This window comes from Rhinopithecus roxellana, chromosome 7 (genome assembly GCF_007565055.1).
Source record: "Rhinopithecus roxellana isolate Shanxi Qingling chromosome 7, ASM756505v1, whole genome shotgun sequence".
NCBI classification, from domain to species: Eukaryota; Metazoa; Chordata; class Mammalia; order Primates; family Cercopithecidae; genus Rhinopithecus; species Rhinopithecus roxellana.
The window spans coordinates 80,729,284-80,858,534 of record NC_044555.1 but is presented as its reverse complement, the minus strand read 5'-3'; the positions used below and the strand labels follow the sequence as shown (position 1 = coordinate 80,858,534).

At 42.1% G+C, this 129,251-nt stretch overlaps 4 protein-coding genes and 2 long non-coding RNA genes across 9 annotated transcripts in view; 4 read left to right on the top strand and 2 right to left on the bottom strand.

Moving 5' to 3' along the window:
* Positions 1-13,506: 13,506 nt before the first annotated feature.
* Positions 13,507-38,050, top strand: TLR7 (toll like receptor 7). 2 transcript variants are annotated; one of them, XM_010383282.2, is made up of 3 exons: positions 13,507-13,635; positions 13,993-14,093; positions 33,184-38,050. In XM_010383282.2, exons 2-3 carry the CDS (start codon positions 14,091-14,093, stop codon positions 36,328-36,330), a joined length of 3,150 nt encoding a protein of 1,049 aa, XP_010381584.1. In that variant the 5' UTR covers positions 13,507-13,635; positions 13,993-14,090; the 3' UTR covers positions 36,331-38,050. The 2 variants fall into 2 exon arrangements, with proteins under 2 accessions (XP_010381584.1, XP_030789385.1); XM_030933525.1 differs by lacking the exons at positions 13,507-13,635; positions 13,993-14,093 and adding an exon at positions 27,912-27,946 and having other exon boundaries at positions 33,184-36,667.
* Positions 38,051-50,253: 12,203 nt separating this feature from the next.
* LOC104678072 lies at positions 50,254-55,730 on the bottom strand. Its single transcript, XR_750129.2, has 3 exons — positions 55,610-55,730; positions 53,554-53,615; positions 50,254-51,421 (listed from the first exon to the last, which is right to left on the bottom strand). It is a non-coding gene; the product is annotated as an uncharacterized LOC104678072 (long non-coding RNA).
* Positions 53,950-71,300, top strand: TLR8 (toll like receptor 8). Of its 3 annotated transcripts, XM_030934338.1 has the most exons (3): positions 53,950-54,075; positions 67,186-67,362; positions 69,328-71,300. In XM_030934338.1, exons 1-3 carry the CDS (start codon positions 54,073-54,075, stop codon positions 70,306-70,308), a joined length of 1,161 nt encoding a protein of 386 aa, XP_030790198.1. In that variant the 5' UTR covers positions 53,950-54,072; the 3' UTR covers positions 70,309-71,300. The 3 variants fall into 3 exon arrangements, with proteins under 3 accessions (XP_030790198.1, XP_010381583.1, XP_030790197.1); XM_010383281.2 differs by having other exon boundaries at positions 67,186-71,300; XM_030934337.1 differs by lacking the exon at positions 53,950-54,075 and adding an exon at positions 54,380-54,434 and having other exon boundaries at positions 67,186-71,300.
* A 21,221-nt stretch (positions 71,301-92,521) lies between these two features.
* Positions 92,522-114,885, top strand: LOC115898715. Its single transcript, XR_004058405.1, has 3 exons — positions 92,522-92,618; positions 107,197-107,246; positions 114,575-114,885. It is a non-coding gene; the product is annotated as an uncharacterized LOC115898715 (long non-coding RNA).
* A 184-nt stretch (positions 114,886-115,069) lies between these two features.
* On the top strand, positions 115,070-117,251 carry TMSB4X (thymosin beta 4 X-linked). The gene is made up of 3 exons (XM_030934449.1): positions 115,070-115,185; positions 116,268-116,383; positions 116,799-117,251. Exons 2-3 carry the CDS (start codon positions 116,284-116,286, stop codon positions 116,831-116,833), a joined length of 135 nt encoding a protein of 44 aa, XP_030790309.1. The 5' UTR covers positions 115,070-115,185; positions 116,268-116,283; the 3' UTR covers positions 116,834-117,251.
* Positions 117,252-117,860: 609 nt separating this feature from the next.
* The window catches only part of FAM9C (family with sequence similarity 9 member C), a 39,633-nt gene continuing 28,242 nt past the window's right edge, over positions 117,861-129,251 (bottom strand). The window contains exon 7 of the mRNA XM_030934448.1: positions 117,861-118,068. The gene's annotated coding sequence lies outside the window, so the exon portion shown is untranslated. The remainder of the gene's footprint in view (positions 118,069-129,251) is intronic.

Sequence of the window (129,251 nt, the reverse complement as noted above, 5' to 3'; positions counted from 1 at the left end):
ATAAAAAACAATTTTTTAGTAGAAGCATGTCCCGATTTGCTAAATTTGGCAACCCTACACTAAACCTTACCTACCCACCAAGGGCTGTTCCCACTCCTCCTCATTTCCACCTAAAACGAAAGAAGAAATACAACGAGACCTAGAAAACAAAGTATGAGGTGCTCCAGCCAGTGAGAGGCCAATTCTCACAAGATAAAGAGAAGAACTGTATCCTCTCCATCCAGTGATCCCTCTTGAGCTAACTTACAGATGGGGGACTAGACCAATAATGTAGGATCTTCTGCGTCATCACTCAGACTGGGGTAGTTCACTGGAGCCACAGCTAACTCTTCAGAAGAAGGTCTTTCGGAGGCCCAAGGGTATTTATTGCACTAGTGCTTGCCATACCAAAGATCAGAAACAACCCAAATGTCCGTTAGAGAAATGGTTAAGTAAATTGTGAAACATCCAGAAAATGGGATGTTTTCCAGCTATGAGGAAAAAAAAATGCAGCTGCTCCTGAGATAAAGGTACAGAAGGAACTGCAAATGAGAAAAAAAAAAAAAAAAAGGAGAGAGGAAGAGAGTATATGCTAACAAAGTACGACAAAGGCAGGGCCAGAAGAATATGTTTTTACTTGCTAGTATGCCTAAAGAAACTCTGGAAAGATAAGCAAGGAACCAATAAGAATGGTTTCTTGTGGGGATGAGTGTGGGATTGGGTGGATGGTCTATAAGAAGAGCAGAAAAGTTTTTACTCTGTATCTGTCTATGTATTTATGTATGTATGTATATGCATGGATGTATGTATAGACACATTTATCTGTACAGAAAAGAGTTAACATGGTGGCCGGGTGCCATGGCTCATGCCTGTAATCCCAGCACTTTGAGAGGCCCAGGCGGGTGGATCTCCTGAGGTCAGGAGTTCGAGACCAGCCTGGACAACATTGTGAAACCCTGTCTCTACTAAAAATACAAAAAATTAGCCAGGCGTGGTGGTGGACACCTGTAATCCCAGCTACTCGGGAGGCTGAGGCAGGAGAATCGCTTAAACCCCGGAAGCAGAGGTTACAATGAGCCAAGATCATGCCATTGCACTCCAGCCTGGGCAACAAGAGCAAAACTCGATCTCAAAAACAAAAAACCAACAAACATGGCAGGCCTGAGACTGCTCTCCTTAGAAAGCCCTGCTTGTAAGGTTGGCCCTTGGCTCATGTCTGGGAACTTGGATTTCAGGGTGGTTCCCACCATTCCCAGAACTGAGAAGAGTGGCTCACTGCTCTTATACCATTTGTACAAACAATATGGTTTTTGCTGCACACCTGCTTTCCTATTGGGAGGCTGGAATTTTGGTACGTGCTGGGCAGAGTGTGCCTACATGACCAGCCCCCAGTAAACACCCTGGGCACTGAATCTCTAACGAGCCTCCCTAGTTGAGAGCAGTTGGCATGTGTTTTCTCAATTTGTTGCGGAAGGAATCAAGTACATCCGTGTGACTAAAGTGGGAGAGGATGCTTGGAAGGTTGGGCCTGGTTTCTTCTGGGCATCGCCTCATGCACCATTGTCCTTTGCTGCTTTTGGTTTGTGTCTTTTCACTGCAATAAATCATAGCTGTGACCATACACTATTGAGTCCTGAGACTCCTAGTGCATCACCAAGCCCGGGGCGGGAGAGTCTCGGGGACCTCCGACACACTACACAGTCCCTTTCTCTCTCTCCTCTCTCTCTCTCTCCCTCCTGCACACACTCCATCTCTGTATAAGAATTCTGTACCACACAAATATGTATTAAAATGAAATAAAAAATAAAAAAGGCCTTTGCCTTATATTTGCCTAACCAAAAGCTCCATTTAATCTGCTTTTCTTTCCTTCCTTCTTTTCTTCTTTCTTTTCTCCTGTCCTTCATTCTTTCCTTTCCTTCCTTCCTGCCTGCCTTCTCTCCCTCCCCCCCAACTGTCTTTCTTTCCTTCTCTTTCTTTCCTTCGCTCTCTCCCTTTCTTCCTTGTTTTCTCTGTCTCTATTTTTCCATTTACTGCATAGAAGTTCTTACCATATGACCACGTATTTTCCAGCAAAATTGAAGAAAAAGTTAAAAAAGCTATTGTCTTATATTTGCCAACTAAAAGCCCCATTCGAAATGTCTCGAGGGGAGAGAAAAGAAAAGCAAAAGAAACAAAGAATACAGCAAACGTCACTGCCTCATTCTCTTTTGAGGAGACAGAAAATTCTCATAGCTCTTAAACAACAGTGTCAGGTTTGGTGTGTTTTTCTGTTGTTCAGCTTTAACACAGTAGTGTTTCAAAATCTTAAGGCTTTGTCCTAGAAGAAAATGTTCCTGTTTGAACATATAAAACAATCCAGCATATAACTAGAAATACAGGTCTGCCAATCATGGTAACACTTTTGTGACATAACTTAAAGTTCTCTTTGGCGGTGATATACATTTTTAAAAAGTTATTATATATACAAAGATTGTAGAGAAATTACAGTGACACAGCCAAACTCGCTATGTAAACACTGAGTAGTTCTTGAATCAGAAAGAAAATAAAGCTGTAAAAGATATTTTGGAGACAAATTGAAAAATTGTGAATACAGAACTATATGAGATATTACAAATTATTAGTTTTTTAATTCTACTTTAAGTTCTGGGGTACATGTGCAGAATGTGCAGGTTTGTTACATAGGTATACGTGTGCCATGCTGATTTACTGTACCCGTCAACCCGAAATCTAGATTTTAAGCTCCACATGAATTAGGTATTTGTCCTGATGCTCTCCCTCCCCTTGCCTCCACCTCCTGATAGGCCCCAGTGTGTGTTTTTCCCCTCCCTGTGTCCATGTGTTCCGATTGTTAAACTCCCACTTATGAGTGAGAACATGCAGTGTTTGGTTTTCTGTTCCTGTGTTAGTTTGCTGAGAATGATGGTTTCCAGCTTAATCTATGTCCCTGCAAAGGATATGAACTCATTCTTTTTTATGGCTGCATAGTATTCCATGGTGTATGTGTGCCGCGTTTTCTTTATCCAGTCTATTATTGATGGGCATTTGGGTTGGTTCCAAGTCTTTGCTATTGTGACTAGTGCTGCAATAAACATACGTGTGCATGTGTCTCTATAGTAGAATGATTTATAATCCTTTGGGTATATGTCCAGTAATGGGATTGCTGGATCAAATGGTATTTCGGTTCTAGGTCCTTGAGGAATTGCCACGCTGTCTTCCTCAATGGTTGAACTAATTTACACGTCCACCAATAGTGTAAAAGCTTTCCTATTTCTCCACATCCTTTCCAGCATCTGTTGTTTCCTGACTTTTTAATGTTTGCCATTCTAAATGGCGTGAAATGGTATCTCATTGTGGTTTTAATTTGCATTTCTCTAACGACCAGTGATGATGAGCTTTTTTTCATATATTTCTTGGTTGCATAAATGTCTTCTTTTGAGAAGTGCCTGTTCATATCTTTCACTCACTTTTTGATGGGGTTGTTAGTTTTTTTCTTGTAAATTTGTTTAAGTTCCTTGTAGATTCTGGATATTAGACCTTTGTCAGATGGATAGATTGCAAGAATTTTCTCCTATTCTATAGGTTTCCTGTTCACTCTGATGATAGTTTCTTTGTTGTGCAGGAGCTCTTTAGTTTAATTAGATCCCATTTGTCAATTTTGGCCTTTGTTGCCATTGCTTTGGTGTTTTAGTCATGAAGTCTTTGCCCACGCCTGTGTCCGGAATGGTATCGTTTAAGTTTTCTTCTAGGGTTTTTATGGTTTTAGGTTTTATATTTAATCCATCTTCAGTTAATTTTTGTATAAGGTGTAAGGAAGGGGTCCAGTTTCAGTTTTCTGCATATGGCTAGCCAGTTTTCCCAGCACCATTTATTAAATAAGGAATCCTTTCCCCATTGCTTGTTTTTGTCAGGTTTGTTAAAGATCAGATGGTTGTAGATGTGTGGTGTTATTTCTGAGGCCTCTGTTCTGTTCCATTGGTCTATATCTGTTTTGGTACCAGTATCATGCTGTTTTGGTTACTGCAGCCTTGTAGTATTGTTTGAAGTCAGCTAGTGTGGTGCCTCCAGCTTTGTTCTTTTTGTTTAGGATTAACTTGGCTATACGGGCTCATTCTTGGTTCCATATGAAATTTAAAGTAGTTTTTACTAATTCTGAGAAGAAAGTTAATGGTAGCTTGATGGGGATAGCGCTGAATCTATAAATTGCTTTTGACAGTGTGGCCATTTTCATGACATTGATTCTTCCTATCCATGAGCATGGAATGTTTTTCCATTTGTTTGTGTCCTCTCTCATTTCCTTGAGCAGTGGTTTGTAGTTCTCCTTGAAGAGGTCCTTCACATCCCTTGTAAGTTGGATTCCTAGGTATTTTATTCTCTTTGAAGCAATTGTGAATGGGAGTTCACTCATGATTTGGCTCTCTGCTTGTCTATTATTGGTGTATAGGAATGCTTGTGATTTTTGCACATTGATTTTGTATCCTGAGACTTTGCTGAAGTTGCTTATCAGCTTAAGGAGTTTTTGGGTTGAGATGATGGGGTTTTCTAAATATACAGTCATGTCATCTGCAAACAATTTGATTTTCTTTCTTCCTATTTGAATACACTCTATTTCTTTCTCTTCCTGATTGCCCTGGCCAGAACTTCCAATACTATGTTGAATAGGAGTGGTGAGAGAGGGCATCCTTGTCTTGTTCCGGTTTTCAAAGGGAATGCTTCCAGCTTTTGCCCATTCAGTATGATATCGGCTATGGGTTTGTCATAAATAGCTCTTATTATTTTGAGATATGTTCCATCATAACCTAGTTTATTGAGAGTTTTTAGCATGAAGGGATGTTGAATTTTATTGAAGGCCTTTTCTGCATGTATTGAGATAATCATGTGGTTTTTGTCATTGGTTTTGTTTATGTGATGAATTACGTTTATTGATTTGCATTTGTTGAACCAGCCTTGCAGCCCAAGGATGAAGCTGACTTGATTGTGGTGGATAAGCTTTTTGATGTGCTGCTGGATTCAGTTTGCCAGTATTTTATTGAGGATTTTTGTATCGATGTTCATCGGGGATATTGGCCTGAAATTTTCTTTTTTTGTTGTGTCTCTGCCAGGTTTTGGTATCAGGATGATAGTGGCCTCATAAAATGGGTTAGGGAGGAGTCCCTCTTTTTCTCTTGTTTGGAATAGTTTCAGAAGGAATGGTACCAGCTCCTCTTTATGCCTGTGGTAGAATTCGGCTGCGAATCCATCTGGTCCTGTGCTTTTCTTGGTTAGTAGGCTATTAATTACTGCCTCAATTTCAGAACTTGTTATTCGTCTATTCAAGGATTCAACTTCTTCCTGGTTTGTCTTGGGAGAGTTTGTCTGTCCATGCATTTTTCCATTTCTTCTAGATTTTCCAGTTTATTTCTGTAGAGGTGTTGATTGTAGTCTCTGATGGTAGTTTGTATTTCTGAGGGATCAGTGGTGATATCCCTTTTATCATTTTTTATTGTGTCTATTAGATTCTTCTCTCTTTCTTCTTTAGTAGTCTAACTAGTGGCCTATTTTATTAATCTTTTCAAAAATCCAGCTCCTGGATTTACTGATTTTTTTTTTTTTTTTTTTTTTTTGAGACGGAGTCTCGCTCTATTGCCCAGGCTGGAGTGCAGTGGCCGGATCTCAGCTCACTGCAAGCTCCGCCTCCTGGGTTTATGCCATTCTCCTGCCTCAGCCTCCCGAGTAGCTGGGACTACAGGCACCAGCCACCTCGCCCGGCTAGCTTTTTGTATTTTTTAGTAGAGACGGGGTTTCACCGTGTTAGCCAGGATGGTCTCGAACTCCTGACCTCGTGATCCGCCCGTCTCGGCCTCCCAAAGTGCTGGGATTACAGGCTTGAGCCACCACGCCCGGCGGATTTACTGATTTTTTGAAGGGGTTTTTGTGTCTTTATCTCCTTCAGTTCTGCTCTGATCTTATTTCTTGTCTTCTGCTAGCTTTTGAATTTGTTTGCTCTTGCTTCTCTAGTTCTTTTAACTGTGATGTTAGGGTGTCGATATCAGATCTTTATAGCTTTCTGATATGGGAATTTAGTGCTATAAATTTCCCTCTTAATACTGCTTTAGCTGTGTCCCAGGGATTCTGGTACATTGTATCTTTGTTCTCCTTGCTTTCAAAGAACTTATTTATTTCTGCCTTAATTTCTTTATTTACCCAGTAGTCATTCAGGAGCAGGTTGTTCAGTTTCCATGTAGTTGTGTGGTGTTTAGTGAGTTCCTTAATCCTGAGTTCTAATTTGATTGCACTGTGGTCTGAGAGACTGTTTGTTATGATTTTCATTCTTTTGCATTTGCTGAGGAGTGTTTTACGTCCAATTATGTGGTCAATTTTAGAATAACTGTGATGTGTTCCTGAGAAGAATGCATATTCTGTTGATTTGGGGTGGAGAGTTCTGTAGAGGTCTATTAGGTTCGCTTGGTCCAGAGCTGAATTCAAGTCCTGAATATCCTTGTTAATTTTCTGTCTCGTTGATCTGTCTAATATTGACAGTGGGACGTTAAAGTCTCTCACTGTTACTGTGTGGGGAGTCTAAGTCTCTTTGTAGGTCTCTAAGAACTTATTTTATGAATATGTGTGCTCCTGTATTGGGTGCATATATGTTTAGGACAGTTCGCTCTTCTTGTTGTATTGATCCCTTTACCATTATGTAATGCCCTTCTTTGTCTTTTTTGATCTTTGTCAGTTTAAAGTCTGTTTTATCAGAGGCTAGGGTTGCAACCCCCTTTTTTTTCTTTCCATTTACTTGGTAAATATTCCTCCATCCCTTTCTTTTGAGTCTATGTTTGCTTTTGCACTTGAGATGGGTCTCCTGAATACAGCAGACTGATGGGTCTTGACTCTATTCAATTTGCCTGTCCATGTCTTTTAATTGGGGCATTTAGTCCATTTACATTTAAGGTTAATATTATGTGTGAATCTGATCCTGTCATCATGATGCTAGCTAGTTATTTTGCACATTAGTTGATTCAGTTTCTTCATAGTGTCATTGGTCTTCATATTTTGGTGTGTTTTGCAGTGGCTGGTACTGGTTTTTCCTTATCATATTTAGTGCTTCCTTCAGGAGCTCTTGTAAGGCAGGTCTGGTGGTGACAAAACACCTCAGCATTTGCTTTTCTGGAAAGGATTTTATTTCTCTTTTGCTTATGAAGCTTAGTTTGGCTGGATATGAAATTCTGGGTTGGAAATTCTTTTCTTTATGAATATTGAATATTGGCCCCCACTCTCTTCTGGCTTGTAGGGTTTCTGCAGAGAGACCCACTGTTAGTCTGATGGGCTTCCCTTTGTAGGTAACCTGACCTTTCTCTCTGGCTGCCCTTAACATTTTTTCTTTCTTTTCAACCTTGGAGAATATGAAGATCATGTGTCTTGGGGTTGCTCTTCTTGAGGAGTATCTTAGTGATGTTCTCTGTTTTTCCTTAATTTGAAAGTTGGCCTGTCTTGCTAGGTTGGGGAATGTCTGCTGGATAATATCCTGAAGAGTGTTTTCCAGCTTGTTTCCATTATCCCTGTCACTTTCAGCTACACCAATCAATCGTAGATTTGGTCTTTTCACATAGTCCCATATTTCTTGGAGGCTTTGATCCTTCCTTTTCATCCTTTTTTCTACAATCTTGTCTCCATGCCTTGTATTTGTAAGTTGATCTTAAATCTCTGATATCCTTTCTTCTTCTTGATTGATTTAGCTATTGATACTTGCGTATGCTTCACGACATTCTCGTGCTGTGTTTTTCAGCTCCATCAGGTCATTTATGTTCCTCTCTAAACTGGTTATTCTAGTCAGCAGTTCCTGTAACATTTTATCAAGTTTCTTAGCTTTCTTTCATTGGGTTAGAACATGCTCCTTTAGCTCAGAGGAGTTTGTTATCACCCACCTTTTGAAACCTACTTCTGTCAATTTGTCAAACTCATTCTCCATTCAGTTTTGTGTCCTTGCTGGAGAGGAGTTGTGATCATTTGGAGGAGAAAAAGCATTCTGGTTTTTGGAATTTCAGCATTTTTGCACTTGTTTTTTCTCATCTTCGTGGATTTATCTACCTTTGATTTTTGTGACTGATGACTTTTGGATGGGGTTTTTGTGTGGGGGTCCTTTATGTTGATGTTGATGTTATTGCTTTCTGTTAGTTTTTCTTCTAATAGGTCCCTCTTCTGCAGGTCTGCTGCAGTTTGCTGGAGGTCTACTTCAGACCCTGTTTGCCTGGGTATCACCAGCGGAGGCTGCAGAACAGCAAAGATTGCTGCCTGCTCCTTCCTCTGGAAGCTTTGTCCCAGAGGGGCACCGGCCTGATGCCAACTGGAGCTCTCCTGTATGAGGTGTCTGTTGACCTCTGTTGGGAGGTCTCTCTCAATCAGGGGGCACGGGAGTCAGGGACCCACTTGAGGAGGCAGTCTGTCCCTTAGCAGAGCTCAAGTGCTGTGCTGGGGGAGAATCCTCCACGTCAGGATCAGCTGCTCTTTTCAGAGCCAGCAGGCAGGAAAGTTTAAGTCTGCTGAAGCTGCACCCACAGCTGCCTCTTCCCCCAGGTGCCCTGTCCCAGGGAGATGGGAATTTTATCTGTAAGCCCCTGACTGGGGCTGCTGCCTTTCTTTCAGAGATGTCCTGCCCAGTGAGGAGGAATCTAGAGAAGCAGTCTGACCATAGTCGCTTTGCTGTACTGTGGTGAATTCTGCCCAGTCTGAACCTCCCGTCCTCCTTAGCACTGTCAGGGGAAAACCGCCTACCAAAGCCTCAGTAATGGCAGATGCCCCTCCCCCAACCAAGCTCGATTGTCCCAGGTTCACTTCAGAGTGCTGTGTGGGCAGTGAGAATTTCAAGCCAGTGGCTCTTTGCCTGCTGGGCTCTGTAGGAGTGGGACCCACTGAGCCAAACCGCTTGGCTCCCTGGCTTCAGCCTCCTCCAGGGGAGTGAAAGGTTCTGTCTTGCTGGGGTTCCAGGTGCCACTCGAGTACAAAAAGTAACTCCTGCAGCTAGCTCGGTGTCTGCCCAAACAGCCACCCAGTTTTGTGCTTGAAACCCAGGGCCCTGGTGGTGTAGGCACATGAGGGAATCTCCTGATCTGCGATTGCAAAAACCATGGGGAAAACGTAGTAGCCAGGCTGGGTTGCACAGTCCCTCATGGCTTCCCTTGGCTGGGGGAGGGAGGTCCCTTGGCTCCTTGTACTTTCTGGGTGAGGTGATGCCCCACCTTGCTTCTGCTCACCCTCCATGGGCTGCATCCACTGCCTAACCAGTCCCAATGAGATGAACTTGGTACCTCAGTTGGAAATGCAGAAATCACCTGCCTTCTCCTTTGGTCTCGCTGGGAACTGGAGACCGGAGCTGTTCCTACTCAGCCACCTTGCCAGATTGGCCAATATTACAAATTATTAATCCTCTTAGGTGTCATCTTTATCTCAGGAGATACAGGCTTAAGTGTTTCGGGTTAAAATGTCATGTTGTCTGCAACATTTTAATGATTAAGGAAATAAATACATTATATACGCATACAAAAAAGTAAAACCAGTATGGCTCACTATCAACAATTGTTGAATTCAGGCAGCTATATAGGCTGCATTGTGCAATTCTTTCAACTTTTTGATATATCTGAAATTTTTTTAAGCAAAAAAGTTGGGAAGAAAAAAGATTTTCTTTTAAAAACTAGTATATTAATATAAATGAATTCAAGTAGAATGATATAATATCAGTTATTAGAAAACCAATTACCACTCAGCTATTGAATCCACCATACTGAGTTAAGAAGAACTTGGTATCTTTTGAATAAGAAAACATAGGCTTTATTGATGCTTGACTACTAGACAAGTTGCACTTGATTAAACTCCTAGTAAATTCAACCAGCTAGTGACTATAATTAGATGACTGGTCGCTTCAATTAATCTGCCTAATGATCTACCTCTGAAAATTGGCCTAATTAATTGAATTGTTCTTATTTTCATGATCACTTTCATTTTCATCATCATAAAGAGTGATCTCTTAAGTACCTAGAATGGATGCTAGGACAACATATTCTTAACTCAAGGAGTCTGTGATATCATTGGGGGAACTAGGAGATATGAACAAAACATAAATAATCAGGCCGGGTGTGGTGGGGCTTGTGTCTGTAATCCCAGCACTTTGGGAGGCCTAGGTGGGTGGATAACCTGGGGTCAGGAGTTCGAGAACAGCCTAGCCAACATGGTGAAACCCCGTCTCTACTAAAAATACAAAACTCAGCTAAGTGTGGTGGTGTGCACCTATAGTCCCAGTTACTCAGGAGGCTGAGGCATGAGAATTGCTTGAACCCGGGAGGTGGAGATTGCAGTGAGCTGAGATTATACCACTACACTCCAGCCTGGGGACAGAGCAAGACTCTGTCCCCAAACAAACAAACAACCATAAATAACCATGCAAGAAAGCAAACTATATATGCTAAATTCATAATATCATAATCTCTTGGGATCTTACCATATAAAACCTGGATGTGTCTTTATTGATCATACAGCCTCATCCCTCACTTTAAAGATAAATGGTTTATTTTTATGTAGTCAAATTTTCAACGTTTTCTTTAAGACTCTGGGATTGTTGCTGTTGGTTCCTTGCTTGTTTGCTGTTATCGTCATACTTAGCACTACTTTTCTACTTCAAGATTAGAGAAAATATTGACCTATAGTTTCTTTCAATACTTTTAAGTTCAATGTCTTACATTTAAATTTTTGAACTACACGAAATTTATTTTGATACAAGAAATGAGGTTTGGCCAGGCGTGGTGGCTCATGCCTGTAATCCCAGCACTTTGGGAGGCTGAGATGGGTGGATCACGAGGTCAGGAGTTCAAAACCAGCCTGGCCAATGTAGTGAAATCCCGTCTCTACTGAAAACACAAAAAAATTAGCTGGGCTTGGTGGCAGGTGCCTGTAATCCCAGCTACTCAGGAGGCTGAGGCAAGAGAATCGCTTAAACCTGGCAGGCGGAGGTTGCATTGAGCAGAGATTGCGCCACTGCACTCCAGCCTGGGTGACAGAGCAAGACTGCGTCTCAATAAATAAATAAATAAATAGACAAATGAGGTTGGACAATAGCTTTATTTTTTTAAAACTCCAAGCCAGCTGCCCAATAATCCATTTTGCCATTGATGTGACTTTATAAACACCCATATGTGCTTTTACTTATTTCTGCTCTCTTCTCTGTTTCATTGATGCACTGGTACTATGCCATTGGAGGCAATACAGCATTATAACGCATTTACAGATATGGAAGAGAAATCCTCCCCTTTTATTTTCATTCAGAAATTATCTGGCTATTCTCACATGTGGTCTTACCCCAGTCAGACCCAACACCTCACTTTTTTTTTTTTTTGAGACAGAGTCTCGCTTTGCCGCCCAGGCTGGAGTGCAGTGGCCAGATCTCAGCTCACTGCAAGCTCCGCCTCCCGGGTTTACGCCATTCTCCTGCCTCAGCCTCCCGAGTAGCTGGGACTACAGGCGCCACCACCTCGCCCGGCTAGTTTTTTGTATTTTTAGTAGAGACGGGGTTTCACCGTGTTAGCCAGGATGGTCTCGATCTCCTGACCTCGTGATCCACCCATCTCGGCCTCCCAAAGTGCTGGGATTACAGGCTTGAGCCACCGCGCCCGGCCTAACACCTCACTTTTATAACAAATATTTGGTAATGCGCCCTTTGTTATATGAAAGGAGATATTTGTGGATAATGTAACCCCAATCTTTGTGATAAACAAAAAGACCCAGCTGATTTCCAAAATGCACCCCAGTTTAGAATCAGTCTGGCAAGTATCGCATGAAATCCTATTGGTATTTGATTGGGATCACACATCATTTGCAAATCAATTTAAGCAACATTTCTATTTTTACAATGTTGTGGCCTCTGGCCCCAATAACAATTATTTCTCTTCATTTATTTATGTCTTTGTGTCTGGGCAGGGTCCTGCCAGGAAACAGACGGCGTGTTAAAGTGAGAAATTGATGAGTTCAGCAAAGTGACTATTTATATATTTGGACAGGATTTAAGGAAGTAAGAAAGGATGATGCAGCACTTCAGAGGGGAGTCTTTCCGACCTCAAGCTGAAGGAGAAGGAACAATTACTGGAATTCAGGGAGGAGAGCATCACCGAACAAGAGCTTCATTAGAGGATTGCGGCCAACACAGGGCCAGGCGGAGGGAGCCAGAGGGAGGCAGGCTCTGCTCTCCCTCCTCCTGCCCTTCAGTTTCCAACCACCGCCTCCCATTGGCCAAACCCAACCAGAAGTCAGTGAGCAAGGGGCTACTGATGAAGCACATATAGCTCAGCCTCCAGGGACACAGAACAGGATAAAAGGCTGGGACAGTGGGTCTGGTGGGGCAAAGAGAAAGCTTGCACCTGCCAGGTGAAGCATTATAGTCCCCATCCTCCCCCCACCACCTTAGTTCTTGTGCATTTCCCATCAGTTTTCTTCCAAAGCATTTCAGATTTCACTGATTTGAATGGAATCTCTTCTTCTATTACCAATTTGGATCAGTAATTATTTACGTATGAGAAAACTATCGATTTTTACATATCATTTGCATAGCAGAGTGGTTTAATAAGGAGACATTTGGTTTTTAATGCCTGTGTGGGTATAACTTGCTGTGTGACTTGAGGCAAATCCAATATTTCTTCTGTTATAAATTCCAGTATTTGTGAAAAATGGGTAATAAGATCTCTATTTTATATAGTTTTAGTATTTAATGAGATAATACATATAAACTCATTAAAACAGTGTCTGGCTCATAACAAACCCTCAATAAATGTCATTTATTACTGTATCTGCTTTTTGAGCTGCTCTATCACACCATTGACTTTTCAGCCCAGTATATGTTAACCCTGATCATTATCCGCAGATGTCCCCATGCCACACTCTACATCATCCAAATTCTCTCCATGTGGACTAAGTAGATTAAAGAACTTTAAACATAACTACCATATTTTGGCTCTACCTACAAAATGTCCAATAATCAGTTAAGAAGGGAACAATTCTCTTGGGGCCCACACTGTGAGAAGCGAATGCAGCTGAACTTTTTTAAAGGAAAGTAAATGAACCAACTGGTAGCTTTGCCAGTGCTTAAAAACCAGCATCCTCTCCAGCTGCGTCTAAGACAGAATAAGGTAAATTTAGATATGTCTGCAATATATCTATAGAACAGTGGTTCTCAATCTGAGGTGTTTTTGCCCCTTAGGGGATAATTTGCAATGTCTAGAGACATCTGTGATTCTTACAACTGGAAGGGGGCAGTGCTATTGGCATCTAGTGGGTATAGAGCAAGGATGCTACCAAACATCCTACGGTGCAACAGAGAATTATCTGGTCAAAAATGTAAATAGTGCTAAGGGCGAGAAACCCTGCTATAAAAACGAAAGAAGTTTGGTCTATAGGGTTGTTTGGATTTAGACAAGACATTGCCCCAGTAGTGGTGGTAGAAATAAGAGGAACCCAGTGCTTTTGCAAAGCCCATATCTGGGGTGGCTTAAATAATCTCTCCTCCCCCCGCCCCCCGACCTGATCTTTGTAGTTGGAAACTCCAGGGCTGGCTGCCTGGAGTCTTTGTGACTCTACACTTCCTGCCACCCATCATTTCATCTCAGAAGACTCGAGATATAGGATCACTCCATACCATCAAGAAAGGTATTTTAAACATTGGAACACACATAGATAATTTAAGTAGGTAGATGTATGTGCTGTTATAAGGAAGTGGGGAGGAGAGGAGAGGGAACTGAAATCATATGCACAAAATTTTTTTTTAGAATATAAATAAAAAATGTGGTAGTCTAAAATGTCAATTCTTCAAAGATAAAGTTAGACTTTCAGTAACGTTAGAAATGGTTTTCTGGAATATGTCTCCAGTCTACCTAACTTTCAGGAAGTAAATACTGTAAATAGATGTTTCAAGTGCATTTTAAAGCAATGATCCCAGCATGTCTTTAAGCTACAGTATTTTGCTGTCTTTGAGATGTAAAGCTTGATATCTTCTCTTTCTCTTAGTTGATGCTATTGGGTCCATTTCAAGCTGATCTTGGCACCTCTCATGCTCTGCTCTCTTTGACCAGACCTCTACATTCCATTTTGGAAGAAGACTAAAAATGGTAAGAACAGCTCAGAGAACCTTAAAAAGTGTTATCTGTAATCTTTGTGGAAACAACTGAAACCAGCTGGCAAGAGCAATGTTGAAGAATCTGTACTTAGGTTATTTGCTGGGGGAAAGTGCTTCCTGATATTTCATAATTGGCATTAATGAAGGGGGCATTTCACAATTTCAGATTAATCAACACTTGCTCTGTCCAACTTCCTACAAGAATTAAATATGTGCTGTGGGGAGGAGCAGCAGATGTTTGAATTGGGGGCATGGCTTCTATGGATCTCATTTCTTCAGCTTACATTTTTGGCTTTAAAGCCATAACAAATCACTGAATTACTGAAGTTACTTTGTGCTTTTTCCAGCATATGGTGTTGTCTGAATGACTGTGTGGATGAAAGTGTGTAGGCAGGCTCATAGCAATAAAATACGGGAAATCCCCGAGCTTGAGTGCTGTCAAAGAAAACTAAATTTGGACAGTAGATAAAGATACTATCAGGACTATTGCAATCGGCGGAAAGAGACCTCAGTATAGAAAGGGGCTCAATTCTGAATACAGCCAAAGACCAGTAAAGATTTCTGGCCAAGGAGTAGAGTGGGGGTCAGTGGATGGAAAATTACTAAGAGGAAACATCAAGGGTAAAAGGGATTCTGGCTAAACCGACCTGACAGGATTCTTGCTGAAGACAGGCCAGGGTGATCAGACCTCACCTGGGGATGGTGGGGGATGAGGAATTTGATCAGATATTGAGGGTGATCACATACCAAGAGGAGTGGATTATCAATAAAATGACTTAGCAGGATTTCTGCTTAAACTGGGCAATGCAAAGATGGACATGAAGCCCAAAGGCTGAAGCTTAGGGGTGTAGTGGAGCCTGATTAAGTTGAATTAAGGAGAGTCTGTCAGCGCTGGCTCTTCCAGTCACTAGTTGAGGGGTCTTGTGCCTGTCATCAAAGTCCTCTGAAACTCAGTTTCTCTGACTACAAAATAGGCATTAGAATCCCTCCCCAGTTGCCTTCCAGGCCCACTGTGAGGCTCAAATAATAGACTATTTTTCAAGTCATTTGCAAGTGGTATGATGCAAGTGTGAGTTATTAGGTATGCCAAAACTCGGAAAAAGACGTCAATGGCCTTTTTCTGAAATTATTTTGTCACTTAAATCAGACACATTGTAGATCTGAATGTTGGCTCGTAGGCTCATTTTGTGTCAAAGTTCTAATGAAGCATTAACCATGGGGCTACTGTTACAAAGGAAACAACTGCTTATGGTTTCATTTCCTAGAAACCCAGATATCTATTTTAATGCAAACCTGTGCCCACATCTGTCTTTGCCCCTTGAGGGGTGGCATAATGGGAATGATAGTAATACAGAGAGCCCACATTTCTTGATCACTCAAGTATCATGCTGAGGGCTAGATACACATGATTCTATTTTGGCCTCAAAGTAGCCCGATGAGGTAGAAATAAAGAAACTGGGGCTTTGAGAGGTTAAGGAGCTTGGGTGGCTCTGAAAGCTGTGCTGAAGACTCTTCTGTTCTTCCTAGACAAAGCCCAGCACACACACAATAAAGGTGAGGTTGGATATGATGGCTTCCTACTCAAGTGCAAAGAGGAAATAGTATATCTCTTCTAAGAAAAGACATGAAAATAATTTTCAATATAAGAAATTCAAAAGGCAAAAAAGCACAGGAAAAATATTCAACTGTATTGAGTCATATGTCAGATCCTTTGATCTAGAGGTTACACTTTTAGGAACTCTTCTTAAAGAAGTGACCATGAGACTGGATAAAGAAAATGTGGTACACATACACCATGGAATACTATGCAGCCATAAAAAGGAATGAGATCCTGTCCTTTGCAGGGACATTGATGAAGCTGGAAACCATTATCCTCAGCAAACTAACACAGAAACAGAAAACCAAACATTGCATATTCTCACTTGTAAGTGGGAGCTGAACAATGAGAACACATGGACACAGGGAGGGGAGTAACACTCACTGAGGCCTGTCGAGGGAGGGTGGGGCAGGAGAGAGCATTAGGGAAAAAAGCTAATGCATGCTGGGCTTAATACCTAGGTGATGGGTTGATCTGTGCAGCAAACCTCCATGGCACATGTTTACCTATGTAACAAACCAGCACATCCTGCACATGTACCCCAGAACTTAAAAACAAAAACAATAAAATAATTAAAAAAAAAAAAAAAAGAAGTGATCATGTACATGGAAAACTATTTACCAAGATAGTCTGTGCAACCAGGCAAAAAAAAAATCTCATGTCCCGTGTTGGGAAGGGGTGAATTAATTGTAGTATACTCATTAAACGGAATATTATGTAATCATCAAATCATGTTTTTTAAAATAATACTGAATGACCTAAGAAAGCACTCATGGTATAATGTTAAATGAAAAAAGCAAGCTACAAACTGATAAGTGCCATGTATTCCTGATGTTTTTACTTACCTGCTAGACAAATACTAGATGCTTACTAAATGTTGGATAATCTGTGATGATGGTTTACATAAACACATGTGTTGCATATTCTAATTTCACTCAACATCCCTACTTTATAACCATTTTACAGTTAGCAAATCAGAGGTTCATGACATCAAGTGATTTATGAAAGTCAGAGAGCTCTTACATGACAGAACAAGGATTTAAAACCAAATTTTTGTATTGACAAAGCCTTGGATATTACTACAATGTTTCTCACCATATGAAATAGATGCAGGTATGGGAAATTACTATTAGAAGGGAACATCTCCCAAAATGTCAATAGTAGTTCAGCAAATTTAAAAGTAAAAACATTATTCTGCTCTTAACCTATAGGAAATTTCTTTATGGCTAAAAAAACAGATATTAAGTAATCCATTTATTAAATTAATACAATCTGATTATTTAAAAATTTGGAGTGCTGTACTAAAATTAAAAATCATAATTACAGATTAACCAGCCAGTACCTCTGCACTCCAAGAATAAATGATGTATATCCCCGAAACTCACCAAAGTTTAGGGCTGGGGTTGGCAAACTATGGCCCATGGGCTATATCCCACTTGCTGTACAGCTCATGAGCTAAGATTGTTTTGTTTTTTAAATTGTTTTTTTTTTTTTTTTGAATTTTTATTTTTTATTTTTTTTGGTCTGTAGCTTTTATCCCTGGGCGCTCAATACAGATGCAGTTGCAGAAGTACACACAGAACCAAGTAACTAAAATTCCAATTTTGTTGCCAGAAGGCCTAAAAAGGGACTCCAGAGAACTAGAAAATCCTGGGAGCTCATGGAGAGGGAGGAGTTCAGGAGAGTGGCCCACACAGTTGACATGGGTCTGAAGAAATACACACAGGAGATGCTAGGGGTGGAGCAAGAGAGACTGAGACCTAGACCAGCCATGGTGTGGCACATACCTGATCATGTAAAAAACACTGCCAAGGCTTTTGTTTCTTTGAGTTCTTAAAAAATTAATTAATAGATTATTTTTAGAGCAGTTTTAGGTTTTTGGAAAATTGCGTAGATGGTATCAAGTTCCTATATGCTCCTGCACCCCCCACTCCCCTTATTATTACCATCTTGCATTGGTGTGGTACATTTGTTGTAATTGATGAGCCAATATTGTTACGTTATTATTCATGAAAGTCCATTGTTAAGTCCAGAGTTCACATTAGGGTTCACTCTTGGGTACATCCTATGGGTTTTGACAAATGTGTAATGACGTGCATCCACCATAGGGTACCATACAGAATACTTTTCACTGCCCTAAAAATATCCTGTGCTGAGCTCGTGTGGTGGTGTCTGCCTGTGGTCCCAGCAATTCTAGAGGCTGCAATGGGAGGTCTCTTGAGTCCCATAGTTCAAAGCTGCAGTGAGCTATGATCATGCTTCAGCTTGGGTGGCAGAATAAGACCCCGCCTTAAAAAAATAAAAACTAAAAAATTATCTCTCCTGTACCTATTCATCCCTCCCTCTACTCATGTCCAACAATCCCATCCCAGGTGAACCTCTGACAAACACTCATCTTTTTACTGTCTCCATAGATTTGCATTTTCCAGAATGTCATATCGTTGAAATCATACAGTATGCAGCCTTTTCAGATTGACTTCTTTCTTTATCAATATGCATTTAAGGTTCCTCTATGTCTTTTTCTGTGGCTGGCTAGCTTTTTCTTTTTTTTTTTTTTTTTTTATTATACTTTAAGTTCTAGGGTACATGTGCATAACGTGCAGGTTTGTTACATATGTATACTTATTTTTTAAAAGACTGAAAAATATCAAAGCAAAATTACTATTTTGTGACATGTAAAAGTTATATTCAATTCAAGTTTCAGTGTTTACAAATAGCTTTATTGTTTGAATATTTGTTTACGTATTGTTGATAAGTGCTTTTGCACTACGATGGCAAACTATTCAAGGAGTTGAGTAGTGTGACAGAGACCCCGATGGCCTGCAAGGCGTAAACCATTTGCTAACTGGCCCTTTACAGAAAAAGTATGTCAGTCTGTGGCTTACAGAAAACAAGAGGATAAGGTATAAGGGGAAATAAGTTGGAGGGTCCTATGGTCTTTGGTGACTGTTGTGATGCATAATAGCTGTTGGGTTCCTAATTTACGTAAGACAACTTTATATCCTTTTATTCTTTTAGTTTGAAAACTAAGTCTGTTGGGCTAAAATGATAGGAAGCAAATGATAATTCTCTCCTTTTTTTAAAAAAAGCAAGTGGTTTACATCTTTGTACTTAAACGTTTTGGTGACATAATGAAACTGATATTCATGGCATTTGTACTTTACAGAGATTAAACTAAAATTAAAAATATTTCAAAATTCACAAATAGGGGATATTTGTTAATAAATCTATTTGGGAAATTCCTAGCAGAGGCTCTGTCTATAAAATGAACAGCGTTTCAGCAACTTCTCTTATTCACAGTGCTTGGTTATTCTCTAGGGAGACATACACAACACATCTCTAGTTACCAAACAGTTCAGTGTGATATAAACATGGCAAAAAGTCAATGAATTTGAGGGCAAGGGTTTCCAGCAATCGTCCCCCACTGCTTACTTCTTCCATGCCCTTTCTCAGTTTTCTTCAGCCAGGCAGCCATCCCCTCTGGTTTCTCCCAGACCCCCGCTGCAGGCTCCCAGCCATCACAGAAAGCCCCTTACACATTTTGGCTCAAGCAACTCTTTCTCTTAGAAATGCAGATCCCAACATTTCCTTTTAAACTCAGGCAACTTGGCTTTTTCCTGCCCTGTGATCTTGAAAGTTGCTTGGAGGAACAGCTGAGTGTATGGGGCTGTGGTCCTCTCAGGGCTGGCATATTGTAGCCTAGGGGGTGCCCAGGGGCCTTTCTGACTGGTTGGTTAGTTGGGTAAAAGAGTGGAGTCAGGAGAGCAGCAAATCCTTCTTAACTCACTATAAAAATGCAAGTGTTCCCCAGGCCTCAAATAGTCTCATCTGAAGATAAATTTCCTTTTGCCAAGAATTCTGCTGAAAATAATCCATCGTAGCCAGATAACAGCTATGCAAAGAATATATAATAGACTGGCAGGGGCATGTATGCCAATTCAATACAGAAAGGTGAGGGTTTCTTTTGCTGGGGTGTGGTGGGCGGGGGAATTCCTTATTGCAATCATACTCTACTTCTCCATCCAGAAAACTCTCCAACCCTCTTGGGGGACTCTCCATTTTCTACTCCCCCTTATGTACCTACCTAGACCATCTGCTCCCATAAGTCCTGCCTGACTCCTGATCCAGTTACCTATCACTGCATAAGAGATCACCTCAAAATGCAATGGTTTCAAACAACAACAATCATATACTGCTTTCTGTCACGGGTCCAGGAGTTGACTGGACTCACTAGGCAGCTCTCCCACAGGGTCTCTCTTGAGGTGGCAGTCAGGTGGTGACTGCGACTGGAGTTACCTGAAGACTCACTCTCCAGATCTGATGCCTGGGCTGGGAGACGCAACAGCTAGGTGCTGGAGCAGCTGCAGCTCCTCAGGTGTCTCTGTCTCCATGCGGTCTCCCTGATATGGTGGTTGTTGTATAGCCAGGCGTTTTACAAGGGTGATGACTCAGGACTCCAAAGCAAGTGGGGGAGAGAAAGGGAGAGAGGGAGAAACAGAGAGAGAGAGAGAGAGAGAGAGAGAGAGAGAGAGAGAGAGAGAGAGAGAGAGAGAGTGAGTGTGCCAGTACGCGCAAGGTGAAATCTGTATTGCCTGTGAACTACCCACCATATCTTTGGTCCTCTTGACAGGAAACCTCCTAGAAATGTTTGCTGTCTCTAATCCCTCTCTTTACATTCTTCCAAGAACTTTGAAGTCATATTTTATTTAGCTAGTGTTCAAAACATATCTAGTGTTCGGCCAGTTCCTACCCCCTCCAGCACTGCCACCTGGGACTTCTGCTTGAATGACTGTAATAGCCTCTCCACTAGTCTCCCTGCTTTCACCCTTGCCTCTCACTGTCTATTCTCAACACAGCAGCCAGCAGCATCCTTCTCAAATGTAAGTCAGACCAACTGACTGTCAGCTCAAAAATTTGCAATGCATCTGCATTCCACCCAGAGCAGAGACCACCATCCATGGAAAGGTAGAGAAAGCCCAACATGCTTGGGGACATTCCCTCTCCGACTTCATCTCCTGTTGTTCTCCTACTCCCCCAGCTTCAGCAATATTGGCCTCGTTGCCATTTCTGTGAATATTCCAGCATGTTTTCACCTTGGGGCCTTTGCTCTAGGCTAATTTATCTGTCTGGAATGCATTTCCCCTGGATGTCTATATGGATGACTTTCTCCTTTCCTTGAGGTCTTTGTTTAGATATCAACTTCTTAATGATGCCTATCCAAGCTGCCCTATTTATCATCACATTCCTACTCCACTTTCCTGATCCTTTTCACTCTGCCCTGTTTTCTTTTCCAGTAACACTTATCACTTGACATGCAATATCACTTCTGACAGTTGTATATTGTTGTGCTTATTATTTAGAGAACATAAGCTACAGATGAGCGGAAATCTTTTCTATTTTGTCCGCTGATGTCCCAAACACCTAGAAGAGTACCTGGCATGTTGCAGACATCAATAAGTACTTGTTGAATTTTTCCTTTTTCACAATTTCCTTCTACATTGTTATGATGAGATTTTATTTCCTCTGTAATTTGATTTTAAAAGTTTTAATAAAAAAATATATTCTTTATGTTAAAAAGTCAAAGAATAGAGAAGGGTATAATATAAAAATAGAAGTCCCTGTGTCCCCAGGGAAGGTCACTTCATACCGCTGCCCAGAAGAAATTGCTGTTAAAGGTTTCTTGTGTATTCTTTCCTACTTTTCTCTGCAAATACAAATATATGCATATATATTTATAATAAAGGCATTATATGCTATATGTTATTTCAATGCTGCTTTTAAAATCCCCTTTATTTTTTGTAACTTAATAGTAGATCATGCATAACTTTTTATGTCAATACCCACAGCTCTTCCACATTCTTTTTAAGGGACATTTGATATTTTACTATTGGTAACTTCCCTTTTTTTTTTTTTTTTTTTTTGTATTTTTTAGTAGAGACGGGGTTTCACCGTGTTAGTCAGGATGGTCTCGATCTCCTGACCTCGTGATCCGCCCGTCTTGGCCTCCCAAAGTGCTGGGATTACAGGCTTGAGCCACCGCACCTGGCCAACTTCCCATTTTTAACCATTCTCTCAAATCAATGGATTGTCATGTAATTCTTCCCATTCTTACTATTTCAGAGAGCTGAATCAAACTAATACAATAGTTTTATCTGAAGACATATAAGGCCAGGCATAGTGGCTCTTGCCTGTAATCCCAGCACTTTGGGAGGCCGAGGTAAGCAGACCACCTGAAGTCAGGAGTTCGAGACCAGCCTGGCCAACATGGTGAAACCCTGTCTGTGCTAAAAATACAAAAATTAGCTGGGAGTGGTGGCAGGTGTCTGTAATCCCAGATATTCAGAAGGCTGAGGCAGGAGAATCACTTGAACCGGGTAGGCAGAGATTGCAGTGATCCAAGATCCAGCCAGTGTACTCCAGTCTGGGCAACAGAGTGAGACTCTGTCCAAAATAAATAAATAAATAAATAAATAAATAAATAAATAAATAAATAAATAAGACATATAATACTTACTTCAAAGAAAAACAAAACATGTACTAGTTGTTTTTTTCCTCCCTCTGTGGAATTCTTAGAAGCTTTATGGTGGTTTGAAGCTTTGCATGGACCATTTTGAAACAGTAGCAGCCTGAGGTTCCAGGGGGTTATGAAGACTCCCAGCTGAGGACAGACCCTGGCAAATAAGTTTCAGGGGGCTCTACACCAACCATTAGAGTCATAGAATAAGCACAATAGAAAAGGACCATTAAGGTCAGTTAGCTAAACTCCAGTGTTTGTAGATGAGAAAGTCAAGGTTCAGGATAATTCAGTTGGTAGCCCTGTAGCAGACAGAGAGACTGAAAACAAATCTGACTTTCAGTTCATATGGTGCTAACCCCGAAAATAAATAAACACGAGGAGAAATCAGACTAATCCCAGTCTTCTAACTTGTCGCAAGACACAAACCGCTTACCTTCACTTCCTCATTTTTGCCATCTAATAGTTCCCAGTTATATACATGTCCTTCTCACTCCTCTGATTGCAACCAGACATCTCTTGCAAGTTTACAAAGTTTTGAAGATAAAAATGCTATTTGGAAAGCGTGAAGTTAAAAACAGCTTGGTAAATTTTTTTTTCCTGTTAATAATCAGATCTCTACAACTGTAAACATTATGGTAGGAATCTAATACAGATCTAAAATCAGTAAAATTCAATCTTGAATATGGTCTTCAGTCTTGCCATCAAAATAATGCATCCAGGTGGATAGGTTTTGCCACCTTGAAGAGTTGTTTATTCAAACTTTTGTTTGAAGAGTGGGAAAGCAGTGTTACCTTTAGGCCTGATTTAGCCCTTGCCCCACAATACATTGTTTTTTCTCACCATAGATTTCCCTGACAGCAGAGAGAGAGTTCTGTGCTCAAGAGATACACACAACTTCTGATGATAGAGCAGCAGATGTATTTGGTTCCTAATTGAGCAGCAATGGTGTTTGACTCATCATGATTTCCCTACTTTATCTAGCACAGTACCTTGCACAGAGTAGATTCTCAATAATGTTTGTTGAATGACTGTGTGAGCATATAATTCATTATGGAGGTAAAGCTCAATGTGCCTTTAAATTTCTAAATTCACAGACTGCCCTAACGTAACATTGCTGGATGATATGGTTTGGCTGTGTCCCCACCCAAATCTCACCTTGAATTGTAGCTCCCATAATCCCCACATGTCATGGGAGGGACCTGGTGGGAGGTAATTGAATCATGGGGGCAGGTTTTTCCCATGCTGTTCTCATGATAGTGGATAAGTCTCATGAGATCTGATGGTTTAATAAAGGGCAGTTTCCCTGCCCATGCTCTCTTGCCTGACGCCATGTAAGACGTACCTTTGCTCCTCCTTTACCTTCCACCATGATTGTGAGGCCTCCTCAGTCATGTGGAACTGTGAGTCCATTAAATCTATTTTTCTTTATAAATTACCCAAACTCGGATATGCCTTTATTAGTAGCATGAGAACAGACTAATACAATGGACATTGGATGCAATTCATTAAGAAAAATCTTAAAAATATCTTTCTTTTTTCTCCCTCAAGTTGGTCCCACTCAAAACACAAATACGCCTTTTTTTTGGGGGGGGGGGGACAGAGTCTTGCTCTGTCACCCAGGCTGGAGTGCAGTGGTGTGATCTCAGCTCACTGCAACCTCTGCCTCCCGAGTTCAAGCAATTCTCCTGCGTCAGCCTCCTGGGTAGCTGGGATTACAGGTGCACACCACCACACCCAGCTAATTTTGTATTTTTAGTAGAAATGGGGTTTCACAATGTTGGCCATGCTGGTCTCAAACTCCTGACCTCAGGTGATCCTCCTGCCTTGGCCTCCCAAAGTGCTGGGATTTCACATGTGAGCCAGTGTGCCCAGCCACCATTTTTTAATACTTGCAAATTTTTCTTATAAAAACAAACCAATTTCTCTATCTCCCAAAACCTCTAAGTGGCACAAAATAGAAGCATTAGAGTACCAAGAATCCTTGAACTGAAAAGGAAATTAATCAAAATGCAGACACACATTATACCAAGTGCATTTGCTGTAACTGTGTGAGGCAACTTGAATAGAATTGGTCAACAATGAGTCTGAATCTTGGTTTGAAATTGCCTGTCTGATCTCTGCTTCCACATCAATAAAATGAGAATATTTGTATGGCCTTTCAACTTCAGTATGAGGGATCAATGATGTAATATAAACAAGTCTGCCTTAGAACCTGGCATACCATAAGTAATAAAAGGCAGCCATTATTAAAAAAAAAAACCATAAATCATGGTCTGATAGCTGTTCAATATAAATTCTATATTTTCCATTTTAACTAAAGAGATGATATATTGAGAAAATAGAAACACCTGTGTGTATAAAATCACCCATTCCCATTTTTACAATAATTAGTTTGCTAATTGAGCATCCAAATTTACCCAGTGTATTTGCATGTGTAATTAGCTATGATTCATTACCAAAGCCAGGCCTATATCATGGTACACTATGCTGTTTTACAAATCAAATTACAAAAGATGTATGTCTTTAGGCAATCATTACAAAGAAAAAAAAACCCCGAAGCAAAACAAAATAAGATAGATTACTTGTATCAGATGGAAAAACAGACTTGGCTTGTTGCTGAACCCTTAAATCTCAAAATAACGATAGTTGAAGCTAAGGTTCCAGCTTAAGTCTGAAGCAGGTCCTTTCCAATGGCTTGAAAGGAGAAATTTCTACACTGAAGGAAATTTCCATTGGAATAAAGGAATATTTCACACTTTTAAGTCATCTTCTCTAGATGATCTTTTAGGTATACTTTCTCTTTAAATAACAAATCTAGAAACGCTTTGTTCATTTGTTTAGAATTAACTCCATTCACGAGTTTAACACAGCCTAAGGGTTGGTCTAGACCAGAGGTTTGCCAACTATGACCTGTGGGCTAAATCTGTGCCATCACCTGTTTTTTTTTCAACCTGTGAGCTAAGAATGGGTTTTACTACTCTAATAAATAGTGAGTTCATTTTTTTCCCTCACCTGCTTGATCAGAGCCCAACTTTCCCATTGCAGTTAATCTTCCTTCTGGCATGGATCTTGGAATGCACACTTGCTGGTATCTCCGAGTTCCAGGCTTCCCGTGCAGCCGGTGTGGAGAGCCAAGATATGTTTTGTTTGGCATAAAGCATTCCAAGGGTCAAGGGGCTTGGGCTCAACTATTGAGCATAGGACAAGGGCAGCCCCATCCTGACTGTGTCTCTTCCCACAAGAGACAAATGAGCTCTGTGCTTTCGCTGGGGTTTCAGGTTCAAAGGGACAGAGCGTCTGAGAAAAAGGATTATGAAAGAGTCCATCTGCAGCTCCACTTTCCGTGCCCTTCCAATGATACCACCCTCGTTTCTTCTGTGGGATGCTCCCCACTTCAATCCTTCCTTCAGAGGCCCCAAACCCTCCTGGTCTCTCCTTGTCACCTAGTGAAAATCTGATCTTCAGGGAAAAAGCCTTACTATTTATACTAGTATAATGTGAGTCTTCTATGGGATTTTAAGAAAGTTCAAAGCCTTGGTTTACTCAGCAAATATTTAGCTTGCACTCACTATGTGGCGAGCATCCTAATGATGGAGTACATGTAAAGACAAACAAGGCTTCTGGACCTCAAAGTGTTCTCCATCTATAGGGACAATGACTGAGTTGACATCTCGAGAAGTAGAATAGCAGAGTGGCTAAGAGTGCCACCTCTGTCTCAATCACCTAGGTCTCACCTCAGCATTCATTTCACTTACCTCATTGTAAATGAGCATATCTCTTAGAATTTGGATAAGCATTAAATAATATAGACTTGGAATGAATTTGCTTAGAATTAATTCCATGCACAAGTTTATCACAGCCTAAGGTTTGGTCTAGACCAGAGGTCTGCCAAGTATGACCCATGGGCTAAATCTGTCCCACTACCTGTTGTTGTTGTTGTTGTTGTTGTTTAATGACCTGTGAGCTAAGAACAGGTTTTACTATTCTAAGTAGTTACATTCTAAATGGTTATTTAAGTACCTCCATAATATCCTCAATTTTGCTAAAATATTTACCATCTGGCCCTTTACAGAGTAAGTTTGCTGACTTATTGGTCTGGACCAATGCTATCTAATAAAACTTCCTGCAATGATGAAAATGTTCTCTATCTGTACCCTTGAATACAGCAGCCACTAGCCTAATGTGGCTTTTTGAGCCCTTGAAATATAGTTAGTGTGACTAAGAGATTGAATTTTAATTAATTTAAATTTAAGGATCCACATGTGACTATGACATTAGAGCAGTTCTAGACAGTCTGAAGTCTAAAGACTCTATGCTTTGTCAGTGCTCCCCTCTCTCAATTGAATCAACTACCCTGAGGCTGCATGAGTCAAGGGGAAGGCCACACTCTTCAATCAGATTTTTTGCCCTGGACTGGCTTTCACTGTCTACTAGAAAATGCTTAATAGGAAGTGCTTAGAAAATGCCCATGGGCACACACTTAATTCATCTAAGTTGCTACTTTGTCTGTATCCATTAAATCTGCTTTATTTTGGGGTAAACTACAGTAGAAGTTGGCTTTTTCCACCTTGCAAGGCCTTAAAATTCAGGATATCTTACTCAACTTAAAGTGTAGAGTTGCAGCCAGGGCAAAACTGTATTTCCTTCTAGCCGTGCTTGCGGACTGGCTAACTTCAGTCCTATTTCATTTCTTTTGTAAGACTGCTAAAAACAGTAAGAAGCCACCAACACACATCATCATTACGAATATTGCCAAATCATTTCCCCTAAGAGTAAAGTCACAGTTGGCATGTGTTCTGCCCTCCAAGATAGCACAGGTGACAGTTTTATCAGATATCTTGTGATGGCATAACATGGGCCACCCACCTTTGCAGCCTCTGATATCTGAGTCTTGCCAATAGCCTGATGACATCCGTATCCCATATTTTAGGTTCACTCATGGAGAGTAACTTATTTCCAAATTCTACACTGGTTAAAATTAGGTTTGCATTTGTGCAATAGAAAATCCAATTGACATTGGCTTAGCATAACAATATTTTTATTTCTCATAAACTCTTGGCAGTCAGCAGTTCCAAGCCATTATTTCTGCTCTGCTCTCTGAGGTCATATAAGGAAGGATCTGGATGCTCTGGGTCATCTACCTGGTTGCTGTACCATCCCTAGCTCATTTTTCTCATGTGCATTGCCCAGGATGGCTGGCTACAACATCCATATTACAAGAAGCCAGGTCGAAGTAGACAGGAGAAAGGGGAACAGCCCCACCATTTAAGGACATGTCCCAGAAACTGTACATCTCACTTCCACCCAAATTTAATTGGGTGTCACTTAGTCATATAGCCACACTTAGCTGCAAGTGTGTCTGGGAGATATAATTATTTTTCAGAGTGATATATGCCCAACTACAAATGGAGGTTCTGTCATTATGAGATGAGAGAAAGGCAGAAAACATGTTGGGATATGTGTAGTAAACTTTGGACTCTATGGAGAGAAAAAAGAACTGAGAGTATCAAAATTCAGGATCAAAATCAAAATTAAGGACCAAAAAATATCAATAACTATCAGCTGGAATAAGAACAACATACAGTTCAGCTACACATATACAAGTGGTAGCATCTTGTCTGGAAGGAACTAATGGTCTTTCTACATTGTATTTTAGACGTGTATTTTTTTTTCTCCCTTCCACAGGATTTTGAGCTCCTTAAGGGCAGAGACTTTGCATCTCCTGTTCCTAGTAGGTATCCAATACGTATCTGTCAAATGAAAGAATGAATATGAGTCAGTAGAATTCTAACATGTATTATAAACTTTTTTTCACAAGATAGTTGGAACAATTACTAGCTAAGGAATTGTTGGGGCATTGTCTGGTCCAGATCCACTGGCTGGGTCCTTAGTGTGTCCCGTATTGTTGTTTCTGTGTCCATCATTCTTTTGCAGGGAATCTTCTACTGGGCACAGAACCTGCCTCAGAGGGGCATATGGGTGATGAACTACCGAGAGAGGACTAGAACCCAGTTCTTCCAACCCTCCATCCAGAGTGCTTTTCACAACCTCACATGTAATAAGTGCAGTAGGGGTGAGAGGAAGGAGTGATTACTTCTGTCTGGTTTGATCCCAGAAGGTTTTTTGAAGAAAGTGTTTTTGAATGAGACATTATAAAAACAGAGCTTCTTAAACCTTTTCCCCCAAGGAATCCCTGAGCAGATAGAAGAGACAGAAATCTGACCTGTGCTTGGTCTGGGGGTATAGACTGAAGGAACCTACTCCAAGGAGAATTTTTTTTCATTTTTCTTTACTTCACGATTCATTTATGCAGGCATTCATTCTTTCATTCGTGTATCTAACAAACATAACGAGGTCCTAATTAAGTGCCAGGCATTGTTTTACATGAGACCACAAAAGGCTCTACCCTCTTGCAGCTTACATTCTTGTACAGAATATACATCATACGAATAAGCAACATAAATCATCAAGATAATTTCTGACTGTGGTAAGGGCTATGACCGAAATCAAACAGGGTAGTCAATTACAGAGTGCATATACCTCTCTGTGCCTCAGTTGACTCATCTGTAAAATGGAGATAATAATAGAGGTCTAGGCTAGGTGCGGTGGCTCATGCCTGTAATCCCAGCACTTTGGGAGGCCGAGGTGGGTGGTTCACTTGAGGTCAGGTGTTCCAGACCAGCCTAACCAACATGGTGAAACCCCGTCTATACTAAAAATACAAAAATTAGCCAGGCGTGGTGGCACGTACCTGCAATCCCAGCTACTTGGGAGGCTGAGACAGGAGAATCACTTGAACCCGGGAGGTGGAGGTTGCAATGAACCATGATCATGCCATTGCACTCCAGCCTGGGCAATAAGAGTGAAACTCAGTCTCTAATAATAATAATAATAATAGTCCATAATTCCAAAACTCTAAACCAAAAGCTTTGTCCTAACTCAGTTGGTTGCAAACATAATATGATCTGAATGCATTTGAGGGTAGATCTTGACCTGAACTGAATTTTTTCTTTATTCTTTTTAATAAAGAATAAATAACTGAGTTTTTTAAAAAAATAATTCCACTTAGAGTGGACAATCTTATGTGTCACTACGGAAATTTTGTGTGTTTCATTATGGAATGCTGCCCCAGGACTCAATAGGTATTACATAATCTAGGGTACATGTAGCATATTACCTTCTAAAATTTGAAAAATTCTGAATTCCAAAACACATGTAGCACCAAAGTTTTTGGATAAGGGATTGAAGACATGTGGTATCCATTACTGTGAGGATTAAATGAATTAATATATGGAAAACACTCAAAATGATGCCTGGCATAATGGTAAGTGCTACCTAAGTTAACTACTATTACTATTATTATCACTATTCTTACATGGGAAGATATTTAGATAAGTTGGTCAGGGAAAGTCTCTCTGAGGATGTTTCACTTGAATAGGCAACTAAGGGGTGGTAATGACCGGGCTGTGGGAAAAGGAGGAGAAAGATGATTTCAGGAAGAGGAAACAGCAAGTGCCAAGACTGTGGTGGTTACAAGGCTGGCTTGAATGCAGAACAGAAAACAGACCAGATGGCTGATATGTGGTAAAGGAGGGGAAGGATGACTCAAGGTCAGAGAGGTAGGCTGAAGTCAGAACACCCTTGATATAAGCAGTGGTAAAGACTTTGGATTTCATTTAAAGTGTAATAGGAAGACATTGTAGTTGATCTGATTCAGGTTTATAAAGAACGCTCTGATGCTGTTTGATGAATGAATTGTAGAGGAGAAGGGGGAGCAGGGAGAACAATTTGGAGTCTAGTACAGTGGTCCAGATGAGACCTAATGACTAACTGGAGTTGGGAGGTGGTAATAGTCAAAGAGAAAAGTGGACAGGTGTGAGAAAAAGGTTTAGAAATAAGTGGTGGGGGGGGGGAGGTTTTCTGATTAATTTGCATTCTAATTTATAATATGTCAGTGTGTAGAGACTAAAAATTTCACAGTCATTATTTCAGGTGTGTTAAGGCCAGTGGTGTGCTGGACCCTACTTGAAATTGGCCATGGAGGGAATATTTACCACTATAGAAATTGACAAATGCTACAAATCAAGACAACAAATCAGGGAAAGCTGATTGTTAAACATTTATCATCACACCACTGGTGAAGGTGACTTTATTTTTCTACAACTAAACTTCCTTCATTTTACAGCCTCCATTTTCTCTGATCACGAAAACACTTAAACTAGGCACATCCTGGGAAATGCGGTATGAGGACTGTTGTCTCAATCGCTTCATGTTTTCAACTCAACTCAGAGATCCTCCCACTTCTTCCCAGGGTCTCATTTAGGTACATGAGAATGGGATGGGAAGAGGGACCTGGTTCATGATTGTCACTTATCCATGTTGGCCCCCTCTGAAGTACAACTCCCCTCTCTGCTTTACAGTATCACTCTGGGCAGCATTACCAATTGCCTCCTAATAGTGGGATCTATGAACCCATTATGTCTTTGGACAAAAGCATAGCAGGGGTTGGGTCCAGGGCCTGGGATCCTATAACCATATAAATATTATTATCAGGGACTATAAAATGCTATTATGAGGGACCATAGCCATCCCCCTATCTTGACTCAACTCCTCCTCCCTGAGTAGTGAACATTTTTCCTAAATCTCTGAGAAAGACTGGTGCTCTAGAAAGATGTACCATATTTATTTAAGGGCTTCCTGTACCCACTGGCATATTGCCATATATTCTGAGGTATCTGAGTGCTCCTTTTGAGAAACATAGCCTTAAAGGATAATTAGAATTCTGGTGGGTGAAAATGGTAGGGAAGAGGACTTCAAACAGAGGGACTTGCAAGTCAGGGAACTTGGGAGTATCGACTAGTGAGGCTAGTAGAGGAGTTCAATCAGGTAAGCCAGACAAGTAGACAGGGGACAAATTATGGAAGACTTTGGATGCCATGATAAAAAGCTTCAGCTCATACAGTAAAAAATAAAATACAATAAGAAGTTTGGGTGCAGTGGCTCATGACTGTAATTTCAGCACTTTGGGAGGCTGAGGTGGGAGGATCGCTTGAGCCTGGGAAACAATTTCAAGGAGTTCAGAGCAAGAAACTGATTGATTAAGGTTTGGGAAGCTTGATAGATAGGGTGGACTGGGAAAGTGAGAGAGGAGGCTTTGGAGTAGACCAAGGGTAGAGGGATCTCAGTTGATATTATGTCAGCTAAAACTACAAAGCGAGGAGGATGTTAAGAACAATGAAGGAGGTCAACTGGACTCTCAATGGTTTTAATGATGGGGAGGAAAAGATAGGGTGGTGAGAAGAAGAGACAATTTTGTACGTCTAACTCCAACAAACTTTAGACACGAAAAAGCCCTTCTGAGCCATCTTGCATTGGAGGAAAAAAAATTGCTTATTTACCTCCAATTAGAGGAATTAAGGGAAGTAGGCTTTTTTTTGTTTTTCTTTTGAGACAGGGTCTCGCTCTGTCACCCTGGCTGGGGTACAGTGGTGTGATCATGGCTCACTGCAACCTCAAACTCTTGGGCTTAAGGGGTCCTCCCAACTCAGCCTCCCGAGTAGCTGAACTACAGGTGTGTGCCACCATGCCCAGCTAATTTTTTTTTTTTTTTTTTTTCTGTAGAGAGAGGGTCTCACGCTTTGTTGCCCAGGCTAGTCTTGAACTCTGGCTTCAAGCGATCCACCTGCCTTGTCCTCCCAAAGCGTTGGTATTAGAGGCATGAGCCACCACATCTGGTGGAAGTAGGCATTTGGTTTCTTAGATATCAACATGATTGGTTGATTCATTCACTTGGGAAGATAAAAGCATTAACTGAGCTAGATCCCTATGGTAGAGACACAGGCTGGACCACTCCATGTGTAAGTACTAAACTAAAACCAGTGTTCTGGAGTAGATGTTGCTAGAAATCCTGAAACTTGAGAGCAAGTCCACGATTAAAGTATTCTGTAAGGCAGAGTCAGTTGAAGGTAATAAGGTGATTATTCAAGTTCTTCTGCACTTCCCATATTCCCTTTTAGGGCCTTTCTCCCTAGGGTCCCAGTGTCTGTCATGCTAAACCTGGATGCACAAGAATCACCTTTATGGGTAGGTTCCCATATGTCGCAGTTTGCCTGACAGACTTGGTTTATGCCTATAGTCTTGGTATAATTATTAACAGCCCCACTTCACTCTTGTAAGTATACTAATGGATCAATTATATGGTTCCTCTGATTATGCATCACCCAGTCAGTGCCCTGACTCTATTACTGTCTCCTCTCCAAATTTATGTAATGTAGACTCAATGTGTAGGGAAAATGCTCATCCTAAAATCCCCTTGGAGGGGATAATTTGCAAGATTATTTCTGAAAACAATCCAAGATGAGAGCCAGATTGTAGAATGTCAGTGCCAGAATGGCAGGAATCTATGTTTTATAATCAAATGCCACTTACTAGCTGGGTAACCTTGGGCCAATCAGTTCATATTGCTGAGCGATGTCTTCATTTGTAAAATGGGAATCTTAGAATATTCTGAGACTCAAATATTTTGAAAGACTCAAGTAATGTGTACCCGGGCAGGTTTAGCGGGTCAACATAAATTGCACTGAAGTCTTCATGTGTTATTTTTCCTGGGGGTATCCATATTCTAACATTTCTTCACCCTCCAAATTTCCGACTTTGGCAGTGAATTGATGGCTCTGTCATTTTAGTGTTCCATGTAACAACGAATAGAAAAATGCTGCTTCTACCATCTTGAAAGCTCTTTTGCTAAAAAGCTAAGATGCTAAAAGCTAAATATGTAACTAAATAATTGCAAATCTCAGTAACTGAAAAATACAGTCATGGGGTTGGGGCTGCTGTTTAGACAGTTGAAAACAAGGCCTGAATTATTTGTTCTTAAAATGTTGCAAAAGAGAGGCAGCAAATGGGAAATTTTAATTCTGATTCTTGGTATGTTTTAGAGCAATGATTTGTTCTTTCTTATACTTTCAGATGTTTCCAGTGTGGACACTGAAGAGACAAATTCTTATCCTTTTTAACATAATCCTAATTTCCAAACTCCTTGGGGCTAGATGGTTTCCTAAAACTCTGCCCTGTGATGTCACTCTGGATGTTCCAAAGAACCATGTGATCGTGGACTGCACAGACAAGCATTTAACAGAAATTCCTGGAGGTATTCCCACCAACACTACGAACCTCACCCTCACCATTAACCACATACCAGACATCTCCCCAGCGTCCTTTCACAGACTGGACCATCTGGTAGAGATCGATTTCAGATGCAACTGTGTACCTATTCGATTGGGGTCAAAAAGCAACATGTGCCCCAGGAGGCTGCAGATTAAACCCAGAAGCTTTAGTGGACTCACTTATTTAAAATCCCTTTACCTGGATGGAAACCAGCTTCTAGAGATACCGCAGGGCCTTCCACCCAGCTTACAGCTTCTCAGCCTTGAGGCCAACAACATCTTTTCCATCAGAAAAGAGAATCTAACAGAACTGGCCAACATAGAAATACTCTACCTGGGCCAAAACTGTTATTATCGAAATCCTTGTTATGTTTCATATTCAATAGAAAAAGATGCCTTCCTAAACTTGACAAAGTTAAAAGTGCTCTCCCTGAAAGATAACAATGTCACAACTGTCCCTACTGTTTTGCCATCTACTTTAACAGAACTATATCTCTACAACAACATGATTGCAGAAATCCAAGAAGATGATTTTAATAACCTCAACCAATTACAAATTCTTGACCTAAGTGGAAATTGCCCTCGTTGTTATAATGCCCCATTTCCTTGTACGCCATGTAAAAATAATTCTCCCCTACAGATCCCTGTAAATGCTTTTGATGCACTGACAGAATTAAAAGTTTTACGTCTACACAGTAACTCTCTTCAGCATGTGCCCCCAAGATGGTTTAAGAACATCAACAATCTCCAGGAACTAGATCTGTCCCAAAACTTCTTGGCCAAAGAAATTGGGGATGCCAAATTTCTGCATTTTCTCCCCAACCTCATCCAACTGGATCTGTCTTTCAATTTTGAACTTCAGGTCTATCGTGCATCTATGAATCTATCACAAGCATTTTCTTCACTGAAAAGCCTGAAAATTCTGCGGATCAGAGGGTATGTCTTCAAAGAACTGAAAAGCTTTAACCTCTCTCCATTACATAATCTTCAAAATCTTGAAGTTCTTGATCTTGGTACTAACTTTATAAAAATTGCTAACCTCAGCATGTTTAAACAATTTAAAAGATTGAAAGTCATAGATCTTTCCGTGAATAAAATATCACCTTCAGGAGATTCAAGTGAAGTTGGCTTCTGCTCAAATGCCAGAACTTCTGTAGAAAGTTATGAACCCCAGGTCCTGGAACAATTATATTATTTCAGATACGATAAGTATGCAAGGAGTTGCAGGTTCAAAAACAAAGAGGCTTCTTTCATGTCTGTTAATGAAAGCTGCTACAAGTATGGGCAGACCTTGGATCTAAGTAAAAATAGTATATTTTTTATCAAGTCCTCTGATTTTCAGCATCTTTCTTTCCTCAAATGCCTGAATTTGTCAGGAAATCTCATTAGCCAAACTCTTAATGGCAGTGAATTCCAACCTTTAGCAGAGCTGAGATATTTGGACTTCTCCAACAACCGGCTTGATTTACTCCATTCAACAGCATTTGAAGAGCTTCGCAAATTGGAAGTTCTAGATATAAGCAGTAATAGCCATTATTTTCAATCAGAAGGAATTACTCATATGCTAAACTTTACCAAGAACCTAAAGGTTCTGCAGAAACTGATGATGAACGACAATGACATCTCTTCCTCCACCAGCAGGACCATGGAGAGTGAGTCTCTTAGAACTCTGGAATTCAGAGGAAATCACTTAGATGTTTTATGGAGAGATGGTGATAACAGATACTTACAATTATTCAAGAATCTGCTAAAATTAGAGGAATTAGACATCTCTAAAAATTCCCTAAGTTTCTTGCCTTCTGGAGTTTTTGATGGTATGCCTCCAAATCTAAAGAATCTCTCTTTGGCCAAAAATGGGCTCAAATCTTTCATTTGGGAAAAACTCCGTTGTCTAAAGAACCTGGAAACTTTGGACCTCAGCCACAACCAACTGACGACTGTCCCTGAGAGATTATCCAACTGTTCCAGAAGCCTCAAGAATCTGATTCTTAAGAATAATCAAATCAGGAGTCTGACGAAGTATTTTCTACAAGATGCCTTCCAGTTGCGATATCTGGATCTCAGCTCAAATAAAATCCAGATGATCCAAAAGACCAGCTTCCCAGAAAATGTCCTCAACAATCTGAAGATGTTGCTTTTGCATCATAATCGGTTTCTGTGCACCTGTGATGCTGTGTGGTTTGTCTGGTGGGTTAACCATACGGAGGTGACTATTCCTTACCTGGCCACAGACGTGACTTGTGTGGGGCCAGGAGCACACAAAGGCCAGAGTGTGGTCTCCCTGGATCTGTATACCTGTGAGTTAGATCTGACTAACCTGATTCTGTTCTCACTTTCCATATCTGTATCTCTCTTTCTCATGGTGATGATGACAGCAAGTCACCTCTATTTCTGGGATGTGTGGTATATTTACCATTTCTGTAAGGCCAAGATAAAGGGGTATCAGCGTCTAATATCACCAGACTGTTGCTATGATGCTTTTATTGTGTATGACACTAAAGACCCAGCTGTGACAGAGTGGGTTTTGGCTGAGCTGGTGGCCAAACTGGAAGACCCAAGAGAGAAACATTTTAATTTATGTCTTGAGGAAAGGGACTGGTTACCAGGGCAGCCAGTTCTGGAAAACCTTTCCCAGAGCATACAGCTTAGCAAAAAGACAGTGTTTGTGATGACAGACAAGTATGCAAAGACCGAAAATTTTAAGATAGCATTTTACTTGTCTCATCAGAGGCTCATGGATGAAAAAGTTGATGTGATTATCTTGATATTTCTTGAGAAGCCCTTTCAGAAGTCCAAGTTCCTCCAGCTCCGGAAAAGGCTCTGTGGGAGTTCTGTCCTTGAGTGGCCAACAAACCCACAGGCTCACCCATACTTCTGGCAGTGTCTAAAGAACGCCCTGGCCACGGACAATCACGTGGCCTATAGTCAGGTGTTCAAGGAAACGGTCTAGCCCTTCTTTGCAAAACACGACTGCCTAGCTTACCAAGGAGATGCCTGGTGGTTTAAATTGTTTTCATGTATGTCACACCAAAAGCGTGTTTTGAAATGCTTCAAGAAATGAGATTGCCCATATTTCAGGGGAGTCACCAACGTCTGTCACAGGAGTTGGAAAGATGGAATTTATATAATGCATCGAGTCTTCTTTCCTATCTCTCTGTGTCTCTATTTGCACTTGAGTCTCTCCCCTCAGCTCTTGTATAAAATACTGTTGGGAAAGGAGTGCCAAGTAAAAAACACGGGGCTCTGATTCTCCTGTAATTGTGATGATTAAATATACACACAATCATGACATTGAGAAGAACTGCATTTCTACCCTTAAAAAGTACTGGTATATACAGAAATAGGGTTAAAAAAAAGCTCAAGCTCTGTCTATATGAGACCAAAATGTACTAGAGTTAGTTTAGTGAAATAAAAACCCAGTCAACTGGCCGAGCACGGTGGCTCATGCTTGTAATCCCCGCACTTTGGGAGGCCGAGGCGGGTGGATCACGGGATCAGGAGTTCAAGACCAGTCTGGCCAACACGGTGAAACCCTGTCTCTACTAAAAATACAAAAATTAGCTGGGCATGGTGGCAGGTGCCTATAATCCCAGCTACTTGGGAGGCTGAGGCAGGAGAATTGCTTGAACCTGAGAGGCAGAGGTGGCAGTGAGCCGAGATTGTGCCACTGCACTCCAGCCTGGGCGACAGAGCTAGACTCTGTCTCAAAAAACAAACAAACAAACAAAACCCAGTCAGCTTCTTAACCAATTGCTTCTGTGTCATCCAGGGCCCCGTTCTGTGCAGATCGAGTATGGGCACCACACAGGTGGTTGCTGCTTCAGTGCTTCCTGCTCTTTTCCCTTGGGCCTGCTCCTGGCTTCCATAGGGAAACAGTGAGAAAGAAAGACACATCCTTACCATAAATGGATATGGTCCACCTACAAATGGAAAAATATTTAAATGATCTGCCTTTATACAAAGTGATATTCTCTACTTTTGATAATTTACCTGCTTAAATGTTTTTATCTGCACTGCAAAGTACTGTATCCAAAGTAAAATTTCCTCATCCAATATCTTTCAAACTGTTTTGTTAACTAATGCCATATATTTGTAAATACCTGCACACTTGATACAGCAATGTTAGATGGTTTTGACGGTAAGCCCTAAAGGAGGACTCCGAGAGTGTGTATTTATCTATACTTTTATCAGAGATGACAATTATTTGAATGCCAATTATATGGATTCCTTTCATTTTTTGCTGGGGGATGGGAGAAGAAACCAAAGTTTATAGACCTTCACATTGAGAAAGCTTCAGTTTTGAACTTCAACTATCAGATTCAAAAACAACAGAAAACAACAGAAAGAACCAAGACATTCTTAAGATGCATGTACTTTCAACTGGGTATAAATTCATGAGTTTAAAGATTGAAACCTGACCAATTTGCTTTATTTCATGGAAGAAGTGATCTATAATGGTGTTTGTGCCATTTGGAAAACAGCGTGCATGTGTTCAAGCCTTTGATTGAAGACATATTTTCCTCATATGTGGCAGTGCCAAAGGCTTTACTTTACCTGTGAGTACACACTATATGAATTATTTCCAAAGGACATTTAATCAGTAAGGGTCACAAATTCCCAAATTAATCTCTGGAATAAATAGAGAGGTAATTGAGTTGCTGGAGTCAACTGTTTCACAACTTCTGTAAGCTTCATTGTGTTTCATACTTTCTGTTCTTCTTCCATGAGAACAAGGATAATGGCATTAAAAAATCAGCTTTTGGCCATTATAAATTGTCTTCTATCAAAACACATAAATACATAAAATCACTTGAAGACAACTTAAACACCTTCTGAAATGGATCAAGAGGAAGGGAAAATGAAAATAATGCAACTCAGAAACCACAGAGTATTTTGACATGAGGTTAAGCACAGTGGTTTGTTATAGGAAAATAACAGCACACTAACAGATGGTTTTTATCGGAATTCTTTGGTAATCTTGACATGTCATACTTTTAACTTTCTGGGGGCCCTCAGTGCAGTTTTGTAGGACTGGAGCTGTTCATAGACGGTCCCCACAAAGCTCTGAATGTGGGGCTTCCCTGCTGACTGGCCTCTGGTTGGCTCCACCCCAGAAGGGACTCCCAGATTTTCCATGAATTCTGCTTCCACCATCAAGTGTTGGTTCAAGCCCCTTTCAACCTTGACTTGGCCAGGGAGTGTCCTTTCTCTTCAGATAGATACTACACCTTAGCAAGACTTGGTATTTTTAGAATCCAAGCCAAGAGAGGCACTTGGCAGGGCAAATGTTATGGATGAGAAAAAGGCAAAACATGTGTCTGCAGTTTGTAGAGGAGAGAGAGGATGAGTCTGATTGTAGCCCCGACCCTGAGTCAGGATCTCTCGGCCCCATTTGCAGGTCTACTTCCAGCTCCATCTGTCTGGACACTCTTTTAGGTCCAGATCATCTCTTACATGTGACCAAGGAATATAGAGTATGCAAGGGGATGTAGTGACCTGAGAGTGTGGGTAACTTGTGCCCATCTCCAAGGAAGCTGTGATGGGGATAGCAAGGACACACACTCTTCTTATTTATAATGCCTTTCCCCCTCCCATAAGATATGCTTTTTATTTACTTCCTGCTTCTCATCCTAACTTGGGTGAACAAGAGGACCAGGTTGTACATCCTGCTAGTTATTTATGGCCCAATTTTAACATGGGGGTGGAGTTGAGGTTGGAATTGTTCCTCCGCCTCTGCTGCACATGCTCAGTAAGCAGGAACACTATTCATGGGAAAGGCTTAGTCACAGATAGTGGGAGCACATCCCTCCTCGGAGCTTCGGGTCGCTGTGCTCTAGAAGCAGTTAGTTATAGCACACGCTGCTCCTGGCATCTACTGGAAGGTGAAGCCCTTGACCCTAAGAAACACTGGGAATGATTTGTACCCTCCAAAGTCCAATAGCTATGTGGGAGGGAAACGATCAAAGAACATGATTGAGGGGACTCAAACAGAGATGTGCTTCAGACAACACCAAGACAAAAATTAATCCATTTCACCAAGTTAACAATATACTGAAGGCGAACAAGAGACCAACCCACCTGCCAACCAACACTATGAAGAAGGAGGGTTAAAAAGAAAATAAGTCCCAGACTCATAAGATGGTGTGGAAAGGGTCCTGATGACATAGGGGCCACCCATGCCAGTGAGAATGAAATCACAATAGGGCAGTTTCACACTGTTTCAGGGTTTTTTTTTCTTCTTCTTTCCCTCCTTTCTTCTTTTGCCTCCCCCTCCCTCTCAGTTTCCTTTTTGGCTCTAGACACCCACGGCAAGTGTCAAGCTATGTACAAGAATGAAAAGAAGACAGCCGTTGTTGCAGGTGGATGCTTCTGTTTGGAAGGTGTGGTTTTGTGTGCACTTTTGGTTGGAAACCTATGTCTCTCTCACACACATGTCCCCCACCTGCTTCAGTGAGCATGATCTTCTAAAATTGGCTCCGTGGAATCTTCCCTAGGTGACACTGGCTGGACTCTCTGTCACATTCAAATTCACTCTTTCTACTTATCTCAACTTTCAAGCACTAATTCAGACTTTAAGATTCCCCTAATCTCAGGTTGTAATTCATTTCTAACATGTTTGTCAAGACATCAGTGGTTGCATGTCTTCATATGTTCATCACTGCCCCCTCTTGGGAATTTATATTAATTAAACGTTTTGGAAAAGCTCAGACTTAAAATGACTGAGAAGGTTCTCGTTACAGTGTCTCACACTGAACACTCACTAAAAATAGTCTGGTAAAATCCAGAAGGAAATGGGAAGTCCTGGGGGCCTCATGACAGTTTTCAGACATCCCTAGAGCAAAGATGAACCAGACAGCGGCTCCCACAGACAGAAAATGGCTCTCAATATTCTTCTGGCCAGTGGCAACTACTGAGGCTAAGACTAGACAGAGACGGCTAACTAGGAAGCCATATTACTCTTGTATGACACATGGCTGCTTTACTTCTCACTGGCCAAGTCAACACCGTGAGGCATAGATTCCAGGGGATTTCATAACAGGGAATTGCATGAGTTGACTTGAGCAAAAGAAGTTTGCAGTAACATCTCCATGAACCCATATCTGAGGCCCATTGTCCAGGTGGACCACACTGCTGAGAAGATTGCTTGGGCTGTTTTGGGAGCCAGAACTAGGTTGTTGTCCTGCTATCACCCCGGGATGGTGGTAACATCCCTGCACCAGGTCCAGATGGAGGCCCACCAAACAGAACTTAGTAACAGGTGACATGCATTAAATAAAACAGTTTATAACTCCCATCTCTCTTCTGGGCCTACATTTCTCATGATTGATTTCTTTGCCTTTGGATTGAGGCATCGTAACTAAAATTCCCAGTTAATATACAACCTTTCAAGGGTTGTTTTAACACATTATTCCTGCCCTTTAACACATCACTCCTGTCCATTAACACATCGTGATGGATTAATCTGTGAGATGATCAACTCTCCAGAACAGGCCACCGAAGAAAACAGAACACAGGAAGCATGTTCTGAATGGAGAAGATGCATTTTAAAGTAATCCCAACTTTGGCTCCTACTCATGAGGGCAGGCCCACAAAGGGAATGACAGGCAAGGAGGGAGTGAGGAGGATCTTTGGAAGAAGGGCTCAAGATGAAGTCACTGGTATCCCGACAATGTCATTGAGTAAGGGGTGGAAGGGAAGGAGGAACGGAGGTCATTCCTATTAAGCAGAAAATGCAAATTAAATGCTTCATTTATTCCCTTGAATGTTCACATCACCTCTCTGAGGCTAGTATTAGCAGCTCCGTCTTAAAGATGATGGGTTAACTCAGAGATAAAGGTAAGATCAGAGAGGTAAAGTCAACTGCTCAATCTCTGGGACCCAGAAGTCTGCATCCCTGGAATACTTTTGAAGCAGTTTGGGAAGCACCACATCTTCCTTTGGGACACCAGGGACTGTTATTACAGGGATCACTTTAGCAAGGAAAGCCCAGACCCCCCAGCTGTGCTCAATTTCCCTCCTTTTGTGTATAAACTTTGGTGCTCTCAGCCTACTTCCCGGGAGTGGAGCTGCACTTAAACTCAAATTGCTTCCCACTGGGCACTGTTTTTGGACAGATGTAATTTATATAGGACTGGCAGTTCTGTTTAGGGCCCAAAGGTGAAGACAATTTGAACAAGAACACTAGGGCAGAATTAGATAGATGGGGGCAGGTAGTTAAAGGAATTGAAGTCCTGTAAATCCTGATAGAGTTGCTGATTACATTTGTGGGTAAAAGGATGTCTTTACCGTAATTTCTGTAACATCTTACAGATAGACGCTGTGGTTTTATTTATATGGTGCCAAGCGCCACCTAGTGGGGTAGGAAATCCCTCCTGGATGCTGATACTCTGCTTCTGAGACCCTTACATGGGCTTCCAAAGGGGGATGTAGGAAGAAAATGTAAGAACAGATATAGTCATGTTTTTAAAAGTATGTCTGTGGCTATTTTTATCATATATCCAGTGTATTAATATAGAAATATGTAGGACTGTGTGTTAAATGTTTACTGATGGGAAGGCAGTTTGAAAATAAGTTGAAGGCCAAAAATAAAAAATAAAAATAAAAATGAAAAATAAGTTGAAGGCCACAGACTAGTGAATATTTGTTTCTATCATTTATTTCCATTGCTTTTGCTTTAAGTCTCAGAATGGGGCCAGTCATGAATTTCCTTTTGCCCGTGCACATGTAGATGTATAGCCTTGAGTTAACTGGGTGACCGATCCTCTTTTTGCTACATTTCCATTTTTTATAGACTGTGGCCCCCATTTTAAAACTGTATTTGAGTATCAGTATCTTTCTTGCACATTCTAGCTGAACATTCTCTCTCTCTCATATTTCCAAGCAATCCAAACGCTAACCATTCCCTTCTGTCACCACCCCCCACCCTATAAATGGCATTTTGAAGCCTGCAGTAACTTGATAGTTTGAGGGTTTAGGTCGTTTTCATCCTACTTGCCTACTTGACTGTCAGTTCATGAAGACAGTTGCTGAACGGGCATGATGGTTGGGTGTTTCATGCCCATTAATTAAGTCAAAGATGATGGAGTGCTTACTTGCTAAGATATATATACACGTACATACCTACCTATATATTCTGTATACACACATATATAGCTGTCCATATATATATGCAAGCATGTATATATTTGTGTGTATTAGAATTACTGATAATTAGAATTACTGAATTACTGATGGCCATGTTTTGCATAGATTAATTGTAAACCTAAGTAAGATAAACCATAGAAAGTACTCAGCACAGGGTCTGACATCTATCAAACACTCCATAAATAATAACTTTTTAAATTCTTTTTATTACTTTTTAAATTATTTTTAATTTTCATTTTTTAAATTCTTTTTATTACTTTGGATATCTAATCAATTATATAATCTCTCTCTCTTTTTTTTTTTTTTTTTTTGAGTGCAATGGCACAATCTCAGCTCACTGCAACCTCCACCTCCGAGTCCAAGAGATTCTCCTGCCTCAGCCTCCCCAGTAGCTGGGACTACAGGCATGCACCACCACACCTGGCTAATTTTTGTATTTTTAGTAGTGACGGGGTTTTGCCACGTTGGCCAGGCTGTTCTCGAACTCCCGACCTCAGGTGATCCGCCTGCCTCAGCCTCCCAAAGTGCTGGGATTACAGGCATGAGCCACCACACCTGGCTAATCAATTACATAATCTCAAGAGGCTAATACAGTGAAAATCTTTAACATTTTTCTTTTAGTATACAGTATCTGTGAAATTTGTTGCTACTTATCACTTACCCTGTTCATAAAGTTTATGTTCAACATTTAATGTACTACATTCATACATTATTTAACAATTTTTTAATTTAAAGGGTGACACTCAAGTTATTGCTCTTCCATTTGTTACATAGTCTCAATCAAAACTCCTGTTTTCTCTAGATTTAAATTCATCAAAGTTTCCAGAAATGTCCCAGATTCCCAGAGGTCATCTCTGTAGGCTTTTTTAAATACAGGTTTTCATTTTCCATAATCTTCTCTCTACCATAAGAACACTGACCACTTCCTGCTTGTAGCTTACCCGAGGAAAGTCCCTTTTAGTTGATCCAAGTTCCCAGATTTCCCCAATTCTGCTTTTTCCTGTGATCCCACAAGAAGCTCCAAAAGTATGAAGTAGCGCCAAATGTTAACTTACATAAAACCCTGCGAATGTACTTGGAAGCATCAGCATTGAGTTCTTCCTCTTCCTACCCACCCCCTACTCCTGATTGCCCCCGACTCTGGGTATAACTGGTGTTCTCCATGGTCACATGTGAGTTTAAATTCTTCCAGATGTTTTCATAAAACTTCATTTTAAAAGCCATGTTGAAGGAGACCATGGCAGAGTGTGTACACAAAGGTATGAAGTGGTTTCTTCTGAGAATGGGCCCGGCAGGGCTTACCTGCCTATAAGCGGCACTGGTCTCCAAAGTTGTGCCAAGTCTAGCCTTTGTGAAATTCACCTGGGAATTTAGAATTCCACTTGGAATGCTTGATACTTGGGTGTTTCACGCCTGTTAGTTAAGTCAAAGACATTGGGGTGCTTACTTGCTGAGATATATATACGCACGTACACATCCACATATATATTCTGTATACCCACATATATACCTGTCCATATATGTTTGTGTGTATATGCATACATATACATGCAAGCGTGTATATATTTGTGTGTGTGTTAGAATTACTGATAAGCTCATAGCCATGTTTTGTATAGATTAGTTATAAACCTAAGTGTTCAGAATTGTTGAGGCTTGAGGTAGCTAGTTACTCACACCCTCTCCAGCTGAGCAATTCACACTGCAGACAGTGCAGCTGAGAGTGAGCAGGTGCATGAATTCCATAGGCCGTAGCTTGGACTTGCAGTCTTGCAACTCTCCAGTGCCTCCACTCAATCACAGGTAGCAAAGGAGAAATGCAAGCCATCAATCCAGAACAAAGGATTCCTGTCACAGAGAGCTCACCTTAGGGCAGCAGAAACAAAGAGAGGGTGCACTCCGCCTATAGGCAGGCTGTCCTGAGAGAACAAGAGCCAGGAGACTTGAGGCAGCAGCAGCAGGGACAGTTTCCCCACTGTCACCAATCCCACAAGTCACTCTGTCTCTCGTGAGAAGCATAGCAAGGAGTAAAGGGGAAGAGAGACAAGTCCCCACCCTTCCGTATTTCAGGGGTTGATTTTGAAATGTAGGGAGAAGAGAAAAGTTCCTCTAAAGTACCATCCTGAAGCAACAATAAATGAACAAATTCTCAACCAGGTTGTCTACACTGAGATGCCAAGTCTGCAAAACATGGTGCCGTGCTTGGACTCATAACATGAAAAAGACTCTTTCCTGCAGAACAGAGACCAAAGCTTACAGGTTTCCCCTCATTATGAATCTACTGTACAGAAGATAGACAAAGTCCCTACCTTCATGGGGCTAAAGATAAAATTTCCAAGACTTGGCCGGGTGCGGTGGCTCACGCCTGTAATCCCAGCACTTTGGGAGGCTGAGGCAAGTGGATCACCTAAGGTCAGGAGTTCAAGACCAGCCTGGCCAACACGGTGAAACCCCCCAAAATACAAAACATTAGCCAGACATGGTGGCTCATGCCTGTAGTCCCAGCTACTCGGGAGGCTGAGGCACGAGAATCACTTGAACCCGGGAGATGGAGGTTGCAGTGAGTGGAGATTGTGCCACTGCCCTCCAGCCTGGGCAACAGAGTAAGACTTCATCTCAAAAAAACAAACAAAAAAAATTTCCAAGACTCATTATTATTGATTGGGTTCTACAATTTCCCCTAGGCATTTCTGAAATAGTATAGAATATAGCTATGAAATTTGTATTCTGCATCACATAGATGTAATATTCAGAAACTGTTGATTGCATCCATCCATCCATCCATCCATCCATCTATCCATTCATTCAGTCAGTCAATAAATATTTATGGTGTGCCCCCCATGGGCCTGGCATGATGCTTAGGGTGAGAAGACACTGGTGAACCAAAATAGATAGTCCCTGTTCTCCTGGAGCTTATTCAGAAATCCATTAATCAGATTATTGCGCTGAAGGAGATTCAAGTGTGATGAAGGAAAGGAAGAGGTTTCTATAAGAGTGTATAATTCTCATGTGATGACTTGGAAAAGGGAGCGAAACCAAGGAGCAGGAGGGGCAGGCTGCCCTGAGGAAGGTCACCCAAGGTGAGATGTGAAAAATGAGTTAATTGAACCAGGCAACACTGAAAGATGACCATATTTGGGGGCGGGAGACAAAGAGTGTGCCTTAGTCATATGGCATTTGGGAGCCTTCGAATCACCAAGTGGATAGAGATGCTGAGTCAGTAGGTGTCCATAGTCTACGGAGCTCAAATAATAGAGCTGAGCTGGAAAGATGCAGTTGAACGCTCTTGTGGCAATGGGACTAATGGACACCTTGGGCAGGGTCTTGCTACTCAAACCATGGTCCCTGGACCAGCAACATGGGCATCCCCTGGGAGTTCGTTAGACATGCAGACTCTCAGGCTCCACCTCAGACCTGCTAAATCAGGCACACAGGCAGAAGATGACCCTGTCCCATCAATGACAAGGTTTACAACCACAGAGATTTTCAGGGTGAGGATAACACCACGATATCCCAGCAGCGAGTATATATTTATTCTGAGACTGTCTCAGTGATTTATTTATTTATTTATTTTTTGAAGACAGTGTCTCACTCTGTTGCCTAGGTTGGACTGCAGTTGTGAGGTCTTGGCTCACTGCAGCCTTTGCCTCCTGAGGACAAGCAATCCTCCATCTCAGCCTCTTGAGTAGCTGGAACTACAGGCGTGTGCCCCTACACTTGGCTAGATTTTTTACTTTTTTTGTAGAGACAAGGTCCAGGCTGGCCTCAAACTCCTGGGCTCAAGCAATCCTTTTTCACCTTGGCTTCCCAAAGTGCTAGGATTACAGGTGTGAGCCTCTACACCTGACCAGTCGTAGTCATTTAGGTATCAACTCCTCCACCTGTTACAGTGGCCCTTAAATTTGCCTGCACCTTCCAATTACCTGGGCGGCTTTAAAAAAAAAGACTATGTCTGGGTTCTACCATAAAGACTGTGATTTAATTGGTTTGGGCTACAGACTGAGTTTTGGGATTCTAAAGCTGGAGGGCGATTCCAACATACAGGCAAAGTTAAGAACCATTGCTTCAGAATCATTGCTTGATTGCAACAGATTCTCAAGCATTAGCAGGCATCAAAATCACCTGAGGGGCTTGTTAAACCAGATTGCTGGGCCCTACTTCTGAGCTTCTGATTCAGTAGGTGTGGAGCTGGAACCAGAGATTTTGCATCTCTTACAAGCTGGGCCCAAGTGATGCTGGTCTTGCTCTACTAAGCGGTTGTCAAACTTGACTGACTAATAGAGTCACATATGGGTGCCTGGGCCTTATGCTAGAGCCCCTGGATTAACAGATCTGAAGGCAAAGTCCTGACATCTATGTATTAAATAAAAACCCACCCAGATGATCCTGATGTAGATGACCTAAAGATGAACTTTTGCAAAACCCTGCTCTAGACACAATTTATATTTATAACCTCAAGCACTGAGATGACACTGAGAATGCCATCTCTTGTCTTTTCCTTCATTCCCATTCAAGCTGATCCTGAACTCTGTACTCATTGCCTCAGGAGGACATGTGCAGGGGAAGCAAGCTAGTTGGCTTTTGTCTTCTACAGGAAGGGCCTAAAGGCCTTAGGGGATCACAGAAGAGCCGGTGGAACAAAGCGACTCTAGGGCATCAAGCAGGTGTCCAGGAAGGGAAGGAACAGGGCTGCTTCTCTGCCCCTTCCGGAGAAAGACGTGCAAAGGGAAGGGGAGGAAGGTAATATTAATAGATCAGGGGAGGTCTGTCAGACCTGAGAAAAGTGGGACCCTGCCAACTCTATGTCAGAAATGATCAATCTTCCACAGAGTTGGGATGAAGGAGTTGAATTAAAAAAATCAATTGTGTACTCCACTTCCACACACCCCACTCTGATTTGTCACTACCTCAGACTCAAAAACTGTACCCAATACTGGGAGTCAAGGACTCCTGTGAAAGGAAAATATCTTGGGCCCCCAGCATCACTAAGCTAAAAAGTCAAGCTGGAAACTGCTCAGGGCAAACCTACCTCTCATTCTATTCAAAGTCATCCCTCTGCTCACTGAGATAGATGCATATTCTGATTGCCTCCTTTGGAAAGGCTAATCAGAAACTCAAAGAATGCAACCGTTTGTTTTTCACCTACCTGTGACCTGGAAGCCCCCTCCCTGCTTCGAGTTGTCCCCCCTCTTTCTGGAAGAACCAATGTACTTCTTACATATATTGACTGATGTCTCATGTCTCCCAAAAATGTGTAAAACCACGCTGTGCCCCAATCACCCTGGGCACAAGTCGTCAGGACTTCTTGAGCTGTGTCACAAGCACGCATCCTTAACTTTGTCAAACTAAACTTTCTAAGTTAACTGAGACCTGTCTCAAATTTTCGGGGTTCACACTCCCCACTCCTCCGAGGGTCTGAGTTGATCTTCTGGAGAGTCAGGTAGGATGAAAGCTCAGAGACAGACACAGAATGGAGTCATAAAAAACAAACATCTCTGCACATTTCAGTTGGTGGACTAAGTCACAGCAGATACATCAGACATATGTTTAACTATTTGAACGTTTTTCACCTGGGTATACTTCTTGCATAATTGTATTTGTTTTGTTTTCAAAATTTAACTCAGTAAGTAGATTTAGAAGATACATTGGGAATTCTGAGCTCGATTTTATATGATTCATCAATTATAAAATTGATCCCTCCCTAGCATAGAACATAGTTAAAATCCTCTGTCTGTTCCAAAATGGGATGAGCAAAAGATCGTTTCATGGTGTTTCCTTTTCTTACATCTTAAGCACTTTGGTGCCTATAGGGCAAACTATGCATCAAAGTCGTTTTTATTTAGAAACTTGGATTTCCTTAACTGAAGATGCTCAAGAGCCTGCCGGGTGCCGTGGCACACGCCAGTAATCCCAGCACTTTGAGGGGCCGAGGCGGGCGGATCACGAGGTCAGGAGATCCAGAGCACGGTGAAACCCATCTCCACTAAAAATACAAAAAAAAAAAAAAAGAAAAGAAAATTAGCCGGCCACGGTGGCAGGCGCCTGTAGTCCCAGCTACTCAGGAGGCTGGGGCAGGAGAATGGCGTAAACCCGGGAGGCGGAGCTTGCGGTGAGCCCAGATTGCGCCACTGCACTCTCTGTCTCAAAAACAAACAAACAACAACAATAAAAAACCTGAAGCAAACCTTTTAGACGTGCACATTTCATAAACTTAATCCCAGCACTTTGGGAGGCTGAGGCAGGAGAATCGCTTGAGCCCAGGAGTTTGAGATCAGCCTGGGCAACATAGCAAGACCCCGTCTCTACAAAAAATAAAACTTAGCTGGGCATGGTGGTGTGTGCCAGTAGTCTCAGCTATTTGGGAAGCTGAGGCAGGAAGGTCACTTGAGCTGAGAAGTTTGAGGCTGCAGTGAGCCGTGATGGCACCACTGCACTCCAGCCCAGGTGAAAGAGCGACACCCTGTTTAAAATATAAAATAAAATGACAAAATAAAATAAAATAATAAAATTTTATACTGTACGTTGCCACACAAAAATTATTACCTACCTGTCTGATCAGGAAGTCCGAGATATTGGGTGGTGGGCGCCATCTGGTGGCAGCATGGTTATTAACATCTTGGTCATTGGCTGGATCTTCAAGTCATTGCTGACTGGTGAAGCCGTTTCTGAAGTCCCTGAAAAAAAGGTGCAGGTGCAGAAAGGAAGAAACGAAAATGCCTTTCTCGAATGCTAAAAGCACTGATTCTGGAGATAGGAAGACTTGCAAAAGAGAACTAGAAAAAAAGAGGAAATAAAACATATTGGGGGGGAAGGGCAGAGGGGTCCTGAGACTGTGAGGAATCAAATGACGATCCTGTGGAGAAGTAGCCTATATAACAGGAATGGCCCTTCTCAAATCTTCTCCATGCCAAGCCTTGGGCCTCAAATCTATCAGGTTGTTCTTGTGCTTTTCAAACAGCCCTCATATATTTAAATCAAGTGTCCCCAAAACCTTCCCACATATTTTCGGCATTTGGTACTGATCCCTCTACCAGATGCCCTGTCCCCAGCAGACAGCCTTGCCTCCTATATCTGTCCACCAATGGATGCGTCCTCAAATTCTGTCCTCTCTACATCAAACATGTTTTATGTCACCGACCTCATCATCATCTCACAAAACCCAGATTCTTTCCTCACAGAGCCTATCTGCTTTCGTTCTCATTCCAAGGAGAGGTGACCCTTCCCTTCCTAAATTGCAAGCCCACCCACTACTGTCCCTGGTTCATTCACTTTCCCTACTTGGGAAAGTGGCTCCATGAGGTTGACTCTGTCCGTTGCACACGTGACCACTCTTCTCCATCCTGCTGACTTTTCCTCCTCACCTGAACACACTCCTTTTAAAATTATCTTCCCTCCAAAGATGTTTGTTGCAGCAATGTTTGTTATTTCAAAACATTAGGACAAGCACAAATGCCAATCAATAGGGGATTCGTTAAGTAAAATGCTACATGCATAACCATCTATGGAGCATAGCCATTTTTAAAAAAAGAACAAGACAGATCTGCATATCCAAACCAGAATGCTAGCTGGAAAAAAAAGATGCAGAATAGCACGTATCGTGTGAACTAAGTTTTCAAAAAGAATTCTGTATTCCATTATATGTCAGTATACACATAGGACAAATTTTGAAGAACATATACCAAACCATTAATAATGGTTAACTCTGAGGAGTGGAATTTGGAGAGCATTCATCTGATGTGTTCTACGTTCCTTTATTTGGATGTTTAGGACCATGTAATAACATTATAATCAGAAAAAATTTATATACAAAAGAAACTTCCCTTAATTCTATCCATATCATCCTCTGTGTTTCCCTTTAATTTTCCCAACATCCATCCATCCATCCATCCCCATCCATTTTCACCAACATCCGTGTATGAGACCAGGCTGGATGGATAGAACAGCCCTTGGGCTCAAAAGGTGTACAGCCTGGTGGGGAATGTAACACGGAGCCACCAAAATGTCATCCAGCAGAGGAAGTGGCAAGTACGGCAGAGCTTTCGGTTCAGATCCAAGCTATGCTGCTGAATTTGGGTAAATGACTGAGCCTTTACGAGCCTGTTTCCTCCTCTGAAAATGGGGATTATAGTAACAAGCAGAGAGAATGGGAGTGGTGGGTGGGTTGAGCCTTAAGTAAGTGCTGGTGCAGAGAACTCCATCCCATCTGGGCCACACACCATCAGGAGGCACATGGGGACCTGGGGACAAAGAAGACAAGCAGCCCATATCTGCCAGCAGGACCTGGCAAAGTGGGCGTGACACCAACAAGTTGCATCCCAGAGGTGCCCACAAAGCACTCAGGATTTGCAAAGCTAAGGTCAAGTGGAGGCAGGAGCAGAGAGTTTCAGGAAGCACCTGTGGCCTATCTCCCCTGTGTCTTCCCTGGCCAGGGAATGGCAGCCGCTTAAAGGGGCCAAGGGAAGCCACAGTGTGACTCCCAAACGCTGACGCACAGTAGCTGTCCTCTCAGGAGCTCTGTACCCCCATTTAAAACCAGGATCACATGAGATTTATGTAAAGGTAGCCTCTTGTGCATTTCTTCATCCAAATCGTTGACTTAAAAGTTTCTTCCACATAAGTCCTTTCACTTTAGCTTTTTATATATTTAGCATCGATTTCACAACAAACAACTGATTCCAGGCACTTGGTGTTTTCCCAGACCTTGAGCTTTTTCCAGGGTTGCACGTTATTTCCGTATGTGGTACTTCGAAGCGGCCCCAGTGTGGGAAAGCCATTTGCCACCTTATGAATTGTCTGGTCATCACTGACTTGAGAGGAAAGGGCTGTGTCCAGGGCTGGGGAAGGCCCCAAGAGTGGTTCTTCAGGCCTGCTGTTGCCAACAGTCCAGGAATGTGTGAAGTCTGTAACAACAAAGGTAGTAATAATAATTCTAGCTCTACTAGTTGAACACTCACTTTGTGCCAGCTACTTTTCTAAGAGTTCCACAATATGAGCAATTTAATCCTCAAAGCCAGCATCTGAAAAAGATACTAGTATTCTTATCCCAATTTGACAGACGAGAAAACTAAGGCTCAGAGAGGCTTGTCTGCTGGTGATTTGTGTGTCTGGGAAGTGCACGTTGTCTGGCAGGCTTGCCTGGCAGAAGCGGTTCATGACAGGTCTTCTCCATTTTGGAATCAAGATCTGTGTCAGCATGGATGGCAAGGGGAAGAGCAAGGGAAGACTGGTCTAGGAGATGCCCAGGAGCTTTGAGCCTCACAGTGTAAGGTGGGGACAGCAGACCTGGCCACCGAGGACCAGTTTCTAGGCTTGGGCAGAAGCCAATCATCTGGCTACTTTACAAGCAGATGGAACTTCTGCTTCTCAGTAACCTTCCTGCCCTGGTGTCAATTCCATTTTCATTTTCATCTTTTAAGGTACTGGTTGTGTGGAGAAAACTGAAGGCTTATTTAGTATAAGTAAGTTACTCATTTTTATGAGTTTGCTTGACATAGATACTAGACTGTATGTGTGTATATATACATATAAACATGCATATGTACATAAAAATATGTCATATATACATTATATATACATATATATATACATGCTTTATAAGGTCAATTGACTGGTCTACAATTGGCTGACACTTGGTGGCCTAGAAGCCAGGGTATGTGAGTCTCCCTTTTCTAGAAAGCTGACAAACTCTCCAGTTCCGAGGATCCTTGCTCAGTCAACCGCTGGAAGTCATTTTTCATTCTTTTTTTTTTGAGACAAAGTCTCATTCTGTCACCCAGGCTAGAGTGCAGTGGCACTATCATGGCTCACTGCAATCTCTGCCTCCCGGGCTCAAGCGATCCTCCCACTTCAGCCACCTGAGTAACTGGGACTACAGGTGCACATCACCATGCTTGGCTAATTTTTGTATTTTTTTAGAGACAAGGTTTTGCCATGTTGCCCAGGTTGGTCTCAAACCCCTGAGCACAAGTCATCCTCCTGCCTCGGCCTCTACAAAGTGCTGGAATTACAGGCGTGAGCCACCGCACTCGGTCCCTTCTTTCTTACTTTCTTTACTTTATTTCCGAGCAAATGTTTGGAGGGAAACCAAAAGACTGGGATGCGGCCAGCCGAGGTCTTTGGGTTCACAATCACAAACGTTTTTGGTTTGCCCATGAAGGCCCAGGCTGCACACTCTGATGTCATAGGAATCACTTCTCAAACCGTGCACCAGGTCTTGAATTCCCTTAGGATGTGATCTTTGGAGGTTCATCTAGGCATACCCACCCAAGCCATTCTTTGACTGCTGACAGGCCTTCCTTCATAACAAGGTGTTCCACAGTCCATTTATATATGGATGTCATCTCTGCCCCCTCTGCTGCCAATTTGGTTTTCTCCCACTCCTGGGGTGTAAGGCAAGATGAAACATATCACATCCCATTCTAAACTTTATTCTTGTGGCCAGGGGTCAGCAAAGTTTTTCAGTAAAGGGCCATATCACAAATATCTTAGGCTTTACAGGCCAAGAAGCAAATTTGGAATATTATGTAGGTACTTACAGAGTAAAATAAAAATTTCCACAATTATTTAATTGATGAAACTCAAAATGTAATAATAATAATCAAAGGCAGTTTTTCTGTAGCATAGGTTTAATAACGAGAAGAATGGAATCATTTTTGGAGGTGATAACATTCTGCTTAGTTGGAATTTAAAGTTAGTGTTCTTTATCATCAAATCCATTGCCAATGTTCATCTAAAAATATTTTCACTTCTGGGCCGGATTTGGTTCAAAGGCTGCAGTTTGCTGACCTCTGCTCTAGGTTAAACTTTTTGAGGCCCTTGTTCTGCGAGCATAAAATTGAATCCATTTATCAGACTAAATCGGGAAGATTAAATTTTCCAGCCTCATGAATGCTCAGCCATTGACTCACTCGTTCATACAATGAACACTCATTGAGCTTATACTATACGCCAGGTGCTGGGGGAGGCACAGGGCACCCAGGAGAAAATGCTCGCTTTGCGGCCACAGCCTGGTGGGAGGGAGACCCACACCTACTGGTGCTATCTCAGAAACATGTGGAACAAAGATGAAGCAATGCTCACGTTATTCGCCTACATCTGTGAATTATACAAGGAAGATGAGCTTGAGAAATCCTAAGTTCAGTACAAATTTATGGTAACTTTTTTAAAAAAAGAGTACACTGAAGTTTTCTTAGTGAGTGGAATAATGTTCCCTTTTTCTCCCCTGTACACACAAATACACAAAAACTAAAAAAATACACCGTATGTGTCTGATTTGGGTTGTAGTTACATCATTTTATAAACGACTTTTTCCTGCAACTTCAGTTTCAGAGTTTTAAAGCACAGTCAATTAATGATTTGGCAACAGCTAAGCAATCACAAGTTCCCTTCTTTTCGTGTAAGCTTCTGTAAAACACATGCGCTAGGTTCTGCTGATGGTAAATAGACCCATATCAGGAAGTTAGCCATTTTCTCTTCTCGGCCACCTCCTGCATAGAGGGTACCATCCTGCACTGCTGCAAGTTACGGAATGAAAAATTAGAACAACAGAAACATGGTAAGCCACTTCTATTTCTTTAGCAAAGCTTTCCAACAGAACATGGGATTTCTGACCCAGAAATATTGGCGGCAAATAGTGTGAGCCAAGAAAGTAATAAATGGGCAAATAAGGATAAAAATTAAAGATCAAAACAACTGTAAATGCAGGTAAAGCGGCTTTTGCTGTGATCTTTAATTTGTGCATATGTTAGTATAAAGGAATTAGAGAGTAAATTTTGAAAATCAAATGCAGTGATGATCTTATTAATTTGAACAGGAAAATAAGAAAATTCCAAGTTAGAAATTGAACTGGAAATATTACTTACTGGCCCTACCAGAGACAATATCCTCTTCCAGAACAACAGGTTGGAGGAGAAGGTGAGGGAAATATTTTTCCTTTGCTATTTCTGTAGAAAAGGACAAACTCTTTTCCTTCACATACATAGGTCAGTTGTTAAAGCCTAGTGAAGCCTGAGCTTAACCTACTGTTGAAGGCTTACAATTCAACATTAATTGCTACTTTTCTTGGTCAGAGTTTTAAAGAATTAGGTTGGTGCAAAAAACCATGATTACTTTTGCACCAACTTAATAACATGCTACAATTTCTGTAGTTATTATTTTACACTGTCTAGACATAGCAGGTGGTCCGTTTTTGTTATTGTCAAGAACTGTCAGACTAAAAACAAACTTTACACTTGTTTTTAAATGATATGTTTGCTAGAAAATACAATGAGGTTTAAGAGCAATTGAAAAGTCTGATTCAAGAGAGTCTCATCCAAAATTACCATATATTTTCCCCCAAAGTCCTTGGAGTTAATTTTGACAATTTAATGTACACTTAAGTCTTTTGACGTTAATGTTTTGTTTTGTTTTGTTTTGTTTTGAGATGGAGTCTCGCTCTGTCACCCAGACTGGAGTGCAGTGGCATGATCTTGGCTCACTGCAACCTCCGCCTCCCAGGTTCAGGTGATTCTCATGCCTCAGTCTCCCAAGTAGCTGGGATTACAGGTGCGTGTCACCAAGTCCAGCTAATTTTTGTATTTTTAGTAGAGACCGGGTTTCGCCATGTTGGCCAGGATAGTCTCGAACTCCTGACCTCAGGTGATCCACCTGCCTCAGCCTCCCAAAGTGCTGGGATTACAGGCATGAGCCACCATGCCCAGCCTGAAGTTAATTTTTATATCCACCTAATGTTCATTATGGATCTTGAAGGTAAATTAATTCTGCACTAAAATTTTATGGTGCTTTACAAAATGACTGTAGGTGGCCCATATGCAATTGGGTCAACTGGGCCAATGACACATATGGGATTGCAGTTGAAATTATCCAATTTCTACTTGATATTTGTAAGCTACTGTGATAGCCAGTATAATTGTATTATAAGAAAGTGGTAAATAGTCAGGGCCCGTGGCTCACGCCTATAATCCCAGCACTTTGGGAGGCCGAGGTGGGCGGATCACTTGAGGTCAGTAGGTAGAGACCAACCCGGTCAATATGGCAAAACCTTGTCTCTACTAAAAATACAAAAATTAACCAGGTGTGGTGGTGCGCACCTGTAGTCTCAGGGACTCAGGAGGCTGAGGCAGGAGAATTGCTTGAACCCAGGAGGTGGAGGTTGCAGTGAGCAAAGATTGTGCCACTGCACTCCAGCCTGGGCAACAAAGTGAGACTCTGTTTCAAAACAACAACAACAACAACAAACCCCCCCCCCCAAAAAAAAAAAAAACAAAAACAAAAACCTGGTAAATAGAGTAATAATAAAATCAAATTAAACTTGCAAAAATGGGCTCTTTGCTCCCACTGGTGGCCAATGGAGGTCAAGGACCTGGCTGACCTCCTGCCTAAAGGCAGAGGTTGTTAGCCTTGGCAATGGACTCAAATCAGAGGGGGAGCTTTCAAAACTCCTGCTGCCCAGACTGAACCCCAGATCAATGAAACCAAAATCTCTGGATATGGGGCTTGGCATTTGTAGCTTTTAGAATTCCTAAGTATCTCTACTGTGCAGCCAAAGTTAAGAATCAGTGCCTTAGAGCATCAACAGTTGTTTGGTCTTTTTGTTAAAAACACAGTCCCTTTTTTTAGGTGCCTAGAAATGCTCCAGGAAAAGCTGAAATGTATTTACTAGCCACCTTGGTTTGATTTTAGAAAGCAAAATAGAAGTTCTAAGTAGGCTTTCTCTGAGAAGCTGAGACTTTAGATAAGGGTGAAGGCAGTTGATGGAGTTCATTCTCCTCTTTCAGTCACTGCTTCTCATCTTTTCATTGTAATAACCTAAGAACCTCAGAGTTTATGAAAGAGAGAGCAGTCTTATGGAAGACCCCAGACTTACAGAATATTAGGGTGTGTTTCACAGGGAAGGATGTCATTTCCCAAGGTTAGTCTTTGAAACTAACCGTGGACATTGTTGAACATTAATGTTGGACATCATTTGTAAGTGCATCTTAGTGTCACCTCCAGGATCCATTGAGGGGAACGTCATTCCAATGGAACATCTCTGAGTTCAACTGGGTTATTAAATGGAGTTGAGGGATTTGTTATTTTTAAATTAGTAGCCCCAATTTATGACTATTCAAGACCATAGGACAAGCCTGTCCAACCCTCGGCCCACAGGCTGCATATGGCCGAGGACAGCTTTGAATGCAGCCCAAGACAAATTCATAAACTTTCTTAAAATATTATGCGATTGTTTTTTAGCCCATCAGCTATTGTTAGTGTTAGTGTGTTTGATGTGTGGCCCAAGACAATTCTTCTCCTTCCAGTGTGGCCCAGAGAAGCCGAAAGATTGGACACCCCAGCTATAAGACACAGTAATTTAAATGCATAACCTGTGGTTCTGGATTGGCATTAGCAGATACAGGCTGTGTTGATTTTGCAGACAGTTACAAAGAGCTGCTAGTTGGCGTGTATGTCTAAAATCAGTAGATTTCCTGTGGTTCTAAGGGATGACAGAGAATCTGGAAGTTCTCTGTGGTAGCCTGCTCAGTGCAGAAAGGGAACGTGGAAAATCTGCCACTAGCATTTGAGTCTTGGAGGTTCCACATAGGGCTGTCAGGTCTCTGCTGATCACTGAAACCAGATCATGGCCAACTAGCCCTTTGGCTTCAGCCCTCCTAATTCATTAACTACTCAGGTAAATCTAGGGTCACTGTCAACCCTACTACCTACCATCTGAGTGACCTTGAAGACATTCATCTCTCTGAGCCTCAGGTCCCATGTCTGTAAAGCAGGGGCCTCATGGACTTCATTTATTTACTTATTTTTTTTTTTTTTTTTTGAGGATTAAACAGATGTTCCCTACACTATTTCTCAGCATCCAATAACACGATTTTTCATATTTTTGTGTATGTTAAGTCAGGACCCATCTCTTTAATGATAAGTGTACTTAATGTGGTCATGTTTTCTTTTGTCTTCCAAAGCTGTTAGTGAATCCATTGAATTTGGCATGGGTAAAATAAAGTATCTATTATTAATTGTAAATTTCATCTAAAGTGACAAATCCTACCTGCATAACCATTTCTTAATTTCCTTTCATCATGTATCAGTGGTCAACATTGTTAACTGCAAATGAATCAGAATCCATTAAAAATTAGAACTATTTCCAATCTGGCAAAAATTCAACTCTGGTTGAATCCAAACATTGTGCTGAAGCAGCTAAGTAATTCAGTTGAGGAGATTAATTACATGTTATAATCAATAGGTTCTCTTGACACTTCAGTGTTAGGGAACATCAGCAGGACCCATCCCAGGAGACCTTGAAGGAAGCCTTTGAAAGGGAAAATGTGTTTGGTGGCCATCAGCATCCAATTTCAGAAGAAAGATTTGGGTGAGGACTGAGAGAGTTGTTGTTGTTGTGCTGTCTGTTTCCTTCAGAATCTGCAGAAGAAAATTGGCAGGTCATGTACTGTGGACCTAACCAAAGAACAGATGATGTATGGAAAACAGAAAAACTGTTGTGAAATTGCTCCCTCAGTAGCAACAGCTGTATTTGGCAGGGAGAGAAGAAGTTGGGCAGACTTTTTTTTCTTTTTTTCTTTTTCATGATTCATATGTTTTCTTTTTTTTTTTTTTTTTTGAGATGGAGTCTTGCTCTGCCGCCCAGGCTGGAGTGCAGTGGCCGGATCTCAGCTCACTGCAAGCTCCGCCTCCCGGGTTCACGCCATTCTCCTGTCTCAGCCTCCCGAGTAGCTGGGACTACAGGCGCCCGCCTCGTCGCCCGGCTAGTTTTTTGTATTTTTTAGTAGAGACGGGGTTTCACCGTATTAGCCAGGATGGTCTCGATCTCCTGACCTCGTGATCCGCCCGTCTCGGCCTCCCAAAGTGCTGGGATTACAGGCTTGAGCCACCGCGCCCGGCCGATTCATATGTTTTCTTTAAAGAAGTGGGTTTTGCTTTTCTCTGGGTGCTCCAAGACAACCCCAGTGAAAGATCTGGACCACAAAGACCCAGTCATCCTCATCATCAGGGTGTTCATTGCAGCAAGCTCAAGGGCATGTCAGGCAAAGGGCTTTTTTCTGGCAGCATGAACTTGTCTCAGCAGAGGGTTTCACAGAACAACTGTCATTTACCTGTTCTCTGCTCTTACTTGATTCGTTTCCCAGGACTGCTGAAACAAAGTACCACAAACTTGGTGGATCAAAACAGCAGAAATATATTCTCTCACAGTTCTGGAAACCACAAGTCAGAAACCAATATGTTGTTGGCAGAGTTGGTTCCTTCTTAAGGGGTTAGAGGGAAAATCTGTTTCATGCCCCTCTCCCAACTTCTGGTGGTAGCCAGCAACTCTTGATGTTCTCTGGCTTGCTGCTGCATCTCTCTAGCCTTCACCTCTCTCCTCATGTGGGTGGCCTTCTTTCCCGTGTGTCTATTTCCAAATTCCCCTTTTCTTATAAAGAGACCAGTTACTGGATCAGGGCCCACCTTAATTCAGTAGGATTCCATTTTAACTTGATGACATCGGCAAAATTCAAATAAGGTTGTATTCACAGGTACCAGGGGTTAGAACTTCAAATTATCTATTAGAGGCACAATTCAACCTAAACACTCCCCTTTTTTGATTCTCTATTCTGCCACTTCTGCTCAATCCAGGTTCTTCACTTTATCAGCTCCCAATCTAATACTTATTTTATTTCTAGTAAGCACCTCTTCCTTATCTTCACTGGTCCCTGGGGCCTGGCCTGAGCCCCATTATACCATCAGCTGTTGACATCAAGGGTGGACTTCTCTTTCAGCACAGAAGGCACAGGGCTGTAGGCTTCAGCCTTCTCTGCTTTTCTCTGCCCCATCTACTGTTCATCCACCTGCTTTCCATTTTCCTAAACTTTGCAGACAATTCTTGTCAACTGTTGTCTCCTCCTACACTTTCTTCGGTCTTATAGGATTCTATTCTTTTACTATTGCTTTAATGGGAGCACCCAACTGTTAGGTTCAACCAACAGAAGTTAGTTGTGCTCTCTCGCTCTTTCTTTCTTTCTCTCTCTCTCTTTCTCTCTATTTGCATAGTGGTATTTTTTTTTCCTCTATTTTATTTGCAGAATTGCCATTTCTCTAAGTTATTGTAGAGTTGCTGTTTCTCTATTTTATTTGCATATTTTTCTTCTACCAAGCTGGATTGTTTCTATTGATTGGTTCTGCTGTAATGAGGGTGACTTCTCCTTAGTACCTTTCTCACTTCATCTGGGACCAGATGTCCTTTGATATCCTTTTGGAGCCACAACTTTTGGTAGTCACAGGCATGGGTGTGGCTGAAAGGAAGAACTTGGCTCAGAAGGTGCAGCTCTTGCTGGGCCTTTGGTCTCTGCTCTGTCTTCTGAGATCAGTGGTTGCTGGGACCTGGGGATCCCCCATGCCAGGTATGGTTACACAGCACTCCTATGGACTTGAGCAGAGCACCCTGTAAAGTGAGCATTAGTATTCCATTCAAACTCTGTGCAGTCCCGCACGGAATATAGAAGGTGGAGCAATGAAGGTCTCCCCAACTTCTCTGCAAGCAACCTGTTCACCATTTCTTGCCCTTCCCATTTATGCACTTTTCAAAATCAGATTATTTGGAATTTGTCAACTCATGTTTCTTACTTTAGTACTTTTTTGGGAGGGCAGCATTAGAAACTTCAAGCTCTTAACTAAAAAATGTCTTTTGGAATGTTCTGGCCATTTCCATGGCCCATAATTTGCTTTTAAGCTGCTTTAGACTCTCCCAGAGGCTATTTTCATCCAGAAAGAACAGAGCAGAGCTCAAAAGACTCCAGTTTTTGGTCTCTAGCAGCCTCTAGAGGATTTTCCCCTCAATTGCTCTCTGCCTTGTAAGAAATAGAGTTGGATTTGAACCAGGATGTTGAGGCCTTACCTCCAGGCTAGTGAGGCCATACAAGATGGATCCTGCCCTCTGGACCCGCCCAAGTGTCCACCTAAACATGAGTTACCTAACAACAATGTTTTGTTTAGCACGTAAAGGGAATGGTCTGGAATCTGGCCTTGCCCTGACGTATTCTCCTTGGACCTTTTTAAAAAAATAATTTGTGTTAATCTGTAGTTAAAAATTGTAACAAGGACCTGACAAACACTACCTCAGCCAGATGATCAAGGTACACATAAACACTGAAAGTCATGTTGATAGCATGCACCCTTCATATGATATGGCTAGAATGGCCCTGCACTTCTGTGATCTTCCTCCCCTAGACCCATCGGCTCGGTCTAATCATGACAAAAGCATCAGATAAGTCCCCGTTGAAGGACATTCTATGTAACCATTTCCCTTCCCAGTTATATTTTTCTCCACAGTACTTTCCACCGTCTAACATTCTATCTTTCAAAATGGGCAAGTATTTTAATCTGGTTTGTTCATTGTTTTATCTGCAACTCAAATACAGTTCTTGAAATAAAATACCTGCCTAACAAATATTTAATGAATGAATGAATATAGAACTGCCTTATCCATTTAATTGCCACATGGTATTCCATTGTGTGAACATAACATCATTTATTTATTTACCCAGTAGAGTACCCTACTACTCATAGGCATTTAGATTATTTCCGGTCTTTTGCTATTGCTAACAGCCCTTGCAGTGAACATCCTTGTATATAAACATTTGCATATATGAGGGTGTGTCTTTAGGATCTACTTTTAGAATTGAAATTGCTGACTCCAAGTATGTTTCCAATTGTGATAGATATTACACATTACCCTACATCTTAGAGGTGGTGTTAATTTAGACTCCTACCAGCGAAATTTAAGAGTATTTGTTTCCCCACATCCTCAACTGCATAATAGAATAAGTGAAAAATGGTATGACGGTGTAATTTTTGAGGGAGGTTGAGTATCTTTTCCTATGCTTTAAGAGCAATTTGTTTCCCTTTTATGTGAACTGTTAATATATTTTTTCAATTTTTCTATTGGGTTATTTGTCTTTTCATTAATGCATATACCTATTACATATTTATACCAAGTATGTATTAAATACTAATGCATTGATGAAACAGAGCAGAAAGCCTAGAAATAGATCCAAATAGCAGAAGAGTTAGTATGTGATACAGGAAGCTTATCAAATCAGTGAGCAAAAGATCATCCAATTAATAACATTAGGGTAAATGGGTCTCCATTTAGAAAAAAATAATGTGGGTCTACACCTCACATTTTCTACCTAAACAATTCCGGTGGGATAAGAAAATGAAATCATAAAAAATTACTAGGAAAAAGATGAGAAAATTGTTCCTAAAACTGAAGTGTGGAAGATCCTTTATGCCTTACACTGCCCTGAGTGAACTCATTCATACCCATGGCTTCAATTGTCATGACTTCCAAATTCATTCCTCTGTCAGAACTCTCCTCTGAGCTTCAGACCCACATGCTCAGCTGCCTACCGGACATCTCTACTTGAATATTACAAACTCAACTCAAAAGCAACCTGTTAAACTTAATCAATAGTAGCCCTCCCCCAAACAATCTTCCTTCTCAGTGAATGACACTCATCCATCCAGGTGCACAGACCAGGAACCTAGAAGTCACTCTGATTGCATCCCTCTCCCTCACAACCTCTACCTCCCTTAATTCATCCATTGCTATGTCTCTCAAATGTACCTCCTAAATATCTCTTGAATGCATTTTTTTTCTATCTCTATTGCCACTACCCCAGTTCAAACTCCCATCATCTCATGACTGAAGTTCTGTGCCGTCTTGCCAGTGACCACTGCAGAATCAATCTAAGCATGGTGCCATCCTGCTTAAAAACCTTCAAAGTCTCGCATCACTTCTCAGATGAAGATCAAAATCCATTCTTGGGGATAGGGGAATTGGAGAGATGTTGGTCATAGGACACAAAATTTCAGTTAGGCAGGAGGAAAAAGTTCTATTGAAGAGCTCTGTTGTGCAATATGGTGACTATAGTTAATAACAACATATTATACACTTGAAAATCACTAAGAGAGTCCATTTTAAGTGTTTTCACCACCAAAAAATGGTAAGTATATGAGGTAATGCATATGTGAATTAGCTTGACTGAGCCATTCCACATGTATACATATTTCAAAACATCATGTTGTACATCACAAATGCATACACTTTTTAGTTGTCAATTTAATTAATATTTTTAAAACCCACTCTGGTCTTTTTTTTCCTTTTTTGGAGATGGGTGGTCTCTGTCCCCCATGCTAGAGTGCAGTGCACGATCATGACTCACTGCAGCCTCCACCTCCCAGGCTCAGGCGATCCTCCAGCCTCAGCCTCCCAAGTAGCTGGGACCACAAGCATGCACCACCATGCCCCACTATTGGTTTTTGTATTTTTTGTAGAGATGGGATCTTGCCACATGACCCAGTCTGGTCTCCAACTCCTGAGCTCCAGTGATCCACCCGCCTCAGCTTTCCAAACTGCTGGGATTACAGGCATGAGCCACTGTGCCTGGCCCACTCTGGTTTTTACTCAAGTCCCTGGCTTTCTCTCAGTCTCTTAAACTTATGTTCTCAGTAAGATGAGGACTGAAAAATGTCCACTGAACATGGTGACATGGAGATACTGAGAATCTCAACGACATCTCCATTAGCCACTTCCTCTGTGCCATTCCACTCCTCTGGGCCCTACTGTGGCAAGCAGTTGTACCATGGCAAACATGAAAGCTGATGTGCCTTGTCTCAGACCCACACCACATCTCTCTGGATTCCTGTCCCAGGGCTTCTCCGGAGGTACAGCCTGGGAAACTCAAGAGAATAGACACAGGGCCTTTGCACATGCTGCTCCCTTTTACTGAAAAATTCCTTTGACATCTTGGTTGTGCCTTACACATGCCTACTCAACCTTAGGATTGCAGTTCAGGTTTCACTTCTTTTTTTTCTTTTTTTCTTTTTCTTTTTTCTTTTTTTTGAGATGGAGTTTCACTCTTGTTGCCCAGGCTGGAGTGCAATGGTGCGATCTTGGCTCACCACAACCTCTGCCTCCTGGGTTCAAGCGATTCTCCTGCCTCAGCCTCCTGAGTAGCTGGGATTACAGGCATGCGCCACCATACCCAGCTAATTTTGTATTTTTAGTAGAGACAGTGTTTCTCCATGTTGGCCAGGCTGGTCTCGAACTCCCAACCTCAGGTGATTGGCCCACCTCGGCCTCGGTTTCACTTCTTTATGGAAATCTTCCCCAGTTGCCATGACTAGACCAAAGTCCCCTCTTGTTAGGCTCTTACAGTGTCATGCACTTCTTTTTTATCACAGTGGAAACCTTGTAATGTGTTTAAGTCATATCTGTTGTACCCATGAGACTAGGAGCCAATTCATATATTGTGAGTGTAATCAAACAGACTCCCCAGGTCACCCACTAGCTAATCAAGGCAGGGATGAGTCCGGAAGTGACTTTGAAATCTAGCAATGTTGGGACTTGGAAATCACACAGGCTGAGATCTGCTCAGGTGCCTGAGCAAATATAGCATTGCCTGCAGTGTCTCCCCTAAAGTGCCTCGCATGTCTGAGCCCCGTTGCCCCTTCCTTTGGTGTGCCTGTGTCTCCCAGTACAGATGTGAAGCCTGGAGACCCATGGCTGCCTCTGCAGGAGCTCCATGTTTTCAAGCCATAAATCATCTTAGAATCCATAGCATCTAGATATATTAGTTTTTATTATTGCAGAACAAATCGCTCCCAAATGTAGAGGCTTCAAAGAATACCCATTGATTGGCCTAAATTTCTGTGAGTTAGAATCTGGGCAGGTTTGCCCGAGTTCTCCACTCCAAGCCTCACAAAGCCAACTGGGCTCTCATCTGGAGGCTCTGAGTAAAAAATTGTTTCCGCCGGGCTCGGTGGCTCAAACCTGTAATCCCAGCACTTTGGGAGGCCGAGGCGGGTTGATCACGAGGTCAGGAGATCGAGACCATCCTGGCTAACACGGTGAAACCCCGTCTCTACTAAAAAATACAAAATACTAGCCGGGCGAGGTGGCGGGCGCCTGCAGTCCCAGCTACTCGGGAGGCTGAGGCAGGAGAATGGCGTGAACCCGGGAGGCGGAGCTTGCAGTGAGCTGAGATCCGGCCACTGCACTCCAGCCCGGGCCACAGAGCGAGACTCCGTCTCAAAAAAAAAAAAAAAAAAAAAAAAAAAAGATTGTTTCCAGGTTCATCCAGATTGTCAGGTGATTTCAGTTCCTTGCAGTTGTTGTTCGACTCACCACCCCACCACCACCCCGAAAACCTCATTTCCTTGCTAGCTGCCTGCAGAGAGCCACTCTCAGCTTCCACAGGCTGCCTGCATTCCTTGTTGTGGGGCTCCTGCATCCTCAAGCCAGAAATACTGCATCCAGTTCTTCTCATGCGTCTTACCTCTCTGACTTTTCCTTCTGCCGCTAACCAGGAAAAACGTTCCGTCTTCAAACGCTCGTATGATTAGATTAAGCCCATCCAGATAAATTCCCATGTGCCATATAATATAATGTCATCACAGCAGTAATACCCAGGACAAAATTCATGGCGGCCATCTTAAAATTCTGCCTACCACACCAGGTATAGTAGAGCCTTGTTTTAGAGCAAGTTAAACATTAAGCAGCAACAACACAATAGTGTTGCATTTGAAAATAACTAGTAGCAACTGAACATGTCTGGGAGTTCTGCTCCACTTTAATTTCCATCTCAAAAGGAGCTGGCTTTTCCTTGTCTGTTACAAAGGGAAATAATTATTGACCCTCAGAATAATCAGTGTCCACATAAAAATCTTTTATAACATAATGAGGGTATGACATATAAAGGTGTTAGCTCACCGGCCCTAAATTTTAGGAATATTTTTAAAAAGGCACTTATGGCTGGGTGCGGTGGCTCAAGCCTGTAATCCCAGCACTTTGGGAAGCCGAGGTGGGTGGATCACGAGGTCAGGAGTTCAAGACCAGGCTGGCCAAGATGGTGAAACCCCGTCTCTACTAAAAAAAACAACAAAAAATTAGCCAGGTGTGGTGGCATGCACCTGTAATTCCAGCTACTCTGGAGGCTGAGGCAGAGAATTGATTAAACCTGGAGGGATGGAGGTTGCAGTGAGCCGAGATCGCGCCACTGCACTCCAGCCTGGGTGACAGAGTGAGACTCCGTCACAAAAAAAAAAAAAAAAAAAAAAAAAGGCACTTATCTGGTTTAACCCATAATAAAGACATGAGTTGGGCTTTAGTGAACAATCTAGGCTGGTTTCTGTGTTCAGTGAAACAAGATTTTTGAGAGTTCTCTTAATTACTACCCTTAATCAAACCAATCACATTAATCTGTTTATTGCATTGTATGGTTACCAAAAGTGACATATTCAGCCCTCTGTTTATTAAGAAACAGTAACAGAAAGTGAGGCACTCTCCTGTGTTACTGAGGGTGCATAAAAATATAAAGCACCATGTGTCTTCCCTAGAGAAGTTTCAAAATTAGCAAGCAAATAGCTATTGATGCTAATGTTTGTGTGATAAGGAACATATGAGTAGTAGTTATTCCACAAACAATTTTTTGAGTGCTGTTTACATTTGAGGCACTGTTCAGGCACAAGGATTTCAAAAGGAGATTGTGTAGCATGATGGCTTAGTTGTTAAAAATATGATTTTGGAATCAGATTGGCTCAAGTCCCAGTGCTACAACATACCATCCTTCAGAAAGGTACTTAAGTCTCAGTTTGTTTTTTCATCTGCAAAATATAAATAATAATAGGATCTACTGCACTGTGTTCCTGTGAGCATTAATGTGGGCGATGAAATGTTTATGAAGCACTTAGCACAATACCTGACATTTTGCTTGTTATTATTATCAACATAAGGTGCCCACTTTCCAGTCATGCAAGAAGAAAACATAATATATGTCACCACAGAAGTATAGAATAATTGTGGGAAATACCAGTAAGAGAGACATAGTTGTATAAATAAGGTAAAGATGACTGCCTTGAAAATCTAGGATGATACCATATTAGAAGTGCATCTGAACTCTCCATGGGGGCTGGCCAAAGTTTCATCAAGTGTCATGTCAGTAGGTTGATGCTATCAATATTTAGTTTGCTAAGCTATAGACTTACTATAAACCATAGCTGTGGTCCAGCTTAGACTCATTATGGTGGTGGAGTATCTTGATTAATGGCCTCTGCAGAAGCTTCCCAAGTCTTCTCATCATCATAATCTCAGAGAGCTTCATCTTCAACTTCCTTTTTTTGTTGTTTTTGAGACAGGGTCTCACTCTGTCATCCAGGATGGAGTGCAGTGGCACAATCATGGCTCACTGCAGCCTCAACCTCAGGGGCTCAAGCCATCCTCCCACTTCAGCCTCCTGAGTAGTTGGGACTACAGGCATGTACCACTATGCCCGGCTAATTTTTTAATTTTTTGTAGAGACAGGGTCTCCCTATGTTGCTCAGTCTGGTCTCAAACTCCTGGGCTCAAATCATCTTTCCACCTCGGCCTCCCAAAATGTTGGGATTACAGGTGTGAGCCACCACACCCAGCCCATCTTCAACTTCTTTTAGCACCATGAAGCTGAACATAGTAAAAAAGTAAAATCATTCTTGACCTAATCTGATGCAATTTATTTAATTGTTAAGTGAATGCACACATCAACTCTCATACAAGTATGGTGTAGCACTGCTAATTTATTTACAAAACACCTGGCAAATACTGCTACTCTAATACTGTGCTTCTGCTTTTGATTTTCCTTAGGAAAACATGTTCCTTCAGTCGTCAATGCTGACCTGCCTTTTCCTGCTAATACCTGGTTCCTGTGAGTTATGCGCTGAAGAAAATTTTTCTAGAAGCTATCCTTGTGAAGAGAAAAAGCAAAATGACTCTGTTATTGCACAGTGCAGCAATCGTCGACTACGGGAAGTTCCCCAAACGGTGGGCAAATATGTGACAGAACTAGACTTGTCTGATAATTTCATCACACACATAACGAATGAATCATTTCAAGGGTTGCAAAATCTCACTAAAATAAATCTAAACCACAACCCCAATGTACAGCGCCAGAACGGAAATCCTGGCATACAATCAAATGGCTTGAATATCACAGACGGGGCATTCCTCAACCTAAAAACCCTAAGGGAGTTACTGCTTGAAGACAACCAGTTACCCCAAATACCCTCTGGTTTGCCAGAGTCTTTGACAGAACTGAGTCTAATTCAAAACAATATATACAACATAACTAAAGAGGGCATTTCAAGACTTATAAACTTGAAATATCTCTATTTGGCCTGGAACTGCTATTTTAACAAAGTTTGTGAGAAAACTAACATAGAAGATGGGGTATTTGAAACGCTGACAAATTTGGAGTTGCTATCACTATCTTTCAATTCTCTTTCACGTGTGCCACCCAAACTGCCAAGTTCCCTACGCAAACTTTTTCTGAGCAACACCCAGATCAAATACATTGGTAAAGAAGATTTCAAGGGTTTGATAAATTTAACATTACTAGATTTAAGCGGGAATTGTCCGAGGTGCTTCAATGCCCCATTTCCATGTGTGCCTTGTGATGGGGGTTCTTCAATTAATATAGATCGTTTTGCTTTTCAAAACTTGACCCAACTTCAATACCTAAACCTCTCTAGCACTTCCCTCAGGAAGATTAATGCTGCCTGGTTTAAAAATATGCCTCATCTGAAGGTGCTGGATCTTGAATTCAACTATTTAGTGGGAGAAATCGCCTCTGGGGAATTTTTAACGATGCTGCCCCGCTTAGAAATACTTGACTTGTCTTTTAACTATATAAAGGGGAGTTATCCACAGCATATTAATATTTCCAAAAACTTCTCTAAACTTTTGTCTCTAAGGGCATTGCATTTAAGAGGTTATGTGTTCCAGGAACTCAGAAAAGACGATTTCCAGCCCCTGATGCAGCTTCCAAACTTATCAACTATCAATTTGGGTATTAATTTTATTAAGCAAATCGATTTCAACCTTTTCCAAAATTTCCCCAACTTGGAAATCATTTACTTGTCAGAAAACAGAATATCACCGTTGGTAAAAGATACCAGGCAGAGTTATGCAAATAGTTCCTCTTTTCAACGTCATATCCCGAAACGACGCTCAACAGATTTTGAGTTTGACCCACATTCGAACTTTTATCATTTCACCAGTCCTTTAATAAAGCCACAATGTGCTGCTTATGGAAAAGCCTTAGATTTAAGCCTCAACAATATTTTCTTCATTGGGCCAAACCAATTTGAAAATCTTCCTGACATTGCCTGTTTAAATCTGTCTGCAAATAGCAATGCTCAAGTGTTAAGTGGAACTGAATTTTCAGCCATTCCTCATGTCAAATATTTGGATTTGACAAACAATAGACTAGATTTCGATAATGCTAGTGCTCTTACTGAATTGTCCGACTTGGAAGTTCTAGATCTCAGCTATAATTCACACTATTTCAGAATAGCAGGGGTAACACATCATCTAGAATTTATTCAAAATTTTACAAATCTAAAAGTTTTAAACTTGAGCCACAACAACATTTATACTTTAACAGATAAGTATAATCTGGAAAGCAGGTCCCTGGTAGAATTAGTTTTCAGTGGCAATCGCCTTGACATTTTGTGGAATGATGATGATAACAGGTATATCTCCATTTTCAAAGGTCTCACGAATCTGACACAGCTGGATTTATCCCTTAATAAGCTCAAGCATATCCCAAATGAAGCATTCCTTAATTTGCCAGCGAGTCTCACTAGACTACATATAAATGACAATATGTTAAATTTTTTTAACTGGACATTACTCCAGCAGTTTCCTCATCTCGAGTTGCTTGACTTACGTGGAAACAAACTATTCTTTTTAACTGATAGCCTATCTGACTTTACATCTTCCCTTCAGACACTGCTGCTGAGTCATAACAGGATTTCCCACCTACCCTCTGGCTTTCTTTCTGAAGTCAGTAGTCTGAACCACCTCGATTTAAGTTCCAACCTGCTAAAAACGATCAAGAAATCTGCACTTGAAACTAAGACCACCACCAATTTATGTTTTTTGGAACTACACGGAAACCCCTTCGAATGCACCTGTGACATCGGAGATTTCCGAAGATGGATGGATGAACATCTGAACGTCACAATTCCCAGACTGGTAGATGTCATTTGTGCCAGTCCTGGGGATCAAAGAGGGAAGAGTATTGTGAGTCTGGAGCTAACAACTTGTGTTTCAGATGTCACTGCAGTGATATTATTTTTCTTCACCTTCTTTGTCACCACCATGGTTATGTTGACCGCCCTGGCTCACCATTTGTTTTACTGGGATGTTTGGTTTATATATAATGTGTGTTTAGCTAAGGTAAAAGGCTACAGGTCTCTTTCCACATCCCAAACTTTCTATGATGCTTACATTTCTTATGACACCAAAGATGCCTCTGTTACTGACTGGGTGATAAATGAGCTGCGCTACCACCTTGAAGAGAGCCAAGACAAAAACGTTCTCCTTTGTCTAGAGGAGAGGGATTGGGACCCGGGATTGGCCATCATCGACAACCTCATGCAGAGCATCAACCAAAGCAAGAAAACAGTATTTGTTTTAACTAAAAAATATGCAAAAAGCTGGAACTTTAAAACAGCTTTTTACTTGGCTTTGCAGAGGCTAATGGATGAGAATATGGATGTGATTATATTTATCCTGCTGGAGCCTGTGTTACAGCATTCTCAGTATTTGAGGCTACGACAGCGGATCTGTAAGAGCTCCATCCTCCAGTGGCCTGACAATCCAAAGGCAGAAGGCTTGTTTTGGCAAACTCTGAGAAATGTGGTCTTAACTGAAAATGATTCACGGTATAGCAATATGTATGTTGATTCCATTAAGCAATACTAACTGACGTTAAGTCATGGTTTTGCGCCATAATAAAGATGCAAAGGAATGACATTTCTGTCTATATGGCTATGTACCAAATTACCCCAAAACTTAGTGGTTTAAAACAACACATTTGCTAGCCCACAGTTTTTGAGGGTCAGGAGTCCAGGCACAGCGTAACTGGGTCCTCCACTCAGGGTGTCTCAGAGGCTGCAATGTAGGTGTTCACCAGAGACATAGGCATCTCTGGGGTCACACTCACGTGGTTGTTTTCTGGATTCAATTCCTCCTGGGCTATTGGCCAAAGGCTATACTCATGTGAGCCATGTGAACCTCTCCCACAAGGCAGCTTGCTTCATCAGAGCTAGCAAAAAAGAGAGGTTGCTAGCAAGATGAAGTAACAATCTTGTAATTGAATCAAAAAAGCAATATCCCATCACTTCGGCCATGTTCTATTTGTTAGAAGTAAACCACAGGTCCTGCCAGCTCCATGGGAGTGACCACCTCAGTCCAGGGAAAACAACTGAAGGCCAAGACGGTGAGCTCTGATTGCCTCAGTTGGTCATCAACCATTTTCCCTTGACTGCTGTCCTGGGACGGCCTGCTATCTTGATCATAGATTGTGAATATCAGGAGGCAGGGATGACTGTGAACCATCTTAGCAGTTGACCTAATACACCTTCTTTTCAATATCTAAGAACTTTTGCCACTGTGACTAATGGTCCTAATATTAAGCTGCTGTTTAGATTTCTCATATATCTATGGCTACATGGTTATATTATGCTGTGGTTGCATTCGGTTTTATTTACAGTTGCTTTTAAAAATATTTGCTATAACATTTGACTTCTAAGATTTAGATGCCATTTAAGAACTGAGATGGATAGCTTTTAAAGCATCTTTTACTTCTTAACCATTTTTTAAAAGTATGCAGCTAAATTCGAAGCTTTTGGTCTATATTGTTAATTGCCATTGCTGTAAATCTTAAAATGAATGAATAAAAATGTTTCATTTTATAAGAGGAGTGTATAATAAACATATGATAGAGAAATTGGTCTTTAATATTAAAAGAAATTGCCATATACACTGAATTTTTTGAGAACTCTTTTTAAAAAACTATTTGGTAGAAATCAAAGGGGAAGAAGTTTTCATGAAGCTTTTACATTAAGATACTTATTAATAGAGAAATTCTATCTTGATTCCCTACTCAGAAGACATAAAGTCAGAATGCCTGGCTGTTGGTAGCCTTTGTGCAATTCCCCCAATGAAACAACTTTGGCAACCCTTTCCACTTCTACTGATCACTTGGTTCCTCTGCATCAGTCCGTAGCATCCTCTATCCAGTATGAATCTTGAGATATCTAATGAAATTTACCCGAGAATAACTAGAAATTATCCGAGCATAAGAAAAGGAAGTCCCTTGGCCGGGTGTGGTGGCTCACACCTGTAATCCCAGCACTTTGGGAGGCCAAGGCGGGTGGATCATGAGGTCAGGAGAGCGAGACAATTCTGGCTAACACGGTGAAACCCCATCTCTACTAAAAATACAAAAAATTAGCCGGGCATGGTGGTGGGTGCCTGTAGTCCCAGCTACTCGGGAGGCTGAGGCAGGAGAATGGGGTGAACCGGGAGGCGGAGCTTGCAGCGAGCCGAGATTGCACCACTACACTCCAGCCTGGGCGACAGAGTGAGACTCCGTCTCAAAAAAAAAAAAAAAAGAAAAGAAAAGAAAGAAAAGGAAGTCCCTTCAGAATGAAAAGAAGAGAAACCTCCAAGGTACCATCTTACCTTTTTAGTTAAATCTTACAGCATGAGTTACCTTTTAATACATGCTTCTAATAAACTGACCAAAATAATGTGTCATAGTGTTATTTAATACGGACAAAATGGAAAACAGTGCAAGTTTGCCAAGGACAATTTAATTTTGTCACATTGCATCCTGTTTTGTGACCATGATGAGTTTATACAAAGATGTTTATGCTTGTGCTTGTTGAGGTATAGGGACAAATATCTAAAAGCAAGATCAGAAGGGTGTGGTATCTCACACCTATAATCCTTGCATTAAAATCTACCTCAATTGTAGGACTACCAGTTGAACCACATGCTTCCCACTGTCCTCAGCAAAGGTCACCTTAGTTAGAGGAAAGGTAGAGTCTTTCTTTGGAGGAGGAATCTGTGAGGATTGAGTTTTATCAGCTACCTGGGAGTCAGACCCCGATAGATTCTCCTCCACACTCCCTGGACCTTTTCCTGCCAAGTGGAGATGCTCACTCAGAGGATATCTCCATTCGTTTGATGCAGGTCGTTCATATGCAGATATTCTGCACTGTTCAAGCAATAAAAATTGAATGAGCACCTATTATGTGCACCAGTTGGCACTGTGTCAAAATGTACTTGTGGGGAGTTCTTGGATCATTGGTGACAGGTCTTCTCCTCTGCATTTTTCTCAAGACCAGGCCTCAGGGTAACATGTTTTCATGGAGTGAAAGAAGGGAAGGAAGAGTGGGTTTTGGAAAGTGGCAGCTCTGTCATAGCAGTCGGCCTCTGTGTATGCGAAGGACTTTCCAGAGGCCCCCCAAGCCTCCATGCTCCTCCTGGGATTGCCACAGTTCTTGAAACCATCCATACATTCTTCATTTCTATATGCTAATGGAGCTGATAATTAAGTCATCAACACTTTAGCTATCATTATATAGCTGAGTATCCCTATTTTTCTAAGAGAAAGAGAATGAGTTATTTTTTAAATTACTATTTTCTTCTTTTCTCTTTCCTCCTTTTCCCCTTTTCCCCACTCCCTAGTTAGCTCTTTAAAAATGCAATTATAACCTTTATCTTCCCTTCACCAGACACTCCCTACAGGACAAGCTTATCTATGTGCTTACTTAAAAGCTCCAGAGCCAGAAATCTCTCCCACTAGGGGACTGCCTCAAGAGAGAGGAGTCAATTTACAACCTAAAGCATGCCCACAACAAAACTCTCTCCCACCTGGAGGATATCTTGAGACAATCGTCACTTTACAACTTAGTTCTGCCCGAGATGGCACCAGCTCAACCACCTGGTACATAAGACATAAAAGCAAGTTGCATAGACCTCACCTGCTCACTCCCTTCCCTGCATGCCATTCATGCCAACTCCCCCTTTAAAAGCCCCTGCTTTCTGCCCCAAAAGCAAAGTGGTACCCTTAAAGTCAGGAGCCTATACTTCCCCCTAAGCTAACTTTTGGAATAAAAGTCATTTTATTGAGAATCTCCATACATTGTTGGTGGGAATGTAAATTAGTAAACCATGATGGAGAACAGTTTGGAGGTTCCTCAAAAAACTAAAAATCGAATTACCATGTAACCTAGCAATCCCACTGCTGGGTATATATCCAAAAGAAAGGAAGTAATTATATTGAAGAGATATCTGCACTTCCATGTTTGTTGCAGCACTGTTTACAGTAGCTGAGATTTGGAGCAACCTAAGTGTCCATCAACAGATGAATGGATAAAGAAAATGTGGTACACATACAAAATGGAGTACTAGTCAGCCATAAAAAGAATGATATCCTGTCATTTGCAACAACATAGATGGAACTAGAGGTCACTATGTTAAGTGAAATAAGGCAGGCACAGAAAGACAAGTATCAAATGTTCTCATTTATTTGTGGGATCTAAAAATCAAAACAATTCAACTCATGGACATAGAGAGTAGAAGGATGGTTACCAGAGGCTGGGAGGGGAAGTGGAAGCTAGGGGAGGTGGGGATGGTTAATGGATACAAAAAAATAGAAAGAGTGAATTAGATCTACTATTTGATAGCACAACAGAGTGACTATAGTCAATAATAATTTAATTGTACTTTTAAAAAATAACTAAAATAGGGTAATTGAACTGTTTGTAACTCAAAGGATAAATGCTTGAGGGGATGGATATCCCATTCTCCATGATGTGATTACCCATTGCATGTATGAAAACATTGCGTGTATCCCCTAAATATATAAACCTACTATGTGCCCACAAAAACTAAAAATAAAATTTTGTTTAAAAAGTCACTTTCTTTTTTTTTTTTTTTTTTTTTGAGATGGAGTCTTGCTCTGCCGCCCAGGCTGGAGTGCTGTGGCCGGATCTCAGCTCACTGCAAGCTCCGCCTCCCAGGTTCACGCCATTCTCCTGCCTCAGCCTCCCGAGTTGCTGGGACTACAGGCGCCCACCACCTCGCCTGGCTTATTTTTTGTATTTTTTTTTAGTAGAGACGGGGTTTCACCGTGTTAGCCAGGATGGTCTCGATCTCCTGACCTCGTGATCCACCCGTCTCGGCCTCCCAAAGTGCTGGGATTACAGGCTTGAGCCACCGCGCCCGGCCTAAAAAGTCACTTTCTTTATACCACATCTCACCCTTGTTAATTGGACTCTGCAAGGAGTGAACAACTGAACCTGTGATTCAGTTAAAATTAGATTCTCAGACCCCTTCTGTTGAGGAAGAATAGGTCGCAAACGTTGCAAATCTCTTTTACCTTTCTCAAGGTTCTAGCCTCTCCTATTACCAATTTAGGTAAGAATATAAAACCATCAGGCCTGGGTTACCTCAACTATCTTCTTTGATCCAAAATGTATACTTAGTGGACAAAGGCTTTTTGAACAACTAATATGTGCTAAGTTTTAAGGTGGGTTCAGAAATGGCCAGGATCCATCAACTAATCAATGGATAAATAAAATGTAATCTATCTATACAATGGAATATTATTCAGCCATAAAATGTAATGAATCGCTGATACTATGATGCAACATGGATGAACCTTGAAAATGTCATGCTAAGTGAAAGAAGCTAGACACAAAAGACCATATATTGTACGATTCCACTGATATGAAATGTTCAGAATAGGCAAATGCATAGAGACAGAGAATAGGTAAGTAGTTGCCTGAGGCAGTAGAGGGTTGAGGGATTGGGAGAAGATGGGCATAGCTATTCAGGGGTTTGGGGTTTCTTACTGAAGTTATGTAAATGTTCTAAAATTGATTGGAGTGATGATTGCACAACTCTGTGAATATACTGACAGCAATATTTCTATTCCTGGCCCTTTTTGTGGGTGGTTTTTCTAGCATTGCTCCACCATGTCTGAAGCTCCTGGCACTTAACACTATTGAAGTCTTCTCTACCAGCTTTCCCAGACCCTCTGCTTTTTTCTTGGAATTGATCAATATTTGCCAGATCTTGTTTGGCACTGACCTCTGATTGTTGGCTTCTGTAAAGAACCCCAAACTACAGGAATTGGAATGCCTGGTCCAGTCAAAGGAGAGCATCCGGTTGATTCTGGACAAATCACTCCACCTTGCTGAGCATGATTCTTCATCTATAGAGTGGATTAAATGATCTCCAAGTTACTTTCAAATATGACAACTACTCTAGTTTCCTTGGGCTGCCACAAACTGCATGGCTTAAAAAACAAATGTTTATTGTCTCATAGTTCTGGAAGTTAAAAGTCTGAAATAAAGGTGTCTGCAGGGCCACGCTCCCTCTGAAACCTATAGAGAAAGATCCTTCTTGTCTCTTTTGGCGTCTGGTGTTTGCCAGCAATCCACAGTATTCCTTACCTTGAAGATGCAGGACTCCAGTCTCTGCCTCTGTTGTCACATGGCCATCTTCCCTCTATGTCTCTCTCCTCTTCTTAAGAACAGAAGTCATACTCGATTAAAGACCCACCCTACTCCTACTATGACCTCATCTTGACTAATCACGTCTGCAACAACCTCATTTCCAAATGAGGTCAGCTTCTGAGGTCCTGGGGGTTAAGACTTCAACATGTAATTTTGTGGTGATGCAGTTCAACCCATAACAACAACCATGGCTTTTCTTCCTTAGAAATTACTGAGAACTCCATGAAAGGTGAAAATGCCCTTGTGAATGGGAGAGTCATTTACGACTATTGGAAGTAAAAGGCAATTTTCCTGTTGGCTATTAATAAAGCTATTATAGCAATACGGCCAGGTTTCTACTGTCATTATCCTTGAACTTAAAGTCATAATAGCATCCATTATTTCCAATGAGTACAAGGGAAGGTCACATAACTGTGTTCTCTTCATTTCTGCCCTTAAATGCTTTCAGGGAAAGGGGGAATAGATGAAGTCCCAGGCCTTACTCAGCAATCGGGGCAAGATGTAGCAGTGTTTTGAACCTGAAGGACATAACTCAGGGCTTCCTGTGCCAATGACTCAAAATGGAAAATGGTCTTTATAAATGTCCCTCCAGTGTGCAAAGGGTAGAGACTAGAATTTAAAATTCATCAGCTATTAATAAGAAAAACCAGTGCAAACAAAAAAATCTACTTATGATCATAGAACATTGCCATTGGGAAGTTGTTTATTATTTGAGCCTTTTTAAAATTTCTTTTTTTGTGTGTGAGAAACATATTTCCAGGAGTAGAGAGAAAAGGCTCCCCTGTTTTATGTACTCAGTCTTTCCCTCCTTTGAGATTACCCCTAAACTATTTTAGGGATAGCTCCCTGGCTATCTCAGTAATGATGATCCCAGAAGTTCAGAGAAAATTAAGAGCCATGTCTGGGTTCGTGAGAAAAGCCCAAATGCAGTTGTTCAAGCCAGAAACCAGAGCCTCGTTGTTGACTCTTCCCTCTCACCCCAACATCCAACCACTCATCAAGGACTCTCCATTTGACCTCCTAAATTCTTCTCCCATCCATCCTCCATCTCTGTGTCCATCATCAACACCCCTTGTCCAAGATACCTGCATTGCTCACTAGCTTCCTGGTATCCACTCTGTTCCCTCCAATTCAGTTCCAGAAGCTAGAGTGATTCTTGTCAAAAGTGTGGCTTCTTCTGAATTAGGTTGACAATCTCAACTCCTGGACAAGACCCACAATCCCTTTGTGATCTTCCATTTGTGCATGCCTCCAGTCTCCACTCTAAGCACCCCCACCACTTGTCTTCGGTTCGTGCTAAGAACACACCAAACTCCCGTCTCAGCACCTACACACATACGACTGCCCCAAGTCACCTCTGACTCCAGACTTCACTTAGCTAATTCCTGCTCACTCTACAGGGAGAGTTAAATGTCACTGAGAGCAACTTTCTTCTAACCTCCAAATCCCACTCAAACACCCCCCTTATACTATCTTCTTAGCATTTACCACAAGTTTTGTTGGGTAAATGATAGAGAAATGAATAGTGTGGCTGCAACATGTGTCTTCCATTAGACTGTAGGCTCCAAAGATCAGGGAAGGTGACTTTTAGTTCATCACTCTGTCCCCAGTATTCATCAGCATGCCTGATACACAACAAAGACTTTCAGTAAATACTTTTCAAGTGAATGAATGAACAAAGGTTCAGATTGGCTTCTCTAGCTATACCCTAGGACAGATACAGTAAGGGCAGGTCACATTGTCAAATGTCCCACTGTAGCAGTCATGCATAAGGGCAGGCCTTCTGCACCTTCCATATTCCCATTACCCACTCATGGTGGCAAGCATGCTGATTGTCCCTCGAGTATTACACAGCATCAACAATATCGGATGCCATGATGCTGATTCCGTGAGGCTCTGAGCCTGGGCAAGAATCATTTACATTCTTATTGAGCGTTGGGCTATTGTTCAGAGCAAGCACAGCATAGACCAAGAAGAAGACAAAGGACATTATCATGAAATGGAGGAAGTGTGTAAATTGAGTGCAACTATGTAGAAATCATGTGATGGTCCATAAACAAATAAGGGCATAACAACGAGTCTGAATTCAGGCTCATGGAAGGCTGGTGTGGCTCTGTCAGCATGTGTAGTTCACTAGTTCTACGGCACCATTCAAAGCAGAATTTCCCCAAGTCAACTCCACACGTAAGTACTCCATTAAAAATGCTCCTGAGTTCAAACAGGTTTGGAAACATCTTAGTTACTACAGTATTTCTCATATGCCTTGTGATCTCCAAAAGATAACTATACTACACTGTGTTCCAAACTTATTTGATCACAATTCCTTTTTTTTTATTTTGGCAGGGCATCTCCTAGAGCTAATGTTCTCTCTCTGTCTCTCTCTTTCTCTCACTCTCTCTCTCTCTGGAAATGCAGATTTGAAGGCCTGAGAGAGATTTACCCAGCCTAACGAGCCCCTGAAAATGTTCCCAGGTATATGATGACAGTCACCATATTGACATGAATTGTTCTGTTTTAAAAACAGAAAAACAAAACAAAACAAAAAACCATAATAATCTAGGCCATGTCCCTTGAGGCCTTTATATCAAGATGATTAGCTTCTTGAACTGGTCCTATTAGGTCTCCAGAGAGGACATTATTGCTTCTGAACAGAGATGTGACAACAAGGCAGAATATGATTCAGAAGCAGTGAATAATAAAACTGTAAAAATGATAGATTCTTCTTTGGTATAGGGTGGAGAGGTTAATACTCATTTCTAAAGCATCATTAGCCATATAAAGGATAATTTTAGCACTTGACATAAACTGAAAACACACATAATCCTCCCATTGAGTGGGCTAACCTTGGCTGTGGCTGAATGGGCTCTCTAGGGACTTATTAGGGAATATAGTACTTTCAAAGATGTTAAATCCAGTGGAAATGACTGAAGCAATTAGTCTCTCATCTTGAGAGAATTTCCACCTTTGAATCAGCAAACCCTATCCAACCGAGGTTGAGTACTCTAGAGATGATATTGTTTATACTGGAAACCAGTATGAAATGTGTGCATGTATGTATAATGTATGCATATAGACACATGTAGAGGAGTATTCATATATAGATAGAGATGTTCATTATTGACTGCTTAGTAAATATAAAGAAGTTAAGAGAATAAAATTTAAAATAAGGAAATAAGGAAAATGAGAGCATGATGTAGTAATTTTTCTATTTCTATTTAAATGGTTTTCCCTAACATCCAGTTTGTTGTGCAGTCACCAAAAACATCACCTCATCAAAACACACACACACACACACACACACACACACACACAAAAGACATAACTTACCAGCAAAAAAAAGCCTAGGACCAGACGGATTCACAGCTGAATTCTATCAGAGGTGCAACGAAGAAAAGAGCTGGGACTCTTTCTACTGAAACTATTCCAAAAAATTGAAAAGGAGGGACTCCTCCCTAACTCATTCTATGAGGCCAGCATCATCCTGATACCAAAACCTCGCAGAGATACAACAAAAAAAGAAAACTTCAGGCCAATATCCTTGATGAACATTGATGCAAAAATCCTCAACAGGCTGTGTGTGGTGGCTCATGCCTGTAATCCCAGCACTTTGGGAGGCCGAGGTGGGCGGATCACTTGAGAGCAGCAGTTTGGGACCAGCATGGCCAACATGGCAAAACCCCCCCTGTACTAAAAATACAGAAATCAGTCGAGTGTGGTGGCGCATGCCTTGTAATCTCAGCCACTTGGGTGACTGAGGCATGAGAATCACTTAAACCCAGGAGATGGAGCCTGCAGTGAGCCACGATTAGCACCACTCCACTCCAGCCTGGGTGACAGAGTAAGACTTTGCCTCAAAAAAAAAAAAAAAAAAAAGGCCTCAACAAAATACTGGCAAACTGAATCCAGCAGCACATCAAAAAGCTAATCCACCACAATCAAGTAGGCCTCATCCCTGGGATGCAAGGTTGGTTCAACATACTCAAATCAATACATGTAATTCATCACATAAACAGATCTAAAGACAAAAACCACATGATTGTCTCAATAGGTACAGAAAAAGCCTTTGGTAAAATTCAACATTCCTTCATGTTAAAAACTCTCAATAAAGTAGGTATTGAAGGAACATACTTCGAAATAATAAGAGCCATATATGACAAACCCATAGCCAATACCATATCAAATGGGCAAAATCTGGAAGCATTCCCCTTGAAAACAAGAAAGACAAAACCTGCATCATTCCCTGAGAGGCATTTCTTTTCCTGGAACAGCACATAGGCTTAAAAGAGGCCAAGAGTGAGCATATCTGCGAGCTGTGGTTCAATGTCTGGTGGTGGGAAAGAGAAGAGAAGAAAGAATTGGGAAGGAGAGAGAAGAAACAAGGCCTTGTGAGTGGGGAAAGATGCAGGTAGGAGTCAGTCAAGGGAAGGTATTTATCTTTTGAGGCGTCTATCTCACATCAGCTTTTCTTTGAGGCAGTGATTTTCAAATTCCACCTCTATCACCTAAAGGGCTTGTTAAAACACAGTCTGGAGCATGCCTAACAAGTGTGCATCTCCAGTGAGTTACCAGGTGGTGCTGATGCTGCTGACTGGGGAACACACTTTGAGAACCACTGGTCTAAGCATCCCCCAAGTGCGCCGCTCAAAATCAACAATTTCTACCTCCACCTTTGTAGAGGACTGCATGCTCCCAAATGAGACGTTCCCGATAAGCCCTGCTCTTGCAGACAAAGCAGGACGGTCCTTCTCTGCAAACAGGAAGGGCAAAGGAGCCAGCTGTAAAGAGTGGGCTCTGGGAACTGGTCAATGTTTACTGATCTTGGGAGTCAAGGAAAGGTCAGAGAAGCAACACATGCCCCGTGACTTGGTAACATTCCACAAACGGCTGTATAAAATAAAGCAGAGTGTGCCGTTCGGCGCAGCCGCCATGTATGTCTTGTCCTGTGTTGTTTTGTGTGTTCATTCCTTTGTTTAGGAAACACGCGGACCCCAACAACCTTAGACAGCACTTTGCTCCTGTATCATGGCACATCTTTGTTTTATCTTGGTTATAGTTAGTAGCTTGATCTCCCTCCTCTGTAAATTCTGTAGGGGACTGTAGAGGACTGAAGACTGTAAATTCCTGGAAGGCAGAGACCACAGTTTACTCATGCCTGTATCCTCCAGAGCACAATGTACAGTACGTATTAGTTAGCAGTTGTTTAATCAATGTTTGTGGAATAAAATTCTAGAAAGTGATCTAATAAATATGTGTATTGTGTAACTGATGCATACATTAACTTTCCAGAGATTTACATGGTTTGTTCACTAATGGCAATATCTTAAAACCAAACAAATGAATTTCTAATAATGCCCATTTAAGCAATGCACCAGATCTGTTGAGGGGATATAGTTTTGGCAAAGACGTGCTGACTGGTTCTTAAACCACAAAGGCTGTTTTTTTCTGGCTTTCCTGCTCCTCTGACTTATCAGAAGAGCTTTGCATACCACCCGAGCCAGAAGTTTCAAGTTAGCCACTAATCTGAACACACAATCATGTTCTGATCACAAAATATGAAACATTACAAAAGGAAGGCTCATTTAATTTTCACATGTACACAGTCCAAAGATAAGGTGTGGCTCCTTATTCGCATTACTCTGTGAACCCAAAATATCTGAGACAGGTCTCAGTCAATTTAGAAAGTTTATTTTGCCAAGGTTAAGGACACACCTATGACACAGCCTCAAGAGGGCCTGACAACATGTGCCCAAGGTGGTTTGGGTACAGCTTGGTTCTATACATTTTAGGGAGACATGAGACATCAATCAATGTGTGTAAGATGTACGTTGGTTCAGTCCAGAAAGGCTGGACAACTTGAAGCAGAGGAGGGGGCTTCCAGGTCATAGGTAGCTAAGACACAAAAGGTTGCATTATTTTGGGTCTCTGATCAGCCTTTAACTGAATATACAATTCACACAGGAGAGGAGTTCGAGATCAGCCTGGCGAACACGGCAAAACTCCATCTCTACTGAAATACAAAAATTAGCAGGGTGTAGTGGTGGGTGCCTGTAATACCAGCTACTCAGGAGGCTGAGGCAGTAGAATTGCTTGAACCTGGGAGGCAGAGGTTGCAGTGAGCTGGGATCGTGCCACTACACTCCAGCCTGGGCAACACAGCAAGACTCCATCTCGAAAATATATATATATATAGAGAGAGAGAGAGAGAGCAATAATTTTGACTGTGAAATATAATTTCCATAAACCCTTTTATAACCTTTTATTAAGGAGTGGGTTAACATTCCAAGAAAACTTGTTAATCTGACACAGGGGGCAATATGCTGGTCTTGCATCAGTGTACCTTCGATATTAATGGTTAATTTATAGAGAAACTGAACTAATTTTATCTCTCAAAATTGGCCCTTACAATCTCTAACACCATCCTCTTCCATGGTAATCCCTGGGCCTTGAGGAGTTGAATAGTTTTAATTTCTGGCCCAGTGCCTCACAAACACAGCTTATTTTGATTGGCATCTTCTACCAGGTCTGAAGATGAGGCTTTAATTGGTGTCAGTGTTTAAGATTTAGCAGGACTTGGTGTCCTTTTTAGACCCAGGAGTCAAAGCCTTGTAACTTAATGGCACAAGGACTTTAGAGCAAAATACAGAAAGTTACATGGATGTGATAACCTTAACTTAAAACCATTTTTAAAATCTCAGTTTTTTCTAAGCAAATCAAAAGTTAGTAACAATGACATAGGAATTATTTCGATAAAATGTAAAATTTGTTTGTTAGACCAGTCACCAAAAGGCAAAAGTAAAGGCCTTCTGCAGTGCAATTGTTGTTCCTTGTGGGTGTCGATTTAGATAATCTGCAAGTCAAACTAATGAAAAGGTACGTCAATTAATTAGACATAGGAAGAGTGTTTCTTGGGTAATAAGTGAAAATTTTTGGATTCATAGAACAATTTAAAGCCAAGAGCACAGAATGTTATGTTGGAATAAAATATTTCCTTTAGACCTTTAAGATAAAAATTTTTAGCATCAGACTTCAACAAACAGTTAGAACCTAAGGGAAAAAAATCTTACAGGAGCTGAAAATGAGTTGAAGGATAGAGTTATTATTTCAGGCCTTTTGAAAAGGGAGAGAAAGCTGAAAATAGCAAGACACAAAAAAGTTGAACTTTGGGTTCAAAAAAATTAAAATATCTGGTAATTTTATTAAGACTAAACTAATACCTTAAGAAAATCCCAGGCCGGGCATGGTGGCTCATGCCTGTAATCCTAGCACTTTGGGAGGCCGAGGTGGGTGGATCACCTGAGGTCAGGATTTCGAGACTAGCCTGGCCAATATAGTGAAACCCTGTCTCTACTAAAAATGCAAAATTAACCAGGCATGGTGGCACATGCCTATAATCCCAGCTACTTGGGAGGCTGAGGCAGGAGAATCACTTGAACCTGGGAGGCGGAGGTTGCAGTGAGCCAAGATAGTGCCACTGCACTCCAGCCTGGGCAACAAGAGCAAAACTCCATTTCAAAAAAACAAAAACAAAAACAAAAACAAACAAACAAAAACAACAAAAAAAGAAAATTCCATTGTTCTACTCAATTCTTTAGTGTATAAGTGCTCTTTAAATATTAAAGCCCAATCTCTAGAAAGTCCATCACAAATAATTTCCCTTTAATTTTCGGCAACTTGATCATAAAGACCCTTTTTTTCCATAAATTCTCTTTTTACAAACCTTATTACAACTTACACAGACCATTCATGATATTCATGACATGCTTGGACTTTGTGGATCATCCTGAACATCTCTCTTTCTTAAACAACGAGTCATTTTATTCTAGGACGGAAATTTACCATACAATATTTTTTCTCATATAAAAGTATTTTGTTTTTAATCTTTCTTGCCAAAAATACCTCTTTATATTTATAACTTTTGTTACATTGCTTTTATTTACTAGTTACCATTAGTTTGTTTTATAAATAACTTTTAAATAAACTTTGAATTAGACAAAAATTATTTTCCTTTAAATAAGAACACATTTCTTTATTTAGAAAAAACATTTTCTTATCATTTAAAAAAATTGGAAATGACCCAGACATTCAATGAATATCTATTATTTAATTTAACTTTAGATTTTAAATTTTATAAGTTTATTTATAAGCATTTATCTCATTACATTTACCTAATTAATTTTTAAAATAGTTTACCCAGATTACTTATAAAAACTGTAATAGTTATTATTTAAAGTTATTTCCCGGCCGGGCGCGGTGGCTCAAGCCTGTAATCCCAGCACTTTGGGAGGCCGAGACGGGCGGATCACAAGGTCAGGAGATCGAGACCACCCTGGCTAATACGGTGAAACCCCGTCTCTACTAAAGAATACAAAAAACTAGCCGGGCGACGAGGCGGGCGCCTGTAGTCCCAGCTACTTGGGAGGCGGAGGCAGGAGAATGGAGTAAACCTGGGAGGCGGAGCTTGCAGTGAGCTGAGATCCGGCCACCGCACTCCAGCCTGGGCGACAGAGCCAGACTCCGTCTCAAAAAAAAAAAATAAAATAAAATACAATAAAATAAAATAAAGTTATTTCCCTGTTAACCATTTTGTAACCTGTGAATTTCAGGTTTTCCTAAGTAAGAACCTTAAGGTTAGATAAATAGTTTTTTTGGTGTTTTGTTTTGTTTTGTTGCCAATAACTCAGGATTTAGCTGTTTTCATTAACTGAACAATATTAAGTGCTTTATTTATCAAATTTTACATAAAGATAATTTTCCTTTGGGCTGCATTCACAGGTTGATAACCCTCAGGCCAAATTTTGACATGTAGCAGAGATAAAATATAAAACCACTTTACCAATAAATCTAAACAATAATGTATGTTGACAATTCTGAAGCCATTTCTAATTTATTTCATGAATACTTTCAAAGCCAGCTTATTTATTAAAAATTTACTTAAGTCATATGCACTTGAAAAAGCATTTGGCTTAAAGTATTTTTTTCTGATAATTTGATTTTGGCTGGGTGCAGTGGCTCACATCTATAATCCCAGCACTTTGGGAGGCCAAGTGGGCAGATCACTTGAGGTCAGGAGTTCGAGACCAGCCTGGCCAACATAGTGAAACCCCATCTCTACTAAGAATACAAAAATTAGCCATAGTGGCACACGTCTGTAATCCCAGCTACTTAGGAGGCTGAGGCATGAGAATTACTTGCACCTAGGAGGTAGAGGTTGCAGTGAGCTGAGATTATGCCATTGCACTCCAGCCTGGGCAACAGAGCAAGACTCTGTCTCAAAGAAAAAAAAAATATTTAAGTGCTTTTTTTCCCTTTAAGCCAATTAATTAGAGCTTGTTTATGTATTTTTAGTAGTGAAACATTATATACATGACACATAAAAACACAGATATATTAGACATGCAGATAGACCTTATAGATTCATAAGACCTCTTCCTTTTCCTCCTATTTTAGACTTCCAATTTCTTGATGACCCATTTTATTATCGTAGGTAGTTGTCAGCTAGATGGCCCTAAATTTGCATATCAAAGGAAGAGCTCTTAGGTGAAAAATCAGATATTGAAATTTATATCTCAAGGTACAGAGAGAGGGTCTGGTGGTGCTAGGAGATTAAAAACAAATGCCCAGGAGATCAAGACCATCCTGGCTAACACGGTGAAACCCCGTCTCTACTAAAAATACAAAAAACTAGCCGGGCGACCTGGCGGGCGCCTGTAGTCCCAGCTACTCGGGAGGCTGAGGCAGGAGAATGGCGTGAACCCGGGAGGCGGAGCTTGCAGTGAGCTGAGATCCGGCCACTGCACTCCAGCCTGGGCGACAGAGCGAGACTCCGTCTCAAAAAAAAAAAAAAAAAAAAAAAAAACAAATGCCAAATCAAACATAAATTTATAGAAATCTATCAGGATTGTATAAGGAAACAAATTTTATTTAGATAGGTAGTTCTATTAAATAAATTTAGTATCTATCTTTTAACTGGATCTCCGAGCTCTGGGCACAGCGCACATTGAATCCTGGGTCTCCAAAAAGAGAGAATTATTATGGGGCTAGACCACATGATGCTTTTACAGCACACTTTTTTCTTTTAAAAAACAAAGACATATCTCTAAGTGTCTAAACTATACTCTTCCTTACTTTAAACACCCAAGAGAAACCTCTGTTATAATAACTATTTTAGCAAAAAAAAAGAAAGAAAGAGAGAAATCAGGTAATACAATAAAAAAACAAGCAGTTTAAGATCTGAGATGAACTTGTTTCTTTACGCTCTTGGTGTTCCATAAGGATAAACAGACTCCCCAAAACGGAGTCTGGCGCTGTCTGTTTTCTTTAAGGAATCCCATGCTATTAGAAACTATATTAGTTCCCTCATGCATCAGAGGGTGGCAAAAGAAAGTAGAGACAGCAGAAGTAAATAGCGAAAACAGAATTCAGTCTACTGAGAAGAGAAAAAAACTTTTTCTCAAAAACCACAAGGTCCTAGGAGAGAAAAAAAAACCCCATAACAACCTTTTTAAATACACACACACACACACACACACACACACACATCATCATCATCATCATCATCATCATCATCTTGGATATTAGCTTTTAATTAAGCTGACTTTTAATCACTGAACTCCATTAAAAAAACCAAAAACCTTTTAAATCTCATTACCATATTTTAACTAGGATAAATTGCTGATATTTCAAAAGTAACACAAATATCAAACCAGAAAGGGCTTTAGAAACCAAACCCAGACTGTCTTGATGAAAAAAAAAGTAGGGGCAGAACCTCAGCTATGGAACTGCTACATGGGGCGACAGCCATTGCTCTTTCAGTTTGCCTTGGCTAACAAAAACTGGCCTTATTATGTAAATAAAGACCTCAGGGTAGTCGAAATCAAGAACCTTTCTCTTCTTTCCCCTTTTGCTGGACTGTTTTTCTTTCTCCCTGCTTTTTTTTTTTTTTTTTTTCAGTTGTGGAATTTAGCCAATTCAGAGGTCTTGTTCCCCATAATTTGGAACTTTCCTTCGGATTTGATCAAGTTGGATAGACTTGGTCAAACCCAATGAAAAAAAGACCAAAACAACAACCCAAACAGAAACAAACAAATAAAGAACAAGAAAAAACAGCTAAGCAAAGCAAACAATCCCACAATTTATAGGTTGTTGCAAAAGTAATTGTGTTTTTTGCCATTAAAAGTAATGCAAAACCGCAATTACTTTTGCACCAATCTAATATATGGTTACCAAGTGCTCTAATGGTAAGGATAAATTAAAACCAGCTGATTGTTAATCTTAACTTTAGCCAAGACAAAACCCCAATTCAGCTACTTACCTAGGCATGGGGCTCAGGCTGAAGACTGCTCTCTACCATCTTTGAAGCAGGAAAAAACTCAAACTCACCTTCCCTGTTGGAAGTGAGCTGAAATTCCAGAAAGGATTTACCTGCACTCTTCATCATGGAAGCAGGAAAACTTGCCTTCCTTGTTGGAAGCAAGTGAAACTCCAGAAAAGGAGATATACAGCAAAGTAAACTTCAGATCTCAACCAAATCTGGGGAGATCAGGGATTCTCTTGGTTGGGGTGGGGTTGTCTCCCAGGCCTCAGCCAATTGTCCTACTGGCTTGAGCCATAAAGATAGCTCAAGCTGGTACCAAGCACCAATAGGAGATTTGTCAAAGGTCAGAGGTACCTCCACTCAGAATCCCTTCATGGTTACCAATTTGTGAATCCAAAATATCTGAGACAGGCTTCAGTCAATTTAGAAAGTTTATTTTGCCAAGGTTAAGAATGCACCCATGACACAGCCCCAAGAGGTCCTGGCTACATGGGCCCAAGGTGGTCTGGGCACAGCTTGGTTCTATACATTTTAGGGAAACGTGAGACATCAATCAATATGTGTAAGGTGTACATTGGTTCCGTCCAGAGAGGCAGAGAGGCAGGACAACTCGAAGCAGGGAAGGGGGCTTCCAGGTCACAGGTAGATAAGAAACATTTGTTGCATTCTTTCGGGTCTCTGATCAGCCTTTCATTGAATATACAATTCACATGGGAGAGGAGGGTAGCGGAATAGTCAGTTATGCCTGGGCTGGCTTGGTGAAACGACAGGGCAGAGGAAGCAATCAGATAAGCATTTGTCTCACATGAGCCTCAGAGGGATGACTTTGAGCTCTGTCCTTTGTCCACAAGAAATTTCCTTGTGGGCAAATAGTGGGGGAGGTACGTCCTTTTTTTTTTTTCTTTCCTTTTTAATCTTTGTAGCTGTCTTATTTAGTAATAAAATGGGAGGCAGGTTTGCTTGACGCAGTTCCCAGCTTGACTTCCCTTTAGCTTAGTGATTTTGGGGTCCCAAGATTTATATTCCTTTCACAACGCCCATCTGATATATTTAAGAGGGAATTCTTTTGTGCCTACAGCACTGTTAGTGGAATGTGGAGCGACAGCAAGGGATGGGCCCAGCTTGGATTTACCACCAGGGGGCTTGGATTCTTTCTCATGCGTCAACACCAATCACTGCCAATAGGGGGCAGCAACAATTTGCCTACAGCCTTCAGGCTTTGGTTTTAGACTCAAGGAGCTCGGTGTGTGGAATCTCCATTGTTTTTTCTCTGAAACCTGGCTTCTCATCTGCCTGCGGACTTAGATCCTCCTCCTGCCAATACTACAACAGCCACAGAACAAATGCATTGAAACTAAGAGAACTGGTGAGAGGCTAGATCTACTGTAAATCAGAGAATGGGCTCTCATAAAAGGAGCAGTTTGGAGGAAACTAATCCTTCACAGTTTGTCTAGCAATTTCTAGGTTTAATCAATTGAGGCCTTAACCTGTAAACTCAAGTGGAAATTTTTTATTGGCTCCTGGTGATGTCACTCCTGGTGAGTGTGGGAGAACTGGTTTTCTAGGTGTGGGGATTCTTTATTCTCTGAAACACCCACTAGGAAACGCCCTGAGGCCTTTTCACCTTCTGTGGCGCCAGGACCTCTCATGTAACTGGATACAATGCTTTTCCCAAACAGACTATACACAACAGAAAACTTAGCCTTTCAAAAACTAGAAACGCTAAGTGGGAATAAGGGAAATAAACTACAGGTCAGTGGTTCTTGACTTTGGCTGCACATGGAAATCACCTGGGAGCTTCAATCCACAAGGACCAATGCCAGGGACACCCCCCTCCCCTGCCCCCGAGATTTGGATTAACTGGTCTGCATGCAACCCGGGCAGCTGGAGTTCTGAAAGACCCCCAGGTGGTTCCCATGTACAGCCAAGACTGAGAACCATTGTCAGATGTGCAGTCTTTGCTCCTGGGTCAATTAATTCCTCACGCCCACTAACTACTTTAGATTTCTTATGTTTTGAGCACATTTAAAACAAAACCCAAAACTTAATAAAACAAAGTTAGTACACAGAGAAATAGGAACCTGATGAAAATGGAACATAGAGTCAAGTCAGTTTGGTTTTGTTTTAAATCTCCTATTGCCATAGTGCTAGCCTGCTATTTGCTTTGTTCACTTTTGAATGAAGCACTTGTTTGCTGACCTTCAAACACTTCCAGGTTGTCTAAGAGGAAGCCATGTGGCACTTTGACTTTTGTGTGACCTGGCAATTTGTTTACATCAAATCCCTTTTAACCCTCTGCAGTTGACAGTGGAGAATTCAGTGTTTTCATATGCTGCCTAAGCTCTAGGGTGGAAGGCTTTAAACTTGATTTAGGTCAAATTGGCAGTGACCTAGGTGAGCCCCCAGGAAACTGCACTTCCACAGCCAGAAAGTGACCATCCACCACCTTAGGCATGACAGTTACAGTTTTGAACCTGCTATTAAGTCCCGCAATTCTCTTGGTTAGTTAGAGTAATCGAACCTGTCAAGGGTAGGCAGAATCGGAGGAGTACAGAATGGTTTTGAGGGTGCAGTGGAAAAATCAACTTCGGAGTATGACAAGCCAGCCTCAACACTCAGTCACTCTTACTAGCTGCGAGATCTTAGGTGGGTTTATCACTGGCTGTGAGCTTGACTTGCCTATCTGTGCTATAAAGGAATAAAAGCCACTTCAGGTGGTTTTTCTTAAATAAATGGAATAAACCTGTCATGTGCTGGCAAATGTTTAACAACTGGTTCTCAAGGTGGTGAGGGCAGCCCTGATTTGGAGTATTTCCATGGTGTAAATACTCTCACCATGGTGGATCCCAAGACACCAATGTGACAGCTCCGAATGTGGAATTGGGAAGAGGTATGCGCCATCTGGGGCAAACCATCTCCTAGTTCCTACCTAGAATGCAGCAGACACTCAGGATGTTATCCCCTGCCCTTCCCCCTTAAAGGAACATCTATGCTGACAGAGACCTTTGCCATTATTAAAGCATTTTTACAAACACTATCTCATTACATTCTCAGGTGAGATGGGCAGGGCGGGTCTTATTTCTGTGTTTTACAGACGAGAAGCCTCAGGCTCACAGAGATTGGACAAAATTGCTCAGGGGCACACAGCAAGTAATCTACAAAATGGGGGTGGTAGGCAGAGTAGCAGCCCTCAAAACATGTCTGCATCCTAATCCCTGGAACCTATGAATATTTGGTTACATGGCAAAAGGGAATTTTGACTGCAGATGGAATTAATACTGCGCGTCAGCTGACCTCCAAGTATGGAGAGCATCCTGGATTATCCAGGTGGGCCTAGTGTCATGACAAGGGCCCTTAAAAGTGAAAGAGGGCAGCTCAAGAGGAGAGTCAGGGGGAAATGTGACTATGCAGGACTGGTCAGAGAGATGTGACATTGTCGGCTTTGAAGATGGAGGAAGCAAGGAGTCTAGATGGCCTCTAGAAGCTGGAAAGGCAGGGAAGTAGCTTCTCCCGCAGAACCTCCAGGAAAAGACGTAGCCTGCCAGGTATCTTGATTTTGGCCCAGTGAGACTTCTGACCTCTAGAACTTTAAGATGATGAATTTGTGTTGTTTAAGCTGCTAGATCTGTGGTCCTTTGCTACTACAGAGATAGGAAATGAATCCAATGGGATTGGCAATCAGGTCTCCTCATCCCTCAAATCTTAGCTCATATTTCACCTCCTGAGGGAGCCATGTTTTTCCTGCCCTTTCTAGGCCTCTAGTTTTGCCTGAGTTCTCATAATACGTGGCTTTAGGCACTCACCAGATGGTTGTGAATCTTTGCATACCTGCTGGTCTTCTCTGTAATCACCAAGTGGCAAGAATATTCTTTTCACTTTGCATCACTTTCCACTACCTCAGTTCCTTCACCAAGACCACAGCATAATAACTGCATTCAGAATGTGTGAGTGTGAAAAAAGATGAATGAATGAATGGGAGCTGACATTAGCAATAGTACTGCACTGCAGCACCACCAGGAATCACGATGCTGAGCTGTCACTGCTGCAGAACAATTAAAAGCATCTCCTGGTAGTATCTTGAGCTACCTACTCGCTTCCTGCAGGAAAGACCAAGACTTCCCGTCTTCCCACTGGCTCACAGAAGTGGCCTTTTCCTCCGGAAACCAGTGTGTGTCTGTCAGCATCTTTTGTCTTTTGCGGGAAAGGGAGGATTCTGGCTCCAGACTGAAGAGGGACAGGCATGGTGTGTGGGTTCACAGAGCACCAGACTCCAGACTCTGATGCCAGCATCTTTGTCTCAGCAAAGCTCATAATTGGATTTGGGTGTTTAAGGCAGTCACTGATTTACTGTTCTCATTTTTCAAGTGTGAGAAATACTAACTGTGCTTTGCTTACTTCTAAAGGAACAAAGGCAGTATGAGCAGCCTTTAAATACTGCCACATAATACACTGAGAGCAGACATGACCACGTGCTACAAAGAGTCAGGGCTACGTAAGAAAGTTCACATCGGCGTGGGAAGTGAAAGTGAGCCATGTCACCATTTCTGTCATGTGACAGCTGTGGGCTGTGGAGCAACTCACTGAGCCTATTTCCTGGTGTGTAAGATGGGGATAATGATAGCTTCTATTCACTGACCACTTCCAAAGTGCCTGACCCTGTTCTAAGCCTTCATTGTCATCCTGATTTTATAGTTAGACAGCTTGTCAGTGTCAGAAGCAGAACTGGCTACCTAGTTTGCAAGTCCAGTGCCCTGGTTCAAAAATGATAAAGAATTTCAAGATGGTGGCAGCAGAGCAATAAACCAAACCCGGAGCCCTCCTTAGTGTGGCTCCTATGTGACTGCATAGGCTGCACACCCTGGGCAGAATTAGTATACAAATCCTGCAGCCTGACTCCAGAACATTCCATCTTAACATCTGTGCCACAAGGGCTGTCTCCTAAAGTGGCCGTGAGGTTGGAAGTGAGACTAAGGCATTCCTGGCAGAGGGCACAGTGCGAATGACCATCTGGAAATACAGGCGTGGACAGGAAGATGAGGAAGGAATGATAAACTCTCATGGCTAAAGCTTTGGTGAGCTGAAGGAAACGGAATTGTGCTGGTAGGCAGTACTGGTTACAAACTGTGCCCTCCCTGAAGGTCAACTATAAAGTGCAAGGCCCTTGTACTTTATAGGCAGCTGGTGTTGAGGAGCGCTGGAAGGTTTAGAAGCAGGGGGTGGCATGGACACAGGCAGAGAACTGCCCCTAGAGGGAAGTGTGGAGCAGAGCAGACCGGGGCCTGGGCACCCGCTAGAGGAGGCCATTACGATCACACTCTAGGGATCTCATAGTGAGAGGCTCAGGAAGTGGAGAAAGGAAACAGGGAAAAGTGAAGGACTTCAAGGTAAGTAAAAATTATAACTTTGGAATACGATCTGGAAACAGGAAACTGGAGAAAAGGAAAAGCTTCTGATGCATGCTGACCTGGCCTTTTGTTTGGGCGCCATCAGGCCCGTATGGCATGTCATCACGTACAGACTGCCTTTGCACACATAGAAAACAGGGTACATCTCTTCAGGAAGTAGAAACTCTTTGAGCAAAAGAAATCGATTTAACTTCTTAAAAACAGCAGCTGTTACTGGCTATAAACTCAGTCATTTCTCAATTTGGGTTTTTCCCCCAAAATATTCCCTTCCAATTTTCAGAGGCATAATCAGTTCTGTGATTATGTTGCTCGCACATAATTAGATCACACGGTAATAATAATAACTATAAACTCTGGAGGAAACAGTGCAATTAAAACCAGAAAGAAAAAAGTCTCCCAAACCTCTCCCAGATTCTTCTCTCAAACTTGGGAGTGGGGCACCTCAAGCCCTGTGAAGGAATCAACATATTTTACCCCACAATATATTTCTTTGACATATTTTGAGATGGCCGTTCAGAGGGCCTGCAAACAGAAGCAGCCCTGCAAAGCTGTCTCATGTGGCGAAGATTTGCATCTGCAGAGAAGAACTACATTGATGCAGCCAGGCTTTCTCTGAGGCTCTCTCTTGTCCATATCTAGGAAAAACGGACTGAGAGTCTGATACCTTTAAAGGTCTGAAAGAAACATTTACCATCTATTCTGTCTGAAAGCTGCTACCTCTGAGATTTCTCCTATGTAACAAGAACGCCTTTGCCAGCCAGGCCTCCTCTTCTCCCCGTGCCATAATCTTTTTGCCAAGATTCAAGCCCTCAGTCTTTCTGTAACCTCAAGGCCTCTGTACCCCACTGTGGGAACTGGTAATCACTGTATGGTTCTCCTCCATGTGCACAATAAATTTGTATGCCTTTTCTCCAATTAATATGCCTTTTAATTTATTATTATTATTAATTTTTTTGAGGCAGAGTCTTGCTGTGTTGCCCAGGCTGGAGTGCAGTGGTGTGATCTCAGCTCACTGCAACCTCTGCCTCCCGGATTCAAGCAATTCTCCTACCTCAGCCTCCCGAGAAGCTGAGATTACAGGTGCATGCCACCACACCCCACTAATTTTTGTATTTTTAGTAGAGACAGGGTTTCACCATGTTGGCCAGGCTGGTCTCGAACTCCTGACCTTGTGATCCGCCTGCCTCGGCCTCCCAAAGTGCTGGGATTACAGGCATGAGCCACCATGCCTGGCCTATTATATATTTTTTAATGTTCTCTCTCAGCAGAGTCAAGAGGTTAGCTATCAGTGTGTTGGATATACTGAATATATGGGGCCTGTGCGATATCTAAGAAGAAATGACTACTAGGCTGTTGCATATGTGGTTCTTTATTTTATTTTGTTTTAGAGCCAAAGTCTCACTCTGTCACTTAGACTGGGGTTCAGTGGCAGGGTTTTTTTTGTTTTGTTTTGTTTTGTTTTGTTTTTGACAGGGTCTTAACTGTTGTTTACACGATCATAGCTCACTATAACCTTGAACTCCTGGGCTCAAGCAACTCTCCCACCTCAGCCTCCTGAGTAGCTGAGATGACAGGCATGTACCACCACACCTGAATTTTTTTTTTTTTTTTTTTTTTTTTGTTTATTTTTATTTATTTATTTATTTATTTATTTTTTTTTTTTTTTTTTTTTTTTTTTTTTTTTATTATACTTTAAATTCTAGGGTACATGTGCATAACGTGCAGGTTTGTTACATATGTATACTTATGCCATGTTGGTGTGCTGCACCCATCAACTCGTCAGCACCCATCAATTCATCATTTATATCATGTATAACTCCCCAATGCAATCCCTCCCTCCTCCCCCCTCCCCACTCCCCATGATAGACCCCAGTGTGTGATGTTCCCCTTCCCGAGTCCAAGTGATCTCATTGTTCAGTTCCCACCTATGAGTGAGAACATGTGGTGTTTGGTTTTCTCTTCTTGTGATAGTTTGCTAAGAATGATGGTTTCCAGCTGCATCCATGTCCCTACAAAGGACGCAAACTCATCCTTTTTTATGGCTGCATAGTATTCCATGGTGTATATGTGCCACATTTTCTTAATCCAGTCTGTCACAGATGGACATTTGGGTTGATTCCAAGTCTTTGCTATTGTGAATAGTGCCGCAATAAACATACGTGTACATGTGTCTTTGTAGTAGACTAATTTATAATCCTTTGGGTATATACCCAGTAGTGGGATGGCTGGGTCATATGGTACATCTAGTTCTAGATCCTTGAGGAATTGCCATACTCTTTTCCATAATGGTTGAACTAGTTTACAATCCCACCAACAGTGTAAAAGTGTTCCTATTTCTCCACATCCTCTCCAACACCTGTTGTTAGGCGTGTACCACCACACCTAGTATTTTTAAACTGTTTTCCTAGAGACGGTGGTCTCGTTATGTTGCCCAGGCTGGTCTCGAACTCCTGGACCCATGTGATCCTCTGGCCTCAAGCGATTCTCCAGCCTCAGCCTCCCAAAGTGCTCAGATTATACCCAGTGTGCCCAGTCTATTAATCTGCCTTTTTTGAGTTGATTTTTCAGTAAACCTTCAGAGGGCTAAGGGGAGGTTTTCTCTTGGTGCCTACACTGGATTCAAATCCTACCTCCCACTTCCCAACAATGTGACTTTCGGCAAGTTAGGTCCCTGGTTCTCTTCTGTAACTGCAAATCACACTGCATTACCTTGTTCTGAAGTTTAAATGAGAAATGCTTAGAGTAGTCTTCGGCATGCAGCAAAGCAGGCCATAAATGTCAGATATTATCATAATCTCCAGATTTTCTACAATGATTATTGAATGACATTTAAGATCAGAAACATCTATGTAATTCTCATATTACTATCATTGTTATGTATTCTTTCTTTTCCAATGAAGAATGAAGGTACCATCCACTGACACCACAGTCACGAGGTTGGGTCAAGCCTTATGACCACCCTAGAGGCCTAGACAGAAGGGTTGAAAGGCTCTTCCTCTCCTATGGGCTAGTAATAAACAGGGTCTCTAACAGAATAGTGGAAAAAACCTGAGTTGAACAAGTTCATGAGGGAGGGGAAGCTGACGCCCACATCAGCACTTGTTTTCGAAGAGGAGCTGTCTTGGCCCGGAGCCGTGGCTCACGCCTGTAATCCCAGTATTTTGGGAGGCCAAAGTGGGAGAACTGCTTGAGCCCAAGAGTTCAGGTCTAGCCTGGGCAACATAGTGAGACCTTGTCCCTAGAAAAAATTAAAAAATTAGCCAGGCATGATGGTGTGTGCCTGTGATCCCAGCTACTCAGGAGGCTGAGGTGGGAAGATTGCTTGAGCCTAGGAGGTCGAGGCTACAGTGAGCTATGATCACACCACTGTGCTCCAGCCTGGGCAACAGAGCAAGACCCTGTCTTAAAAAAAAAAAAAAACAAATGAAGAGGAACTCTCCAGATTAATAACAATCTCCCCAATTTTCATGATTCAGGCATTGAATCCTGCTGCCCCATATGGTTCTCACCACTGAACGAGTATCATTTACAGAGGGCCGTCGTTGCTATGCTCTGGAGATAGAGAGAGAAATAGGACACAGGCCAACCACTGAGGAGATCCAGCCTGATGGGGAGAGAAGACAGAGAACACACAAGTGGGGCTAGACACAGTGGCTCACACCTGTAATCCCAGCACTTTGGGAGGCCGAGGCAGGTGGATCACCAGAGATCAGGAGTTCGAGACCAGCATGGCCAACATGGTGAAACCCTGTTACCACTAAAACTACAAAAATTAGCCGGGTGTGGTCCTGTAGTCCCAGCTACTCGGGAGGCTGAGGTAGAGAATCACTTGAACCCAGGAGGGAGGGGTTGCAGTGAGCTGGGATTGTGCCACTGCACTCCAGCCTGGGCAACAGAGAGAGACTCCATCTCTAAATAAATAAAAATAAAAAGAGAACACACAAGTGGCAGCAAGTGGGACAAATGTCACTGCAGAAGACCTTCCAAGGCGGGGTTGGCGGGGTGAGGACTGCATTTTGCCTCAGGGTGGCAAAGAAGCTTCACACAGTGCGCCACCATTGAAGTCTCCACAATGACTGATGGGAAACTTTCCAGGGTGTTGGTGATCTGAATCATGATGGGGAGGGTGGTTATGCGTGTGCACATGGTTGTCTAACACTCAGAGAGGTACATTCAAGATGAATTTTACGTCAATTAAACCTCAGTCAGGTTGATCGTAAAGAGTCCAAAACATCGTGTTAGCACTTAGTGAGTTCTCGGGAATTCTCTGCAGAATGAGACCTTGAGGAATACGGAGGGTGGGAGTACTGGCACTTTCTGCATCCCCAGGAGCTGGCTCCACATTGCTCCTGGCTCTGAATCCTGCTTTTGGGTGGCCACAGGGAGAAGACAGGGCTGAAGCCAGCCTCCACAGGGGAGGGTCCCCTAGCAAGGCCCCGCAGGGCCTCAGGGAGTTCAGAGGGAGGCTTGCTTTTGCTTGCTTGTCTGAACCACACACCCACCTTGAGTGAACACAGGCCCCACCTTGACTAAACATGGGCTTCTTGCTGGGCGGGCCAGCTCCGAGCCTTGCAGGCCACTTTATCACGTTGGTGGCTCCATCTTTTCTTAGAGTCCACATCTCCACTGGGTTGAGCTCTCAGCCACCTCTGCCTAGGCTACTCTCTTCTGAAACTTTCTTCTTCCTCTGTCTCCCTTACTTCCCCTCACCCCCTCCTCACCCCTCCCATTCTCTCTCCCCTAGGGCAGAGGACCCAGCTGGGGCAGGGCTGATAGGAGCCCCTAAGAGGAGAACTTAGAGGCCTGAGACCTGCTTAGGGTGTGTGTGTGTGTGTGTGTGTGTGTGTGTGTGTGTGTGTGTGTGTCTATGTTTGGGAGAATTTGGATAAAGAGGCCGGTCGCAGTGGCTCCCGCCTGTAATCCCAGCACTTTGGGAAGCTGAGGTGGGCTGATGACTTGAGGTCAGGAGTTCGAAATCAACCATGCCAAATGGTGAAACCCCGTCTCTACTAAAAATACAAAAATTGGCTGGGCGTGGTGGTGTGCACCTGTAATCCCAGCTACTCGGGAGGCTGAGGCACGAGAATCGCTTGAACCTGGGAGGCGGCAGTTGCAGTGTGCTGAGATCACGCCACTGTACTCCAGCCTGGGCAACAGAGTGAGACTCCGTCTCAAAAAAAGAAAAAAAAAAGAGAGAGAGAGACAGCTAAAGTAGTAATGTGCCTGTGAGAGGGCCTAAGTTTGACCCCTCAGGGTAGTCTTGTCAGATAAAATACAGGATGCCCAGTTAAATTGGAATTTCACAGAAATAAAATAATTTATATGGTCTCAAATATTGCATGGGACATATTCATACTAAAAAGCTACTTGTTATTTATCTGAAATTCCCATTTAAATTTGAGGGCATCTTCCATTTTTATTGGCTAAATCTGGCAACCCTCCCGCAGGGTGTGATGGCGGGAAGCGGGAGAGAACACAGATGTCCCCTGTTATCTCCCTGAGCCCTGCGTGGCCCTCTCAGGGAACCACAAGCCAGGGTCAAGCCCATCCAATCCTCCTGCACCAGGGGCAGCAGAAGCCATGCCACTAGTGGCAGTCACCTCGGTGAAAGTAGAGCAGGCGCGTGGCGGTGTGTGAGGCTTTTCTGCTCTGCTTTTGTGGAAGTGATTATCCAATAACTAGTAGGAATCGGGCAGTTGGCAGACGCCTCCCATGTTCTAAAGTCACACAAGGCAGGCGAGTGTGGGCACAGATGAGAGGCTGAGAGGGGAGGTAGGATGTCACCCCTGCCCTCACCAGTCTCGCCTGTTTTCCCAAGCGTCCCCCGACCACTACCCACGTGGATCCTCCCTCGCAGAGCCCCCTTTCAGGGCCCCATTGGCACTTCACTCTTGAGGGAGGCCTAGGAGAAGCTAGTGGAAAGTTACTTCCACATAAACGGTCAGACAGACGGATGATGAAACCACAGGAAACCACAGCTCCTCCCCTGCCGGGGCACCAGGCCAGAAGCCAACCTGCTGGGCTTGAGGACCCTTTCTGGTCTTGCTAGGGGCTCAGAGACCCTGGGGAAGTCCCTTACTGTGTGTTTCATGTCTTCACTTATGGATGGGATGCCAGCTGCCCTCTCATACCCTCACAGGGCTTTTGGGAGGCAAGGGTGAGCTAGTAGATGCAAAATAATGGCAAAATCAAGAAACCAAGTACCTGTACAAATGTACACTTTTATAGTGGTTCAATCTGGCCACACGTGCTTCTACTTAGAGAAACACCATACATGAATTTTCAGGTGCACGTACATATCACTATATGATCCTACGAGCAACTTCCCTACCTCACTGAAAATATGATTCACTTCACCAAAATGTAATGTTGTGGTCACATTCTACAAGGAAAACATCCAAAGCACAGCCACTGTAAGTGAGGATAATTCTCAACTGGGCCTATGGTGGGCTGGCTGACTACACTTGCATTCTAGAACGGGGCCTACTGCAGACTGGTCTGCAGTTAGCTTGATCTAGGGTTATGACAACAGTCGACTTGAAAATAACTTTTCTCCTGCCCCTTTAAGAACACAAGTTCCTTCCCTTGCAGATAAGCAGGAAGTCCCCCTCCCTCTGTCTTGGTGCTTGGTGGTGCGTTTCACTTCCTTTCAAAGGTGTTTTCTTACTAAAGAAACCCCAAGCCCAGGGTCACATTCTGTTTCTTTCAAAGGCATACTCAACTGCCTGTTGTTGATTCTGTGACAAGTTTCTTGAACAAGAAAATACACACACAAAAATGTTAAATGTATAAAAGATGAAAGTAAAACATCAATAATACTTTAAATATTTAAAATATAAAAGTAATGCATGCTTCTGGTAAAAATGTAAATGGTAGAGGATTCTCCATTTCCTTTTCCCAGAGGTAAGCTCTTAAAATTCCCTTCTGGAAATGGTCTCTCTACACCTCACTTTTTTTTTTTTTTAACACAGAAGGGATCAGACACTATTTATGAGGCTCTTTATTTTCCACTTAAGAGTATTCTGGCTGGGCGCGGTGGCTCACGCCTGTAATCCCAGCACTTTGGGAGGCCAAGGTGGGTGGATCACGAGGTCAGGAGTTGGAGACCAGCCTGGCCAACATGGTGAACCCCACCTCTACTAAATACAAAAGGTAGCCTGATGTGGTGGTGGGTGCCTGTAATCCCAGCTACTCGGGAGGCTGAGGCAGGAAAATTGTTTGAACCCGGGAGGCGGAGGTTGCAGTGAGCCGAGATCATGCCACTGCACTCCAGCCTGGGTGACAGAGCGAGGAAAAAAAAAGAGCATTGTTTGGACATCCTTCCACAGCATATCATGAACAAATCTGCCTCAATCTTTTTCTAACAGCTGCATAGTTTTCCATTGTTTGGGTACTCTATCATGTATTTAATTAATCTCCCAATCAATATACACTTAGGTTGATTGTAGCTTTTGCTCTTATCTACAGTGCTATGGGGGAAAGATCTAGACGTTTGTGCATGTGTATGTATATGTATATGTAAGTGTGTTAGTATGGCTGTAGAATAAGAGTGCTGTCACTGGACTTAAACTAGAAATGCTGGGTTCAATTGGAAATGCTGTTTTAATTGTGACAGCCACCGGTGCCTCTGAAAAGTCCCTACGAATTGACCCTTCCAACAAGAGCATATAAGAGCTTTCACTTTCCTTTCCCTGCATTCTGGCCAACTGGAGCCATTACTCAACCTTTTCATTTTTGTCAGTCTGAAAGGAGCAGAGAGGTCCTCATTGTTTGATTTGCATTTGAAAGCCTACCATACAGGGGCATCTTCTCATGTTGTTCTTGGCTCGGTGAGGAGGGCCTTAGAGACCAGACTTTGGAACCAGATAGAGCTGGATACCGTCCCAGCTCAGCCACTTGCCAACTGTGATCTCTGGAGCCTCGGTTTATCCATCTGTAAAATGAGCATCCTTAGACTAAATTCATGGGGTTTACTGAGAGGGTGCAATAAAGCAATAAAAAATGTTTATCACTACAAATGTTAGTGTGTTTCTCATCCAAACAAACAAACAATATATATATATATATATATATATATATATATGTTTACATATAGTCATGCATCGCTTAACAATGGGGATATGTTCTAGGCGATTTCCTCATTGTGCAAAGGTCACAGAGTGTACTTACACAAACCTAGATGGTACAGCCTACTACATACCTAGGTTATATGGTACAGCCCATTGTTCCTAGGCGCCAAACCTGTACAGCATGTGACTGCATTAAATACTGTAGGCAGCTGTAACACAATGCTAAGTATTTGTGTGTCTAAAATTAGAAAAGGTACGGCAAAAAACACAGTATTATTTTATGGGATCACTGATATGTCATTATGCAGTACATGACTATGTGTGTGTGTGTGTATACACACACATATATGCACATACACACATAGTCTTATACTGTGTATGTATATAGATGTGTGTGTATATATATAGTCTTATACTGTATATGTATATAGTGTATATATGTATGTTTGTGTGTACATATATATGTATATATACATACACAGGGATACATATATACTTTTTGATTGACCTAGTCAACGGCCAATTTAACCGTTTCTGCAGCATCTGAGATCTCACCATCTCCTCACTGCTGCCCCCTGCTTGAGGGTAGAAAATGTAAATAAAATGCTGAAAAATAAAACTTAAAACTGTCACATTCAATGATTGGTCTTACTAGCTGAGCAACCTTGGCCATGGCACTTCTCTGAGCTCCAGTTTCTTTCTCTGTAAAATGGGGTGTTCACTCTACCTACCCCACAATGTCACTGGGAGAATGAAGAGGCGCTTAGGGCAGTGCCTGGCTCTGGCAAGCACTCGATAAATGATCCTTGTGGTTGTTCTTCTTGTCCAGGGATCCCCTAAAGTGCTCAGGCCACTTTCCCCAGTGGGATAGGAGGAAAGTAGTCACCTCAACTAACAGAGGGTAATCTGTCAAACACCTAGTGGGTGCCAGGCTAGTTGAAGACCCTTTGGGCCTATAAACACTGCAGTAGGGTGTGGTGGAAGGGCATCTCCAACTCTCTGAGACACAATTAGATCCTGCCATGCTTGGCAAGCAGGTTGAGCCATCAGACACTGTTTTCTTTCTTTCTTTCTTTCTTTCTTTCTTTCTTTCTTTCTTTCTTTCTTTCTTTCTTTCTTTCTTTCTCTTTCTTTCTTTCTTCTCTCTCTTTTCTTTCTTTCCTTCCTTCCTTCCTTCCTTCTTTCTCTCTCTCTCCCTTCCTTCCTTCCTTCCTTCCTTCCTTTCCTTCCTTCCTTCCTTCCTTCCTTCCTTCCTTCCTTCCTTCCTTCCTTTCTTCCTTCCTTCCTTCTTTCAACAGGGTCCTGCTCTGTCACCCACGCTGGAGTGCAGTGGTGCCAAGGCTACAGCTCACTGCAGCCTTGACCTCACGTGCTCAAGCCATCCTTCCATCTCAGCTTCCCAAGTAGCTGGGACTACAGGCATGTACTAAAATGCCCAGCTAATTTTTGTATTTTTTGTAGAGACAGGATTTTTCCATGTTGCCCAGGCTGGTCTTGAACTCCTGGGCTCAAGTGATCCTCCTGCCTTAGCCTCCCAAAGTGCTGGGATTACAGGTGTGAACAACCTCGCCCAACCCCCTCCCCCATTGTTTTTTAATCTCCTTTGTAGAGGTCATCAACAACCCCATTCACTAGTGTTTAACAAGGAAAGATCCTCTTGGGGTGGGGCGGGGAGTGGGAAGTTATTGTGAATCTCCTTTGTGAGAAACAAATGCCATTTTCTGAATGATTTTTGCCATGTTTTATTTTTTAAAAATTTTCTCCTTTGGAAGCAGGGTGCACTGTGTATACTGTCATGTTGCTCAGATGACAGGTAAGTTACCTGTGAGTAGGCATAAGTGCTGACATTGTTTCTGGGTCCTTCAATACCACACAGAATCTCCCTTGGGGTTGTGCATGGTGAGGAGAGTAATTCACCCTCATCAAGGCTATGATTCATCCCACCATAACTGAGTTAAGGCTTTTGTGAAGACAGCTGAAATATCCACACCATGCAGGGAACCGAGACACATTAAACAACACATCTCAAAAAATACTAGTTTTGCAGTGGAGAAACCTGGGTGGTAACTGGGTAGTAACATTAATCAATTGATCCAAGTTAACATCCCAATAACAGAACATACTAACTTCATGGGCCCCCTGCTGTGAGACACCAAGAAGCTCACAGTGTCCCTCAAGTAGCATTCCTGCCAAAAAGGCAAGCCCAAATCTACTCCTGAGGAAACATCAGTCAAACCTAAATCAAGGGAAATTCCACAAAATGAACGGCCAGTCTTCTTCAAGAATAGTGTCATGGAATACAGACAGGCTGAGAAAGTTCTAAATTAAAAGACACTAGTGGGGCACGTCAATTACATGCCATGCATGATCCTGGATTGGAACATGAACTGGAAAAAACTGTTATAAGAATGTTATTGGGCTAAAAGACAAAATTTGAATAAGGTCTGCAGATCAGATAATAGTCTTGTAGCAATGTGACATTTCCTGGTACTGACAATTGTACTGTGGCTATGTTGGAGAATGACCTTATTCTTAGAAAATGCATACCTAGTATTTGTGGGTAAAAAGGTGTCATATTCACAACTTATTCTCACATGGTCTAGAAAAAAATAAGTAAGTAGATAGATAGAAAGAAAGATAGGTAGATAGAAAGATAGATAGATAGATAGATAGATAGATAGATAGATAGATAGATGAATATTGATAAAGCAAGTATGGTCAATTATTAACAACTGGTGAATCTGGGTTAAGGGTATACCAGAGTTCTTTACTGTCTTTTTGCAGCTTTTCTGTAAGTTTGAAATTATTCTAAAGTGAAAAATTTTAAACATTCTAGTAACTGCAACCATGGTGCATGTTACAAACTAAATAGTAAATAAGTCCTAATTAATAAAGGAAGTGAAACATTAACGTTGCAGAAATGTAAAACCAAAAACAAATGACAAAACACTCTCCCTCTGCTGGCAGTTTTAGCATTCTTGTACACAGAATGATCATTTATTTTGTTTTGTTTTGTTTTTCAAGTTTCTCTTAGTACAAAATTTAAATCTCTTTCATTTAACATGCTTGCACAAAGTACCCAGTAGGTGCCAAGCAATGACTCACAGCAAAGCCAATTCCCAATGGCTCTTGTTCTCATTGGAAGTGAAGGCCATAATCTATATGTATGTATCCTCTCTGCCTTCAGTAGAGAAGGCAGGAATACTGGGAGGAAGGAAGAAAGTAAAAAAAAATTTATTAAAATGCCTCCTGACATGTCCACTTGGACTCTACTAGGCAAATCAAATGTCCTACATCCCATCCCAGCTCCCGATCATCTATCCTAAAACCTGAGCACACCACGCCTCCCCATCCCCTACCCAGTTAAGTCTCTCCACTTCAGTGGATGGCCACTCCATCCTTCCAGTTGCTCAGACCAAAATCTTTGCATCAGCCTGGACTCCTCGCTTTCTCTCCCCCTCCACACCCTGTTGATCATCAAATCCTATTGGCTCTACCTTCAGAATACATCCAGCATCTGTCCACTCATCACCACTCCACTGTCCCATCCTGGTATGTCCTCCACCTGAATTGTTGCAATGGCCTTTAAAGCAGCCTCCCTGCTCCTAGTCTAGTCTCAACCCAGCAGCCAGAGTGGCCATGGTCCCTTTCAAACCTGAATCAGGTCATGGGACTTCTGACGGCAAACTGCCAGTGGCTTCCTAACCCATGCAAAAAAGGAGGGTCAAAGTTCTTAAAATGGCCTGGGAAGTTCGTCATGTTTGGCACCACCCATCCCACACTCCCATAAGGTGATTTGACTTATTTGGCCTCATGTTGTACAACTCCAGGGAACACTGCTGCTCTCCTGCTTCAGCCATGCTGGCTTTCGTGTGTGGTCATGGTCCCTGTTCAGGGCCTTGGAGTTGGCTGTGACCTCTCCCTGGAGCACCTCCCCCAGGCATCTGCATGGCTCACTTCCTCTTTCCCTTGAAGTCTTGCCTCTGATGGCTTACCTGGACCCACCCCTCCTACACACTCCCTGTTCATTTCCCTTACCCTACTCTCATTTTCCATGGTCATCTTCTAGTATACTATGCACACTACTTATTTTTAAAAATATGTATTCTCTCTTTCTGGCCTGCTAGAAAGTAAACTCCTTAAGGGCAGAAGTTTTGTTTATTGAGATATCCTTGGCTCCTACAACAATGCCTGCCACACAGTAGTAACTCAATAAAAATTGGTTGAACAAATAAAGACTATTGCAAAAATTAAGCATGGGAGATCAATGTAGTTGCATATTAAAATGATTTCTATAAAAATAAGCATGATCAGTCAAGATCTTTTTTTGTTTTTTAGTTTTTTTGAGACGGAGCTTTGCTCTTGTCTCCCAGACTAGAGTGCAATGGTACAATCTCGGCTCACTGCAACCTCTGCCTCCCAGGTTCAAGTGATTCTCTCCTCCCTCAGTCTCCCAGTAGCTGGGATTACAGGCGCCTGCCACCTCGCCCAGCTACTTTTTGTATTTTTAGTAGAGACAGGGTTTTGCCATATTGGCCAGGCTGGTCTCGAACTCCTGGCCTGAGGTGATCCACCGCCTTGGCCTCCCAAAGTGCTGGGATTACAGGTGTAAGCCACTGCACCCGGCCCAGTCGAGATCTTTTAACCAAATTTTTAAATTGTGTCTTTCAACAAAAGTGTTTATTCTGGGTTTTGGAGTTTGCATTCAAATCTCAATTTAGCTTTGTGATTCCTGAGCTTCAGTTTCCTTCCAGCAAAACCAAAAATAGAAGGACTTGGCTTGAAGGGTTTTAACTGAGGATTAAATTAGATGATACACCTGGCACTGGTTTAATAAATGAGAGTACAAGCTTTTTCTCATTTTGTCCTTCTGTAAATCTACCCAGAGTTAAGCCAAACTTCATAGTTAAATTCTCCACTAGTCTGCAGTTAAAAGGTCCCCAGGGTCACTCACTCTTCCAACCAACTGGCTAAAAATTTAGGGATTCCCGTGACCACCCTCAGGCTCAATAATTTGCTAGAACAATTCACAGAACTCAGGGAAGTGCTATACTTACAGTTTTATTACGGTGAAAGGATACAGAGCAGAACCAGCCCAAAGGAGAAATGCACAGGGCGACGTCTGTCACGGTTCCAAGTGCAATGCTTCTGTCATCCTTAAGGATCTGTTATCCTCCCAGCCTGAAAGTGTGACAATACTCAAGGAGTAATGTCAGTCAAGGAGGCTCACTTGAGCTTTGGTATACTGAGATTTTTATTGAGGCCTAATGAGGCCTCATACAGACATGATTGATGGAATCACTGGTCACATGGTTCATTCTCCAGCTCCCCTTTTCCCCTCCAAAGGTTGGGCTTATATCTCATGGCTCAAAGCCCCAACCCTCTAATCACATATTTGATCTTTCTGGCCTGGCCAGCCCCTATTCTGAATCATCTCATTAGCATAAACTGTCCAGTGTGAGCTGCCTCATTATCATAAACAATCAGGTCTGGTCCAAGGGGTCCACCATGAATAACAAAGACACTCCAATCACTCAGGAAATTCTTAGGATTTAGAAGCTACATCTCGGGAACTAAAGATAATGGCCAGCCAAATTCTTCATTACACAAAACCAAACACAGTGGTCTAGCTAAAAAGTAAGGCATGTTTGCAAACATAACCACAGAGTACAAAATATAAAATTCAGACATTAAAATACCTCCTCCTGGACACAAACTAAAATTGTGTCCCTGTCTTTGTATACATAGAAAAAATAGAAAATTTTAAGTGCAAATGTATGCTCACTCTTTGTGCCAAGGACCTTAAGTAGTAAAAACAAAAACAAAAAAAAAGACTAGGAAGCCATTTTCATGAATGAGTAAATTTAGGTCTTTGGAAGCCACGTGTGTAATTTCAAATCTGAGAAATGGATGCTTGTATGACAAAAACTAACAATATACACCACCATCACCACCACTGCCACTACCAAAACAAAATCAGGTCTATTATTATTTGGTTAGCGCTGGGAACAATTCCAGTATTGGTGAACCATCCTATATTTAGGTGAAATACACACTCTGAGATGACTGAGTTTCATATATGACTGAATCTGAATTTGGCTCCTTCTCATCTTAGATATACAATCTTCCTCTTAAAGTATGGATTCTATGAAATCTAGCACCTAAAATTATGCCTAAAGGATTATGAGCCCACAGTTGAATACAAGGAGTTTTGGTTTATGGTCTTGACTCTGCAAACCAACTGAATACTCTTGAACAGGTGGCTTAACTTCTCTGTGCTGAATTCTATCCTCTGCGAAATATTGATACCAATATCTAGTCCCTTTATCTGCATACAAGTACTTTAAGGATAAAATGACACAAAAGGTGAGAGAATATTTTGATGAAGTTCACAAACACTAGATAAATGAGTTGCATTACATAAGGAATTACTAAACACCAAAATGTAAGGTGACACCTATAAGCTGGTCTTTTTTTTTCCCCCCCAGCTGTTGTCCAATTTGTTGCTTTCTCTGAGTTGGCGCCCAAACCCTTTCAGGTAAGCTGCTGGTATAGATGGTGAGATTTAGATCAAGCAGAGAATATTCAGAGGTAAATGGTAAATTAAATTTCAAAAGCAGAGTTAGTTATTGGTTTATCACATTCATTGGTAGCCACGCCATCACTTCCATTTTTTTCTCAAAAACGCTGTTGGTGACTTTCTCTAGTTTAAGAAACCGTTCCTTTAGTTTGGGGTCCACGGACATCCAAGAGATTTTTGGAGATAATTTAGGGAACTTAGAAGGAAAAAACCCATCTTTATTTTCTTTAACGTCTAACTGAATGTTAGCAGTTTCTTCAAATACTCATGTAGTCAAGAAACCTCTGAAATCTTAGCAGTTCCTGTGCTTGTATCAACAAAAGAAATTACATATTTTTTTAATCTGTTAATGTTGTGTAGATATCAAACACTGATCACTATTCTGAATTTATACTGCTAGACTGTGTTCTTTAACATATAAAGAAGCACATATATTACCACATCACAATTATTAAAAACTTTTGGTAACTGTATGTAAATATAATTGTCATTTGTGATCCCAGGTTTTTTATTTTAAGCATTGACATAATTCTGAGAAAGGATCTATGAGGGGGTGGGGTGGTCCCCAACCCCCTGCTGTGCAGTTAGGAACCAGGCCACACAGCAGGAAGTGAGAGGCCTGTGATTGAGCATTACCGCATGAGCGCCTGAGCTATGCCTCCTGTGAGATCAGGGTGGCATTAGATTTTCATAGGATCGCCAACCCTATTTCAAACTGCACATATGAGGGATCTAGGTTGTGCGCTCCTTATGAGAAGCTAATGCCTAATGATCTCAGGTGGAACAGTTTCATCCTGAAACCAGCACCCTCCCGACCTTGTCCATGGAAAGATTGTCTTCCACGAAACCGGTCTCTGGTGCCAAAAAGGTTAGGGACCACGGATCTATGGGACTATTGGGTCAGTTTCAATTCTCCTTCATTGACCTTGGTATATGCAAGTCAATTCTGAGGCACAAGTAAGCTGAAAGTTGCAGCCATCCCTCAGACAGGAAAAAAATAACCCGGCAGAAAGGAAGAGAACAGAACTGGTGTGTGCACCTCACAGAGGCCTAGAAAACGGTGGTGGCTGCTCCAAAACACCAGCTCCAAGGGCACCAAGGCTCAGATTGAAGCATTGCAGGTGGCAAAGAGGGCAGAGCATCCTGTGTGCACACTCAGACTGATCCACCAGCAAAAGGAAGGGGTTAAAGAGGAGGAGCATGGAAAACTTCCAGGACAGCTGACACACTTAGCTGCAAAGTCAGGATAAAACAGTCCAGGAACCCCAATAAGAAACTGCTGGAGGTGATGTTGGAGCCTTCCTCTCTCTCATAAAGGTCAAAGATTTCTTGGGATTGTCTGCTGTGCACAAGTGTGGCCCGGCCCTGGGTCAACAAGAATGTCCCTCAACTGGAGAGAAAATTGAGGGAGGGATGAAGAATTCCAATTCTGGCATTGGTGCCCCCAGCCCTACTGGTGCCAGCAGTCCGAGAACCTTGGTCTGGTATCCACACCTCCTCCCAGGTGCGCTGGGAATGGATAAGGGAACTAAGATGCTGTGGCCCTTAAGCTCTGCCAGTCAAATCAACCTATGATTAAGCTTTATAGTATTGTTAAGAAGCCCACTGTTTTGCTGTTTAAAATTTGTTTTCCTCTAGTTTCCTAATAAAAAGTTATTTTTTTTTCTAAATTGCTACCACTTTCTCAACTCAAAAAGAACAGGGAGTTTCCACACCTGAGAAGTATTAGTGGGCATGACCTGAGAGGGCATTATAGGCACAGAAAGAGCCACGTGTGTAAGGGTCTAGGAAAAGACAGCGGCACTGGAGGCACTCAGAGAATGAGAATCTAAAAAGAGCAGGACTGGCTTCAGAACTTCGGGGACACAGTACAAAATGGAAATGTGGGGTAAGAATTTCAAAATGGCAGCAGCAGTACATTAAGCCAAGCACCAGGGACTTCTAAGCGTGAGGCCCAGTGCAGCTGCACAGCTGTGCACCTGTGAAGCCAGTCCTGGAGAGGCCAAATCGTCAGGGTCAGCCAAGTAAGTTGATCTTAGCCTAAGTGGGTTTTCCCCTCAGATTTGAGCCAGTGCTCCATTACCTACACTCCATTTTCCTCACTATAAAGCTATTAACCACCTTCTGCTGATTATCTTGGAACTATATTTTATATAAAACTGTGACACCCACAGAAAAAAACACATTAAAATATACAAACACTTGTTATTTGCTAAGGCTAATTCTGCTTCACAATGGAATCAAAGGTTTGTCATTTTTAACACAGAAAGCCATTGGGAGTGTGTAATGCCTCCCCTTTCAATATGCTATTGAACCTACTAATTTTTTTTAGCCATTGTAATATGAATGACTTCTTAGAAAAATATTGAAGTAAGGCTGGGCGTGGTAGCTCACGCCTGTAATCCCAGCACTTTGGGTGTCTGAGGCGGGTGGATCATGAGGTCAGGAGATCAAGACCATCCTGGCCAACATGGTGAAACCCTGTCTCTACTAAAATACAAAAAATTAGCCAGGAGTGGTGGTGGGCACCTGTAATCCCAGCTACTCAGGAGGCTGAGGCAAGGGAATCGCTTGAACCCGGGAAGCGGAGGTTGCAGTAAGCTGAGATTGTGCCACTGCACTCCAGCCTGGTGACAGAACAAGACTCCGTCTCAAAAAAAAAAAGAAAAAAAAAAGAAAGAAAAACATTGAAGTAGTGAAAAGCTGAGGAAAACTACCAATGGTTCAGGATACAAATTATCTTTATTTCCAGTGCCTTGGCCATGCAGGAGGAGGAAAAAGAGCAGATTGAATTTCTGTAATGAAATAATTTGAAAATTGGGGCAGGGAAAATTTCACCGTATTTAACATTATTACGATATCTGTGTTTAAATGTCTTCATGATGTAGGCTGGGTGCAGTGGCTCGCGCCTGTAATCCCAGCACTTTGGGAGGCCGAGGTGGAAGGATTGCTTGAGCCCAGGAACTTGAGACCAGCCTGGGCAACATAGAGAGAACATGATTCGTTAAAAAAAAAAAAAAAAAGAAAAGAAAAGAAAAAGAAAAAGAGAAAAAACATCTACATGATGAAAAAGCTAGACAGTTGATTGAAACAGAATATAACTTTACCCTTATCTGGCATATGGAACAAAGTCTTTCAAAGGCGTTAGGATTCTAGAGAAGAGTAGTGTTTAAATGAGGCGGCTTCTGAGCCAGCCAGTCTGAGTTCAAATCCTATCTTTGGCTTGCATTGTGTTTTCTTGGGGAAGTTATTTAATCCCTCTAGGATTCCCTCATCTGCAAAATGAGGAAAATAACGGTGCCACTGTCATAGGATTGTGTGAGGATTCAAGAAATACTACATGGAAAGCTCCCCAGTATATGGAAAGCGCTCAGAAAGCACTTGCTGTTATTACTGCTATGGTTACAGCCATGATTGTTACTATCATTATTCTACAACCTGGCCCCTGCCTGGCTCCCAGCGTTATTTCCTGTCACTTTCTCTCATTTTACGCAAGTGCCTGCCAAGCTAAGCTACTCATTGCCCCCTGCGTTAACTCGAAGATTCTTTGCTTCTGTATTGTTCCCTGGCTGTGTGGAGGCTGAGTAACCACTTGGAGGGGATGTTGTAGAGGAAAATTCAAGCCACAGAAGGGAAACTGGGTTGAATGCGATCCCCTTTTACATTTCTTTTGGCTGTAAAGTTTCCATTGGATCAATAAAGCAAACAGGACAATTAGCAGCATGGCACTCTGCACTGAGCACAAGCGAGGGTGTTCTTTAACTCCTCTTTGCTTTCCTGCTACCCCCTGCTCGCCCTTCTCTTTGCACCATGTGGGGCCGTTCTGGGTAGGAGTCCTGGAGAAAGATACTTCAACTAAAGAAAAGGCAGAGATAGGCCTCAGTGGAAAGACTTGGTAGACAGACCTGGGCTTTTGATTAAGAGCAAATTGCTTAATTCTCGGAGCCTCAATTTCTTTAGTAGTAAAATGGGGATATTACTACTCACTCCATAGGGTGAGAACGAAATCAGATATTGTTTAAAAGGGCTTATAACTGAAGGTACAAGATATAGCTAGTCTACTAAATATCCTTTCTCTTTTCCTTTTCCTGTTATTCACGGGGGTACTTAGGCTCTGTCTTTAAGGGGATTTAGATTCCAATCAGTGGAAGGAGGGTTCCGCTTTGAAGGAGACAAGTTGGAGACTGCAGGGGCCACAGGGGAACGTGGGGTGCAGGCAGGTGGGGCAGATGATAGGAGGCCCTGAAACTCAGACAAAGGGATCTGGGCTTGAGAAAGCAAGAGTTGGGAGCTCAGCTTTGTTCCTGTTCTTCTGTTCCTCCCTCCTCTTCCTTCTTCTCTTCTTCTGGTAAGTTCTTGGCACAAAATTAAATAGGTTCAAACTAATATAACTCATTTTCATGAATTCAGACTTCTAGCCAACTTCTCCACGGTTAGAAATAGCTACGACTCTATCGCAGGACCGCCCTGGAAAGCAAAATAAAACTGCATCCCCTGACACCTTTTCCGGGTTCCACCAGGCACAGGGTTGGAGGGGAACCAACCGCCTTTCAATGTAGGCAATGTTGGCACATTTTTATGGGGCGCTGTGGCCCATGAGATGAGGAAGACAGGACAGGGGCAAAGTGGACTCTACTTATCTTTCACTGGAGAGCCCCAAGGCCAGAGTGCACCATACAACCCGGAGTCACCCAAGGCCTTTTTTTTGGGGGGGGGGGGGGGCGGGTGGGTCTCACTGGGAACATCTGCACCTGTTGTAGGCAGTTCTTTTGCCCCTGTATGCCTCTGTCTTTTTAATTGGTATCGAAAACTCCTACCTCAATGGTAGTTGTGCCCGGCACATACTAACAGACTTATAAATGTAACTGCCTGGGGCAGGAATGATCCTGGAACATTCTGACATCTAGAACATTAAGACTAAATGGATTTAATTATCTGGGGAGAAGAAAGCGAGGCAATTAGAGTCACAGTTTCAACACCTGAGTTCAAGTACCTCCCTCATGTAAGAAAATCAATTCATGGAAGGCTGAGGCAGAGAATGGCTTGAATCCGGGAGGTGGAGGTTGCAGTGAGCCGAGATCGCACCACTGCACTCCAGCCTGGGTGACAGAGGGATACTCTGTCTCAAAAAAAGAAAAGAAAAGAAAATCAATTCAGTGCAGTGGGAGAACTGTTATTGAGCAACTACTATCCACCAGACACTGTGGAAAGCACAACAGCCTAGCTCCTCACACTCTTCCTGGTGATTCTCGGGTACAGATTAAGAGGATGCAGGGAGGACTTTTGTATGCTCTTGGCATATACAACAGAGTGGCTACCAGCTGATGTAACCCAATGATGGCTTTCTAAGCCTCAGTTTCCCCATCTGGAAACTTCTTATGGAAAGGCGGTGGGGAAGAAAGGAAAAAACAAATGTAAAACTTCTGTTACAATGCCTGACTCTTAGAAAGTATCAACTGACAGGAGTCGTCATTTTGTATTTGCTATAGAACTACCAAAAGATCTTCTATCAATATTTTGTAAGCGAAAATAATATATATTCATATATATTAATTATATAGAAATAATATATAATAATATATAAATGTCTGTATAGGAGAAATAATATCAAGACACCTAAAAATTTTAATTCTAAACACTAAGACAATTATTTTATTATTTTTCCTCAACCTTCCATCCTAAATAATATGAATAATAACAATAGAAAGAGCTTAGTAATTGTCATGCACTGTCTGAAGAATTTAATCCTCCCAACAACCCTGTGAGGTCCATGTTGCAATGAACCCATTTTACAGATGAGAAAACTCCAGCACAGAAAGATTCATTCACATGGCCAGTCATGCAGCTTTAAAGAATATTCCTTTGGTTTGCATTTCCTTGTATCTGTGCCACCCTTCCCTTTCCTGTCTCTCTCTGTCTCCTGACCCGTTTGCAGGTCAATCCCAATCATGGGAACTCTTTTCCTTTAAGCAGTCATCTCTTTCTCTTCCTCGCTGTTCCCACCTGCCCTCTATCAGTGTCTCAGCACAGTGGAAGGCTGCTTGCTACCGCACTGGAAAACTTCTCCAGACATTTCCAAGTTTGCATTCGTCCATCTCCTTTGGAGAATTGCTTCAGTGAGGCCTAACTCTTTCTGAGGAAAGGCCCTTGGGAGAAGAAGCCAGGAGAAGGTAGTGGCACTCCTTTGTCATCAGGAGACATTGGGAGGAAAGAAATGATTTTCGACAGCAGCTGGGTGAGGGGAAATGGAATCACAGAACCTGCGGAAACGGTGTCGGTACAACAGCAGCTGCCAGCTAAAGGCACTCTGCAAGATCTTTTCTGTGTTTCAACGATGAAGTGGACTCCCAACATGGAACAGGGGCGGGGGGACTGATACCAGACAGGTGACATTCGGTGCATGCACGAACAGGTCCAGTGCCCCATTCGGAGGCCAGGAAGGCAGCCACCCAGCAGAGCATTAACTAGGGAACCAGACGGTCACCTGCCCCTGCTCACCCCCACCTCCTTCCTCCCCAGGAAAAAGGAAGTCAAGTAGATGAAGAAACGGGGAAGTCGGAGCTGCTGGCAGTGGCATTCAAGGGTCTATACATAAGGTTGACTCTAATCCCCAGCGAGACAAAAGCCTGTGCCATAAAAATGATTAGCAAGGGGTTTCTAGAAACATTTCCCCAGGCCACGGAAAAGGAGAAGGAATATTTTGCACACTGCCTTGTTTCTTAGAAATAATCACAGCTAGGCCTCTTTATAACCGGCGAGTCTTTTTCCTTTCACACGCCATTTGCAGGCGCGTGGCATGGTATTTGTAACTAATTTTCAGTAGCAAGTGGGTCACTGGTATTCACAGAGTCAGGTGCCATTTTGAAAACTGCTTCCCTCTACCCGAATCTCTTATATTTCCAGATGCAGATGCACTTCAGAGATGTTCTAGTGCTGGAAACGCTCCCTTGAAAATATAATTTGATTTTTGAATTTCACCTTAAGACGTTAGAGATAATGTAACTGTCGTCTTTGGAATTCAACGCAGGCCTCCTTAGCCATCACTTTTATAATTTATGAAAATAAGGAAGAGGAAGGTAAAGAACTTCCTCATTGCCAGGCAGTAAAGTCAATGGCAGAGCTTGAGCTTGACTTATTTTGCTAAGAGGGAGGTGTTTTACCCTATAAACTCCAGACAAATTACCCTACACCCAGCAAATATTACTGTTGAGTGCTCACAAAAATTATGCTGATGAAACAATATGGATGTTACAGTGATGAAACTTTCTCTTTTAAAATCACTTAAGGGTGCTTTACGTCCCACCCAAGGCAAGAGGAACGCCAGCGAGGAAGACAAAGAGGCCCGGGGTGGGGCGCATGCCCTCCACTGGTCTGAAAGCTGAGTCACAGGAATCGTACCCCTGCAGCCGGCCAGCCTGTCCAGCGAGAGACCCCGCGCCCTTGTGTGGAGATGTCCACAGTAGACAAAGGCAGTTTCGCAATAAAAGAATGCCTGTCACCCTAGGTGCCACCCCGACCCTTAGTTATTATGCACTGGTCCCCAAGAGCAATTTTTGCGCTGCTGTTGCAAAAATTCATCGTAATGAAATAAACGTAAAAGGTGAAAATGTGTTACGAAGGAAGTGTTGGAGCGTGCTTTGCTCATTTATTTTTTTCGCCATGTTGTGGTTAGGGTGCACTAGTGGACCGCGGGTGGGGGTGGGGCTCCCCAAAAGCCTGGCAGGCCTCCGGATGCCGTTCCGAGACGCGGCGCGAAGGAGTTAAGCGGGCCGGCGGGTGACATCACCTCATTTACATAGGAGCGCCCATAAAGCGGCGCCCGCCGCACCCCGCCCGACAACTCGGTGGTGGCCACTGCGCAGACCAGACTTCGCTCGTTTTCGTGCGCCTCGCTCCGGTGAGCCCCAGGGCCCCTGCCTCCTTCTGCCTTCCTGCTTCAGTCCCCTTCCCACGGTGCTCGCCCTTTCATCATCCGCTTCCCTGTGAAGGCATTTCCTAAAGCCGAGCCGGAGTGGTTCTCCCGGGGAAGGCTGCTTTGGGGAGCTGGGGGGATGCGAAACACCCTAGATGCTGGGTAATGGGGTGGGAAAATCGATGATTTAAGAACAAAACCGAAAAACTGGCGTTTTGCCATGCTGCTCGGAGGGGACCTTAAGAAATTTCTTGGTGTTCGCCCGCAAAGGTATTGTGCGTTGCCTGGGAGGCTGAGATGGGGGAGAACAGACAGGTCCTTTGTTCTGAGGTTCATCTCCCGAGCCCCGAGCCTCCTCCCAGCCTCGGACGGCTGCGCGGGCTGCATCTGTGTAGCCTGGCCGCGGTGGGGCTGTGCTATGACATTTTCACAGTCCTTCTTGCAGAGACATGTGTGCCAGGGATGCCGAATTGCTAGGAGAGCAGGCAAGACCGGCTTCGGGGCGCGCGGCAGTCGCTTTGTGTGCGGGGCTGCATTGTGGCGCGGGCGAGGAAGCGGGTAGGGCGGTGGTCGGAAGCTCCAGCCGCGGCCGCCGCCTTTGTGAGAGGACGAGAAAGCCAGATCCGGCCCGCATCCTTTGCGGAGAGGCCGCGGCTAGAAAAAGGAAACGCTTTTGCTACCTGGGTTCCATTTTAAGAATTCTTGCCGATTTTTCCCACTTGAATTCGGAAGTGGCTTTCCTATTTCCTTGTCCTAGCCAGCCTTTAATTTTAAACGCTGTAATGAACAATTCGCATTGGTCAATTTCTTTTATTCTGCAAGATTCGGCTTTGAGAGGCATCCGCCCTCTTTGGTCCCCAGCGTTTTGAAATATGGGGAGGAGGGGCGCGGGGGGTGTCGCCCCTTTTTCTGTAGAAAGAGGAAGCTCGTGAGTGTGGAACGGCAGCGGAAGGAGGGCGAGAAGGGTTTTCAGGCTGCGGGTCGCAGGGCAGAAGCGCAGTTCCCAGCCCAGAGACACTGGGGTGGGTGGCTCTTCCTCACGCTCGCTCTTGGTTTGTTCCCTGCAGCTTTTCCTCCGCAACCATGTCTGACAAACCCGATATGGCTGAGATCGAGAAATTCGATAAGTCGAAACTGAAGAAGACAGAGACGCAAGAGAAAAATCCACTGCCTTCCAAAGAAAGTAAGCTCCGACCCACCCCCATCTTTAGAAAGGCTGGGTGGGAGCGGCCGGTGGGAGGGCGGGAGGCTGGGAGGGGCCGCGGGAAGAATTCGGGAGGGGGGAGTGCGGGGGAAGAGCCGACAGCTGATGAATGTGGCTTGCAAAGGTTAATTAAAAATGGTTTTGCAGCCAACAAAGGGCTTTAGTAATTTAGTTATGGAATATTTAATATGCCATATTAATATAAAAACACGTTTGTCCGTTAAAATGTACTTCTATTTAGTATATTCAATATACATATTTTATTCCATTATGGAATACCTTGCAGAATGTTTGATTTGAAAAGATGCTTTAAATGAAAGCCCTTTATAGTAGTCTGTACTGAATCCTTTAATCATCTCCCTCCATTTTTTTTTTTTTTTTTTTCTGGTCACAGCAATTGAACAGGAGAAGCAAGCAGGCGAATCGTAATGAGGCGTGCGCCGCCAATATGCACTGTACATTCCACAAGCATTGCCTTCTTATTTTACTTCTTTTAGCTGTTTAACTTTGTAAGATGCAAAGAGGTTGGATCAAGTTTAAATGACTGTGCTGCCCCTTTCACATCAAAGAACTACTGACAACGAAGGCCGCGCCTGCCTCTCCCATCTGTCTATCTGGCTGGCAGGGAAGGAAAGAACTTGCATGTTGGTGAAGGAAGAAGTGGGGTGGAAGAAGTGGGGGTGGGACGACAGTGAAATCTAGAGTAAAACCAAGCTGGCCCAAGGTGTCCTGCAGGCTGTAATGCAGTTTAATCAGAGTGCCATTTTTTTTTTTTTTTTGTTCAAATGATTTTAATTATCGGAATGCACAATTTTTTTAATATGCAAATAAAAAGTTTAAAAACTTAGCTGGTGTGTCTGGTCTCTGGAAGGATCGTGGATGAAACCTTTGCAAAGAGGCCTACCTCTTGGTCCACTGGGGAGGGACAAGCATCTGGTGACTGGATGAATTCCCTTATGGCATAGAAATGGGTTTCACCCAGGTATGCAAAATACCTTGTCTATACTAGGTGATCATTTTCTCAGGCTGATTGAATTCCTAGTATGAGTTGTATGAGAACTTTAATAAAAATATATTTGCAGTTATGGGTTTTGATAAGCTGACATTGCATTTATTGCACGTGCTCAAGAAAATGAAGGTGATAATTTACAGCACAGTGACTTATTTCAGGCATCAAATTGAACTTGGTTATTTAACCAAGTGCTAGTATTAACATAGACGAGTAAAAATTACATTTTTAGCAGCTGCGTTAAGGAATTTAGGACTTTTGCTTACTCATTTTCTAATGGCCGGTTTCTATATTAGAGTTCAATACTTAAAATTGCTTTAATGAATACAGTTAACCATTAGTGAACATGATTTTAAATTTATTGAGTCCTCTTAGTTTGAATAATCTTTGGATTTAAAAGACACTTATTCGATCTTTTGGGTTTAAAGGACACTAGCAGGACACAGGTGAGATTTGTACTAAGTTTAAATCCAGCAGGAATTAATTGACTCACATTTAGGTCTTTAAGTCCTTGGTAACTTCTCAATCATCGGAAGTTATTTTCGCTGATGAGTAAAAGCAAAGTCCTTGGTGCGGAAAGATGGAAACAACATCAATTTTTTAAGAGTTAAAAAAGATTTGCCATTCTATAAGGTCCTTAATGGATTCCTCGGTTCTGTAGGGAAGGGTGGAGAATTTTTTTTTAAATAAGCACCAATTTTATTAAGACGAAACAGCATTTAAGAAGGCTTTTAGTTCACTGAATGCTCTGCAAAGCTAAATTTTACAATGCAAATGTCCAAGAAGTTAAACATTTTTCTCTCAAAACCGACTTACGAAAATACCCTCTTTGAAGCAGAGGGGTAGGGAAAATTGTTGATCACTATTAAACTGGTTGCTTTCATTTCCTTTGCTCAACACTTATTTTGAGAAATGCACAGGAAACCATTTACCTGTGGTTTAGACAATCAAGTAGACCATCAGGCTAGAAGCCTTGCTCTGCGTTGCAAGGGAAGGGGTGTGTACCCGCTGCTGCAGAGGCTGCTGCAAAACCTGAAGCGCCACAGCCCGCTCAGCTGGGTGAAGAGAGGAGTAAGCACAAAGGCTCTGGAGCCATCTCAAGATGGAGACGGGCCTGGAGCCCTGCAGTTTTCTTTTCTTGCCTATAAGGAAGGGTGTGCGCACAGTGCAAATGCCCGAGGCGCAAAGAGAAACCATTCCCACGTAGGTTTTTGCTGTGTGCCTTTTTCAAGCAATGCAAAGACGAAAGAAGATTTTAAGAAATGAACACAGCTCCAGAGTTCCTCAGTTGAAGAAGGAACATTTACGAAAAGGGATGATTCATGGAATAGAAGGCCTTTCTTTCCTAGAGGGACAAAGCTAAAACATAGCAAAAAATAAAAATAAAATAAAAAATCTGGTAAAGATTGAATTCAGGCTGCTTGACGTGTGGAATGGGGAAATTCAGAAGCTTCTGCCCATATCACACTCTATACACTTAACTGCTGCTCCTGGGGATGGGAGAGACTCCATTTATTTATTTTCTAAATTTTGACGGGGGATTCTTTGTTTTTCCCAAGAGAGATTCTTCCCAGAAGGGCTAGGGATATTTATGAATCATTGTGGGGATATATGTTCCTGCTACGTAGGACTTGGGAGTCGACAGTATTTTTCACAGATACAAAGGGGACATTAGGTTTACCCTTAGAATGAGAGAATGTTGGGATTGAAGGAGACCCTATGACTGTTTCTCTTCCCCACAGGAGAAAACAGGCCAAGGTAGCTTAAGTAAGCCCTGAAGGTCACGCAGTTTAGTCTGGGATTTCTGCAAATTTTGAATTGATCGAGACAAAGCAAAAATAAAGGAAACAAAAAGAGACTAACTAAAGGACCTTTGAGATTGAGCTGGCTTCATTTTGAAATCTCGCAAATTTGTCAACCTTCACAGCTACATTTCCAGCCTTCCAGTGGTTGGAATTTTAAAGCTATTTTTATTCTTTTGGGAGAACAACACAGCTTTTGGGCTGTGTATGCAAAGATTGAGTGTGTATAGGGGGGAGGGGGGATTCAAAATCTTAACAAACCTTGAGTCTCTCGGCAACCCATTATAGTCAGAATCAGGTATTGTCTCTTTTAAATGCACAAGGAAGGTCTGTTTATTTTCCCCTAAAGAAGCATCTAATTCCTCAAGAGACAAAAAGAAAATATTTTTGCATTTTTTTCTAAACATATGGGGTCAATTTTGTGCTTACTAGAAAGAACAGTGCATTTTAGAGACAACATTACAGACAAAAAGTCAAAATAAAAAATCTTGAGTCTTTCTTTGTTCAAGAATGTAAACTTAAAACATTGTTTAAGAACGTTGAAAGCACTCAGTGCTTCATTTACCCAGTAGCCTTCACTAGCCTAGCAAGAAAATAAGAAAAAATACCCTCCGCACTCCACACTCCCCAAATTCTTTCTTTTAGATTATGCTTTCAAGAGTGGCTTACACTGCAATCTAAGAGAATCAAACACACCAATTTGGGACTTAACTAGGTTTTCTCTGTATGAAATGAGAAGGGATGAAATTACAAATGTAAGGCAGAGATGTACAGCAAAGCAAGCTAGGAAGAAAATATGTTTCTAAGACCTGTATTTACCTAGTTTATATTTTCCTTGGACACTTGCATAGCATTTTATTTCTCTAATCACATTGTCGTGCTAGTACCATCTTTGCTCCTGGCTTCTGAAACTTTTGTAGGCAGGGCTGGTGCATGCTACATTCATTGTGTGCATACACCATGCACTCTTCCTTCTGTGCCCCAAAGTGCCTTGCATAGTATTAGACACATATTAGGGCTTTAATATACACTTCTCCCCTTACTTGATGGAGACTTCATTTTACTTATTTATTTATTTATTTATTTATTGAGATGGGGTCTCCCTCTGTCACCCAGGCAGGAGGGCAATGGCGCAATCTCAGCTCACTGCAACCTCCGCCTCTCAGGCTCAAGATCCTCCTACCTCAACCTTCCGAGTATCTGGGACCGCAGGCATGCACCACCATGCCCAGCCAATTTTCTTTTATTTTTTTTTCTGCCACGTTGCCCAGGCTCCTCTCAAACTCCCAAGCTCAAGCAATCCACCCGCCTCGGCCTCCCAAAGAGCTGGGATTACAGGTGTGAGCCACCACGCCCAGTCGAGACTTCATTTAACATGCTGGTTTTGGGGTCCCTTTGAACATGTGAATGTCATGTTAGACATCACAATTTTAAATATGTTTTTAAAAATATATTTAAAGAGCTTTGAACAGTAATTTGCCACTGACCTTGGTTGTGCTGATTTTTTTTTTTTTTTCTGAGATGGAGTCTCGCTCTGTTGCTAGGCTGGAGTGTAGTGGTATGATCTCGGCTCATTGCAACCTCCGCCTCCCAGGTTCAAGCAATTCTCCTGCCTCAGCCTCCCGAGTAGCTGGGACTACAGGCGCACGCTGCCATGCCGGGCTAATTTTTTTTTTTTTTTTGTATTTTAGTAGAGACAGGGTTTCACCATGTTGCCCAGGCTGGTCTCAAACTCCTGAGCTCAGGCAATCCACTCACCTTGGCCTCCCAAAGTGCTAGGATTACAGGCTTGAGCCACCGCGCCCGGCCAGTTGTGCTGATTTGAATCAATACTTATAGCCAACTCCATATTATGAAGCCAGAGCACTGGATCATTAGTTCACTCCACCAGTTCATGCCAGTTATTTCGTTTGCCACAGAGACATGGTTGTAAATAAGAAGATGTAGTCCCTGCCCTTTTGTGCCCTTCATTAGTTACGAGATGCATTTTTCATCTGACTCCAAGTGGAAAATACTAAGAAATTATTCTTCTCCATTTTTAGGGTACATGATGAGTCTAAGGGCTTCGGATTTCTAAATGAGGTTTAATACCTATTCTTTGCTTTACAGTGGCCATGTTTCCAAATACATCTAGAATGAATAATTCAAATCCCTCCAAAAGTTCAATGGTGAGTGAAGTTTGAAGGAAACTGACTGATTCTTCACCTTGCAATCAAATATTCTATTAGCATAGAAAGATTGGGCATGATAACTCTTGCCTGTTATTTTTTGAGAATCCTTTCTGAGGAATACCCAAAGATCTAAAAATGGAGTGGATGAATAGCATTTTGTTGTTGTTGTTGTTGTTTTTTCTGGGCAGGGTCTTGCTCTATTGCCCAGACTGGAGTGCAGTGGCTCTATGATAGCTGCACTATAGCCTCGAACTCCTAGGCTCAAGTGATCCTCCCACCTCAGCCTCCTGAGTAGCTAGGACTACAGGCATGTGCCACCAGGCTTGGCTAATTTAAGTTTTTTTTTTTTTTTTTTTTTTTTTAGTAGAGACAGAGTTTTGTTATGTTGTTCAGGCTGATCTCAAGTTCATGGCCTCAAGTGATCCCCCTGCCTCCACCTCCCAAACTGCTGGGATTACAGGTGTGAGCCACCACACCCAACCTGGATAGATAGCATTTTAAAATCTATCTTTTGCTAGGATTTTGTGGCTTAGATGTTGAATCTCCAGAGAAATACTTCTTATTGCTAAATCCTTCCCCTCCTCTGTTTGCCTTCTCTTTCCATTCAACTGTATGATTGTTGGGGGCTGAAATGGTTGCTCAAATTTTGAAATCCCTCAGAGAACCAAGCAAAATGATGACCACTTGTATCCATAAGCACAGCACCTGGCTGGCTGAGGACTGGTCGCATTTGTTTAGTAGGATTCCACAGTTTGGAACTTCAATGGAGGGGGACAATAATCTATTCAAAGCAGTTGGAGCTATTCCTGTCACGTTATTGTCAAACCACAGGAAATTATGCCTTTCCTCATTACCACATTGAGCGCTGTAAGTGGCTGATACCTTTGGCCACACAGAGAGTTTGTGATAGCGTTTTTTTTAATCTAGAAACAAAAATATTTCATAAGATTAAAAAATATATATGGAATGCCACATGGTTATTTCTACTTAAAATGATGATGGCTTGCTTGGAGGGTAGAGTCATTCTTTTTTTTTTTTTGAGGCAGGGTCTCACTCTGTCACCCAGGCTGTAGTGCAAGTGCAGTGGCACGATCATGGCTCATTGCAGCCTCGACCCCCCAGGCTCAAGCAATCTTCCCATCTCAGCCTCCTGAGTAGCTGGGACCACAGGTGTGTACCACCAGGCCTGGCTAATTAGAAAGAGGCATTCTTTACTCAACAAACATTTACTGAGCACCTAGTGTTTGCCTGGCTCTTTCCAAGTTGCTGGAATAGGAAGTTGAATAAGGCCCGGGCCTACTCTTGGTCTATGGGAGAGGCAAACCTGTGCGAATGAACAGCCGTATCCGACCTGAGCCAGATATTCATTCATTTATCCAACTACGATTCACCCAGCTTCTATTTTTACCAGGTAAGACACTGAGCCAGGAGATAAACTGGAACCAGATTGTGAAGGGCCCCTGAGCCAGGCTAAGGAGTTGGAAAATTACCCTTAGGTAATTGGGAGATATTAGAAATAAAATCATTTCATCCACATGAGGCAGTCTGTAGACCCTTCTTGTTTAGAAATGTAGCTATAGGGAAGGAGGGTGAAGAAGACACTGTCCATACTTGTCACTGAAAAAGCATATTGACATCATCAGTGTTGCAGCAACCTCATATAAGAAGGCACTAAATCTTACTTTTATTGGTATTTCTTGGCCCACATTTCGAAAAGATGGGCTTGTAACACCTCTATATTACGAACACTTCATGGTCATTTGGTACCAACTTTTATACTGGAGTGGAAAGAAGTTTAATTAATTTGAAATGGTTAAAATTACATTTTTGTGTGGAGATCTCTGAGGTTTGCAGTGCCTCTAAGGTTTACACATTAAAAGCTGGTCTTCAATCATGTATTAGGTTCCTGGGGCAGCTGTAACCAATCCCTACAAACTTGGGGGCTGAAAACAACAGAAATGTATGCTCTCATGTTTTGGAAGCCAGCAGCCTGATATCGAAGTGTCGGCAGAGCCAGATTCCCTCCAAAGACTCTAGGAGAGACTCCTTCCTTGCATCTTTCAGCTTCTGGTGGCTCCAGGTATTCCTTGGTTTTTGACTGCGTCACTTCAATGTCCACTTCCATTTTCATGTCGCCTTTCCTGCGTCTGTGTCTTCTCGTCTTTCTCTTATACAGGCACTTCTCATTGGATTTAGGGCCCACCTGGGCCATCCAGGCTGATCTAATCTCAAGATCCTTAATTACATCTGCAAAAAAACTCTTTCCCAAGTAAGTTAGCGTTCACAGGTTCCAGGGATTTGATATGGACAGATCTTTGGTGGAGGGAGGGCTGCTATTTAACCCACTATAAATTGTCATCAGTGGGTTGTCTAGTAGAGGCACTGTAGTGTGATGGTTGAAGTGATCAGGCGGTCAGCACTGTGGGCAGGGCCATTTTACCGAATGAGTGGGTTTGTGGAAGGAGAGAGGACAACTGAAGTTTTTCGACATTAATCAGAACATTATCCAGTGATTTAAGGACCAATATGGAAAAACTTCTAGGACCCGTAAGTGGGTGAAGAGAAAGGGGTATGGAAGGAAGGAAAATGAAAGGTTTGTAATTGGTTATATGTTTCCTGTGATTATAGGGATGAATAACACAGGTGGTCATAGCAGAAAACAGTTGTGCTTCCTCAAGAGCAGTGAAAAATACTATGTGGGAAAAGAAGTATATATACTACCCTAAGTAATTAGAGAGGCCAGTCGCAAAATTTAAAAAAGAAAGTAAAAAAGAATATAATCTGAATGGGTTTTTTTGAAGAAAGGATAGTAGTTATATAACCCTGAACTTGTCATTTCAAACATTATTGGTAACTTGAGCTAGGAAGGTGAGAGCACCGTGAGTTCATATATGCAAACGTAAATTCTCAAAGCCATATGTGCATGCCTAAGGCATTCCTCTAAGGTTCCACTGACTTTCTTTGTATAAGCTCCATGTTATAACAGATGTATAAATGTACACGCAACATGCATCGAGAACAAACATATTGGCTTCTAATGTTTGGAACCGTCCGCCTATCAGGCCTTCTTTTCTGAAATAAATTATGAAATTTCCCAACAGGAGAGATGGATACCAAGAAGGAAATCCATTTAGGTCCTCAACCCATTCAAATAATAAATCCTTCAGATTAGAAAGAGGTGAGGTCAATTGAATCTAACATAGACATTAAGAACTATCTGCCCCAAAGAAGGCTACTTCACACTTTTGACCATATTCCTTTGAAACAGGGAGGATTCATGTTCTCTCTCCTCTCCTGGAAGCTGACAGATACCTGTGTATGATGTTGACATTTATGTATGTCTAGAATGCCTGAGGCATTTGGTATGGCCAAGGCCGGTTGTGACTTGGCCCCCTGCCACCATTCTTTGTACCACAGGTGTTTCCAAGTAGGATCTCATTCGAGTTGGGAGGGTGAGTTAGGGCTTTAGACCACAGGAGCAGCTGAGGGAAAACTGTAAGGGGCCAGGCTTAGCCAAGAAAAGAAGGCTGAGAAAGATCCAAACCAGACAGCTGGCTACCATTCTAACCTCTATCCCCACCCCAGCGCTACCACACTTCAGGCCACACCCTATCCAGAGTGTGGTTTTCAAACCACAGGCTGTGTCGTAGGAAATCAATTTATTGATTCTTGCCAGCATTGGAAACAAAAATTAAAAAAAAAAAAAAGACAAAATAAATCACTAAAAAGAAATCAAGCAAGAATTACCAGAACTCCCCAGCATGGTAAGGGTAACTATTGTTTATCAAACTTCTGTTTGAGTTATTTATGAGCGAGAGAAATGACTGATCTGTGCTGTACAATGTTTCTCTCAGTGTGAGTCAGACTCACACTTGTCAAGACTTCCATCCCCCAACCTCCTGCCTGCTTATGGCCTCAATTCCTTTCTTTTCTCTGTCTAGGTTTGACTCCTAATCACTCACTTCAGATTGATTTTAAGCCCTCTCCTCCCCATGTCCGGCTGAAATCTTCCTTCACGTCCCAGTCCTGAATCCACTCCGAGAACCTGTTTGCCATTTTTTCACCCAGGCTCCCTAGTACTAACATAAAATGATACACTTTGCCATGCTGTCACCTCAAAATTTGTCACTTGTTCCCGGTCAGCTTCCTATTAGCTGTGCCACCTTGCAGAAACTTCCTAACTTCTATGAGCTTCACTCTTCTCACCTGCCCAATGCAGAAGGGGATGGCCATGACACATGGGGTTGCTGTGAGAGTTGAAGGAAATATGTATATTGTAGGTGCTCAATATATGGTCTCCTTTATTATTGCAACAGCCTCTTAGTTCACAAATCAATGCACTATTATTACATGAAATACTTCTTACTTGACCTCTTTGTAGCGTGTGTGTGTGTGTGTGTGTGTGTGTGTGTGTGACAGGGTCTCACTCTGTCACTCAGGCTGGAGTACAGTGGTGCAATTTTGGTTCATTGCAGCCTCTCCAACTCCTGGGCTCAGGTGATCCTCCTGCCTCAGCCTCCCGAGTAGCTGGGACTACAGGCGCATGCCACAATGCGTAGCTAATTTTTTCTCTGGGTAGCTGTGATGGTTAATACTGAGTGTCAACTTGATTGGATTGAAGGATGCAAAGTGTTGATCCTGGGTGTGTCTGTGAGGGTGTTGTCAAAAAAGATTAACATTTGAGTCAGTGGACTGGGAAAGGCAGACCAACCCTTAATCTGGGTGGGCACCTTTAATCAGCTGCCAGCATGGCTAGAATATAAAGCAGGCAGAAAAACATGAAAAGACTAGACTGGCCTAGCCTCCCAGCCTGCATCTTTTTCCCGTGCTGGATGCTTCCTACCCTCGAACATCAGACTCCAAGTTCTTTAGTTTTGGGACTTGGACTGGCTTTCCTTGCTCCTCAGCTTGCAGATAGCCTACTGTGGGACATTGTGATTGTGTGAGTTAATACTTAATAAACGCAGTTCTGTCCCTCTAGAGAACCCTGACTAATACAGTAGCTTTTGACAGTGTTGACCACAGTCTACTTTCTGAAACCCTCTCCTCTCTCACCATGTTTAGTCTCTGACTTCTCTATTCCACCAATGTCTCTGATTGCCTTTTCTCTCTTACCCCATAAGTGTTGCTGCTCCCTGGTTTGGATCTTTTGCTTACCTCTTTTGGTATCTGACTTCACCTGGCAGACTAGAGGTTAGGTCTTTAGTTTCTAGATTTTTCTTGAGTTCTGAGCTTCACCTCATCTTATCTCTGCAACACAGAAACCCCAGATAGCTGCTCATTCCTGCTCCAACTCTTACTTCTGTTTCAGGGCCCAGTGTCTCAGCATAGACTTAGAACATGGTGCTACTTTATTCCTCTCCCAAGAAGTCATGTGACTCACTGTGTTAACTTTAAAAAATAATCGTAATTTCAAATTTACAGAAGAGTTGCAAGAATAGTTAAAAGAATTCTCTATATCCTTTACTTAGATTCACTAATTGTTAACATTTTACCATATTTACTTTATCTCTCACCTCTTTTTTTTCTGAACCATTTTCTGAACCCTTTGAAGGTACCTCAGCTTATATTTCTTAAGAACAAGAATATTGTCTTACATAACCACAGTGCAATGATCAAATTCAGGAATTTTAACATCAGTGCTGTGATATTGTTATCTAATATAAAGTCCATATTTAAGTGTTGCCAGTTGCTCCATTGTCCTTTACAGCCCTTTTCTTCCTCCTCATCTGGGATCCAATCCAGGATCATGCATCACATTGAGCTGTCATGTCTCTTTACCCTGGAACAACAATTCCTCAGCTGCTCTTTGTCTTTTAAGACAGTCACATTTTTGAAGAATATGAACCAACTGGCTTGTAGAATTTCTATCATTTTGGATTTGCCTGTTGTTTTTTTCGTGATTAGAGTCAGATAATTTGCAGTAGGAAAACTGATAAAGGATGTTGTGTCCTTCCTGGTGCCTCACATCAGGATGCACGTACTGCTGATTTATCCCATTCATTGATAACTTGGATCACTTGTCTAGATGGTTGCCACCAGGTTTCTGCATTGTAAGGCTATCATTTTTCCCTCCGTAACTAGTAAGTAACCTGGGGGAAGATAGTTGGAGGCTCAGGCTCAAGTCTCCTGTTCTTCCTCAGACTTCCACCAAGTAGTTTTGGCACTTATTGATGATTCCTGGCTGAACTGATTATTTCTATGATGTCAGCAAAAACGATGAATTTATGACACTATCATTTCTTCCTTTTTTTTCGAGACAGAGTTTCACTTTGTCACCCAGGCTGGAGTACAATGGCATGATCTGGCTCACTGCAACCTCCGCCCCTCAGGTTCAAGCAGTTCTCCTGCCTCAGCCTCCCGGGTAGCTGGGACTACAGGTGTATGCCACCACACCCTGCTAATTTTTGTAGTTTTAGTAGAGATGGGGTTTCACCATGTTGGCCAGGCTGGCCTTAAACTCCTGGCCTCAGGTGATCCGCCTGCATTGGATTCCCAAAATGCTGGGATTATAGGCATGAACTACTGTGCCTGGCCCCTATCATTTCTCCTAATGTGACTTACCATTTTCTTATGTTCTAACCTGTGTGTATAAACCAACAAAAATGCAATTTCAAAATTTATATGCTAACAATAATAAAAATAACAGTAGCTTCTATATGTAGGCCCATGGGCTTATCCTGCCTAACTAGACACAACATTATAGAGGTGCAATGTTGCAAGGAATATTTTCTAAGACTTTGAAAATGTGGCTGATGCAAGCTTGTGCTGTCATTTCAGTCTTTAAGAGTCAGCTTAGGGCTTGTTTGCAACTGACATTCTCATGTGTTATGACTGTGATTTTAAAAGAGAATAGAGATGCATGTATGTAAACCACATTCATGTTCAGTTCATACTAAATCTTTAACATTAGTTTTGACTGACCACAAATATTATTCAGTTCTCATAATCTGGCAGAGAAATTTCTGTCATTAGTTCTGTGGGGCTACAACAAAGCCTTGAGGTGTCGAGGAATCAGGTAGAGGCAGATCCTTTTCAGGTTCCTGCTAGATAACAGATGTTTGCATTATAAAGGAAAACTAAACACAAGTGGAATAATTGGGCACAGCATTCAGAACTGTCATTTCTGCAACTGCACCATAGGAAGAAGGCCTCTGCTCTTTCTCTGAGAATCAAGAGGTGGCCTCAGAATTGCGAGCTTGGCCAAGCGTGGTGGCTCACGCTTGTAGTCCCAGCACTTTAGGAAGCTGAGGCGGACAGATCACCTGAGGTCAGGAGTTCAAGACCAGCCTGACCAACATGGGGAAACCTTGTCTCTACTAAAAATACAAAATTAGCCGGGCATGGTGGTGCACACCTGTAATCCCAACTACTTGGGAGGCTGAGGAAGGAGAATCGCTTGAACCCGGGAAGCAGAGGTTACAGTGAGCTGAGGTTGCAGCATTGCACTCCAGCCTAGGCAAAAAGAGTGAAACTCCATCTAAAAAAAAAAAAAAAAAAAATTGCGGGATTGACTTTGGTCAGGTGCCTACGTTTCCGTAAGCCTTAAACAAGCATCGCCCATTCTACTGGTCAAACACACCTTCCTAACACTAGCGTGAGAGGAATGAAAAGGTAGAGCACTTCAAGGGTGTCTGGCCGTCTTCCATTTTCTACCTGGAAAAAATGTCTTCATCCACGTACTGCTGTTTGCTTATAACAATTGTGCCCTGTATTATCTGAGTCTCAAGGCCTGTGTTAACATAGCTGCATACCTGAACAATGACTCACCCCTAAAGTCATTTTCAAGACACCCTGACCATGAGTTTGTTATGGAAATAAAGAAAAAGTTTATGATTTCAGTGACAGTTGTCCTCCAAAGAGGC

Bases quoted from the DNA above. Each gene is read 5' to 3' on its own strand.
- TMSB4X (XM_030934449.1), top strand. From the start codon at position 116,284: ATGTCTGACAAACCCGATATGGCTGAGATCGAGAAATTCGATAAGTCG. The intron at 116,384-116,798 runs GTAAGCTCCGAC...TTCTGGTCACAG, and splicing joins TCCACTGCCTTCCAAAGAAA to CAATTGAACAGGAGAAGCAA.